The 128681-nt window shown below is 47.8% G+C and overlaps 2 protein-coding genes, 1 long non-coding RNA gene and 1 other non-coding gene across 4 annotated transcripts; 1 reads left to right on the forward strand and 3 right to left on the reverse strand.

The window, feature by feature from the left end:
- The first annotated feature begins 5209 nt into the window (after nt 1–5209).
- LOC119963558 (broad substrate specificity ATP-binding cassette transporter ABCG2-like) lies at nt 5210–74152 on the forward strand. The gene is made up of 17 exons (XM_038792866.1): nt 5210–5304; nt 6429–7014; nt 9893–9952; nt 10057–10171; nt 11599–11751; nt 24167–24324; nt 28284–28435; nt 32379–32462; nt 40942–41001; nt 43967–44217; nt 52607–52689; nt 57676–57765; nt 59520–59644; nt 62010–62164; nt 69360–69449; nt 72613–72713; nt 73384–74152. The coding sequence occupies exons 2-17, from the start codon at nt 6455–6457 to the stop codon at nt 73529–73531; spliced, it is 2385 nt and encodes a 794-aa protein (XP_038648794.1). The 5' UTR covers nt 5210–5304; nt 6429–6454; the 3' UTR covers nt 73532–74152.
- trnak-cuu lies at nt 9058–9130 on the reverse strand. The gene has a single exon. It is a non-coding gene; the product is annotated as a tRNA-Lys (tRNA).
- LOC119963559 lies at nt 58507–63321 on the reverse strand. Its single transcript, XR_005460122.1, has 3 exons — nt 63078–63321; nt 62053–62203; nt 58507–58568 (listed from the first exon to the last, which is right to left on the reverse strand). It is a non-coding gene; the product is annotated as an uncharacterized LOC119963559 (long non-coding RNA).
- A 3057-nt stretch (nt 74153–77209) lies between the features above and the next one.
- On the reverse strand, nt 77210–121265 carry pkd2 (polycystic kidney disease 2). The gene is made up of 15 exons (XM_038792867.1): nt 120882–121265; nt 109220–109333; nt 105486–105619; nt 104293–104543; nt 101750–101974; nt 90954–91182; nt 90347–90517; nt 89079–89260; nt 87526–87646; nt 86774–86872; nt 84741–84862; nt 84485–84602; nt 83032–83195; nt 78900–79047; nt 77210–78109 (listed from the first exon to the last, which is right to left on the reverse strand). Exons 1-15 carry the CDS (start codon nt 121225–121227, stop codon nt 77882–77884), a joined length of 2652 nt encoding a protein of 883 aa, XP_038648795.1. The 5' UTR covers nt 121228–121265; the 3' UTR covers nt 77210–77881.
- Between the last annotated feature and the right edge of the window lie 7416 nt (nt 121266–128681).

Genomic DNA, 128681 nt, shown 5'->3' on the forward strand with positions numbered 1-128681 from the left:
TTTGTCTTGCCTTGCCTGTGTATTGGTCATTGTTGTTGAGCCAATCTTGGTGTTTCCATTCAGTGAATCCTAGGGCCTGATATGCCAGGCTGTAAGTAAAATCCTTTAACTTTTCCCAAGAATCTTTAATGCCAATATTGTCCTCCAGACTATCAGCAATTCCGGTGGCTAGTTTGTGTTCCAACTCTTGTCTCTTGGCCACGTCTTTAAGAATTACGTCAAGCTTTCTTGGTGACTTTACTCTGTGCTGAAGTATCAGAGAGCTTACCTTCAAAGTTACTCATTTTAATCAAGGACCATCATCGTAGAAATGCATTGAGTGAAAGTCACCCACAGTCACTGATATAAGCAACTGAACTCTGGCCCAGTTAAGTTTCCCTCACACGCTAGCTTTTCATTCTGCAGGGAAATCAATACATCTTCACTGCTGGAGTGGAAGTTATGAAAATGAAAATGAAATGAAAAATGAAAATCGCTTATTGTCACAAGTAGGCTTCAAATGAAGTTACTGTGAAAAGCCCCTAGTCGCCACATTCCGGCGCCTGTTCGGTGAGGCTGGTATGGGAATTGAACCATGCTGCTGGCCAGCCTTGGTCTGCTTTAAAGCCAGCTCTTTAGCCCTGTGCTAAACCAGCCCCTTAAATCCTAGCATACATCACAGTAGAAAAGCCTGCAATACGTTGGGTGACACAGTGGTTAGCATTGTTGCATCACAGCACCAGGGGGCCGGGTAGAATTCCCAGCTTGGGTCACTGTCTGTGCGGAGTCTGCACGTTCTCCCCGTGTCTGCGTGGGTTTCCTCCGGGTGCTCCGGTTTCCTCCCACAGTCCAAAGATGAGCAGGTTAGGTGGGGTTACGGGGATAGGATGGGGGCCGAGGCGGTGTGCTCTTTCAGAGGTAGGTGCAGACTCGATGGGCTGAATGGCCAACTTCTGTACTGTAGGGATTCTATACTCCACATTCCTGCCTACCCTTGGTGACCTCTGACATCCTTGATATTTAACTGAGTTTTTAAAGTATTAATGATGCAGCCGCCACTGCTCTTTGGGAAGAGAATTTCTCAGATAGAAGACTCCTTAAGCAGGATGCCCGATGCCGAAATCGGAAATGGTGATTGGGCGGAGAACGGCTCCCGATGCTGAACTCGGGGCAGGCGGCAGTGTGACCCTGGACGTGATGCTCCGCCCCTTCCGAATCGGCATCATCGGGACGCGCGCCGCGTGCAGTCGCAACCCCGTTGCAATGTCCTTAGCCAGCCCATCTGCGATGTGCTGCCTCCGATGGGCCGAATTCCCGACTGCGCGGGCCACGTGTGGCCCTGGGGGTTGGGGGCCTGGCGTGGCGGCTGCGGAGAGACAGAGAGAGGGCGTTCGGACAGTGTCCGCCATACTCCGCCAAGATCCATGTCACTGGCCTGAGGGGCTTCTGCCAGGGCTGGGGGGGGGCGTGGTGGAGGTGGCCAGGAGGTGGGCTGTGGGGTTCGGGATGGGCGGTTTCACGGTCCGGCACAGCTGGCGCCATCTTTTCCGGCGCGTGTGTGGGGGCCTAGGCGTACGCGCGGCTGCAGCTTGTCAGCTCTGCGCACGTGCAGCCCGGGACCCTGCCATTCTCCAACCGTTTTCCGCACGTTCTGTGGGTGTTTCACGCAGCGCCGGAGCGAGCCCCTCACCGGTACCGGAATCGGTGAAGGTTTCGCACCGATTTTCCCGTTGTGAAACGCCACGGACCCTCCGCTGGCATCAGCACTTAGCCTCAGGAACGGAGAATGCTGGTTCCAGTCTCTCCCACTAGGGGGAAACATTTCCTCAGCCTGCACCTTGTCAAATCCCCCCAGGATCCTGTATGTTTCAATAAAACCACCTCTCATTCTCCTGAACTCCAGTGGATACAGGCCCGGCCTGCCCAACCTTTCCTCATAAGGTTACGCCCCCCCCCCCCCCCCCCCACTCCCACTCCCCCCCCCCCCCCCCCCCACTCCCCCCCCCACTCCCCCCCCCCCCACTCCCCCCCCCTCCCCGCCATCCCCTATCCCAGTAATAAGCTGAGTGAACCTTCTCTGATCCGCTACCATTGTATTTGTATCCGTTTGTGAGGGGCAATGTAGAGACCACACCGTAGATGGTCCACCGTAGAGGACCACAATGTAGAGAAAAACAAAACTTACTTTATTTAAAACGTTAACTATTATATACAGCTCCAGTAGTTCTCGGGTCAGTGTCTGCCTGGCCGACACTATTTATACAAAGGCACATGAGCTGTGTTAAGAGTATCCCCCCCAACACCCACCGCTCCCCCCCCCCCCCCCCCCCCCACAACCCCATTCTGCGAGCTCCATGGACAGTGGATAGCCCCGATTCCGTATGGCCCGTGCGGGTTATAACAAATCCTTCCTGAAATAAAACTGTACATGTCATGCTCTGCACTCATGCACATAATGAGATACAGACAGCTAGTGACAGACACCCAGAGCAGCCAATCAACACACGGGACAGAACACAACCAATCACCAGACAGAACAATAGAGGGGGGGGGGGGGGGTTCCCACTATAAAACACACGAGGCATCAGCACTCCGCCTCTTCCCACTGGTGGCAACTGTGGAGACAGTCAGGGTGTATATATCAGTCAGCACCTTCTACACGTGGATCAGAGCTAGTCTGGTCTAGTTAGTTATAGTTAGTACACTTAGACTAGTAGAGTGTCAACCCACATCCAGCTGTGTGCACTGTTACAGAAGTTCAATAAATCGTATTGAACCAACGTCTAAGTTTAGTGTCTGCTTTCCAGTACAACTGCATCCAGTTGCAGTCCGTGTTACCCCAGGACAGAACTCTGGGTGTGGTCTCACCAACGTGCTATACAATAAAACATCCCACGGTTTACATTCTATTCCCCTCCCAATAAACGACCAGTGAACTCCTTGCCAGCCCAAACTCTAAATAACGAGATTTTGAGTTGACCCCACAAATTGAATATCTCGCGAACAAAGAAAAATTAAATTTGTTACAGGGAAGTCGATACAAAAAGTAAAAGAACTCAACAGCAAATAATCCAATGCAAAACAATCTTGATCCAGAAACGGTAATGAAACAATGCAGGTCAGCTGACCGATGACCCGCTCACAATGCAGGTCAGCTGACCGATGACCCGCTCACAATGCAGGTCAGCTGACCGATGACTCGCTCACAATGCAGGTCAGCTGACCGATGACCCGCTCACAATGCAGGTCAGCTGACCGATGACCCGCTCACAATGCAGGTCAGCTGACCGATGACTCGCTCACAATGCAGGTCAGCTGACCGATGACCCGCTCACAATGCAGGTCAGCTGACCGATGACCCGCTCACAATGCAGGTCAGCTGACCGATGACCCGCTCACAATGCTCGACCTCACAAAGGCAGATCCAGACTCTCAAAGGGAGGTGGGGGTGGGGGGTGAGAGGAGAAACTCAGATACGAATAATTCATCTCAACTCAACTCCTGGCATCAGGTAAATGCCTCTGGATTATTGTGCCAGCTGGATGGTGGGAAGGCAAGGGTTAATAACCCTGCCACTCTCCATTCTCAGCTGGATTGAGCGGGGTTAATAATCCTTCAGCTGCCAGCAGTGGCCGAGTACGAAATGCCATACAATCCCGTTTACCTTCAAAGAAATTTACCCTCAGTCAGCTCACTAAAGAAACAAAGGGCACGATTCTCCGACCCCCACGCCGGGTGGGAGAATCGCGGGAGTGCCGGGCGATTCCCGTGATGCCGCCCTGGCACCCGCACGCGATTCTCCCACCCCCCCCAAAACGGCGTGTCGAGTTTTCCGACAGGCCGCTCGGAGAATCGCTGCTCGCTGTTTCTAACGGTCGAGCGGTGATTCTCCGGCCCGGATGGGCCGAGCGGCCTGCCCAATCCAACCGGTTCATGCCCGCGCCAACCACACCTGGTCGCTGCCGGTGTGAGCAGCGTGCGAATGCTGCGTGTGCGGCCTGTGGGTGGGGGGGAGGGAGGATCGAGCACCAGAGGGGTGCTCAGTGGGGTCTGGCCCGCGATCGGTGCCCACTGATCGGTGGGACGGCGTCTCTAAGACACTCTTTTTCCTCCGCCGCCCCGCAAGATCAATCCTCCATGTCTTGCAGGGCGCCCGCGGGGAGGACGGCAACCTGAGCATGCGCGGGTGACATCATTTAAGTGCCGCCGGCCGCGTCATTTATGCGGCGCCGCTTTGACGCGGGCGTCAAGGCCCGGCGCCCGAGATTGACGCGCGCCGCTCCTATCCCCCTGGGGTTGGGAGAATAGGGGGCGACGAGCGGCCTCCGACGCCGGAGTGAAACACTCCGGTTTTCACTCCGGCGTCAGCATTTTGTCTCCCGTTGGGAGAATTTTGCCCAAATGCTCTGTCCATTGTCACGCTTTTGTTTCTGGGATCCTGCTTTGCACAAATTGGCTGCCAATTTCTCTTATCTAATCAGTGACCACACGTCAGAACTATTTTGTTGGTTGTTAAACACATTAGGCCCGATCTATTGGCCACGTCCCACCCAAACGGGGTCGCGGCATGGCCGATAGATGCCGGGAAATGCCTGTTCCAGGATTTACCCGGCTTGCCACACCTCGGGAGATCTAACGGGGATCTGGCGAGTTGTCGTGATCTGGCGAATCTGCATATTAGAGTGAACAGCTCGTCTCACTCAGCTGACCTGATCTAGCCGAGGTGTTGGGATCTAACCCCCCCCCCCCGCCCTTTGCCTCAGAGACCTTCGGAAAGCGATGCCAGTACTGGCCCCACAAATGGGCACCAGGCAGAACATCGCTTAGGAGGGTCTCCCAGGAGATCGGATGCCCCCCCCCCCGGTGGTTGCACTCCGGGCAGGCTGGCACCCTGGCTTTGCTGGTGCAATCTTGGCACTGCCAGCTTGGCACCCTGGGACTGCCAAAGTACCCCGGTGTGACTGCCAGACTGACATTGTGCCCGTGTTGGGGACGAGCCCTGCCCATGTCAGGTGGGGTGCGGGGCGGTGCCCTGCGGACCCTGTTAGAGATTAATTAGGGCTTTGGGGGTAGTCTGGGGGGGGTGGGGGTCCTGTGCCCTCGTCACCTCCACTCTATAAACATATGAAATTTGGAAGTGAAATTGCTCTGTTTCTATGTTTACTTACTAATTCTCATGCAGTGGGGAAAATTATATCCATTCTAATTTTCTTCTTATTTCAATAGGGCTAATTTTCCGAACTCCATGGATCAAAGGTTCAAATCCAATCCAGGGTGAAGGACGGTGATCAGTGTTTCTGGAGCAGTTACAAAGTCCAATTTGAAGTGAGTTTGCACTTTCTCAACCCATGATCATAATCAATGTTATGATTGATTGAACTCGTTTGCCCACACGAACACGAGGATATATCAAATAGAAGCAGAAGGAGACCATTCGGCCCATCGAGCCTGCTCCGCCATTCAATATGATTCTGGCCAATCATTGGTTTCAACTCCATTTTCCCGCCCACTCCCATTTCCCTTAATATCCTGAGAGACCAGTGAAATATGTCTATCCCAGCCTTAAATATATTTATCCACAACCCTCCCCTTAAATACATTCATACTATTCACCTCAACGAATCTTTGCAGTAGCGAGTCCCACACTCGCACCGCTCTCTGGGTAAAGGAGTTTCTCCTGAATCCCTGACTGGACACATTAGCGAATGTCTTATATTTAAAGTCTCCAGTTTTGAAATCCCAACACCTTTTCCACCTCGCAAACCCCTTATAATTTAAAACATCTTTATCTGCTCACTTCTCAGTCTTCTCTTACGAAGAGAAAAGAGACCCGGGTAGTAGCAGTTTGTCTTTGATTCCAGTGTATTGGTCTGTGGGGCAGTGTCCAAGGAGCCTTGATGAGATGCAGCATTGCATTGTTGATAGTATACACATTGCTGCCACTGTGAGTCGGTGGTAGAGGAAATTAATGTTCTTTTAAATGTTTTATTATAAAAATTGTCTGATTAAGGGGTAATTTAGCGTGGCCAATCCCCCTACCCTGCACATCTTTGGGTTGTGGGGGTGAAACCCACGCAGACACGGGGAGAATGTGCAAACTCCACACGGACAGTGACCCGGGACTGGGAGCGAACCCGGGTCCTCGGTGCCGTGAGGGAAGGAATGTTTAAGGTGATGAATGGGGTATCCATTGAGCTTTGTCCTTGGCTGGTATCAAGTTTCTTGAGTGTTGTTGGAACTGCACTCTTCCCGGAAAGTGGAGTTTCCCAGCGCAGTGCCTGTGGAAAGACTTTGCAAAGCTAGGAGGCAACCCACTCATCACAGAGTGCCCAACCTCTGCCTGACCCGGTTCCAGCAGGCAGGGCATTTATTTGGCTGGTCCAGTTCAGTTTCCTATCAATGGTGACCCCAGGACGTTGATGGCTTTTGCACATTCTTTATACACACAGGTGGCAAATAGAAAGGTAAAGGTTCAATGGACAAGCACAATCTCACTGAAGAGGAAGCATCCCAATCTGCCGCTGCAGAGATTGAGGAGAGCGTGACGGCGGACGTGCCTGAAAAAGTAGATGGTGAAGCTGAATCAGCGACAGACAAGGGCCATGATGTAAGTGAGGCCGTACCTGAGCTAACAGAGCGTGCACCTGTGGCGAATGCAGAAATACTGAGTTCAGCAAGTTCCACAACGGAAACGTCCGAATCCAGCACAGAGATGCCTCAAGCTGCGGAAAAGCCGGCGGGCCCAGGCAAAGCATTGAGGAAAGAAGAGCCCGTTACCATAGAAACGGACAGTATCCTGCTCATGTCTGACCCCATTAAAAAGATAACCCTTGGGAAAGAATTGCGTGACGATTCAGAATTACAGATCATCAGTAACACTGAATTCCTTCAAGAATCAGAACAGGAGCTTGGAATCGTGAAATATCCTCGCGGCCTGATAGTCAGCTTCTTTAATGTCTCCTATAAAGTGAACTTGAGCCATGGGAATTTCTTCCACCCTATTAAATACACAAAGGAGGTGTTATCTGAAGTCAGGTAATTTCTTTTTCTTAATTTTATTTATGTTAAAACTTCAGTTACAAAGGATGGAATGGCAATGAAGTCGGGTTGTTTTCCGTGCAGAAGAGAAGATTGAGAGGAGTTCAGATTGAGGTATTTAAAACCCCGAGAGGTCTGGACAGAGTAGATGGGGAGAAACCGTTCCCCCTGGTGGTAGGATTGAGAAGGAGAGGGAACAGGTTTAAGATGATTGGCAAAAGAACCAATCACGACTTGAGGGCAAACTCTGAAAGCAGTGAGTGGTGCGGGTGTGGGAAACGCTCCCTGAGGGTGTGCTGGACAGCACACTCCATCGGGGCCTCCAAAAGGCAATTGGATCGTTATCCGAAAGGGGGAAACCATTGCAGTCTGCAGGGAAAAGGCGGGAAAGTGGGACGAGCTGAGGGACTGCTGCAAAGAGCATGTCACGCAAACAATGGGCCGAATGGCCTCCTGTGCTGTCAGCAATTCCGTAATTCGATGTTCCATGTGGAAAGGGGAAACAAGGGAAACAGGAGGAAAGTATGCAACAGGTGACACACGAAAATGTGGAATTCTCTGCCATGGGGAGAGTTTGAGGCAAATGGGGAAGTTAGATTTAACAGGAAATTGGATAAGTAGACGGGAGAAAGGAACGGAAGGAGATGCAGGTTAGGGGAGGTGAGGTAGGGCCGGAGGAGACTCCTACTGACTGCAAATAGACCACTTGGGCCAGATTTCCACCAGGGGACATGGTAGAAATGTCACAAGACTCAGAATCCACAAAGGCCGATATTCACACTGTTTTATCCTGCCTTACTAAATATGCATCAGCTGGAAACATGTCTTATCATAGGCGGGCGACCTATGATTCACCCACCCCTCTGTTTCACCCACCCCGCTGTGACCCCAGCGGACCATCTCTCCGGGCACCGTATTGAAACCGTGAGAGATGGCACATGCCCCAAAGGCAAGAAACATCCTTCCGGGCGAGTTCATGCTGAGCCAACTTCTCAAGACCCCCGTCAGCCCCCTGTGAGGTGCTCTATCCCAGTGAAGGCTGGAGGAGGTCCTCCAATCTCTGAGCTGTGGCCTGGGAGGTTGTGTCCATGGCGGTGATTGTGACCGCTGGACATAAGGGGGTCAGGCATCCAATGTAAATGGAGGATGAATGATGTCTCCCACACAGCCAGGGCAACTCGTCCCCCTCAGCCCACACTCTCACAATCCATCCGCCATTCGCAGGGTGACAGTTAGGAAGGGTCCCGCGCATTAACAGCTCAAGGGACATTGTCACTTACTCTTCCGCACATCCTGACATCTCCACCTGCCGTCACACCCTTTGTAGCTCATATTTTCATCCCATGTATGGCTCCACTCACCACCCACACATGGCAAACATCTTTATCCCTCTGCCCTGGCACCTGCCCTGCGCACACTCCCTCCACTTGTCTTTGTGCAGCACACGTTGACTCACAAATGGAGGGAGAGGTCCCATCCCAGTGGAGTATGGCAGAGATCAAAACGTTCACTCTTTTTGAGGAGCAGATTATTGAGCTGGCCAGGGAGGACTGACCCCCCTGGGGATTGCATTTAGCTGCATGTTTCCCAGCACTCACAGTGCAGACAAACACATGGCTATTCAACGCGATGCGCTGACTAAGGGGCCTGAATGGGGAATGTGCGGCCAGGTCACACACAGCCTCATTTTGTACAGCGGGGAACAGCCCATAATGTTGCAACCACAACTGGTGCCCACTATGCCAGGCACGGCTGGCAATGGACTGGCGTACACGCCCCCTCCATGGACTAAGTCGAGGACTGTCTTTACAATTTAAACAGAAGAGGTTTCTCACTGCGCAATACTCTGGCCCTGACACACCTACGTCCTTCTGTAAGAGATTCTCTCCCCATTGTGGTCGAGAGGGCATTTCCCTCTGAAACCTCCTTTGCCTGACCATCGGTCTGGTACATAAAAACTTGTCTCAGTTCTGGGACCCTGGAGCTGTGAAGCAATTGTGCTAACCACAATGCTACCGTACTGCCCTAACAATATGGAAGCGCCCAACATGGGGCTCGAACCCACGACCCTGGGATTAAGAGTCCCCGGCTCTACCGACTCAGCTAGCCGGGCTGGTAATATGTGGCTGTGAATCACAGCGGCCTAATTAGACATCAGCCTGGCCTTTTTATCCAGTATAGGGGCGTGGCTCCAGCAAGCCGCCTTGATAATGAGCATTTGTGATATCCTAATGTATTGAAATGCTGTTCCCGATCTGGTGCTGAGGACGGATTATAACCTAATTTAACATGAAACTGATTTGATTCCCTCCTGCTCGTCATGGCCCTCATTGCAGGAGAGACTGGAGGGTCCTGCCCCATGAAACTATCATTGATTGTCATAAAAACCCATCGCTGATACCCTTCAGGGAAGGGAATCTGCCGTCCTTACCCGGTCTGGCCTACATGTGACTCCAGACCCACAGCAATGTGGTTAAATCTTAATTTTCCCCTGAAATGCTGAGCAAGTCATTCTGTTCGAGGGCAATTAGGGAATGCGTCTTCAATATACGGCTGGACCAAAAGCTTTGGTAAAAAGTCTAAGGAGAAACTGATCAGAAACAAGAACACGTCATTGTTTCTGTGAACCGTCTGGGGACATTGTTTGTGTGATAAAGGCTGTATAGAAATGTAAATTGATGAATAGGTGCAGCAATGATCTGGCAATAGGTCCACTGACCTGCTCTTTGGTGTGATTGGGAGCTCTGGTTTTGATAAGACCGGGATTGTCTGCCGTACATTACCGTTGGTGTTTCCCGAGATTGCCGGCCTTTCAAATCTTTGCGTGGAAATGGCCATATGTGTGATATTGCTCATGTGTGTCTTTGCTTTGCAGCGGCATCATGAAGCCTGGAATGAACGCCATCATGGGCCCCTTGGGCTGTGGGAAAAGCACGTGAGTGCCTCGGGTATCTGTGTTACCAATTACTTTGCAAACATAAAGACAGAAAGTCATTTTGCTGCTGATGAAGAACAGTCACTTTCTGTTTCTCTCTGCAGGCTGTTGGATATTCTGGCAGCCAGAAAGGATCCCTCAGGTTTAACCGGTGAGGTGCTCATAGATGGCACCCAGCAACCAATAAATTTCAATCGCATCGCTGGATATGTCGTCCATGTAAGAATTCTCTCCTCTGCGCCTCAAACTGCATTTCGTTTCATATCTCTGGTGTTTAGTAATGTCAAGATGATCAGAGGATTAGATAGGGTGGACATCGAGAGCCTTTTCCCTCGGATGGTGATGTCCAGCACGAGGGGACATAGCTTTAAATTGAGGGGAGATAGATATAGGACAGATGTTAGAGGTAGGTTCTTTACTCAGAGAGTAGTAAGGGCGTGGAATGCCCTGCCTGCAACAGTAGTGGACTCGCCAACACTAAACGCATTTAAATGGTCATTGGATAGGCATATGGACGATAAGGGAATAGTGTAGATGGGCTTTAGAGGGGTTTCACAGGTCGGCGCAACATTGAGGGCCGAAGGGCCTGTACTGCGCTGTAATGTTCTATGTTCTAAAGCTGGATTTTTCTTGTATGTGTAGACTAATTCTTACAAGGATAGAATCATAGAATAGAATCACTACTGTGCAGAAGGAGGCCATTTGGTCCATCGAGTCTGCACCAACCATCTCCAAGAACATCCTCCCTAGGCTCACGACCCATCCCATCCCTGTAGCCCAATAATCTCACCTAACCTTTTGAACACTAAGGGGCAATTTAGCATGGTCAATCCACCTAACCTGCACACCTTTGGCTAGAATGGGGCAATGGGACTGACTGTATTCCTCTGTAGGGAACGGATAAGGACTTGATGAGGTTGCAGCCTCTTACTGTGCTGTTATGAACATATGGCTCTAACCCCAATCTACCTGATTTACAGTTACCAGGCTCACAATACCAGGTTAAAGTCCAACAGGTTTATTTGAAATCACTAGCTTTCAGAGCTTTAACCTGGTGTTGGGAGACTTCTTACTGTGCCCACCCCAGTCCAGCGCCAGCATCTCCATATTTGATTTATTATTGTCACATGTATTAGTATACAGTGAAAAGTATTGTTTCTTATTGTTTCCATATCATGGCAACCTGATTTACAGCATGAATATTAGCTCGGAATCCTACAGTAAGTAACTCACCTCCTATCACCTCTGGCAGTTCACCCTTTTGTTGAAACGGTTTTAAATCCTGATCATATATGTTAGGAAAGAGTTAATGTTCCCTGGTACGTAAACTGGAATTGGGGTTTTAATTGTTTAATAGACTGCAGCAAATACAAAGGGGATACAGGTGGCACTGTGATGTTGCAGGAGAAGTTATTACCGAACACAGTAAACTTGGAGTCGAAGCCAAGGTTTGCTTTCAAAGTCTTAATATGGAGCTGCCTTCAGAGCGTAGCAATACACAAGAGAAACAAATATTTCATTCTTATCGCAATCTCTCTTTAAACAAATAAACTCTCGATTTAATTGTTCAGTCATTCGCTTTACCCAAGGCATGCGATGTATCAGTTGGTGACATTTATAATGTAATAAGGACTTTGTTTTTCCAGGGTTACATGATGACTGAGACACTAACTGTGAGAGAGAATTTGGAATTCTCAGCTGCACTGAGATTGCCGAAGAACGTCAGCAAGTCAGAAAGAACAAAAAGAGTCAACCGTCTCATTAAAGATCTCCGACTCACTAAAATAAAAGACGCCAAGGTAGCGCATTATCCTGAAATTTGGCACAAGTTCATGCCGAAACTCATTTGCCAGTTGCGGTTATTTCACAACTCTCTTTTATAATGCATAATTATTGTCTGTTCCTCTTCTCCACTCAATGTGCTGATTCTACTCTCAGTCATTTCCTTCATCTTTCTCTGGCAGATATGCCATCACCCTCAGCTCCCTTAGGAATCACATAAGCACCTTCACTAGGGTGATTCTCCAGCTTTCAATAATCATATAATAATCTTTATTGTCACAAGTAGGCTTACATTAACACTGCAATGAAGTTACCGTGAAAAGCCCCTAGTCACCACATTCCGGCGCCTGTTCGGGTACACTGAGGGAGAATTCAGAATGTCCAATTCACCTAACAGCACGTCTTTCGGGACTTGTGGGAGAAACCGGAGCACCTGGAGGAAACCCACGCAGACACGGGGAGAACGTGCAGACTCCATACAGACAGTGAATCAAGCCGGGAATCGAACCTGGGACCCTGGCGCTGGGAAGCAACAGTGCTAACCAATGTGCTACCCTGCCGCTCTTGGTGATGGAACCATGACTGCATACATCGTACATCCAGATATTTGGGCGGTATTGTGCCCCAATTTCTAACATGTGATGCTGGTGGGTGAGGTCCCCCGCTTTTCCTCCACATTGGTGGGCGTCTCTTCAGCTGCCTGAGATCCAAATTCACAAATGTCCTCCCTAAACCTCTCTCTTTCCCTCCATCCCCTCCACACTCCTTAAAATCTGTCTTGTTGATGAAGATTTTGGTCACCTGTTCCATTGTGACCTAATGTGACCCGGTGTCAGATTCCTGCCTGAATAACGCTCCCGTGAACCAGCTTGGGCTCGTTCACCAGGTGAAAGGTGCTGTGTAAGATGCTGAAGGATGCAGTTATCATGGGGGATTTTAATCTACATGTCGATTGGTTTAACCAGGTCGGTCAAGGCAACCTTGAGGAGGAGTTTATAGAATGTATCCGCGATAGTTTCCTAGAACAGTATGTAATGGAACCTACGAGGGAACAAGCGGTCCTAGATCTTGTCCTGTGTAATGAAACAGGATTGATTCATGATCTCATAGTTAGGAATCCTCTCGGAAGGAGCGATCACAATATGGTGGAATTTAAAATACAGATGGAGGGTGAGAAAATAAAATCAAATACTAGTGTTTTGTGTTTAAACAAAGGAGATTACAATGAGATGAGAGAAGAACTAGCTAAGGTAGACTGGGAGCAAAGACTTTATGGTGGAACAGTTGAGGAACAGTGGAGAACCTTCCAAGCGATTTTTCACAGTGCTCAGCAAAGGTTTATACCAACAAAAAGGAAGGACGGTAGAAAGAGGGATAATCGACCGTGGATATCTAAGGAAATAAGGGAGAGTATCAAATTGAAGGAAAAAGCATATAAAGTGGCAAAGATTGGTGGGAGACTAGAGGACTGGGAAATCTTTAGGGGGCAACAGAAAGCTACTAAAAAAGTTATAAAGAAGAATAAGATAGAGTATGAGAGTAAACTTGCTCAGAATATAAAAACAGACAGTAAAAGTTTTTACAAATATATAAAACAAAAAAGAGTGGCTAAGGTAAATATTGGTCCTTTAGAGGATGAGAAGGGAGTTTTAATAATGGGAGATGAGGAAATGGCTGAGGAACTGAACAGGTTTTTTGGGTCGGTCTTCACAGTGGAAGACACAAATAACATGCCAGCGACTGATAGAAATGAGGCTATGACAGGTGAGGACCTTGAGAGGATTGTTATCACTAAGGAGGTAGTGATGGGCAAGCTAATGGGGCTAAAGGTAGACAAGTCTCCTGGCCCTGATGGAATGCATCCCAGAGTGCTAAAAGAGATGGCTAGGGAAATTGCAGATGCACTAATGATGATTTACCAAAATTCAATAGACTCTGGGGCGGTCCCGGTGAATTGGAAATTAGCAAACGTGACACCACTGTTTAAAAAAGGAGGTAGGCAGAGAGAAGGAAATTATAGGCCCGTGAGCTTAACTTCGGTAGTAGGGAAGATGCTGGAATCTATCATCAAGGAAGAAATAGCGAGGCATCTGGATAGAAATTGTCCCATTGGGCAGACGCAGCATGGGTTCATAAAGGGCAGGTTGTGCCTAACTAATTTAGTGGAATTTTTTGAGGACATTGCCAGTGCAGTAGATAATGGGGAGCCAATGGATGTGGTATATCTGGATTTCCAGAAAGCCTTTGACAAGGTGCAACACAAAAGGTTGCTGCATAAGATAAAGATGCATGGCATTAAGGGTAAAGTAGTAGCATGGATAGAGGATTGGTTAATTAATAGAAAGCAAAGAGTGGGTATTAATGGGTGTTTCTCTGGTTGGCAATCAGTAGCTAGTGGTGTCCCTCAGGGATCCGTGTTGAGCCCACAATTGTTCACAATTTACATAGATGATTTGGAGTTGGGGACCAAGGGCAATGTGTCCAAGTTTGCAGATGACACTAAGATGAGTGGTAAAGCGAAAAGTGCAGAGGATACTGGAAGTCTGCAGAGGGATTTGGATAGGTTAAGTGAATGGGCTAGGATCTGGCAGATGGAATACAATGTTGACAAATGTGAGGTTATCCATTTTGGTAGGAATAACAGAAAACGGGATTATTATTTAAACGATAAAATATTAAAGCATGCCGCTGTGCAGAGAGACCTGGGTGTGCTAGTGCATGAGTCACAGAAAGTTGGTTTACATGTGCAACAGGTGATTAAGAAGGCAAATGGAATTTGGTCCTTCATTGCTAGAGGGATGGAGTTTAAGACTAGGGAGGTTATGTTGCAATTGTATAAGGTGTTAGTGAGGCCACACCTGGAGTATTGTGTTCAGTTTTGGTCTCCTTACTTGAGAAAGGACATACTGGCACTGGAGGGTGTGCAGAGGATATTCACTAGGTTAATCCCAGAGCTGAAGGGGTTGGATTATGCGGGGAGGTAGACTGGGACTGTACTCGTTGGAATTTAGAAGGATGAGGGGGATCTTATAGAAGCATTTAAAATTATGATGGGAATAGATAGGATAGATGCGGGAAGGTTGTTTCCACTGGCGGGTGAAAGCAGAACTAGGGGGCATAGCCTCAAAATAAGGGAAAATAGATTTAGGACTGAGTTTAGGAGGAACTTCTTCACCCAAAGGGTTGTGAATCTATGGAATTCCTTGCCCAGTGAAGCAGTTGAGGCTCCTTCATTAAATGTTTTTAAGGTAAAGATAGATAGTTTTTTGATGAATAACGGGATTAAGGGTTATGGTATTCGGGCCGGAAAGTGGAGCTGAGTCCACAAAAGATCAGCCATGATCTCATTGAATGGCGGAGCAGGCTCGAGGGGCCAGATGGCCGACTCCTGCTCCTAGTCCTTATGTTCTTATGTCTCCACATTTTGCCTTCTTCCGATCCACAAGAAACTCTATTCTCTATTGGGGGCGAGCATTAATCTTGGACAGTCACAGCAGGTTTGACAGCAGCTGTGGAGAGAGAAAGGAGCTAACATTTCAAGTCTGGATGACTCCTTGTTAGAGCTTTGATAAAGAGTCACCCAGACTGGAAACGTTAGCTCCCTTGTCTCTCCACAGACGCTGTCAGACATGCTGCGAATGTCCAGTATTTTCTGCATTTGGTTGCAGATTCCAGCATCCGCAGTAATTTGCTTTAACTTCTTAATCAGATCTTCATGGGGACGAAATCCAACTCATTGAGGGCTCGCTGAGTAATGGGAACCCCCTCCACCATCCCACACTGCAAATGACACATTTCAGTTTCCATTATGGGCAAAATTACGGGCTGGTTCAGCACAGTGAGCTAAACAGCTGGCTTGTAATGCAGAAGAAGACCAGCAGCGTGGGTTCAATTCCCGTACCAGCCTCCCCGAACAGGTGTCGGAATGTGGCGACTCGGGGCTTTTGACAGTAACTTCATTGAAGCCGACTTGTGACATAAGCTATCATTATTATTGATATCCTCACACCTCCTCCTCCACCCCCCCCCCCCCCCCCCCCCCCCCCCCCCCGCCCACCCCTAACCCTCTAACTGTGTTTGAAACAATTTTCACAGTACCATTTGTGGTCTGCTCTTAACCACAAGAAAACCATCACTTTCACTGATTCAACCAAAGAAAGACCTGACTTTTTATAGCGCCAGTCACAGCCTTGGTAAATTCCAAAATACTTTACAACTACTGGAATGCTTTTTGAAGTATAGAATGGGAAACACAAGAAGCAGTCTGTCATAGCAAATGTCAAGAACACAGATGATGGTAAATGCTGTTCTGTTCAAATCCCAGAAGAGAAACATGAAAGAATTGTCCTCACGCTTTCAATTTGTAGAGCGTGAGGAGAGAGTTTAAAATCCAGAAATGATGGGCGTTATTCTCCGCTGCCCACGACGGGTCAGAGAATAGCGGGAGGGCGTCCCCGATATTTTTCACGCCCTCCCGCTATTCTCCCACCCCCCCCCCCCCCCCCCCCCCACGGCCGCCCCACGACACGAATCGCTGCTCGTCGTTTTTTACGGCAAACAGCGATTCTCCCCAGGCCGATGGGCCGAGTTCCTAGGCCTTTACGGCCGTTTTTACGGCAGCAAACACACCTGCTTGCTGCCGACGTAAAAACGGCCGCAACATGCCCGTTCTGGGCATCCAGGGCCCCGATTGGCACGGCAGTACCACGGCCGTGCCAAGGGGGGCATGGGCCCATGATCGGTGGGCACCGATCGCGAGCACTCTTTCTCCCTCCGCCGCCCCGCAGGATCAGTCCGCGGGGCGGCCGAGGGAGATGACGGCCCCGCGCATGCGCGGATTGGAGCCGTCCAGTCCGCGCATGCGCGGCTGACGTCATCGTGCGCGTCAGCCGGCGTGACGCTTGGCGCGTGGACTTAGCGGCGGTCGCTAAGGCCGCGATGCCGTGGTTCACGGGGCCCCGCTGCTAGCCCCGCCCGGGGGGGAGAATCGGGTCCCAGGAGGGGGCGCGGAGGCTGCCGTGAAACACGGCCAGTTTCACGGCAGCCTTTACGACTCGCCGCATTTGCGGAGAATCGCGCCCGGTGTCCCCGACTACTTGTGATGATTTCACAGTAATTTAAATGCTTATTGAGAAAGAGAAAAAGACTAGAATTACACTACACAACACAACACTACACAACACAACACTACACAACAATGGCTTCACCAGCACTTTGAAACTGTTCCAAACAATCTTAATTTAGTTCCTGCAGAGCCAACCTTCCCCACCTGTTCAACAACACCTTATATTTTAAAAAATCTATAAAGATCCTGTTTTTTTGACAACGCAATGCCTTTAATTCCTGATGGGAGGCGCTCTGTCAGAAAGTAATCTCCCTCCCTGGTACTTTACTGTGATTCTTTCACCCCCTTGCACAACTTGCCCAGTGAACAGCAACAACCAAATCAAATCTATTCCTGTTCTACAATCATCCTTACTAAATGACCTGAGGTAAACATCTGTTTGCCCTCCAGCTAGGTATATTGCCATCACTTTACATTCACACAGTCACTCTGTCAATTGTTTTTGTGACCAGTCACATACCCTAACAGTTTAAATGTTGACCAGATTGTGACCAACAGAAAAATATTACGATTTCTTGAGTTTTCCTGGCACAAGCTGCCACTAGTGGCACGATGATAGATCAGCTAGTCTGTCTAGGTCAGGCTGATTGAGGGATAAATATTGACCAGGAAACCAGAGAGAACGCTCCTGCTCTTCTTCGAAATAGTGCCATGGGATATTTTATGTCGAACTTAGGAGACATAATGGGGGTTAATTTAATATTTCATCTGAAAAGGTGGTACCTCCAACACTACTGAACTCCCTCAGTACTGACCCTCTGACAGTGCGGCACTCCCTCAGTACTGACCCTCTGACAGTGCGGCACTCCCTCAGTATTGGCCCTCTGACAGTGCGGCACTCCCTCAGTACTGACCCTCTGACAGTGCAGCACTCCCTCAGTATTGACCCTCTGACAGTGCAGCACTCCCTCAGTACTGACCCTCTGACAGTGCAGCGCTCCCTCAGTACTGACCCTCTGACCGTGCAGCACTCCCTCAGTACTGACCCTCCCACAGTGCAGCACTCCCTCAGTACTGACCCTCTGACAATGCGGCACTCCCTCAGTACTGACCCTCTGACAGTGCGGCACTCCCTCAGTACTGACCCCTGACAGTGCAGCACTCCCTCAGTACTGACCCTCTGACAGTGCGACACTCCCTCAGTACTGACCCTCTGACAGTACAGCACTCCCTCAGTACTGACCCTCTGACAGTGCGACACTCCCTCAGTACTGACCCTCTGACAGTGCAGCACTCCCTCAGTACTGACCCTCTGACAGTGCAGCATTGCCTCAGTACTGACCCTCTGATAGTGCAGATCTCCCTCAGTACTGATCCTATGACAGTGCGGCACTCCCTCAGTACTGACCCCTGACAGTGCAGCACTCCCTCAGTACTGACCCTCTGCAGTGCAGCACTCCCTCAGTACTGACCCTCTGACAGTGCGGCACTCCCTCAGTACTGACCCTCTGACAGTGCACCACTCCCTCAGTACTGACCCTCTGACAGTGCAGCACTCCCTCAGTACTGACCCTCTGACAGTGCAGCACTCCCTCAGCACTGACCCTCTGACAGTGCGGCACTCCCTCAGTACTGACCCTCTGACAGTGCAGCACTCCCTCAGTACTGACCCTCTGACAGTGCAGCACTCCCTCAGTACTGACCCTCTGACAGTGCGGCACTCCCTCAGTACTGACACTCTGACAGTGCGGCACTCCCTCAGTACTGACCCTCTGACAGTGCAGCACTCCCTCAGTACTGACCCTCTGACAGTGCAGCACTCCCTCAGTACTGACCCTCTGACAGTGCAGCACTCCCTCAGCACTGACCCTCTGACAGTGCGGCACTCCCTCAGTACTGACCCTCTGACAGTGCAGCACTCCCTCAGTACTGACCCTCTGACAGTGCGGCACTCCCTCAGTACTGACACTCTGACAGTGCGGCACTCCCTCAGTACTGACCCTCTGACAGTGCGGCACTCCCTCAGTACTGACCCTCTGACAGTGCAGCACTGCCTCAGTATTGACCCTCTGACAGTGCAGCAGTCCCTCAGTACTGACCCTCTGACAGTGCTGCACTCCCTCAGTACTGACCCTCTGACAGTGCAGCACTCCCTCAGTACTGACCCTCTGACAGTGCGGCACTCCCTCAGTACTGACCCTCTGACAGTGCAGCACTGCCTCAGTACTGACCCTCTGACAGTGCGGCACTCCCTCAGTACTGACCCTCTGACAGTGCAGCACTCCCTCAGTACTGACCCTCTGACAGTGCAGCACTCCCTCAGCACTGACCCTCTGACAGTGCGACTCTCACTCAGTACTGACCCTCTGACAGTGCAGCATTCCCTCAGTACTGACCCTCTGACAGTGCTGCACTCCCTCAGTACTGACCCTCTGACAGTGCAGCACTCCCTCAGTATAGACCCTCTGACAGTGCAGCATTCCCTCAGTACTGACCCTCTGACAGTGCTGCACTCCCTCAGTACTGACCCTCTGACAGTACAGCACTCCCTCAGTACTGACCCTCTGACAGTGCGGCACTCCCTCAGTACTGACCCTCTGACAGTGCAGCACTCCCTCAGTACTGACCCTCTGACAGGGCAGCACTCCCTCAGTACTGACCCTCTGACAGTGCGGCACTCCCTCAGTACTGACCCTCTGACAGTGCAGCACTCCCTCAGTACTGACCCTCTGACAGTGCAGCACTCCCTCAGCACTGACCCTCTGACAGTGCGGCACTCCCTCAGTACTGACCCTCTGACAGTGCAGCACTCCCTCAGTACTGACCCTCTGACAGTGCAGCACTCCCTCAGTACTGACCCTCTGACAGTGCGGCACTCCCTCAGTACTGACACTCTGACAGTGCGGCACTCCCTCAGTACTGACCCTCTGACAGTGCAGCACTCCCTCAGTACTGACCCTCTGACAGTGCAGCACTCCCTCAGTACTGACCCTCTGACAGTGCAGCACTCCCTCAGCACTGACCCTCTGACAGTGCGGCACTCCCTCAGTACTGACCCTCTGACAGTGCAGCACTCCCTCAGTACTGACCCTCTGACAGTGCAGCACTCCCTCAGTACTGACCCTCTGACAGTGCGGCACTCCCTCAGTACTGACACTCTGACAGTGCGGCACTCCCTCAGTACTGACCCTCTGACAGTGCGGCACTCCCTCAGTACTGACCCTCTGACAGTGCAGCACTGCCTCAGTATTGACCCTCTGACAGTGCAGCAGTCCCTCAGTACTGACCCTCTGACAGTGCTGCACTCCCTCAGTACTGACCCTCTGACAGTGCAGCACTCCCTCAGTACTGACCCTCTGACAGTGCGGCACTCCCTCAGTACTGACCCTCTGACAGTGCAGCACTGCCTCAGTACTGACCCTCTGACAGTGCGGCACTCCCTCAGTACTGACCCTCTGACAGTGCAGCACTCCCTCAGTACTGACCCTCTGACAGTGCAGCACTCCCTCAGCACTGACCCTCTGACAGTGCGACTCTCACTCAGTACTGACCCTCTGACAGTGCAGCATTCCCTCAGTACTGACCCTCTGACAGTGCTGCACTCCCTCAGTACTGACCCTCTGACAGTGCAGCACTCCCTCAGTACTGACCCTCTGACAGTGCAGCATTCCCTCAGTACTGACCCTCTGACAGTGCTGCACTCCCTCAGTACTGACCCTCTGACAGTACAGCACTCCCTCAGTACTGACCCTCTGACAGTGCGGCACTCCCTCAGTACTGACCCTCTGACAGTGCAGCACTCCCTCAGTACTGACCCTCTGACAGTGCAGCACTCCCTCAGCACTGACCCTCTGACAGTGCGGCACTCCCTCAGTACTGACCCTCTGACAGTGCAGCACTCCCTCAGTACTGACCCTCTGACAGTGCAGCACTCCCTCAGTACTGACCCTCTGACAGTGCGGCACTCCCTCAGTACTGACACTCTGACAGTGCGGCACTCCCTCAGTACTGACCCTCTGACAGTGCGGCACTCCCTCAGTACTGACCCTCTGACAGTGCAGCACTGCCTCAGTATTGACCCTCTGACAGTGCAGCAGTCCCTCAGTACTGACCCTCTGACAGTGCTGCACTCCCTCAGTACTGACCCTCTGACAGTGCAGCACTCCCTCAGTACTGACCCTCTGACAGTGCGGCACTCCCTCAGTACTGACCCTCTGACAGTGCAGCACTGCCTCAGTACTGACCCTCTGACAGTGCGGCACTCCCTCAGTACTGACCCTCTGACAGTGCAGCACTCCCTCAGTACTGACCCTCTGACAGTGCAGCACTCCCTCAGCACTGACCCTCTGACAGTGCGACTCTCACTCAGTACTGACCCTCTGACAGTGCAGCATTCCCTCAGTACTGACCCTCTGACAGTGCTGCACTCCCTCAGTACTGACCCTCTGACAGTGCAGCACTCCCTCAGTACTGACCCTCTGACAGTGCAGCATTCCCTCAGTACTGACCCTCTGACAGTGCTGCACTCCCTCAGTACTGACCCTCTGACAGTACAGCACTCCCTCAGTACTGACCCTCTGACAGTGCGGCACTCCCTCAGTACTGACCCTCTGACAGTGCAGCACTCCCTCAGTACTGACCCTCTGACAGGGCAGCACTCCCTCAGTACTGACCCTCTGACAGTGCGGCACTCCCTCAGTACTGACCCTCTGACAGTGCAGCACTCCCTCAGTACTGACCCTCTGACAGTGCAGCACTCCCTCAGCACTGACCCTCTGACAGTGCGGCACTCCCTCAGTACTGACCCTCTGACAGTGCAGCACTCCCTCAGTACTGACCCTCTGACAGTGCAGCACTCCCTCAGTACTGACCCTCTGACAGTGCGGCACTCCCTCAGTACTGACACTCTGACAGTGCGGCACTCCCTCAGTACTGACCCTCTGACAGTGCAGCACTCCCTCAGTACTGACCCTCTGACAGTGCAGCACTCCCTCAGTACTGACCCTCTGACAGTGCAGCACTCCCTCAGCACTGACCCTCTGACAGTGCGGCACTCCCTCAGTACTGACCCTCTGACAGTGCAGCACTCCCTCAGTACTGACCCTCTGACAGTGCAGCACTCCCTCAGTACTGACCCTCTGACAGTGCGGCACTCCCTCAGTACTGACACTCTGACAGTGCGGCACTCCCTCAGTACTGACCCTCTGACAGTGCGGCACTCCCTCAGTACTGACCCTCTGACAGTGCAGCACTGCCTCAGTATTGACCCTCTGACAGTGCAGCAGTCCCTCAGTACTGACCCTCTGACAGTGCTGCACTCCCTCAGTACTGACCCTCTGACAGTGCAGCACTCCCTCAGTACTGACCCTCTGACAGTGCGGCACTCCCTCAGTACTGACCCTCTGACAGTGCAGCACTGCCTCAGTACTGACCCTCTGACAGTGCGGCACTCCCTCAGTACTGACCCTCTGACAGTGCAGCACTCCCTCAGTACTGACCCTCTGACAGTGCAGCACTCCCTCAGCACTGACCCTCTGACAGTGCGACTCTCACTCAGTACTGACCCTCTGACAGTGCAGCATTCCCTCAGTACTGACCCTCTGACAGTGCTGCACTCCCTCAGTACTGACCCTCTGACAGTGCAGCACTCCCTCAGTACTGACCCTCTGACAGTGCAGCATTCCCTCAGTACTGACCCTCTGACAGTGCTGCACTCCCTCAGTACTGACCCTCTGACAGTACAGCACTCCCTCAGTACTGACCCTCTGACAGTGCGGCACTCCCTCAGTACTGACCCTCTGACAGTGCAGCACTCCCTCAGTACTGACCCTCTGACAGGGCAGCACTCCCTCAGTACTGACCCTCTGACAGTGCGGCACTCCCTCAGTACTGACCCTCTGACAGTGCAGCACTCCCTCAGTACTGACCCTCTGACAGTGCGGCTCTCCCTCAGTACTGACCCTCTGACAGTGCAGCACTAACTCACTGCTGCTCAAGATATTGGAATAGGATTTGCCCCTTCAATGTTCTGACTCCAAGTCAAGGGCGTTACTAACTTGTCATTGCTAATATGGTCAGAAAGTGTTTAGGGTGGATAATCAAGGATAATTTAACAGAAACTTAAAAAAGGGAAACTGTTTTGAATTTGTTACGGACAAATACTGTGTTTAACTAATTTGAGTTTTTTGCTGAGATTAAAAAGAGGGTTAATGAGGGTAATGCAGTTGATGTTGTGTACATAGACTTGCAAAAGCTGTTTGATAAAGGGTCACATATCATGCTTGTGAGCAAATTTGAAATGCATGGAATAAGAGGGACAGTAATAACATGGATACAATACTTACTGAGAGAGAAGAAACAGAGGAACGTGGTGAACAGGGGTGTCTCATATTGGCGGAGAGTACGTTTCCCCAGGGATCAGGATCACTGCTTCTTGATCTACATTAATGACTTTGACGTGGGTGTCCAGCGCACAATTTCAAAATGTAAAGATGACAACAACTTTGAAATATAATGAACTGTGGGGAGGATTATGGTAGACTTTGAGGAGTCATAGACAGGCTGGTGGAATAGATCAGCATGTGGCAGTTGAAACCTGACACGGAGAATTGTGAAGTGACACATTTTGGTAGTAAGAATACGGGGAGACCATATAAAAAAATAAAGAGCACATTTCTAAAGGGGATCCCGCAGTCGAGGGACCTGGATGTATACGTACACCAATCAATAAATGTGGCAGGAGTGGGTGAGGAAGTGGTTAATAAGGTGGGTGGATTATAGACTTCCAAACTGAGGAGGTGAAATGTTTATAAAACACTGCTCTTGTCTCAATTAGAGGACGGTGTCCCATTCCGGGCTCTAAACCTGAGGAAGAATGTGTGAAGGCATTGGAGAAAATGCAAAAACAAAAGATTTCCGAGAATCATTCCAGAGATGAATGTATTGGAGAAAATCGAACTGTTTTCCTTGGAGCAGTGAAGGGGGAGAGGAGATTTAATAGTGTGATTCAAAATCATGAGAGGTCTGGACAGAGTAGATAACGGAGACACTGTTCTCTTTGATTAAAGGTTGGAGAAGAAGATGATTGGCAGTTGAAGCAGCGGAGAGACGAGATAATATTTTTATGAGTGGTTAGGATCAGGAATGTCAGAGAGTGAGGTGAAGGCAGAATCAATGGCGTCTTTCAAAAGCCAATTGGGTAACAATCTGAAGAGCAGAAAATTGCAGGAGGGAAAAGGTGGGAAAGTGGGAACTGTCCTTTCCCAGACGGCCAGCAGAGATACAGTGGGCAAAATAACCTCTTGCTGTAATCATTCTCTTGTCGTTAACATCTTGCTAATGATTGTCCTGATTATTGCTGTTGCCAGATTGGAACTTCGTTTACTCGAGGAATATCCGATGGTGAGAAAAAGAAAACGAGTATTGCAATGGAACTGATCCGTGATCCGGGAGTTCTCTTCCTAGATGAACCAACGAGCGGTTTAGATACTAGTAATGCAAATGCTGTTCTGCAGTTATTGAGACGGTAATGCCCTTTAATAATGGTGCAGATTAATTGAATTATTCTATATAGGATATAATCCTCATTCCCATCCATCTGTTCTCTGAAAAAAAAGAGCTATAATTAATACTGAGGTTACTACAGCAGGTCACAGGCTGGGGATTCTGCAGTGAGTAACTCACTTCCTGACCCCCCGGCCCTCCCCCCCCCCCCCCAAAGCCTGTCCACAGGGCCGGCTCAAGGTACCGGCAACTCGGGCAGTCACCCGGGGCGCCATGTGCTAGGGGGCGCCATCAAGGAGTGCGGGTCCCGCGCATGCGCAGTTGGGCCGGTGCCAACCAGCGCATGCCCGGTGGCCGCCCTCCCTCAGGCCGCCCCGCACAAACATGGCGGATGGATCCAGGCTCGCCGGTGGTCACTCTGGCCCCCCCTCCCTTGGGCCCCCTCCGCGCCCCCCCCTCCGGCCTCCCGCCTCCCCTCCTCCCCCCCCCTCCGGCCCCCCCCCGCCTCCCCCCGCCCCCGTCCCCGCCCCCCCAGCACCGCCCCCGCCCCCGCCCCTAGCACAGTGGGTGTACCTACACCTCAGGGACTGCAGCGGTTCAAGAAGACAGCTCACCACCACCTTGTCAAGGGTGATTAGGGTTGGGTAATAAATGCTGGCCTAACCAGCGAAGTTCATATCCTGTGAAAGAGTTAAAAATGTCATAATGATCTGAAGTTGTTGAACTCAATGTTGTGGTTCGAAATCTGTGAAACCCCTAAAGGGTTTGAATGATATTTGATGCAAATGCACATCAATACAATTCACACCCAGGCCTGGTTTTCTGCCCAGCCATTACATCCTCAAATATCTAAGGAAAATACTGTTCTCTAGTGAATATTTTTGAGAACATTTTCGATAACGTAAAAAGAGCAGAAGGAAAACTCTCAGAAAATGCTGGGAGTTCTCCAAAGGTCAGGCATCATCCATGGAGCGGGAAACAGGGTTAAACTTTCAGCTTGATGACCTTCCATTGACCTTGGTGCAATTTATTGCTAATCCCAAAAGACAAAGTGGGATATTTTGCCAGGTAACAAAGTCCTCAGGTACTGAATGAAGCTTTTTTGTTTGGTTCATTTAACCTTGCTTCACCTCATCATTCATAGCTGCTCACTAACAGCCCAGAAAATGACCTCTTTACAGGTTGAAGAAAGGCTCAGGTTGTCCTTGGTAACAGAGACTACCCGACACATTTTGCAATGATAGATAAATGGTGAACTCGCAAATAAAAGTGTCAGTAAGTTGGAGTATGAAAACAGCATCTTCTAACCTTTCATCAAAAAATATTCCAGTCTATTGAAATCCAACCACAATTATTGTGAGCAAAAGGCTTTACAACGGGGCAGAGTTGAGTTTTTTTTTAAGCTTAAGAGTATCCAATTCCTTTCTTCCAATTAAGGGGCAATTTAGCGGCCAATCCACCTACCCTGCCCAGCTTTGGGTTGTGGGGGTGAAACCCACACAGACACAGGGAGAATGTGCAAACTCCACACGGACAGTGAGTGACCCAGAGCCGGGATCGAACCTGGGACCTCGGCGCTGTGAGGCAACAGTGCTAACCACTGCACCACCGTGCTGCCCTGGGACAAAGTTGAGTTAATAAGCAGGACACAAGTACGAAGAGGAAATCTAACAGAGGAAATATATTTTTATCCCTCTGAACCCATATCTGCTCGGAAATTGCCCCTCATGTTGTAATTTGATGCTAGTGTTGTCGTAAATTGCCCTTAGTGATGTGTGATGAATATAAGAAATTGTCATACTTTATTTTGCAGTAATATTATTAAAACCTAGGTTAAAATGCGTACAGGCAGTCTGTCTGCTAGAGGTGTTATTGAAAGTGAGATAATCAGTGATTGTTGCAAGAGACTTATTTTGCTGATAGATATTAAAAAACATTTTACCAGTTTGTAGATAGAGAGCTAATGCAATGTTGTATTGCAATGTTTCTGACTATAAAAATCAAGGCACATCTTGTAACAGGTGACAAAAGAATGCAGTGTGCTTTGAGTGCAGCTGGTGTAGTTAAAGGGAAGGGCCAGATCTGTCTGGACAAAGGAGTTACTTCCAGAGCTCTGAGCTGAGCAGAAGGTTTTTAGCTAAAAAAAAAAGGTCTGGGATGGGCGTCGCAGCTGGTGTGTGTGGTCTTGAAGCCTGCTGTCTGTGTTGGGTAAAAAGTTCTTAGAAAATAGTGTAGGCCTCCATTCTTCCTCCCAAAGTGTATAACCTCACACATTTCCACATTGGGTTCCATCTGCCACTTCTTTGTTCACTCTCCCAGCCTGTCCAGGTCCTTCTGCAGCTCCCCCCCCCACCCACTGCTTCCTCAATATGACCAGTCATTCTGCACACTTTGTATCATCCGCAAACTTAGCCAACACTGCCTTCAGTTCCTTCTTCTAAATCGTTAATGTATATTGTGAAAGGCTGTGAAGCCAACACCACCAATGCCTCCACAACCTCCTTCACAACCCTGGGGTGTAGTCTATCCGGTCTGGGTAATTAATCCACCATCGGATCTTTCAGTTTCCCCAGAACCTTCTCCTTAGTGATGGCAACAACACTCACCTCTGCCCCCTGGTTCTCCTGGAGCTCTGGCATCCCACTGGTGTCTTCCATCATGAATACTGATGCAAAGTAACTATTCAGTTCCTCTGCCGTTTCTTTGTTTCCTGTTATTACTTCTTCAGCCTCATTTCCAGTGGTCAAATGTCTATCCCTGCCTCTCTCTTACTGTCAATACATTGAAAAAAACTTTTGCAATCTTCTGTTAGGCAGCACACCATCCTGGAGTCACATTGATGGCCTCAGTCGTGCGTATTTGTTCCCCTGATTATAGAAACCCCAATTACTATTGGTCTTCTTCTGTTCTGCCCCTGAGTGTTGTAGCTCATTGTGCCCGAGTATTGTTCACTCTCATTAATAACTTGTTAAATTATAGGTTATAGATGACGGGCAGCAAAGTGGAGCATTGGTTAGCACTGCTGCCTCATGGCGCCAAGGTCCCAAGTTCGATCCCGGCTCTGGGTCACTGTCCGTGTGGCGTTTGCACATTCTCCCCGTGTCTGCGTGGGTTTCACCCCCACAACCCAAAGATGTGCAGGGCAGGTGGATTGGCCACGCTAAATTGCCCCTTAATTGGAAAAAATGAATTGGGTACTCTAAATTTATTTTAAAAAATAAAAACAAAGTTATGGTTGACAATGGAGTTCTAAGAGATAAGAGTAATTTTACTGAGCCATCTACTGGACAGAGTCTGTATCTCTGTTGTGAGGGCTGACTGTAAATTTGAATTGTGAATACTGAGGGGTGAATTTGCAATGGGAGATATACTAATAATCTTTTATAATCTTTATTAGTGTCACAAGTAGGCTTACATTAACACTGCAATGAAGTGACTGTGAAAAGCCCCTAGTCGCCACATTCCGGCGCCTGTTCAGGTACACAGAGGGAGAATTCAGAATATCCAATTCACCAAAGAAGCACGTCTTTCGGGACTTGTGGGAGGAAACCGGAGCATCCGGAGGAAACCCACGCAGACACGGGGAGAACGTGCAGACTCCGCACAGACAGTGACCCAAGCCGGGAATCTAACCTGGGACCCTGGAGCTGTGGAGCAATAGTGCTAACCACTGTGCTACCGTGCCCAAAGATGTGCTCAAATATTGTGCAAACGGTTTCTCAATGGCAACTGTGTGTCTAACGGTAGGTTTATAACACGTATAGATGTTTAGGTATAGAAGAATGCCATTCAGCCCGTCATGCTGGTGCTATCTCTCTATGAAAGAGCTGCCCAACATGTATCGTTTTTGGAGATAGATTTATAACCTGATAATTTAATAATTTAAACCTGACTTCCTTGAGCTAACTTACTTCCACCCTGGGAAGGAACCAGAAATTTTTGGTATTAATATTTACAAATGTTGGTTGTGTTTCCTCTCAGATTGGCCAGACATGGAAAGACAATCATTTTCTCGGTTCACCAGCCGCGATATTCAATGTTTAAGCAATTTGATTCCTTGACCCTGTTGACTAATGGTAAACTAATGTACCATGGCCCTGGCAAATATTCAATTGATTACTTTAAAGCAATTGGTAAGTGTTTTGAATGAGCAGCTTAGATATGAATGGATATTTTGTGAGTTTAAGTGTTTCTCTATTTGGGATACACTTTTGGACTGCATTGATGACTCCAAATAGAGATTAACCAACCAATTTAGAGAAAGGAAAATAATTATTTTATTTCATGAACCATTTGATTGTAGTGCATTTCTAAAGTGCCTTTCAGAGCAACCCAAAGCACTTAACAACCAATAAGATACCTTTGAAGTGATGTAATATAGGAAGCGTGGCTGTCAATTAGTGCACAGCAAGATCCCACAAACTGTGGGATCATGACCAGATCATCTGCTTTATGTTGGTGGAGGAATTCACATTGGCCACGACACTCGGGAGAGGCAGCCGGCACGTTCAGTGGGAAGGCAAATGGATTGTTGGCCTTTATTTCAAAGGGAATGGATTATAAAAATAGGGAAGTCTTGCTAAAACTGCACAAGGCACCAGTTAGTCCACACTGGAATTCTCTGAACAATACTGGCATTGGAAGCAGTCCAGAGAAGGTTCACGCGGGTCGATCCCGGGTATGGAGGGGTTTTCTTATGAGGAGAGGTTGAGTAGGTTGGGCCTGTGCTCAGTGGGGTTCAGAAGAATGAGAGGCGACCTTATTGAGACATATCAGATTCTCAGGGGGTTTGACAGGATCGATGCTGAGAGGTTGTTTCCCCTTGTGGGAGAATCTAGAGGGTATAATCTCAGAGTGAGGGGGTCACCCATTAGAGACCGAGATGAGGAGGAATTTCATCCTTCAGAGGGCAGTGAATCTGGGGAATTCTTTACGGCAGAGAGCTGTAGCGGCCGGGTCGTTAAGTATGTTCAAGGCTGAGACAGAATTTTAATCAGTGAGGGAATCGAGGGTGATAGGGATAAGGCAGGAAAGTGGAGTTGAGGATTATCATTTCAGATCAGTCAGGATATCATTGAATGGTGGAGCAGACTCGATGGGCCGAATGACCGACTTCTGCTCCAACGTCTTATGGATTCTGCTCTTCTTCAAACTATGAGCTATGAGCACACTTTGCCATAACGTTACCCAACATTCCTGATTACTGCAGCATCATTGAGCTGAGACTTCAACCCCCTCACTCCCCCTTAGCCAATGGTGCAACAGCTCATCCATCAGTCAACAGTTACACTCAGATTACGCACTGTTGTTAGCGATGTTCATTTTGGAGGATGTCTACAAGCACATTTAGCAGTTAGTGAGTTTGTGGCTTATCTAATAATGGATTACAGAATAGTTGATAAGATAGTACAGATTTTTGGGAAGGTAAATATAGAGCTCGCTGCTGAGAGTGTGTGGAAGTAAAACATGTCATCTTACAGGAACCTGATTGACCCAAATGCACAATGAGTTATGGAGCTTGCGGAGTCGCATTTTCAGCCAAAACGGTTTTTAATTATGCAGAGCTTCAAGTTGCAAACCAGAGTTTGTGCTCCAGGAGAATCCTTTGCTACCTTTGTGGTGAAGCTGAAACAGCTCACCGGGTACTGAGAGTTTGGGAATGACTTGAATGATATGCTGAGGGACAGGCTGGTATGCGGGGTGAATGACAACGCCATGCAGCGGCGTTTGTTTGCGAATCGAATATTGATTTCAAACCTGGCCTCGCTATGGAGAGTGCCACAAAAGGCTCTCTGGATTTTCAGCTGGAGCACGGCACCACATTAGACAGAAGGCTGCCACTGGGCAAAGCAGAACGTGCTACACAGAGGATTTTCAGTGCGATTCCGTCTGCCAATGGGTAAGGAAGCTTACTTACCTGCTATAAGTGTGAAGTGAATCATGGAGCCGGCACATGCTGATTTAGGGAGGCAGAGTGCAACTATTGCCACAAGAGCAGACACATGACCAGGCAGTGCAGAGCAAAGAATTAACCAAAAGCCAAATGCAGAGCAGAGAAACAAATCGAATTGAGTCAACCCAAACTGCAGCTACTGCACTCTCTGTATCAGGTGACTGCGTTGAAATCTGAGTCCATTGGAGTGACAGCGCAGGAGAGACACGTGCCCAGTGGGCCCCGCCTATCATCCCAGTTCTCCAAGGAGACCTGACCGTATGCCTATGTGGTGGCAACAAACAGACAGTTGACAGAGCAGCACAGTTAGGCGAATACCCCATTCCCAAAATCGATGATCTGTCCCCCAAGTTAGCAGTCAGTCACCAAGTGAGGTAGGAGTCGAGAAGAGCAGCCGTTGGAATTGGATAGTTCACCGAGAGAGTATGTGACAATCAATATTCCTCGTTTGGTACAGCTCGGGATGCCATTGTTCCTGTTCCGGAACCTTCCTCCATAGGGCTGCGTCACTCTGACCATTCTGGCAGAACACCACAGAGACTTAATTTGGAAAAGAGAGAATGTCCCATCCTTTATTTACAGGAGAAGTTAGACATGACAAATGTTTTGCTAGCTTTCAGACATGTTGTTGCTGTAAATATAGCAGACACTTTAAGAGGGAGGGAATTTAGTCATTGGATTGGTTGTCCTCCCTCCTGTCCATCAACTATGGGGTGATGCTTGGGGAGGGGCTTCTGGTAGAAAGATGTGTGTGAGCATCGCAATGTGTGTTCCCAATAAAAGTTACGTTTATTGTCCGCACACCTGCTCCTCCCTCATGTTATTGGGCGTTGCTGGTAAATCTCGCAAGAGGCCTCTCGCACGCTTTACCCAGCTCGCTACACCTGATGAGATCTTTTGCATACAAAATGATCAGAGGGTTAGATAGGGTGGACAGCGAGAGCCTTCTCCCGCGGATGGTGGTGGCTAGCACGAGGGGACATAGCCTTAAATTGAGGGGTAATAGATATAGGACAGAGGTCAGAGGTGGGTTTTTTACGCAAAGAGTGGTGAGGCCGTGGAATGCCCTACCTGCAACAGTAGTGAACTCGCCAACATTGAGGGCATTTAAAAATTTATTGGATAAGCATATGGATGATAAGGGCATAGTGTAGGTTAGATGGCCTTTAGTTTTTTTCCATGTCGGTGCAACATCGAGGGCCGAAGGGCCTGTACTGCGCTGTATCGTTCTATGTTCTATGTTCTATCTAACGGGATCTTGCGAGACGTCACGATCTGGATCCTGCCCAAAATGGGCGGGGCCTTAATCTACATATTCAAGTGCGCAGTAAGGCACACCCGATTATGCACTCACTGGAGTTACCCAAGGTGCGAGATCTCAGCCCCGTGCCTCGGAGACCCTGAATAAGTGCTGGTTAACATTGGTCTCCACAAACGGGCACTTGGGGGCGGTCTCCCATGTGATCACGGGCCCCTGGGTGGTTGGGCTCTGGGCAGGGTGGAACCCTGGGCATGTGGCACTGCCTGTCTGGCGGGGGCAGTGCCAAGGTACCCATGTGGCATCTTGCCTACGCTGGGGATCAGGCCCGGGATGCCCTGCCCTTATGAGATGGGGTGTGGGGAACTCGAGGACCCCCTCAGCGGTAAGTTGGCAACCGGAGACTGCGGAGGGGTCTCGGGATCGGGGTGTTGTTTAGAAGTGGTGCCCCAACCTCTTCCTGCATTGGCAAGTGGAGCTCCTCATTGCTGGGAATGGGACTGAGTGCAGGCTTGGCTGGGCGTTCATCATCAATGTCCCAGAGTGAAGCAGAGTCGCGTTCGATAGTGGGGCCGTTCCCGGCGCTGGGTAACACCTGGATAAACGCGTTCGACACGGGATTCTGTTTAATTTCTGCCAAGTCGTGCTGATTACAATATGGTAGCACGTGGGTGACCCAGCATTGACTGAAATGTTGGTCCCACCCCCAGCTGACTTTCACCGTGATGACACTCTCTGTTTCGGGCTTCCTCCTGAAAATAATTTCAGTTTCTGGAGTTCATGACGTTGAACAAAAACGGTTACAGATTTGATAATATCTTGTTATCTGTTACGGAATTTAATCTGATTTCTTTCATAAATATAGGATACAAGTTTCAATCTCATGCCAATCCCGTGGATGTTCTCCTTGATATTTTGTGTAAAGTTGCAGAAAATCAAGCGGATTCTGGTACGTAGCAGGTCACCATTCTGACATCGAGCAGAGCTCAATCCTGTTTTACTGCTTCACAGCATTACTGTCTATTCAGCAGAAAGATAATTCCCACTGCATCCACAATGCCTCCCCGCCGCAATCCCCCACCGCATCCTCCCCCGCTGCATTCCCCCACCGCATCCTCCCCGCCGCATTCCCCACTGCATCCTCCCCGCCGCATTCCCCACTGCATCCTCCCCGCCGCATTCCCCCACCGCATCCTCCCCCACCACATCCTCCCCCACCGCATCCACCCCGCTGCATTCCCCCACCGCATCCTCCCCCACCACATTCCCCACCGCATCCTCCCCCACCACATTCCCCACCGCATCCTCCCTGCCGCATTCCCCACCACATTCCCCACCGCATCCTCCCCGCCGCATTCCCCCACCGCATCCTACCCCGCTGCATTCCCCCACCGCATCCTCCCCGCCGCATTCCCCCACCGCATCCTCCCCGCATCCTACCCCGCCGCATTCCCCACCGCATCCTCCCCGCCGTATTCCCCACCGCATCCTCCCCCACCACATTCCCCACCGCATCCTCCCCTGCCGCATTCCCCACCGCATCCTACCCCACCACATCCTCCCCGCTGCATTCCCAGACCACATTCCCCACCGCATCCTCCCCTGCCGCATTCCCCCACCGCATCCTCCCCTGCCGCATTCCCCCACCGCATCCTCCCCGCCGCATTCCCCCACCGCATCCTACCCCGCTGCATTCCCCCACCGCATCCTCCCCGCCGCATTCCCCCACCGCATCCTCCCCGCATCCTACCCCGCCGCATTCCCCACCGCATCCTCCCCGCCGTATTCCCCACCGCATCCTCCCCCACCACATTCCCCACCGCATCCTCCCCTGCCGCATTCCCCACCGCATCCTACCCCACCACATCCTCCCCGCTGCATTCCCAGACCACATTCCCCACCGCATCCTCCCCTGCCGCATTCCCCCACCGCATCCTCCCCTGCCGCATTCCCCCACCGCATCCTCCCCGCCGCATTCCCCCACCGCATCCTCCCCTGCCGCATTCCCCCACCGCATCCTCCCCTGCCGCATTCCCCCACCGCATCCTCCCCCACCGCATCCTCCCCTGCCGCATTCCCCCACCGCATCCTCCCCTGCCGCATTCCCCCACCGCATCCTCCCCTGCCGCATTCCCCCACCGCATCCTCCCCCACCGCATCCTCCCCTGCCGCATTCCCCCACCGCATCCTCCCCTGCCGCATTCCCCCACCGCATCCTACCCCGCTGCATTCCCCACCGCATTCCCCGCCGCATCCTACCCCGCTGCATTCCCCACCGCATCCTCCCCCACCGAATCCTACCCTGCCGCATTCCCCCACCGCATCCTCCCCTGCCGCATTCCCCCACCGCATCCTCCCCCACCGCATTCCCCACCGCACCCTCCCCACCGCATCCTCCCCACCACATTTCCCACCGCATCCTCCCCTGTCGCATTCCCCCACCGCATCCTACCCCGCCGCATTCCCCACCGCATCCTACCCCGCTGCATTCCCCACCACATCCTCCCCGCCGCATTTCCCACCGCATCCTCCACTGCCGCATCCTCCCCTGTCGCATTCCCCCACCGCATCCTACCCCGCCGCATTCCCCACCGCATCCTCCACTGCCGCATCCTCCCCTGTCGCATTCCCCCAACGCATCCTCCCCTGCCGCATTCCCCTACCACATTCCCCAACCGCATCCTCCCCCGCCGCATCCTCCCCGCCGCATCCTCCCCTGCCGCATTCCCTCACTGCATCCCCCCCCCGCCGGATTACCCCACCGCATTCTCCCCCACGACATCTTCCCCGCCGCATTCCCTACCGCATCCTCCCCCGCCGCATTCCCCCACCGTATTCCCCACCGCATCCTACCCCGCTGCATTCCCCACCGCATCCTACCCCGCCGTATTCCCCACCGCATCCTCCCCCGCCGCATTCCCCACCGCATCCTCCCCTGCCGCATTTCCCACCGCATACTCCCCCACGACATCTTCCCCGCCGCATTCCCTACCGCATCCTCCCCCGCCACATTCCCCACCGCATCCTCCCCCGCCGCATTTCCCACCGCATTCTCCCCCACGACATCTTCCCCGCCGCATTCCCTACCGCATCCTCCCCCGCCGCATTTCCCACCGCATCCTCCCCACCGCATTTCCCACCGCATCCTCCCCACCGCATCCTCCCGTCGCATTCCCCCACCGCATCCTCCTCAACCGCATTCCCCACCGCATCCTCCCCCGCCGCATCCTCCCCGCCGCATTCCCCACCGCATCCTCCCCTGCCGCATTTCCCACCGCATCCTCCCCCGCCGCATCCTCCCCGCCGCATTCCCCCACCGCATCCTCCCCGCCGCATCCTCCCCACCGCATCCTCCCCCGCCGCATCCTCCCCGCCGCATTCCCTCACTGCATCCTCCCCCGCCGGATTCCCCCACCGCATTCTCCCCCACGACATCCTCCCCGCCGCATTCCCTACCGCATCATCCCCCGCCGCATCCTCCCCTGCCGCATTCCCCACCGCATCCTCCCCCGCCGCATCCTCCCCCGCCGCATCCTCCACCGCATCCTCCCCCACTGCATCCTCCCCCACCACATTCCCCACCGCATCCTACCCCGCCGCATTCCCCACCGCATCCTCCACCGCATCCTCCCCTGCTGCATTTCCCACCGCATCCTCCCCGCCGCATTCCCTCACTGCATCCTCCCCCACCGCATTCCCCCACCGCATTCCCCACCGCCGCATTCCCCCACCCCATCCTCCCCACCGCATGCTCCCCTGCCGCATTCCCCCACCGTATGCTCCCCTGCCGCATTCCCCCACCGCATTCCCCCACCGCATTCCCCCACCGCATTCCCCACCGCCGCATTCCACCACCACCACATCCAACCCTGCCGCTGGAGTTTGCTCAGTGGGGTTAGCATGTAACCTTTCACATTTGAACCCAGGTTCTGATCTATCCAATGAAGTCTGCCCGCTGACCGTATTCAATTTGGAATCAGTTCAATTTGGAATGTGCTCTCTCCTGCCCCAAACACACACCCGTTTTAAATTTCTCATCTTGTTTTGAATCCATCCATGACATTTCCCCTCCCCATCTCTGTAACCTCCTTCAGCCCAACAAGCTTCTGCGATCCCTCCAATTCCAGCTTCAGGAGCATCCCTGACAATAATAGTTCCATCACACTGTTTACGGTGCTATATAAATGCAAGTTCTTCATTTTCAACAATCCCAGGCCAGCAACACAACACTGCCCGGAGACTGCACAACCTGGCAATGCTTGCTCAGAGATTGCAGCATAGTCAATCTGGGGTGGATACAGTGCCGTATTGGTGCTGAATGGGTCTGGGGGTGGATACAGTGCCGTATTGGTGCTGGGTGGGTCTGGGGGTGGATATAGTGCTGTACTGGTGCTGTATGGGTCTGGGGGGGTGGATACAGTGCCGTATTGGTGCTGTATGGGTCTGGGGGGGGGGGGGGTGGATACAGTGCCGTATTGGTGTGTATGGGTCTGGGGGGGGGGTGGATACAGTGCTGTATTGGTGCTGTATGGGTCTGGGGGGGGGGTGGATACAGTGCCGTATTGGTGTGTATGGGTCTGGGGGGTGGTGGATACAGTGCCGTATTGGTGCTGTGTGGGTCTGGGGGTGGATACAGTGCCGTATTCGTGCTGTATGGGTCTGGGGGGGTGGATACAGTGCTGTATTGGTGCTGTATGGGTTGGGGGGGGGGGGTGGATACAGTGCCGTATTGGTGCTGTATGGGTCTGGGGGGGGGATACAGTGCTGTATTGGTGTATATGGGTCTGGGGGGGGGGGGGGGGGGGTGGATACAGTGCCGTATTGGTGCTGTATGGGTCTGGGGGGTGGATACTGTGCCGTATTGGTGTGTATGGGTCTGGGGGGGTGGATACAGTGCCGTATTGGTGTGTATGGGTCTGGGGGGGGGAAAACAGTGCTGTATTGGTGCTGTATGGGTTTGGGGGGGGGGGGTGGATACAGTGCCGTATTGGTGCTGTATGGGTCTGGGGGGGGGGGAGGGATACAGTGCTGTATTGGTGTATATGGGTCTGGGGGGGGTGGGGGGGGGTGGATACAGTGCCGTATTGGTGCTGTATGGGTCGGGGGGGGGGGGGTGGATACAGTGCCGTATTGGTGTGTATGGGTCTGGGGGGGTGGATACAGTGCTGTATTGGTGCTGTATGGGTCGGGGGGGGGGTGGATACAGTGCCGTATTGGTGCTGTGTGGGTCTGGGGGGTGGATACAGTGCCGTATTGGTGCTGTGTGGGTCTGGGGGGTGGATACAGTGCCGTATTGGTGCTGTATGGGTCCGGGGGGGGGGGGGGGGGTGGTGTATACAGTGCCGTATTGGTGCTGTGTGGGTCTGGGGGGGGGTGGATACAGTGCCGTATTGGTGCTGTGTGGGTCTGGGGGGTGGATACAGTGCTGTATTGGTGCTGTGTGGGTCTGGGGTGGTGGATACAGTGCCGTATTGGTGCTGTGTGGGTCTGGGGGTGGATACAGTGCCGTATTGGTGCTGTATGGGTCTGGGGGGGTGGATACAGTGCTGTATTGGTGCTGTATGGGTTTGGGGGGGGGGGTGGATACAGTGCCGTATTGGTGCTGTATGGGTCTGGGGGGGGGATACAGTGCTGTATTGGTGTATATGGGTCTGGGGGGGGTGGGGGGGGGGTGGATACAGTGCCGTATTGGTGCTGTATGGGTCTGGGGGGTGGATACTGTGCCGTATTGGTGTGTATGGGTCTGGGGGGGTGGATACAGTGCCGTATTGGTGTGTATGGGTCTGGGGGGGTGGATACAGTGCCGTATTGGTGTGTATGGGTCTGGGGGGGTGGATACAGTGCTGTATTGGTGCTGTATGGGTTTGGGGGGGGGGTGGATACAGTGCCGTATTGGTGCTGTATGGGTCTGGGGGGGGGGGAGGGATACAGTGCTGTATTGGTGTATATGGGTCTGGGGGGGGTGGGGGGGGGGGGTGGATACAGTGCCGTATTGGTGTGTATGGGTCTGGGGGGGTGGATACAGTGCTGTATTGGTGCTGTATGGGTCGGGGGGGGGGTGGATACAGTGCCGTATTGGTGCTGTGTGGGTCTGGGGGGTGGATACAGTGCCGTATTGGTGCTGTGTGGGTCTGGGGGGTGGATACAGTGCCGTATTGGTGCTGTATGGGTCCGGGGGGGGGGGGGGGGGGTGGTGTATACAGTGCCGTATTGGTGCTGTGTGGGTCTGGGGGGGGGTGGATACAGTGCCGTATTGGTGCTGTGTGGGTCTGGGGGGTGGATACAGTGCTGTATTGGTGCTGTGTGGGTCTGGGGTGGTGGATACAGTGCCGTATTGGTGCTGTATGGGTCTGGGGGGGTGGATACAGTGCCGTATTGGTGCTGTGTGGGTCTGGGGGGGGGGTGGATACAGTGCCGTATTGGTGCTGTGTGGGTCTGGGGTGGTGGATACAGTGCCGTATTGGTGCTGTATGGGTCTGGGGGGGGGGGTGGATACAGTGCCGTATTGGTGCTGTGTGGGTCTGGGGGGGGGGGGTGGATACAGTGCCGTATTGGTGCTGTATGGGTCTGGGGGGGGGGGGGGGGGTGGATACAGTGCCGTATTGGTGCTGTATGGGTCTGGGGGGTGGATACAGTGCCGTATTGGTGCTGTATGGGTCTGGGGGGGTGGATACAGTGCCGTATTGGTGTGTATGGGTCTGGGGGGGTGGATACAGTGCCGTATTGGTGTGTATGGGTCTGGGGGGGTGGATACAGTGCTGTATTGGTGCTGTATGGGTTTGGGGGGGGGGGGGTGGATACAGTGCCGTATTGGTGCTGTATGGGTCTGGGGGGGGGGGGGGGATACAGTGCTGTATTGGTGTATATGGGTCTGGGGGGGGTGGGGGGGGGGGTGGATACAGTGCCGTATTGGTGCTGTATGGGTCGGGGGGGGGGTGGATACAGTGCCGTATTGGTGTGTATGGGTCTGGGGGGGTGGATACAGTGCTGTATTGGTGCTGTATGGGTCGGGGGGGGGGGTGGATACAGTGCCGTATTGGTGCTGTGTGTGTCTGGGGGGTGGATACAGTGCCGTATTGGTGCTGTGTGGGTCTGGGGGGTGGATACAGTGCCGTATTGGTGCTGTATGAGTCCGGGGGGGGGGGGGGGGGGGGGGGGGGGGTGGGGGTGTATACAGTGCCGTATTGGTGCTGTGTGGGTCTGGGGGGTGGATACAGTGCTGTATTGGTGCTGTATGGGTCTGGGGGTGGATACAGTGCCGTATTGGTGCTGTGTGGGTCTGGGGTGGTGGATACAGTGCCGTATTGGTGCTGTGAGGGTCTGGGGGTGGATACAGTGCCGTATTGGTGCTGTATGGGTCTGGGGGGGTGGATACAGTGCCGTATTGGTGCTGTGTGGGTCTGGGGGGGGGGGTGGATACAGTGCCGTATTGGTGTGTATGGGTCTGGGGGGGTGGATACAGTGCCGTATTGGTGCTGTATGGGTCTGGGGGGATGGATACAGTCCGTATTGGTGCTGTGTGGGTCTGGGGTGGTGGATACAGTGCCGTATTGGTGCTGTATGGGTCTGGGGGGGGGGGGGGGGGTGGATACAGTGCCGTATTGGTGCTGTATGGGTCTGGGGGGGGGGGGTGGATACAGTGCCGTATTGGTGCTGTGTGGGTCTGGGGGGATGGATACAGTGCCGTATTGGTGCTGTATGGGTCTGGGGGGTGGATACAGTGCCGTATTGGTGCTGTATGGGTCTGGGGGGGGTGGATACAGTGCCGTATTGGTGTGTATGGGTCTGGGGGTGGATACAGTGCCGTATTGGTGCTGTGTGGGTCTGGGGGGGGGTGGATACAGTGCCGTATTGGTGCTGTATGGGTCTGGGGGGTGGATACAGTGCCGTATTGGTGCTGTATGGGTCTGGGGGGGTGGATACAGTGCCGTATTGGTGCTGTATGGGTCTGGGGGGATGGATACAGTGCCGTATTGGTGCTGTATGGGTCTGGGGGGGGGGGGGTGGGTGGATACAGTGCCGTATTGGTGCTGTGTGGGTCTGGGGGGGGGTGGAAACAGTGCCATATTGGTGCTGTATGGGTCTGGGGGGATGGATACAGTGCCGTATTGGTGCTGTATGGGTCTGGGGGGATGGATACAGTGCCGTATTGGTGCTGTATGGGTCTGGGGGTTGGATACAGTGCCGTATTGGTGCTGTATGGGTCTGGGGGGGTGGATACAGTGCCATATTGGTGCTGTGTGGGTCTGGGGGGTGGATACAGTGCTGTATTGGTGCTGTATGGGTCTGGGGGGGGGGGGGGGGGGGTGGGGGGGGGGTGGTGGATACAGTGCTGTATTGGTGCTGTATGGGTCTGGGGGGGTGGATACAGTGCCGTATTGGTGCTGGAGGATGGTTCTCAAGCTTTACCTGGCCTGAGAGTCTTTAACAAGGACGACACAGGAAATGAAAGTGTTCCATTTCCTCGCACTGATAGAATGAAATGGCATAGAAAGAGGCCACTCCGTCCACCCTGTCTGTGCTGGATTATAAAAGAGTTTTCCCATTGTCACCTTCCACTGCTCTTCACCATAACCCTGAATTTTTTTCTTCCTTTTTATGTATTAATCCAATTAATTTTTTGAATTATTATTGAATCTGCTTCTGTCACACTTTCAATGAGCACGTTGCAGATCGTCATAAATTGCTGCATTTCATTTTTTTTAAAAAATCTCCCCATTACCCCCCCTGGATTTTTCTGCAAGTTGTTTTAAATGTTTGTCTGGTTCCCCATCCTCCCACCAGCGAAAGCACTTTCAAAATCCTTCGTAACTGTGAACCCCGCTGTTAAATTTCACCTTGACCGTATCTCCCCGGTGTCTGTAAAAACTGAACCATTCTCAATCGAGACCAGAGTCTTTCCACAGCAATACAGTCCGTACTGAGTCAATGAGCCTCCTGCAGAGAGCTGGCAGAATATTCCAGTGCAAATGGTAAAATGAAGAAAGAAATTGAAATGCCGCATGAAACGTGGTTTTACTTTCAGGAGTGGGCACAGTCAGAAGTTTTACAACATCAGGTTAAAGTCCAGTAGGTTTCTTTGGAATCACTAGCTTTCGGAGGGTAGCTCCTTCATTGGGTGAATCCTGAACATGTTGTTGGATTGAATTATGTATTCTACTTGAAGGCAGTGGATAACGTACCCTAGTTTTTCTTGAGAAGGTTGAATGGGTGAAGTAGAAGAGGCCATTCATCCCTGCAGCCTGTTCCGCCACTCAATCGGATCCCAGGTGATCTGTGTTCCAACGGCATGTACTATTCCTGCCTCCACAATCCCTAAAACCCTCGCCCAGCTTGTTGAGCTTCAGTTTCGAAAATTTGAATTGAAATCGTTGGGCCAATGGCCATTCCTCTGCCATGTTTTCTTATATTCTGAACCTTTCTTCCAGGTTTTCCCAAGCTTCCCGCAACCCCTGAGACCCATCACTGTTTCAGTATGGAAACGGAAAGTAAGTTATTGAAAACATGTTTTTCGGGTATCGATGGTAGATCACATCAGATCAGCTGACTCTGTGCTCGGAATGGCCCTCCGTACTATCCCAATTATACTGCTCTCTTTCACAAACCCCCCCCCCCCCACCTCCAAATAAAGTCTTTGCCACTGCCTCCTCAGGAAAAATGCAGTGGTACTTACATTTAGATAGCACCTGGACATCCCAAAGTATTCGTTAGACAATGAAGTTCTTTTTGAAGTGTAGTCACTGTCCATCTACAAGATTATGAGGGGCATGGACAGAGTGGATGGTCAGAAGCTTTTTCCCAGGGTGGAAGAGTCAATTACTAGGGGGCATAGGTTTAAGGTGCGAGGGGCAAGGTTCAGAGGAGATATATGAGGCAAGTTTTTTTACACAGAGGGTAGTGGGTGCCTGGAACTCGCTGCCGGAGGAGGGGGTGGAAGCAGGGATGATAGCGACGTTTAAGGGGCATCTTGACAAATACATGAATAGGATGGGAATAGAGGGATACGGACCTCGGAAGTGTAGGGGTTTTAGGTTAGAAGGGCAGCATGGTCGGTGCAGGCTTGGAGGGCCGAAGGGCCTGTTCCTCTGCTATACTTGGCTGGCAATGTGTGCACAGCAAGATCCCACAAATGACAAGCTCATCTGCTCTTGTGATTTAGATTTGAGTGGTAAATACTGACCAGGACACCGAGAGGGGTCCTTTGCTCTTTGTCAAAATTACTCCCAACAGTGCAGCACTCCCTCCCGCAGTACTGCGCTGGGGGAGTACATTTCTGTGCTCAAGCCCTGGAATGGGATTCAAATCCACAATCTCCAGACTCAAGAGCAGGAGCGTTGCCAACTGAGCTGGATTTTCACACACCGAATGCCTGCACTGGGACATTCTTTACAATTACGGTGCTGCGCTCGTGGTGAACCTGGCACATGATCCGTCAGTTTTGACATTCATGGGGCCGAATTTTCCCTGTCTCTCCAGCTCTTCCTGTGGGAAGTCACAAAGTATTCCCAGGACAAAAGTAAAGTAGGGGAAGGCAGCCACTTAGAGTCACTACATACCAGGTGGGGCACAGAAGCTGCAACCTAACGTTAGTGACAGCACTTTTATCAGATAATAACACCCAAGCACTTTCCCTATTACACTGGGCAGTGCCTCGTTAAGAGAATTCTCACCTAAATTACACATTGGGAAGCTGATAGTCTGCACCTTGAGGTTGGAGGATCTCAGAGGGACAAACAGCAGCTTTTAATTTCATACATTGCTGTACAGACTATTACTGGGCCAATTGACACAGGGGTTCTCAGGATAAGGGGTTGGACATTTTGGGGTCAGGTGAGAGACACAATTCACCCAGAACATGGCTTGTGTCACTTCGGGTGAGTTTGGCAGGGTGTTCCCCATTGGCTTTTGGGTACAATTCACTCACACTTGTGGTGATATGCCTGGAGATAATATTACACGTACTCAGCAGTGTAACCTCCTACCAGCAGGCGGCGTAGGGTATAAGTCACGCCACATCCGGCTATCTCCAGAAGGTTGTAAGGCATACATGAGGACAGTCACACATAAGAGTAATTCCAGGAGAGTCTAAAGTTACTCTATGATAACTTGGTCTGTACCGTCCCACATGTACATTAATAAATACTCATTCTGGCTAAGTCACCAGCAGTTCTGTAGATTCATTGCTCGACAAGAACAGGAGACACAGCACTAAGTGATTTTTGGTGCTTGGGGAGTTTTTCCCGGTCAAGTCCACACTGAGGAACTATTCAGCGGTGGGGATCTGAACTCATTGTCCAGCACATCCGAGATCGGAGCGCCCGATCTCTAAATGAACTTGAGGGTCCCTCACACCCCCTCTCATGGACATGGCCAACACCCCTCATCCTTGACCTCCCGAGGGGCAACCTCTTCCTTCTGCCCCCCCCCCCCCCCAATCACGAAAGGTCCACGTGAGTCCCCACCCAGGCATGAGCGTGACCCTGCCTCACATTCATCATCATTGTGGGCATTAGCCCCTCCCCCACCCACCCCCGAAGTGAGTATACCCCATTATGAGATCGCTGAGGACCACTCCACCTCTAGGCCCCCCCTCCCTTTCTGTACTCCCCCCTTTCATGTGCATAGCCCCCCCCCCTCACTGTACTCCCCCCTTTCATGTGCATAGCCCCCCCCCCAAGCCCAGCCCCTTAGCAGTGCCACCCTGGCATTGGTATCCAGATACTGCCCTGACACCCTGGCAGTGACAACCTGGTATCCTGGCCAGGTGGCAGGTTGGTACTGCCAGGGAGCCCATGTGCCAGGGGGTGTAGCAGGGCACATGGGAGTCTCCAATGGCCACTAAGATCCCCGCAGTGTTGGTCACGCCTGATCTCCGCCTGTGATACCCGGATGAGGCATTGCCGTTGTGGTCCGTGACTCCCGGACCTCCATATTTCGATGAGTCTAATGGCTCATTGAAATATCATTGCCTGGATCACGTCCAGCAAAGGCATTAACCAGATCGTCCCGGGCGCCACAGGCCGGGTCCCTTGCACACGGTTTTGCGCCCAACGCAAAGCCCCTTTTGGGCCTCATCCGGTGGAAGGGACTAGCGCTGTACGTAAAGCGATGGGAAAATCACGCCTCGGGTGACTTTTTCCTTACTTGGAGGCTGTGAATGTTTGGAATTCTCTATCCCAGAGGGTTGTGGGTGCTCAGTTGATGAATATATTCAAAACGGAGAAAATAAATGTTAACGCAGCAAGTTGTTATGATCCAGAATTCACTGCCTGACAGGAGAGGGAGAGTTTCAAATGAGAGATTTGGATATAGAGGTGAAGAAGGAAAGGTCAGCGGGTTCAGAGATCAGGCGGGGGTTAGATCGATCATTTCGAGGCTTCCTGTGCTCTCCGAGTCTATGAAGTGCAAATCTCATTGTAACGTCCGTAGTTATTTTCCAACATTTCAATGTAGATTTTGAAAGTGCTGACAAGGAGACTGCTCCCACTGCCTGTTCCAGATTGGCGTGTACCTATCTCGCATCGTCATATTTCAAGGAGCTGCTGTTGGAATTGGAAAAACTGTCGTCTTATAGCAGGTTGCAGCAGATGATTCTCTCCCAGCAACAAATCGCACGCACAACATCCTTCTTCCACCAGTTGAACTGGCTATGTAAACGGATATTCAAGAAGTACCTGAGTGACCCCCGCATCCCAATTTTGACGGTAAGATTCAGCGGAGATTCCTTGTGTCTATTCACATAGATGATTATGGAGTTGGGGACCAAGGGCAATGGGTCCAAGTTTGCAGATGACACGAAGATGAGTGGAAAAGCAAAAAGTGCAGAGGATACCCGAAGTCTGCAGAGGGATTTGGATAGGTTAAGTGAATGGGCTCGGGTCTGGCAGATGGAATACAATGTTGACAAATGTGAGGTTATCCATTTTTGTAGGAATAACAGCAAAAGGGATCATTATTTAAATGATAAAATATTAAAGCATGCTGCTGTGCAGAGAGACCTGGGTGTGCTAGTGCACGAGTCGCTAAAAGTTGGTTTACAGGTGCAACAGGTGATTAAGGCGGCGAATGGAATTTTGTCCTTCATTGCTAGAGGGATGGAGTTTAAGACTAGGGAGGTTATGCTGCAATTGTATAAGGTGTTAGTGCGGCCACACCTGGAGTATTGTGTTCAGTTTTGGTCTCCTTACTTGAGAAAGGGCGTACTGGCGCTGGAGGGTGTGCAGAGGAGATTCACTAGGTTAATCCCAGAGCTGAAGGGGTTGGATTACGAGGAGAGGTTGAGTAGACTGGGACTGTACTTGTTGGAATTTAGAAGGATGAAGGGGGATCTTATAGAAACATATAAAATTATGATGGGAATAGATAGGATAGATGCGGACAGGTTGTTTCCATCGGCGGGTGAAAGCAGAACTAGGGGGCATAGCCTCAAAATAAGGGGAAGTAGATTTAGGACTGAGTTTAGGAGGAACTTCTTCACCCAAAGGGTTGTGAATCTATGGAATTACTTGCCCAATGAAGCAGTAGAGGCTCCTTCATTGAATGTTTTTAAGATAAAGATAGATAGTTTTTTGAAGAGTAAAGGGATTAAGGGTTATGGTGTTCGGGCCGGAAAGTGGAGCTGAGTCCACAAAAGATCAGCCATGATCTCATTGAATGGCAAAGCAGGCTCGAGGGGCCAGATGGCCGACTCCTGCTCCCAGTTCTTATGTTCTTATTAGAGGTTTACCTTTGCCAGCTGACTGTAACAGTGTTGCTCGTTTTGGGTGAGTGTGCTTAACACTCACTTGGCTCTGTTTCTCGTTCTAAGCTCTGGAGACGCCAGGTGCCGTAAAGACACCGTCACAAGTTTCAAGGTCAAATTCAAAGCAATAAAGCTGTACACCAATTAGTAAGTCCAAAACAATTAGAGTTTATTATAACACAATTATAATAACACTCATGCACACGCTAAAGATTAAACCTACTTCTACCACTAAACAACTAATACTTAGCTAAGAAGGAACTGCGAGGTCAGGGAACAAGGCCTTTGTTCTGTTCTGGTCTGCAGGCTTCGGATCACTATCAGTCGGCAAGGGTGTCAGTAATGCCGGTTTCAGTTAGCGGTCGTCGTTAGGCACTTACTTATTGGCGGCTGCTGCTCAACGGCTGATGTAGAAGACAGGGGTCTGGAGGCTGGAGTCGGAGGCCGGAGACAGGAGACTGAACCATGTGTGGGACCTTTCTTTTATAGGTCCCAGGGGGTCCGCGCCTCTTTGGGCGGGCTCCCTTACCTGCTTGGGATCGATTGGTCCTCTTCCCAATCGATATGGTTTGAACCCCCCAATCCTAGGGCCGTTCCTTGATCGCTGGGGCGGTTCTTAGGACTTATTGTCCTGGGCTTCTCTGGCTCCACCGTGTCTGGTCTGCTATAGAATGTATCAATTGATACTTAATTTGTGTCCATTGTACCTGGGACTGGCCCGGTATCACCTCATTAATATGCTAACGGCTTCTCATTTACAGCACTGCCTGATCTCTGCAGCTGTCAGGAAACCGGTTTCTGCAATTGTCTCAATGCATAATTGCTCTGCAAGCTGTTTGCTCTGTAACATGTCCGTTTTCCCTGCACTCTTTGCAGTCTTCCATTTTGTGTTCGTTAGTGGCCATCTTAGATGGCTACAAACAGTGCCAGCAGATTTGCAGTCACATAAAAGCTGGAAATGTGACTCTGTTGCCTTTGTGTCTGAACTGGGGTTTGCCCTCACTTCGGAGATTGAAGCCAAAATCCCCAGGCTGACTCTCCGGTCCTCTTGACGCTCCGCACTAGTGCATTTTGGGTGAGGCATTAAATCTAGGGCCCCTCTATCCTCCTGGCCAAAAGTAAAAGAGCCCTTGGTGATATTCGAAGAACGACAGCTCTTCCGGTGTCTCGTCCAGCCAGCGTCCCTCAATCATTCCAGGTTGCCTGGCCATTAACAGCTCTTTGTGGAATCTTGCTTTGTGAAGACCGGTTGCCATATCTCCCAAGTTCCAACAATGACTCACACTCCAGAACTATTTCATTGGCTGCAAAGGGTTTTGACAGCAATCTGAAGTTGTGAAAGTTGATATGCAAATGCAAGTCTTTCCTTAAGTCAACATTCAGAAAATCAATAAAAGCAAAATACTGCGGATGCTGGAAATCTGAAATTAAAACAGAAAATGAAATGAAATGAAATGAAAATCGCTTATTGTCACGAGTAGGCTTCAAAGAAGTTACTGTGAAAAGCCCCTAGTCGCCACATTCCGGCGCCTGTTCGGCGAGGCCATTACGGGAATCGAACCGTGCTGCTGGCCTACCTTGGTCTGCTTTAAAAGCCAGCGATTTAGTCCAGTGTGCTAAACAGCCACTCAGCGGGTCTGGCAGCATCTGTAGAGAGGGCATAGAGCTAACATTCCCACTCCAAATTACTCTCCATCACACGCTGTCAGGCCTGTTTAATTTTTCCAGCGCTTTCTGTTTAATTATTCATCTCTCTCTTCGGCAATGCTGCCTGGAATTGACGTTATATTGCACCTAATGATGCTGATAAAGCTGTGATACTGCGCGATTGCTTCTGTTTTGTTTCCTGTTCTTTTGTAGCAGTTGTAGTTAACTGTGGAAGGAATTTCTAGACAGGAGCACACGGATAGTTTAAAAAAAATTTTATTTTGGAGTACCCAATTCATTTTTTGCAATTAAGGGGCAATTTAACGTGGCCAATCGACCGAACTTGCACATTTTTGGGTTGTGGGGGGAAACCCACGCAAACACTGGGAAAATGTGCAAACTCCGCACGGACAATGACCCAGAGCCGGGATCGAACCTGGGACCTCAGCGCCGTCAGGCAGCAGTGCTAACCACTGCACCACCGTGCTGCCCCTTGCACACGGATAGTTAGCAACACGATTCTGATTGACAGTGTTCATTGAGCACTTTATCCGTCACCCTTCTCGCGTGTTCTATTGAAACCTGACACACGATATAAGAGCTAGGAGTAGGCCATTCAGCCCCTCGAGCCCGCTCCGCCATTCAATACGATCATGGCTGATCTCATCTCAGACTCAACTTCACCATCCTGCCAGCTTACCATAACCCTCCAACCCATTATCAATTAAAAATCTGTCCATCTCCTCCTTAAATTTACTCACTGTCCCAGCATCCACCGCACTCTGGGGTAGCGAATTCCACAGATTCACAAGGCTTTGGGAGAAGTAGTTTCTCCTCAAATCTGTTTTAAATCTGCGACCCCTTATCCTAAAACTCTCGTTCTAGAATTTCCAACAAGAGGATACATCTACTCAATGTCTAACTTTGTCAATCCCCTTTAGCATCTTATCTCCCTCAATTACATCTCTCCTCTCATTCTTCTAAACGCAAGAGTATAGGCTTGAACTGCTCAATCTCTTTTCAAAAGACAAACCCCTAGGGCGCGATTCTCCGCCCCCACGCCAGGTGGGAGAATAGCGGGAGGGCCTCCCGACATTTTTCACGCCCTCCCGCTATTCTCCCCCCCCCCACGCCCGAACCACGCCACGAATCCCCGCTCGCCGTTTTTTTACAGCGAGTGGCGATTCTCCGAGGCCGATGGGCCGAGCGGCCGGGCCTTCACACCCGTTTCAACACGGCAGCAAACACACCTGCTCGCTGCCGTCGTGAAACGGGTGCCAGATGCCCGTTTGGGGCATCTAAAGGCCCGATTGGCACGGGAGCACCACGACTGTGCTCGGGAGGGGACAGGCCCGCGATCGGTGCCCACCGATCGTCGGGCCAGCGCCCAAAACAGACGCACTCTTTCCCCACCGCCGCCCGGCAAGATCAAGCCGCCACGTCTTGCCGGGCGGCTGAGGAGAAAGACGGCAACTGTGCATGCGCGGGTTGGCGTTGTCCAACCTGCGCATGCGCGGCTGACGTCATCGGCCGCATCAGCCGCCGTGACGCTTGACGTGCGGCCTTGACGACCGTCATCAAGGCCGTGACACACGGGGCCGCACTCCTAGCCCCGTCCAGGGGGGGGGGGGGGGGGGGGGGGGGGGGGAATCGGCCCCGGAAGTGGCCGTGAAGGCTGCCTTGGGTCACGGCCTGTCCCACGGCAGTCTTTACGATTCTCCGCATTTGCAGAGAATCTCGCCCCTAATCTCTAGAATCAATCGAGTGAGCCTCCTCTGAACGGCCTCCAATGCCACTACATCCCTCCTCAAATAAGGGGACCAAAACTGTGCACAATACTCCAGGTGCGGTCTCACCAATGCCTTGTACAGTTGCAGCAACACTTCCCTACTTTTATACTTTATTCCTTTAACTATAAAGGCTAAAATTCCAATTGCCTTCCCTATTACCTGCAGTACCTGCAGACTAATTTTTTCCCATACCAGCCTTCCCGAACAGGCGCCGGAATGTGGCGACTAGGGGCTTTTCACAGTAACTTCATTGAAGCCTACTCGTGACAATAAGCAATTTTCATTTCATTTCATTTCACTTTCTGTGATTCATCCACAAGGACACCCAGATCCCTCTGCACCGACTCACTCTGACGTTTCTCTCCATTTAGATAATAAGTTGCCGTTCTATTTTTCAGACTAAAATGGACAACCTCACACTTATCCAATTTTGGCCCACTCGCCTATCCATATCCATTTGGAATTTCTTATTTCTTCATTGCAACTTCCTATCCCACCTATTTTACTGTAATCTGCAAATTTAAATTTGCCTTTACTACCTTCTATTCCTGCATCCAAGTCATTAATATATATTGTAAATATTTGGGGAGCTACAGTGCAGGAGGTCGTCATTCAGCCCATCGGGTCTGCACTGGCCCTTGGAAAGAGCACCCTGCCCCCGTAATCCAGTAACCCCACCTAACCTTTTTGACAATAAGGGTTCAATCCACCTAACCTGCACATCTTTGGACTGTGGGAGGAAACCGGAGCACCCGGAGGAAACCCACACAGACACGGGGAGAATGTGCAGACTCCGCACAGACAATGACCCAAGCCGGGAATCGAACCTGGGACCCTGGAGCTGTGAGGCAGCAGTGCTAACCACTGTGCCACCCAAGAAAATTCAACCAGAAAGACAGCATCTTTGTTAGCTATGCCTCTGAGGTATAACCCTCCTGGGAATAGTCGTCAATTTTAAACTTGGGAAACAGTATTATAAGCCACAAATTAATATTTACAGAAGACGTGCATAAATGTTTAAGACATCTCCTCCTGTGCTTCCTATTTTAACTGATTCATCAACCAGAATAGTTCTAAACAGATGAACAGACATTAAAATATTTTTGGAATACAGTAATCTTTCCAAAACATGTTCATGAAAATAGTAATTTCTTGGCTATATTGAACACGCCAATGGAATTCTGGCATGAGTCAGAGTCCCAGAAACTGGGCATTCTAGAACATTCTTGTCGACCCTCTTTATTTTTGCGCAGCCCAACACTTCCCTTGCCTAAATAAAAACAAATGACTGCAGATACTGGAATCTGAAATAAAAACAGTAAATACAGGACAGTCGCAACAGTTCTGATAGCATCTGTGGAGAGAGAAGGAAGCTAATGTTTCGAGTCTGGATGATTCTTTGTCAAAGCTGGGGAGAGCTGCAAATAGAGTCAGATTTATACTGTTGTGGGGGTTGGGGGGGGGCAAGGGGCGGGAGGGCTGGATAAGGGGGTTAGCGATAGGTGGAGGTTGACAAAAATATCGTGGACAGAAAGACAAAGGGAATGTAAATAGGGGTGATTAAGGCTGAGAAGGGAGCTGATAGTGGCACATAAAGAGATTAGAATGTGTGAATGGAAGAACAAAGGTGAGCAGGGTGCCAAAGGGCAACTACAATAAGAAGTCGTACAACCAGGTTAAAGTCCAAGAGGTTTGTTTCAAACACGAGCTTTCGGAGCGCAGCTCCTTCCTCAGGTGAATGAAGAGGTATGTTCCTCTGCATACCTCTTCATTCACCTGAGGAAGGAGCAGCGCTCCGAAAGCTAGTGTTTGAATCAAACCTGTTGGACTTTAACCTGGTGTTGTAAGACTTCTTACTGTGCCCACCCCAGTTCAACGCCAGCATCTCCACATATAGGGCAACTAGGGACAGGTGGCCCAAGTTGCATGGGGGGAGGGGGGATAAAGGTGAGGGAAAAACAGATCGATGGAAGAAATTAAAATAAATTGATTGAAATAAAAATGGGGTGAAGGTGGAGGAGAGAGTTCACAGTCTGAAGTTGTTGAACTCAATGTTGAGTCCGGAAGGCTGTAATGTGCCTAATTGGAAGATGAGCTGCTGTTCCTCCAGTTTGCGCTGGGCTTCACTGAAACATTGCAGCAGGCCAAGGACGGACATGTGGACAAAAGAGCAGGACGGGGAGTTGAAATGGCAGCGACAGGAAGGTCTGGGTCCTGCTTGCTTACGAACGAAGGTATATCGCCCATACTGGGGACATCAAGACCCATTTATATTTAATAGAGTACTTTCCAAAGGGATTCTGCCTGGCCCCAAGGAATTGTTTAGCTGCCTTTGTAGTGCCCTTTAACATAGTTAAATATCCCAACACACTACAGAGGCATAATCAGACAGAATTTGACACTAAGACGCATAAGGAGACATTAGGACAGGTGACCAAACGCTCGATTAAAGAGGTAAGATTTAAACAATATTTTGGAAAGAAGGGTGGGGAAAAGAGGACTGGATGTGGGGAGGTGGAGAGTTTTAGAGAACTTTGAGCAGGATCTAATACCTCAGCAACTGAAAGTTGCCGATGTCCCTGAGAGAATCTGGGGTGTGAAACAGGCTGCATACAGAGACATCAATCAAGCTGTTTTCAAAGGATTCTTCAGCATTAGTTTAGTGCAAGAATTTATTAGGTCAGGTCAAATTCCAGGTTCCTGATTGGTGGTGAATGGTAAAAGTTAATATGCTTTACATAGTTACAAATAATTAGCAAGTTACTATTCAACTTGACTGCTAAGTTCAATCAGTTAGTTAGTTTGTTCGCTCCCTCCCTCCCTCCCTCCCTCACTCGCTCACACACACACACACACACACACACAGTGGGAACCCAGTGAGGGTTCTACTGCTCCACAGGGTCAGAAGTGATCGAGTTTGCAACTGCAAGGAGATTAATTAAAGCTCTTAATGGTATTTCCGGCATCACAATAATCATGCCATGGTCCTGGTGAACCCATGGGTTTGCATCACCAGATATGGAAAGAATTAACACTGAAAGCACATTACTGGCATTAGGACTTTGGATTGAAGGGAGAACAGAGCAGACCGCATTTAAACAAAGACTTGCATTTTTATAGCACCTTTCATGACTGCAGCACGTCCCATAGGACCATAAGACATAGGAGCAGAATTAGACCACTCGGCCCATCGGGTCTGCTCCGCCATTCAATCATGGCTCGTATTTTTCTCATCCCCATTCTCCTGCCTTTTCCCCATAAACCACTGATCCCCTTATTAATCAAGAACCGATCTATCTCTGTCTTAAAGACACTCAGTGATTTGGCCTCCACAGCCTTCTGTGGCAAAGAGTTCCACAGATTCACCACCCTCTGGTTGAAGAAATTCCTTCTCATCTCTGTTTTAAAGGATCGTCCCTTTAGTCTGAGGCTGTGCCCTCTGCTTCTAGTTTTTCCTACAAGTGGAAACATCCTCTCCATGTCCACTCTATCCAGGCCTCGCAGTATCTTGTATGTTTCAATAAGACCCCCCCATATCCTTCGAAACTCCGAGTACAGACCCAGAGTCCTCAACCGTTCCTCATACGGCTTTTGAAGGGTAGTCACGGTTGCAATGTCGGAGATGCATCAGCCAATTGATGCACATTTCGATCCCACAGAAGAATAATCACCAGGTAAATCTGTTTTTAATCTGGGTTGGTTGGTGGGAACGCGGGAGAACTTCCCCTGTTCTTCTACAAATAGTGGCCAGGGGATCTGTTACATCTATCTAGGAGGGAAGACTGGGCCTCAGTATAACATCTCATTGGATAGAGGGATTGCAAACAACGATTGGATATAGATTTGGGGATTGTTATTGATTATTTAGACTGTCCTGAAAGATTGACATGAACTGATCCCTTTGTTTGACTCTAGGTGTCAATTGGGATGGTGCTGTGCGTGATTTTGGGGTGTGTATTTTTCCGTATGAAAACCAATCGGGTTGGGATTCACAACAGGTCAGTATGATTCTACCATCGAGAACTCCATTGTCAATGGGCATATAAAAAATTGAAGAGAGGGGCTAGCGAATGAAGGAGCAGAATACCAGTGGATAGATGTCACACCACAGCCTCCAGCTCCAGGATTTTGATCTAATGATAAGGATCCAAATCAAGATGGTGTGTGACAGCCACAGGAGGAGGCCACTCTGTCCCTTAAACCCGTATTTTATAAATTAACTTTTACGGGGTGTGGGCGTCGCTGGCTAGGCCGGCATTTATTGCCCATCCCTAATTGCCTTTGAGAAGGTGGTGGTGAGTTGCCTTCTTGAACCGCTACAGTTAATGTGACGTAGGTACATCCACAGTGCTGTTAGGGACATGGCTGCCACTGTGCGTCGGTGGTGGAGGGAGTGAATGTTTGTGGAAGGGGGAGCAATCAAGCGGGGTTGCTTTGTCCTGGATGGTGTTGAGCTTCTTGAGTGGTGTTGGAGCTGCACTCATCCAGGCAAGTGGACAGGATTCCATTACACTCCTGACTTGTGCCTTGTAGATGGTGGACAGGCTTTGGGAGGTCAGGAGGTGAGTGACTCACCACAGGATTCCTATCCTCTGACCTACTCTTGTAGCCACAGTATTTATATCAGAATCTGGATCCCTACAGTGCAGGAGGAGGCCATTTGGCCCATTGAGTCTGCAATAACATTGCGAAAGAACACTCCAACTAGGCCCACTCCCCCACACATTGATTATCCAACCTACATATCTTTGGACTGTGGGAGGAAACCGGAGCACCCTAGTCTCCGGGGATCAGTCTCGGAGGACGGAACATCAGAGCGGTGAAAAAAACTAAAAAAGTGACATTACAGTAAAGCTGTGACCTGAAAAAAAAATTGAAAAACTAATTAAAACCAATTAATTAACTAAGTAGAGAGGTAACTAAACTGGAGGGTGCAGAGTAGCGTATTTAGCATTTAACAGGCGGAGCAGGCTCCAAGGCCGAAGGGCTCCTCCTGCTTCTATCTTCTATGTTTCTATTTGGGACCACGTAGTTAATTGTAGCTTAATCTGTTTATTTATATATATTTTTTATAAATTTAGGGTACCCAATTGTCTTTTTCCAATTAAGGGGTAATTTAGCGTGGCCAATCCACCTACCCTGCACATCTTTGGGCTGTGGGGGCGAAACCCACGCAGACACGGGGAGAATGTGCAAACTCCACACGGACAGTGACCCAGGGCCGGGATCGAACCCGGGTCCTTGGTGCTGTGAGGCAGCAGTGCTAACCACTGCACCGCCCCAATTATAGCTTAATTTAATAAGCGTCTATTTTAAATTAATTAGTGCTAGAAATGTCAGTCAGCAGGATAAAGTACTTCACCTCTGAGGTGTGGGAGATCTTTGACACTTCCTGCTTTCCGGACAACTACATCTGCAGGAAGTGTACTCAATTCCAGCTCCTCACAGGCAGCAGGGATCAATTGGAGCAGCAGTAGAATGCACTTAGGAGCCTGCAGGTGGCAGAAAACATCATAGACAGGTGTTTTAGAGAAGTGTCCACACTCAAGGTGCAGGCAGATGGGTGACCGCTAGAAAGGACAGGTAGTCAGTGCAGGAATCCCCTGTGTCCCCCTCTCTAACATCATTTTGGGTACTGCTGGGGAGGGGGTGACCTATCAGGAGAAAGCAACTGCAATAGCCGGAGCAGTGGCACCATGGCTGGCTCTGTTGCTCAGCAGGGAGGGACAAAGAGCAGAAGAGCAATAATTATAGGGGACTCCATAGTCAGAGGCTTCTGTGGACTCGAAAGAGACTCCAGGATGGTATGTTGCCTCCCTGGTGCCAGGTTCAAGGATGTCTCTGAATGGGCGGGCACAGGGCATTCTGAAAGGGGAGGGTGAAGGTGGCACAGTGGTTAGCACTGCTGCCTCACAGCACCAGGATCCCGGTTCAGCTCCGGCCTCAGGTGACTGTGTAGAGTTTGCACATTCTCCCCGTGTCTGAATGGTTCTCCTTCGGGTGCTCCGGTTTCCTCCCACAGTCCAAAGATGTGCTTGTTAGGTGAATTGGATATTCTGAATTCTCCCTGTGTACCCGAACAGGCGCCGGAATGTGGCGATTGGGGGCTTTTCACAGTAACTTCATTGCAGTGTTAATGTAAGTCTACTTGTGACACCAATAAAGATAATTATCATTATTAATTATGACATAGGCAGGAAGAGTGACAAAGTCCTGCAGCAGGAGTTCAGAGAGTTAGGTAGTAAGTTAAAAACAGGACCTCTCGGGTTGTAACCCCAGGGTTACTCCCTGTACCACGTGCCAGTGAGGCTAGAAATAGGAAGATAGAGCAGCTAAACACGTGGCTAAAACGCTGGTGTAGAAGGGAGGGTTTCAAATATCTAGATCTTTGGGATCTCTTCCAGGACATGTGGGACTTGTACAAAAAGGAAGGGTTTCACCGGAACTGGAGGGGCACCAATATCCTGGTTGGGAGGTTTGTTGCCGTCATTCGGGAGGGTTTAAACTGGTGTGGCAGGAGGGTGGGAACCAATGCAGTAGGTCAGCAGGTGAAATAACTGAGGGGGAACAAGAGGATAGGGCCAGTCAGACTCAGAGGAAGAGCAGACAGGGAGATGTTGCTGAACACAGCGGGACTGGTGGTCTGAAGTGTATTTGTTTCAATGTGAAAAGTATAACAAGTAAGGCAGATGAACTTAGAGCCTGGATTAGTACTTGGGACTACGATGTTGTTGCCATTACAGAGACTTAATTGAGGGAAGGACAGGATTGGCAGCTGAACGTTCCAGGATTTAGATGTTTCAGGCGGGATAGACTGATGGTGCTAAATTGGGGGAAGGCTAATTATAACAATATGAGGCAGGATCTGAAGAATTTAGATTGGGGCGGCTGTTTGAGGGTAAATCAACATCTGACATGAGGAAGTCTTTCAAATGTCAGTTGATTAGAATTCAGGACCGGCATGTTCCGGCACCGTAGCACAGTGCTTAGCACTGTTGTTTAACAGCTCCAGGGTCCCAGGTTCGATTCCCGGCTTGGGTCACTGTCTGTGTGGAGTCTGCACGCTCTTCCCATATCTGCGTGGATTTCCTCCGGGTGCTCCGGTTTCCTCCCACAGTCCAAAGATGTGCAGGTTAGGTTGATTGGTCATGCTAAATTGCCCTTGGTGTCCAAAAAGGTTAGGTGTGGTTACTGGATTGCGGAGATAGGGTGGAGCTGTGGGCTTAAGTGGAGCGCTCTTTCCAAGGGCCAGTGCAGACTCTATGGACTGAATGGCCTCCTTCTGCACTGTAAATTCTATGATTCTATGATAAGATGAAGGATAAGTATGGCAAGATTCGGGAACGTTGGATAACAATGGATATTGTGAGCCTAGTCAAAAAGAAAAAGGAAGCATTTGTAAGGTCTGGAAGGCTGAGAATAGGCGAAACCCCTGGAGAATATAAAGAAAGTAGCAAGGAGTCAGGAGGGCTAAAAGGGGTCATGAACGTCCTTGGCAAACAGGATTAAGGAGAATCCCAAGGCATTTTATAGCTGCAATGTTTTTCAACATCAAGCTTTGATTGGCAGCTCCTGGACCACTTCAAACAGAATCAGTGCTTTCCAATCACCTCCTCTCACGGCTGTGTGATATTGAAGTGGTCAGATAGAAATCGACAACACTTAACTGTGTTTGAAGAATATGGTGCCCGCCCCGTTATGTAGATGAAAATGGGTCTTAATGAGCCATTTCCATCCTCCCGCTGGCGTGGGGCATGAACCTTGATCCTGAAACCAGATGGGGGGCAAGAACATCGTAAACGGTCCAATCCCGTTTTCTGCCGCAGGATTCCCCGCCTCTTCGGTAACTCTGCTACTGGTGGTGGGAGGCAGAGAATTTAGTAGTAAATACCAATAAATTCTGTATAGCATTTTTTTGAATCCCTTTCACCGATATAAAACTGGTTATTCGCAGCTGAAATGAAGTGAAATGAAAATCGCTTATTGGCACAAGTAGGCTTCAAATGAAGTTACTGTGAAAATCCCCTGGTCGCTACATTCCGGCGTCTGTTTGGGGAGGCCGGTACAGGAATTGAACCGTGTTGCTGGCCTGCCTTGGTCTGCTTTGAAAGCCAGCTATTTGGCTCTGTGCTAAACCAGCCCAGGTGGAGGAGTGAACACTCTTCATTAGGTTCACTGGGGCGGGGCAAGGCGGCATGGTGGCGCAGTGATAAGCACTGTTGCCTCACAGCCCTGAGGACCTGGATTCAATCCTGGCCCCGGGTCACTGTCAGTGCGGAGTCTGCGTGGGTTTCCTCCGGGTGCTCCGGTTTCCTCCCACAGTCCAAAGATGTGCAGGTTAGGTGGATTCGCCATGATCAATTTCCCCTTAGTGTCCAAAAGATTAGGTAGGGTTACTGGGTTACAGGGATAGGGTGGAGGCATAGGCTTAACTAGGGTGCTCTTTCCTAAGGTCGGTGCAGACCCGATGGGCTGAATGGCCTCCTTCTGCACTATGGAGATTCTATGAGTCTACGATTGATGTGCCAGCTGCATTAATAAAACTGCAAGCAGATTCTCTAAATTATCATGAAGTTTTTCAGTGCAAAGAAAAGACGAAGGAACAATGTTGGCTTGTAGAAGACGTTTAGCTTGTGATTTTGCAAAGGCCGACTGCAGGAAATTGTGACTGGAGCTGAGAAATCACCCATTTTCAGAGTCTTTTCCACCCAATTTCTGGACTGTGCAGAAAGCAGAATTTGAACTCAAATCTTAAATTGCTAATATTTGATGCTTCGACATGAATATTTAATCACCTGGGTTGATGCTTTGCAACACGCACTCAGGCTGAATCAATGAGTAAAGTATACAAGTGGAATTAGGACTGAGTGGGGTCTGTTTATCAGGCCAGATTCTCACGCAAAGGGATCAGGGAGATTACAGTGTGATGCTGTTCTTTGGTGAATGTTAAAAAAGAAAATGACTTTAATTTCCTTCCTTCACAGGGCTGGGCTTTTGTTTTATATTGTTAATTGTCAGATGTACAGCAGTATCTCGAGCATTGAACTTTTGGTCTCAGAAAAGAAGATTTTCATGTAAGTACTGTGACATTATCATAAATGTAAAGAACTGTAAGGGTTAATGTAACGTCTAAATCAACCACTAGAGGGAGCTAGATGTACAACTATATAAGGCATCGATGTTGAGCCTTGTGGGTGAGAGGCTGAGGAGAAAGCTAGAGAACAGATTGAAGGAAACATAGAGTGAATGAGAGCAGATCATAGTTAATGTAATAGTATAGAGATTAGTAGTAGATGAGTGTAGATTATATGTTAATTATCAACGGTGTATTATATAGGAGTAAGTGTTGAATACAATTAAGTAGTGTTAATAAATTTATAGCTTTGTTCAACTTAAAGGCTGTTTATGGTCTTTGTGAACACTACGCCAACCATCCTGAATTTAGCAACATAAAGAACACCACAAGTACTTTTTGGATTAAAATATTACAGAGTAAGGATCAGAAGGGAAGACCTCGGTTGCTATCCTTTGCCTAAAGGGTTTGGAAAGTGGAGTCATGAAGCATTGAAGGAGGCCGCTGTCAGCTCTTTGAGAGAGCTGTCCGATCAGGTCCATCACCCTGCTCTGTCCCCCCCCCCCCCCCCATCTGCAATTTTGTTTTTCCCCAAGCATTTATCCAGTTCCCTTTTGAAAGTTCCGAATGAATCTGCTCCCACCACCCTTTCAGGCAGCACCTTCCAGATTACACCAACTCGGTTACCATTGGCCTGTGTCCCTCTGGTTACCTGCTCGCCTGTCACTATAAACATTACTTACCCGATCAAACCTCTTCATTGTATTGAACACCACGATGTAATCTCCCCGAATCTTCTCTGCTCTGAGGAGAACATAATAAATCAATTCTCTGTCAAACTTTACTGAGCTGTAACAGTTCAAACTGTTTATTGAATCGAAGAGACAAATAATTGGATTACTCCAATTGTTTCAAAACTTATTCACAGATGAAAAGAAAAATAGCACAAAGACCATAAGATATAGGATCAGAATTAGGCTGTTCGGCCTGTCCGCTTGACGTTTTAAATTTCACGAGACAATAGTTGCAAGGGATTATGGAAAATATAACCGTCTGTGCAGCACTTTTTTTATTAATTAAAAATTACTGCCTTAGTTTGTGCATCAACAGTAATGGATGTTTACCCTGTGCTTTAATATTCTGTTAAAATCAATGGTTATTTTGGAGGGCACAGTAAGAAGTCTTACACCAGGTTAAAGTCCAACAGGTTTATTTGGAATCACTAGCTTTCGGAGCGACGCTCCTTCATCAGGGGAGTGTTATAAAACTTCTTACTGTGCCCACCCCAGTCCAACGCCGACATAGCCACATTATATTTTGGAGGGTTAATGTTTGGTGTAAAGTGAGGGATTGTGCTATAATAAACCTTGTCCAAATCGGGAGCTGGAACGAGAAGCATGTTTCAGTGAAGAATCTTGGGGCATGTTTACTGTGATAAGGCGTTTTATAAATGCAAGTTATTGTTGTTCAATTACAAAAATGTTATCGAACCTATCGTTTTACAGCAGACATCAAGCATTGCGATCACATTTGAAGAGATTCTGCATAGTTACAATTCATGTGTCATTTATTAAAACTTTGTTTTTATGATAGAATTATTGTGATTCAATCTCTGCTCATTTCCATCAGTAAACTTCTGAATAATAGCTGCACAATTTTAAATGTAATTTCACAATTGCACCTGAAGGAGAAACGTTATTCCTCAAATTATTTCACCCATGAATTAAGGTTCAATTTTCTTTCCTTTCTCAATAGTCATGAATATATCAGTGGGTATTATTCGTTACCAGCATACTTCATTTCAAAGTTATTATTCGATTTAATGCCTCTCAGGACGATGCCAAGTGTTATTTACAATAGTACAACATACTTCCTTGTTGGTGAGTGAAGAGCAACACCTTCTTGTGTCTCTCCTTAATGCAGTTCCTTATTTCAATCGCGGCAGATGACGGGAAACACACATAAAACAGGTCAGATAGTGCCTGACGTGCTGGAACGTGAACTGTGATGAAAGGTGAGAAAGGTTGAGGCTGTGCTCTCTGCACAACAGTCCAGTCAGTCATATTCCACCCTGACCTCGTCGGAGGAAGTGAGCTCCAAACCCACACCACTCGCTGTGTCAAAATGCTCTTCCTCACATACCTCCCCAAACAATAGTCAGTGATTTTTAATCCTTTGTATCATCAGTTAATAGGGGCAACTTTACTTTGTCTAGCTGTCAGAATCTTGTACAAATCTATCAGATATCCCATCAATAAAAGGGAAACATTGTGAGCTAAATATTTTCTAATTTACTTTTTGGAGTAACAGAAGATGCATAATAACAATATTGATTTCAATTTTTAAGAATCTCCAAAGCAAGCAATGAAATTCACCCTGATATAAATGATTTTGTCCTCAACACCCACTTCTAATACAAAGCACTCCCTCAGCAAAGTTCCTCTGACAGTGCAGCACTCCCTTAGCAAAGTTCGTCTGACAGTGCAGCACTCCCTCAGCAAAGTTCCTCTGATAGTGCAGCACTCCCTTAGCAAAGTTCCTCTGACAGTGCAGCACTCCCTCAGTACTGACCCTCTGACAGTGCAGCACTCCCTCAGTACTGACCCTCTGACAGTGTGACACTCCCTCAGTACTGACTCTCTGACAGTGCAGCACTCCCTTAGCAAAGTTCCTGTGACAGTGCAGCACTCCCTCAGTACTGACCCTCTGACAGTGTGACACTCCCTCAGTACTGACCCTCTGACAGTGTGACACTCCCTCAGTACTGACCCTCTGACAGTGCAGCACTCCCCCAATACTGACCCTCTAACAGTGGAGCACTCCCTCAGTACTGACCCTCTGACAGTGCAGCACTCCCCCAATAATGACCCTCTGACAGTACAGCACTCCCTCAGTACTGACCCTCTGACAGTGCAGCACTCCCTCAGTACTGACCCTCTGACAGTGCAGCACTCCCTCAGTATTGACCTTCTGACAGTGCAGCACTCCCTCAGTACTGACCCTCTGACAGTGCAGCGCTCCCTCAGTACTGACCTTCTGACAGTGCGGCACTCCCTCAGTACTGAGCCTGTGACAGTGCGACACTCCCTCAGTACTGACCCTCTGACAGTGCAACACTCCCCCAATACTGACCCTCTGACAGTGCAGCACTCCCTCAGTACTGACCCTCTGACAGTGGAGCACTCCCTCAGTACTGACCCTCTGACAGTGCAGCACTCCCCCAATAATGACCCTCTGACAGTGCGGCACTCCCTCAGTACTGACCCTCTGACAGTGCAGCACTCCCTCAGTATTGACCTTCTGACAGTGCAGCACTCCCTCAGTACTGACCCTCTGACAGTGCAGCACTCCCTCAGTACTGACCCTCTGACAGTGCAGCACTCCCCCAATAATGACCCTCTGACAGTGCGGCACTCCCTCAGTACTGACCCTCTGACAGTGCAGCACTCCCTCAGTATTGACCTTCTGACAGTGCAGCACTCCCTCAGTACTGACCCTCTGACAGTGCAGCACTCCCTCAGTGCTGACCCTCTGACAGTGCGGCACTCCCTCAGTACTGACCTTCTGACAGTGCAGCACTCCCTCAGTACTGACCCTCTGACAGTGCAGCACTCCCTCAGTACTGACCCTCTGACAGTGCGGCACTCCCTCAGTACCGACCCTCTGACAGTGCGGCACTCCCTCAGTACCGACCCTCTGACAGTGCGGCACTCCCTCAGTACTGACCCTCTGACAGTGCGGCACTCCCTCAGTACTGACCCTCTGACAGTGCAGCACTCCCTCAGTACTGACCCTCTGACAGTGCAGCACGCCCTCAGTACTGACCCTCTGACAGTGCAGCACGCCCTCAGTACTGACCCTCTGATAGATCTCCCAACTGATGTTTTTCACCAAATTCCTGATTCTGTTCTGGTAGCCTCTGGGCAAGCAACTGGAGAACCCACGCTGACAGTCACAAACATGACTGGTTAGTCAAACAATCCGTGCCCATGGCCGCCATGTTGGTGAATTCATGTGGCGTGACACGCCCCAACCAGGCAACAAATCTTTAGAACAACTCCGAAGTGGCTGAAAACCAAAAGTAGCCGATTCTTGAGTCAGACCAAGTGTTACTAAACTGCTAAAGTCTCAATATTTCACTCAGGTTAAATATCCTCCAGGAGTACTTGGTATTTAACAATTGTTGGGCTGTCAGAGATTGCTAAATTTGAGTTTACCATTCTGCTTTACTTTTTTTAAATTTAGGTTTGAAACGGACAGTACCTGCGATTTCTATATCATTCCTCACCTTAGTGATGGTCTCCTACACGTCTTCAGCCCTGGCCTTGGCTGTTGCTGCTGGAGGGAATGCAGTAACTGTTGGAAATATCGTCCTGTCTCTCATTTTTATCTTGATGACTGTAAGTATATCGCGACCACCTGGAAGCAGTCCAGGTTATCTGGACAGAATTAAAAAGGGCAAACATTTACCGGAAAGATTGGAATTTCGGATATTGGCTATTCCCGTATCCTGCTGTGTACTGCGAGGGAACTGATTGAAAATCTGGGACTACGGGATTCAAATTCTAACCTGGCCTGTTTTTGCCAGCACAAGTGTTGGATTATACCATTACTGAGGAGCCGCCCAATTTTCACACATCATTCACTGGCCTATATTGTTCCGTGCTCCAGCATCCCAAATTCATAGTTCTCACCCTTTCCATTTTAATAATTTTCAGCTTCCTCTGGCTCTGGTTTCCTGTTCACCTCCTGACTGCTTCTCCCATGTCAGCAGCTTTAGAACCATTGAATCCCTCCAGTGCAGAAGGAGGCCATTCAGCCCATCGGGTCTGCACCAACCCTCTGAGAGAGCACCTACCTAGGCCCACTCCCCCGCCCTATCCCAGTAACCCAACCTGCGCATCTTCAGACACTCAGGGGCAATTTAGCACATCCAATCCGCCTAACCTGCACGTTCCTGGAACATGGGGGGGAAAACCGGAGCACCCGGAGGAAACCCACGCACACACGGGGAGGATGTGCAGACTCCGCACAGACAGTGACCCAGCCGGGAATCGAACCTGGGACCCTGGAGCTGTGAAGCATTTATGTTAACCACCATGCTACCGTGCTGCCCCCTGCAGAGAAACGCGCAAACTCCACAGAGTCACCCAAGGCTGGAATCGAACCCAGGTCCCTGGCGCAGTGAGGCAGCAGTGCTAACCACTGTGTCACCTCGGCTTCCTAAGTCATTGCTTGACAAAACTCCCCCACCATCCTGTACATTACAAAACATTTCAAAGTGACACTTACAGAAAGTGCAACAAAACTCACCTTTGTCTCCGCAGGGGGGCGTTCACTCTTGGGTGCCACTATTTGTTGTTATTTTGTTCTTTACAACATGTTTCCCAGCACTGGGAGACAGCCTGGTTATTATCCAAGATGAGGTTGTTGTCAGATGGTGAACTGGTTTTATTCACTGTTGTCTGAGCATGTCCAGACTGTCCCATCACATTGACGACTGTTACTGCAGGATCAGTTTTGTAGCTCAGTCTCTCACTGTTGGATCACGAGGGCAGCATTCCTACTTTGGAAACCAGTGAACGGCAGGTAAATGGTGTTCCGAAGTTAATTTCTCCCCTTGAGGTTTTTGCTCAAACTCATTAGCATATCATTATGAATGCAACAGGTGCATTAAAGTAGCAGGGCTAGACACAAGATTTAAAAATATCATCACAAAATTTAAAATATTCTTACAAAATATTCCTTAAAGTTTAAGACGGGTGCAGTTTGATTAGTACAAGTGAAAATAATTTATCACAGATCCATCTGCTGGTTAATTTGCGGTACTGTAGTCAGTTCTTAGTAAATTAAAAAAAGTTTTTGAATATAATTTTGGTGTCCCACTGCTGGAGAGTTCCCCCAATCTCCAAATCCTTGGAAATAAGTACAAATGAGCAAGCACTATTGAGGGTGTCTAAGCCAGCATTTATTATCCATCTCTAATTACCCTTGAGCGGGTGACGATGAGCTGCCACCTTGACCCCCGACAGTCCATGTGGTGTAGGTACACCCACAGTGCTGTTAGGGAGGGGATGCCAGAATTTTCAGCCAGTGACAGTGATGGAACAGCGTTATATTTCCAAGTTAGGACTGTGAGTGGCTTGGAGGGGAATTTGCAGCCGGTCGTGTTCCCATGTGTCTGTTGCCCTTGTCCTTCTACCCGGTGGTTGTAGCCTTAGGTTTGGACGGTGCTGCTGAAGGAGCCTTGGTGAATTTTTCCAGTGCATCTTGGTACACAGACTTGCCACTGTGCGTTGGTGGTGGAGGGTGTGAATGTTTGTGGAAGGGGGAGCTATCAAGCGGGGCTGCTTTGTCCTGGATGGTGTTGAGCTTCTGGAGTGTTGTTGGAGCTGCACTCATCCAGGCAAGTGGAGAGTGTTCCATTACACTCCTGACTTGTGCCTTGTAGATGGTGGACAAGCTTTGGGGGGGTCAGGAGGTGAGTTACTTGCCACAGAATTCCCAGCTTTTGACCTGCTCTTGTAGCCACAGTATTTATATGGTTGGTCCAGTTCCGTTTTAGTCAATGGTATATCGATAGTGGGGATTCAGCGATGGCAATGCCATTGAATGTCACGGGCCGGTGGTTAGATCCTCTCTTGTTTGAGATGGTCATTGCGTGGCACTTGTGTGGCACAAATGTAACTTGCCAGTTGTCAGCCCAAGCCTGGATATTGTCCAGGTCTTGCTGCATTTGACACCGACTGCTTCATTGTCCTGAGGAGTCACAAATGGTGTTGAACATTGTGCAGTCATCCGCAAACATCCCCACTTCTGACCTTATGATGGAAGGGAGGTCATTGATGAAGCAGCTGAAGATGGTTGGGGCCGAGGACACTACCCTGAGGAACTCCTGCAGTGATGACCTGGAGCTGAGATGATTGACCTCCAACCACCACAACCATCTTTCTTCGTGCCAGGTATGACTCCAACCAGCGGAGAGCTTTCCCCCAGATTCCCATTGACTCCAGTTTTGCGAGGGCTCCTTATCAAATAGTGCCTTGATGTGAAGGGCCGTTAATCTCACCTCACCTTTTAAATTCAACTCAAGGTTGTAATGAAGTTGGAGCTGGTCAGCCCTGGAGGCCCCGTGTTATTAAGATGGACTTGGCTGGTGTCGTTTCTGGTGGTACCTAGGTTGATTCCAGGTGGTCTGTCCAGTCCCATTGCCTTTTTGAGGCTATGTGGCGGTTTGGCGACGGAGGTGATTTGCTCGGCCATTGCAGAGACGACCATATTGCTGCGGGTCTGGGGTCACATGTTGACCAATCAGAGTGAGGATTTCTTTCCCTAAAGGACATTGGTGAACCATAGAATTTACAGTGCAGGAGGCCATTCGGCCCATCGAGTCTGCACCAGATGGGTTTTTACAACAATCAGCGGTGGGTTCATGGTCAACATTCCTGAGACGAGCTTTTATTTACAGATTTATTAAACTTTAAATTCCACCAGGGAATTAGCCTGGGGCTCGGGATTCCTGGCTTTTGTCGGCAGGGCTGTCTTGGTGTGCAATTTTTTAAAAACTGGCACAGACGTTTGCAGAAATTCAAGTTGCATTGACAGTAATTTACAGGAATTAAGATTTTTCTTATGCTGATCACACTGATTTTGGGAAAACTGAGTGAAAAACCCCAGTGCCGCCATGTGGAAGGGCCAGGCCGCCATGTGGAAGGTCCAGGCCGCCTTGTGGAAGGTCCAGGTCGCCATGTGGAAGGTCCAGGTCTCCATGTGGAAGGTCCAGGTCTCCATGTGGAAGGTCCAGGCCGCCATGCGGAAGGGCCAGGTCGCCATGTGGAAGGTCCAGGCCGCCTTGTGGAAGGGCCAGGTCGCCTTGTGGAAGGTCCAGGCCGCCTTGTGGAAGGGCCAGGTCGCCATGTGGAAGGTCCAGGCCGCCTTGTGGAAGGGCCAGGTCGCCATGTGGAAGGGCCAGGTCTCCATGTGGAAGGGCCAGGTCGCCATGTGGAAGGTCCAGGCCGCCTTGTGGAAGGTCCAGGTCTCCATGTGGAAGGTCCAGGTCACCATGCGGAAGGGCCAGGTCGCCATGTGGAAGGTCCAGGCCGCCTTGTGGAAGGGCCAGGTCTCCATGTGGAAGGGCCAGGTCACCATGTGGAAGGGCCAGGTCTCCATGTGGAAGGGCCAGGCCGCCATGTGGAAGGTCCAGGCCGCCATGTGGAAGGGCCAGGCCGCCATGTGGCAGGGCCAGGTCTCCATGTGGAAGGGCCAGGTCTCCATGTGGAAGGGCCAGGTCTCCATGTGGAAGGGCCAGGCCGCCTTGTGGAAGGGCCAGGTCTCCATGTGGAAGGGCCAGGCCGCCTTGTGGAAGGGCCAGGTCGCCATGTGGAAGGTCCAGGCCGCCTTGTGGAAGGGCCAGGTCTCCATGTGGAAGGGCCAGGTCACCATGTGGAAGGGCCAGGCCGCCTTCCATGTGGAAGGTCCAGGCCGCCATGTGGAAGGTCCAGGCCGCCTTGTGGAAGGGCCAGGCCGCCATGTGGAAGATCCAGGTCACCATGTGGAAGGTCCAGGTCACCATGTGGAAGGGCCAGGCCGCCATGTGGAAGGTCCAGGTCACCATGTGGAAGGGCCAGGTCGCCATGTGGAAGGTCCAGGCCGCCATGTGGAAGGTCCAGGCCGCCTTGTGGAAGGTCCAGGTCACCTTCCTGAGCCGGAGCCCTGGTTCATTGCCCCAAGGGACATTTCTTAGTGGTTCCACTCTATGAAGGTACTTTAGGTTACTGTAATTTCGAGAGGCTGGGAGGGACGTGCTTTCGCTCGCGCACTCTCTAATACATTCAATGTAAAATTACTTTTAACGCTGTTTCAAACTAAAATAAGCCATTATGGGCAAAATAACGGACAAGTTAAAATGTGATCAATAGGATTTTTATTTCTGGAGTGCCTTTTGCGATGATTGGCTATCCCTCTGCTCCTTACAGACAATGGAATACTTCTCAACTGTATACACCGTTGTACTGAGCAAAAGCGGAAAACAATTTGTCCTCAGCAAGGATCCACACAGCAACATGATGGTGACAGTCTGTTTTTGTGATGTTGATTGTTGATAAATGCCAGGACAAAAGGCAGAAGAGATGGGAGCAGAATAAGGCCACTCGGCCCATCGAGTCCGCTCCACCATTCAATCATGGCTGATTTTCTTTTCCCATTCTCCTGTCTTCTCCCCATAACCCCTGATCCTCTTATTAATCAAGAACCTATCTATCTCTGTCTTAAAGACACTCAGTGATTTGGCCTCCACAGCCTTCTGCGGCAAAGAGTTCCACAGATTCAGCACCCTCTGGCTGAAGAAATTCCTCCTCAGCTCTGTTTTAAAGGATCGTCCTTTAGTCTCAGATTGTGTCCTCTGTTTCTAGGGATAGGACTCTCCTGCTCTTCTTTGAAATTGTGTCATGGAATCTTTCACACCCACCCGAGAGGGTAGACGGCCTCAGTTTACTGTCTTGGCTGAAAGACTGCACCTCCTTGCAGTGTAGTACTCCCTCGGCACTGCCCCTCCAACAGAGCAGCATTCCCTCAGTGGAGTGTCAAGCTTGAGTTTTGTCCTGAAGTGGGTCTCGAATCCACACTCTCGTGTCTCAGGGACAAGAGAGAAACAGAGCCATTTATAAGACGGACGTAGGAACAGGGGTAGGCTATTCAGCTCCTCGTGCCTGGCCCAGGGTATCTTGGACCAAATTGAATGATTTACATGCAAGAACTTGAAAAACTTGAGGATAGACAAGTCCCCCGGGCCTGACGGGATATATCCAAGGATTCTATGGGAAGCAAGAAATGAAATTGCAGAGCCGTTGGCAATGATCTTTTCGTCCTCGCTGTCAACAGGGGTGGTACCAGAGGATTGGAGAGTGGCGAATGTCGTGCCCCTGTTCAAAAAAGGGAATAGGGATAACCCTGGGAATTACAGACCAGTTAGTCTTACTTCGGTGGTAGGCAAAGTAATGGAAAGGGTACTGAGGGATAGGATTTCTGAGCATCTGGAAAGGCATTGCTTGATTAGGGATAGTCAGCACGGATTTGTGAGGGGTAGGTCTTGCCTTACAAGTCTTATTGAATTCTTTGAGGAGGTGACCAAGCATGTGGATGAAGGTAAAGCAGTGGATGTAGTGTACATGGATTTTAGTAAGGCATTTGATAAGGGTTCCCCATGGTAGGCTTATGCAGAAAGTAAGGAGGCATGGGATAGTGGGAAATTTGGCCAGTTGGATAACAAACTGGCTAACCGATAGAAAACAGAGAGTGGTGGTGGATGGCAAATATTCAGCCTGGAGCCCAGTTATCAGTGGCGTACCGCAGGGATCAGTTCTGGGTCCTCTGCTGTTTGTGATTTTCATTAACGACTTGGATGAGGGAGTTGAAGGGTGGGTCAGTAAATTTGCAGATGATACGAAGATTGGTGGAGTTGTGGATAGTGAGGGCTGTTGTCGGCTTCAAAGAGACATAGATAGAATGCAGAGCTGGGCTGAGAAGTGGCAGATGGAGTTTATCCCTGACAAGTGTGAGGTTGTCCATTTTGGAAGGACAAATATGAATGCGGAATACAGGGTTAATGGTAGGGTTCTTGGCAATGTGGAGGAGCAGAGAGATCTTGGGGTCTATGCATAGATCTTTGAAAGTTGCCACTCAAGTGGATAGAGCTGTGAAGAAGGCCTATGGTGTGCTAGCGTTCATTAGCAGAGGGATTGAATTTAAGAGCCGTGAGGTGATGATGCAGCTGTACAAAACCTTGGTCAGGCCACATTTGGAGTACTGTGTGCAGTTCTGGTCACCTCATTTTAGGAAGGATGTGGAAGCTTTGGAAAAGGTGCAAAGGAGATTTACCAGGATGTTGCCTGGACTGGAGAGTAGGTCATACGAGGAAAGGTTGAGGGTGCTAGGCCTTTTCTCATTAGAACGGAGAAGGATGAGGGGCGACTTGATAGAGGTTTATAAGATGATCAGGGGAATAGATAGAGTAGACAGTCAGAGACTTTTTCCCCGGGTGGAACACACCATTACAAGGGGACATAAATTTAAGATAAATGGTGGAAGATATAGAGGGGATGTCAGAGGTAGGTTCTTTACCCAGAAAGTAGTGGGGGCATGGAATGCACTGCCTGTGGTAGTAGTTGAGTCGGAAAAGTTAGGGACCTTCAAGCGGCTATTGGATAGGTACTTGGATTAGGGTAGAATAATGGAGTGTAGGTTAACTTCTTAAGGGCAGCACGGTAGCATTGTGGATAGCACAATTGCTTCACAGCTCCAGGGTCCCAAGTTCGATTTCGACTTGGGTCACTGTCTGTGTGGAGTCTGCACATCCTCCCCGTGACTGCGTGGGTTTCCTCCGGGTACTCCGGTTTCCTCCCACAGTCCAAAGATGCGCAGGTTGGGTGGATTGGCCATGAAAAATTGTCCAAAATTCTATGATTAACCTAGGACAAAAGTTCGGCGCAACATCGTGGGCCGAAGGGCCTGTTCTGTGCTGTATTTCTCTATCTCTATCTATCTAAGAACTGTTGTGTGTGTATGAAAATGTATAACAGTGTGCTTAATTACCCTTAGGTCTATTCTGGACTGTTGGTGCATTTACCAAGCATCGTTAAATGGCTGGGCTGGTTGCAGTACCTCAGTATCACTCGTTACGGCATCACTGTAAGTATCGAGGAACTTTCAGAATTATAAACAACCAGTTACATATGCAGATTACACCTCAAACTTTGTAAAATATCTCAAGGTGTTGAGACAGAAACGACTCTCAAACACAATCTGTCACCGAGCCACATGGGGCTATTAGGGCAGTGACCTGGCTACAGAGAGGGGCGGAGAGCACTGTACAGATACAATACTAAAGACAAACACAAGTTCACCGTGGGGGCGAAAGGAGACATAAGAAGGAGCAACAAAGGACCAATGGATTAAGCAGACTGAAAATAGTTTGAGACAATAGGGTCTCCCAGTATTCAGATCGAACTGCAGTTGTTAAGGGCGATATTAAGGCTGAGATGAAGGTGGTAGCGAGGGTGTAGGTACAAGAGTAAGATGTGAAATATCAGAGAATTGTAGGAGAGACATTGGTAAATTTGGGGGAAGGGGACAGCAGTGGTATAGTCACAGTACTATTAAGGAGGCGCAGTGGTTACCACTGTTGCTTCACAGCACCAGGGACCCGGGTTCAATTCCTGGCTTGGGTCACTGTCTGTGTGGAATCTGCACGTTCTCCCCGTGTCTGCGTGGGTTTCCTCCGGGCGCTCCGGATTCCTCCCACATGTCCCGAAAGACGTGCTGTTAGGTGAACTGGACATTCTGAATTCTCCCTCTGTGTACCCGAACAGGCGCCAGAGCGTGGCGACTAGGGGATTTTCACAGTAACTTCATTGCAGTGTTAATGCAAATCTACTTGTTACAATAATAAAGATTATTATTATTATTAATCCAGGGGGCCAAGCATGCTCCAGGGTCATGGGTTCAAATCCCACCAGCGCAACTGATGGAATTTCAATTTAATTTCCATTAATAGGCCTGGAATTAAAAGTTTGTCGAATGGTAACCATCAAACCATTATTGTAAAGACTCTTCCTTCCCTTCCAGGGAAATAAACCCGCCGTCCGTACCTGGTCTGGTCCACATTTATCTGCAGACCCACATCACTGGGGCTGACTCTGAAATGCTCACAGTCATTGATACCACACTTGGTAGATCAGAAAGCTAAATGTTTGCATGGCAAATCGCAACATTAATAAATCTTGAAATTGTTTGGCTGGCTGGTGTTAAACAAATACAATCAGCTGGTTCAATAAAACCCTTCGGGGAAGGCAATCCACCATTGTTATCTAGTCTGGCTGTGTTAAATTAATAACTATATTGCGTAACTGTAAATTCAAGGGAGCTCCCTGCTTGCAATCTATTCCCAAGATTTCCAGCCCTGTACATCACCTCTACAATTTAGATTCTTCTCTCGCTATGCTATGGACACTATTCAGACGATTATACCAATTAGGAGCAGGAGGAGGCCATTCAGCCCTTCAAGCCTGCTCCGCCATTCAATAAGGTCATGGCTGACTGGATTGTGGCCTCAACTCCACTCCATCTACCCCCGATAACTTTAGACTCCCTTGTCAGTCAGGAATCGAGCCAGCTCTGCCAATGAACCTGCCTCTACCCCTCCAGGGAAGAACAGTCCTGATTACCAAGCTGTTTCCTAGTCTGGTCTCTCCCCATCCATTGACTGTCTACACCTCCCGCTGCTTTGGGAAAGCAAGAAGCATAATCAAAAATCCCTCTCATCGCGTTATTCTCTCTTCCAACCTCTTCCATCGGGCTGGAGGTACAATAGTCTTAGGATACACATGAACAGATTCACAAACAGCTTCTTCCCCACTGTTACCAGACTCCTGAATGACCCCTTTACACATCTTCTCTGCTGAATAGTCCTACATTCCGTATGCTTCACCCGATGCCTGTGTCTATGTATATTGTGTATTTATATATGCCTTATGTTTTTTCATGTATGGAACGATCTGTCTGGACTATACCCAGAACAATATCGTTCACTGTACCTTGATACACGTGACCATCCAAAAGGAGAAACGCCCTTTCGGCATCCACCCTATCAAGTCCCCTCAGCATCTTGTACGTTTTAATAAAATCTTTAATTTTTCTAAATTTCAATGGATACAGACCTTCCTTTCCTCATAAGAAAACTTCCCATTCCACTCAACTTATTTATCTGTGACACCAACTTGGAATCTCATCTTGTATTGTTTTGTGAATTGATATCCAATCTGCCAGACGCCTATGCTATTGTGAGTTTCCGCAATAATTTAAGAAAACTGCCAAGTCAATCGACCAGGAGGTTTAGAAACAGAATAAAGTAAACATTTCCTGGAAGTTAGTGCAAGATTCCATTGACATTGCTAAAGCAGCCTGCATACCAGTATTTATTGCCCATCTCCAGGTTGTCATCTTGATCACGGAGTTGTTTGCTGGGCCACTTCAGAGAACAGTTGAGTTCACCACATGGTTGTGGTTCTGGAGTCACATGTAGGCCAGACTGGGTAAGGACAGCAGATTTCCTTCCTGGGGGCAGCAAGGTGGTACCTCACAGCACCAGAGACCCGGGTTTGATTCCAGCCTCGGGTGACTGTGAAGTTTGCACTTTCTCCCCGTGTCAGCGTGGGTTTCTCTGACAGTCCAAAGACATTCAGGTTAGGTGGATTTGGCCATGATCTAGGAGCTGGGGGGGGGGGGGGGGGGGGGGGGGGGCTGCGATAAGAGTATTATTTAAGAGGGCTAGTGCAGACTCGATAGAGTCCTTCTGCACTGCAAGGATTCTATGCATTTTTAAGAAATAAATCTAGAGTACCCTATTATATATTTTTTCCAATTAAGGGCCAATCCACCTACTCTGCACATCATTTTAGGTTGTGGGGGTGAGACCCACGCAGACATGGGGAGAATGTGCAAACTCCACCCAGATTGCAACCCGGGGCTGGATTGAACCCGGGTTCTCAGCGCTGTAGGCAGCAGTGCCAACCACTGTGCCGCCCCTGGATTCTATGAATTCTTAAAGGAGAACGATGAATCCGGCAACAATCTTTGTATTCCAGATTTAATTAACCGAATTAAAAGTCCACGGTGGGAATTTGAATTCATGTCCCCCCTGCAGCCCCTATACCCAGCTCTCTGCACTAACATAACCACTATGTTACCATTTCCACTATTTAGTGGCTGTTTGCAAATAATAAAATACTATATTTTCTGTGCTGCAAATCCTACTGCTGGTTCATATTGTAACCTGTAATTATTTGTTTAATAGGCACTCATGGTTAATGAATTTGTGGGCCTGAACTTCTCTTATAACGTCTCGGATATGGGGAAAGGCTGTCACTGCCCAAATCCTACCCCAATTAAGATCAGGTAAGTTATTATTCATTGTAATGGGTCTGTGTGTTTGTGTGGAGTTTGCACATGAAATGAATGAAAATCACACATTGTCACAAGTAGGCTTCAAATGAAGTTACTATGAAACGTCCCTAGTCGCCATATTCCGGCGCCTGTTCGGGGAGGCTGGTACGGGAATTGAACCGTGCTGCTGGCCTGCCTTAGTCTGCTTTAAAAGCCAGCGATTTAGCCCAGTGCTAAACCAGCCCCTGGTCTGGGTATGTTTCACCCCCACAACCCAAAGATGTGCAAGTTAGGTGGACTGGCCACGCTAAAATGCCCCTTAATTGGAAAAGAAACAATTGGGTACTCTAAATTTAAAACAAAAATCAATACAAGATACTCACTAATAAATCAAACAGGGAATTCAGGGGAAACATCTTTACCCAGAAAGTGGAACTCATTCCCACAGGGAGTAATGCTGAATGAGTATAGATTTGAAGGGCAAACTGGATAAAAACTCGGTAATAAACAATAGGATATGCGGATAGGGTGAGATTAGGAGATGGAATGAGGTTTATGAATAGTATAAACAGCACTGGTGCCAGTCAGGAACAAGGGCCTACTTCTGTGCTGCAAACACTGTCAGATCTAAAATTCTTTTGTAAATGTCCCATTTGATTTTCTTTTTTTTTTTAAATTCCAGCTGCACCGGAGTTCAGCACCTTCAGGACATGGGAATTGGCACAACCCCATGGGACCTGTGGCAGAATCATTTGGGACTGGGCCTACTGACTGCTTTATTCCTAAGCACTGCATACTTGAAACTCGCCTTTATGAAGAAACTTTCATGAGCCATATGCCGGGCTGCCCTGCCACCTGAGGTTAACCATGTGTCGCACTGTTGAATTTGTTGCTGAACTTAGGGGTGGGATACAAAACTGGGCACTCTGCCTTCTCAACACTGCTGAACAGGGGATTTAGCAGATAGTCTAAATGGCTGAAAATTCTGTACGGATTCATTCAAGCTACCAAACTTCAGGAGCGACAGAAATAGAAATTTGCTTCACCTTTTAAAAATGATTTACTTGTACATTAATAAATATGTTTATTTTGGCCACAAATTTTGGTGCTTTTTGGGCGAGAGCCTTCTCTGTAACAAAGGTGCTAACTTACCCTTACATGAAGATTACAAGGCAAAAAACCAGCAGGGCTAAGTGAGTCTTGGACTATGAGCATGTTGGTACTTTCACACACCAAATAGCACAGGTACGTTAAAGCTGAATGAATGGTAATTCAATAAAAATGAAAACAGCATCTCACGTGTAGTCACATCCCCGCCAGGAAACATTCAGCAGGTCCATCAGCACCTTTGGCGAGAGGAACAGAATTAACGGTTCAGCTCTGATCTTTCCATAAAGGGAAGACTAATTCAGATTAGCTTCACCTCAATAATGCTAATGGTTCGACAAGGCAGCAGTCAACAGTTTCAAATGGCAGGAAATAAATTTATAAATATGCAGTCACTTGTTGGGGAAAGAGAATTGCTGATTTCCACAGAGAAGCAGCTTCCTGATTTTGTTTCCAAATGGAAACATGCTTCAAACATTTCAAACGTGCTTCTATACAAACTATGCAGGGGCTGGTTTAGCACAGTGGGCTAAACAGCTGGCTTGTAATGCAGAACAAGGCCAGCAGCCCGGGTTCAATTCCCGTACCAGCCTCCCCAAACAGGCGCCGAAATGTGGCGACGAGGGGCTTTTCACAGTAACTTCATTGAAGCCTACTTGTGACAATAAGCGATTGTTATTATTATGCCCACAATTAAACCTTTTTGCCCCAGTACCAAGCTGCATGCTCTCCAATTCCAATATATTTTTTAAGATTGTCGCCACGCAACCAGTTTTATCAGCGGGCTGTCCATTTTGTAAATGATAACCAGACTGCTTTAATCGCCTGGTTTTCATACGTTTGCCAAAACCTCTACTGCCTGAACATATTCGGTTAATATAGCAGCCGATACTGCTAAACCCTAATCTCCAACAAGGAATCTGAGCCTTCTGTAGAAATTGGAAACATGAAAATAAAATCTTAGTGGCTGGGGTCAGAGGCAAGAACAGGTGATGCAGACATGAGAGAGAGAGAGAGAGAGAGGCAGAGATGGAACTCAACCAGTCATAACCATGGGGTTGAAGAACATCTCTCAGCCATTGCCTGCCAAGATTTTAAACAGAAATGAGCACAGCCAGTTGAGTCTACATAAAGAAACGAGAGCTGAAATATTTCAGCTGAATTTTATAAGCTCACATGGCCATAAATCATTAAAAGTCAATTACAGGAAGGCGATGTGACTACGCTAACAGAAACTGGCACAGCAAAATCAGAAATCACCTGACTGTCCTTAAACAGGTAGAAATTTACCTGCAATACACCTGGAGTTCTAAGCTGACCAAGTTTGCAGCTCAGGAGAAAACCCACATCATGTGCCCTGATTTAGCATCAGCTTGTTAAATATCATACGTGCTCTGTCACATCAGCAAAGTATTCATCACATTTAGCTGGTTAAACATTGACTCCAATACAAGCATCAATCACAAACCAGCAGATGGTTAGAAACATTTCCAAAGCATCAATTGACATTGAGCTAACTAAGCGAATGGCTACTGTGATGTTGCCTCAAAAAGAAAATACAAAATTTAAGGTGTTTGGGGGGGGGGGGGGGGGGGGGGGGAGCGGGGAAATACCATTTAAAATTTTGCTTTAAAATGATAGTGTTAGGAAACAATTTCTTTTTTAAAATAAATTTAGAGCAGGCATTGTCAAACCCGGGGGCGGGACCCGCGGGTGGGTCACGGGCGAGTGTCGGGAGGGTCGCGGAACTGTCCTTTGTAGCGCTTACGATCGTGCAAATCTGCGCACAACAGTCGCAGCAGCCAGCTGTTAATAATGACGGCTGCAAGCGGCCTTCAAAATGGCTGCACGTGCGTGCAAGATAATCGGCGCGCATGCACAAAACTATGCGCATGTGCGCCAATGATCGGGCACGCATGCGCAGTGCGGCTGCTTTTTTTAAAAAACTTGCAGCTTTTTGTTTTACAAGTTCGGGGGTGGAGGGGGGGTTTATTCATTTTATTTTTATTTATTTTTACGAGTTGGGGGGGGGGGTTTATTTGATAAATTTTTACAGGAAGAAAATGCAGAGCACCGGAACGCTTCACCTTTATCCAACAGGTTCCCTTGGAGGAGCGAGTACGAGGGCCAAAGGGACCCAAAACTATTTCCTCCATCTTTGTCAGCAGCAAACAAGGTAAGAGAAAATGGTGGGTTGCGCAGGTCAGCCGGTGTGGGTCGCGCAGGTCAGCCGGTGTGGGTCGCGAAGGTCAGCCGGTGTGGGTCGCGAAGGTCAGCCGGTGTGGGTCGCGAAGGTCAGCCGGTGTGGGTCCCGAAGGTCGGCCGGGTTGGGTCCCGAAGGTCGGCCGGGTTGGGTCCCGAAGGATGGCCGGTTGGTACAAGTAGGTCCCCGGAAAAATAGTTTGAAGAACACTGATTTAGAGTACCCAATTCATTTTTCCCAATTAAGGGGCAATTTAACGTGGCCAATCCACCTACCCTGCACATCTTTTGGGTTGTGGGGGTGAAACCCACGCAAACATAGGGAGAATGTTCAAACTCCACACGGACAGTGACCCAGAGCTGGGATCGAACCTGGGACCACAGCGCCGTGAGGCAGCAGTGCTAACCACTGTGCCATGTGCTGCCCTAGGAAACAATTTCAGTGGCAGATGACCTTCTTTGGCTCTAATTCTTCAAACACATTTTCTGCTGCACACCCTCTTTACATTGGATAAGTGAAAAACACAGGAAGACCATTAAGTTCTGCAGAAAATGATGCTGTTTATTAAGTGCTTGAATACAACAAGCTGGTGACATATAAAATCCATACTCAATAATGGTGGCCTTGCAATCTATCAAAAGTTGTACCTCCATCACAAAGTTCTAAAAACTAGATGGTGAGTTACATCACATATGAATAGATTAAGCTGAATACATGAGATTATAAAATGCAGAAAATATAAATTCCCAATTTCTACACAGCTACACACTTTATGCATTGGTACGCACAGCGTCAAGACACAACATGGATATCCCATGAAATTATGCACTTCAAAATGAAGTTTGTTAAAAGGTCCTACACATCACATATTAATCGGCTTTATTTGGTTCATGAAAATTGTGTGATGCATTAATAGGTACAAGTAAATTCTTGTTCAACATTAAGTAATGTCAAACCTAGGCTATTTAGGAAAAGTAGACAATAGGTAAAAAGATATTCTTACAAGATGTTTCATTTGGTAAATGCATTTTCCTTCTCTATTCAAAAATGTAACCATTTAACAGCCCGTAACAGCCTCCCCGAACAGGCGCCGGAATGTGGCGACTAGGGGCTTTTCACAGTAACTTCATTTGAAGCCTACTCGTGACAATAAGTGATTTTCATTTCATTTTCATTTCATTTCATTAAATACAACTAGTTTTTTTTTTTAAAACATCCAATTTTTGTTCTCTGCATCATCAGATTAAGAGCAGAGTTTCCAAGCTACCTGTGCAAATATTTGTGTTAATGAATATTCAAAATATGTTTCCAAATAATTTTAAGCATTCACTTATGTAACATTTACATGTGTGAAAACTCTGCCCTCGTGGAGGAGCAGCAGCTCATTGCACATCTGAAGTGTGATAAGGCACGAAAAGGAAAGTTTCTCCGAGACCCTTGGGCTTTAATGGCTTACAACTTAGGCTTGAACAGTTTTAAAACTGTTGCTTGTGACCAATCTTATGTGAAATCTGGAAGTTCACAAGCTTGTCCAAAGTGGATTTAGCCAATTAATCTTGTTAGTTGCAGACACATTACAGTTCCCAATTTAAGTTTTGCCAGTCAAAGCATTGTTAACAAAATGCTCTGAAACTTTGAATTCCTTGATGAAATGTGCATTAAATAATCAATTCCTGCATTTCATACTTTATAAAAACACATGATTGCATGTTTCGTGATTCATCCCAAAATGTGTGCAATAATTCAAGCTGAGCTGGTAAAGGCACAACGTGGTGAAAACAATGATTTAAAAAAAGATAAAAATACTGATGAGCTGTCAAACTGCCTCAGTGATACATGTGAGGAATCGACTGCCCTTGGAATGAATAGACTAAACGTGACTGCCCCCTATCCCCCCGGCATCCAGACCATCGGTAGACTGAGACGAGGATGGCCGGGAGCTGCGGGAACGAGATCTACCGTTTATTCCCAGAGGAGTTCCAAGGTGCTGGCTCAGCTGTGACACTGTTTCATCCGACTCCCAGCGTTCCAGCTCCTCTCGCACCAAACGCTCCATCTGCTCTCGGTGAATGTCATTGTCACGGCCCAGTCGCTCATCCTGCGGGACAAGTGGATATTTCCTTAATTACATCCTGGAGTGTTAGCACCCCAGCAGACAAAGTGATCAACATTGTTATTTCGGTTCCATTTCCCCCCCTCCTGGGTTTTTCAGATGCCCCTTGTTAGCTTGCGATTCACGTACCAAGGGCAAGAGGGATGTTCAGAGTTGATGCAATCAATTCAACTCCTTTACATCATTATTTTCTTCCATTTTTAAATGATATTTTCTGAATATTGGACCAGGCGGTGACCACTCAGCCCCTCAAGTGTTCAATCGATGCGACTGTCCATTCTAGAAGCCCAAAACTGGTCTGACGACAGTGAGTCCCTGGGTTGCCTGCCCCCCACCCCCACATCCCCAGAAATTCCCAATTGACCTCCAGCCACAACAGCTTTTTAGGGAAGAGTTCCAGATTTCCTGGCGTGTTTGTGTGAACAAGTCCTTCCCCTCATCACCCCTGATCAGCCTTTGTCTAATTTTGAAAGTTATGCCTCCTTCTCTGGACCCCTTCGGCAGAGCCAATACTTTTTTTCTTTACTTACTGTTTGACTCTCTTGGTGCAGCATCAAACATTCAGTAAAAAGACAACCAATGGCAATGACAAACTGTTCAAAAGGTTGTTTGCACTGATCAAATTGAAAATGTTAGAAATGTTTATTTGGGGCTAGCTGGGTGAGAGGGAATTAAAGTAACCTGTTGCTGAACAAGGAGATAGTGACTGCCTGCACAATTAAACTTTTAGCAGCAGAGAAATCCCCTTTGCCACCCAGTAATTAGATAGGTTCACCTCTGTAACACCGTCCAGCAATCTGCCCAGCACATCTCTCCTTTTCAGCTTAGCTCTCTCCATGGCCTCCAGTTTAACAATGACTGCATCGATTTTGGACACAATGCTCCCGATGGAATGCTCCATGCGGTCCACACGCCTCACCAACCTGAGCATCAGGGAATCAAATCATTAAATCTGGTTTCAAACTAACTCCTGGGTGATTAATCATAGCAACTGCTTTAAACAGCCTCTGTTAGTATAGAAGAATTGTCAGCACAGAATCATTAAACCCATGCTCCACATGAACCTCCCCCCCTACACCACTTCACATCCCCATCGGTTCATCCGTCTATTCCGCTCTCCCTCATCTGTTTCCCCTTAAATCCATTTATTATTCCACAAACTCCTTAAGTAATAATTATAATAATCAAGTAGGGTTCCATTAACACTGCAATGAAGTTACTGTTAAAAGCCCCTAGTTGCCACATTCCAGCGCCTGTTCGGGTACACAGAGGGAGAATTCAGAATGTCCAAATTACCTAACAGCATGTCTTTCGCGACTTGTGGGAGGAAACTGGAGCACCCGGACGAAACCCAGGCAGACGGGGAGAGCGTACAGACTCTGCACAGACAGTGACCCGGGAATCGAACCTGGAACCCTGGAGCTGTGAAGCATAAGTGCTAACTGCTGTGCTACCGTGGATTTTAAAACATTTAATGAAAGAACACATTTAGGATTTAAATAGCAATTTCTTCTCAAATGGAAAGCGGTCTCTCACCAAATGGTCTTCAGCAGCCTGGCTGCTCCATTCGAGAACGGAGATGATTTGAATCCTGGCCCTACTTGAACCAGCTGATCCCTGCTTCAGTATTTTCAGACAACAGAGATGGACACAAAATGGTGAAGACCCCACTCCTAATTGGCAACTACTCACCTTGGCAGTGACTCTATGGACAGGACAATGGATGAGAACACCATCACGTTGGGCTCTGAAGCTTCCTCAATTCAGCAGGTTCAGAGCTCCCCCTGTCCACGATCACATTAGGGGAGGTACTGAAGCAAGGTGATAGATGTGAAACTGCATCCCTGCTCCCTCCCCGCTCTTTCCTCATAGCCCTGTGAAACATTTCCCTTCGGTGGCACAGTGATTGGCACTGTTACCTTACAGCACCAGGTTCAATTTCGGCAGTGGGGGACTGCGTGGACTACTGCGAGTGAGAGATGGGTGGTGGAATGCCCTGAGCTGAAGATCCTGAAACCGCACGAGAGCGCCATGGAGCTCGCACAGAAGCCGGCCTGCGGGAAGTGAGGGACCACTGAACCTTCATCCAAGTGACCAAATGACTTGTATGTAGTTCAAACCCTTGTCCATGGTATGTACTAATACCATATCCCCTGTCCTACAGGATCAACGGGGAGCAGACCCATCTACCATCAGTAACCCACTATCCACACTCAACAAAACCTTGGAGGAGATCTCGGGGGAGGATCACGGTGAAGCATCATGGCTATCACCCACACCATCCACCATCGCACAGACACACACCTCAGTAGCTGACCTTAGCAGGTAAGGTTCTGAGTCAGTATCTGGTGAGCCATACATCTTCAGGTGAAGGCAGGAACATCCCAGGGATCAAACAGATCCCAGGATTTAGCTATATTCTGAACATGTTCGCTGCTTGAGATGCAAAAGCAGAGAGGCAGAGCTGGGACTATCCGAAGGGGGTGCCAGCGACACTCTCGCGACTGCTCGGCCGGATGGAGGAGTCCCAAAGCCTTCTGTCACAGGAGATGGTGTGGCAATGCGTGGGAACCCAGTACAAACTACAAGGGTGGTGCCCACAGTGGGAAGCCTGGGGCATGAGTTCAGGACCATGGCAGGAGAACTCAGAAGCATGTCTCAGTCCGGAGGATTTAACTGAATGGTTCAAACAGCGATGGGCCTCCAGGTAGCTTCAGATGACGATGACGTTTCTGATCCTACTGCAGCTGCACCCCAATTCCAAGAGCCCACAAGCACACGGAGGGAGGAGGAGCTGCTGGAGACCATCCTAGGGCCTTCAATCCAGGACACCCCAGGAGTGCCCAGCCCTTCTTGAGACCAGCAGAACTCAGGCACAACGGGCAGAACAAGGTGACGCGGCAACATCAGCGCCATGCAAAAGTAGGCCGGGCCCTCCGGAAGGCCCCAACCAAGGGCAACTCCGGCAACAGGGCGTTCAAGGCAGCAGGCCGTCTCCACCTCCGATGTGCATCCTGGGAACCCAGGTGTAGTGGGAAGGTACGGAAGTCAAAGGAATTTTAGGGGCACAACGTGGGCAACAGTGAAGTTAGACAGTAGTGGTTGGGCGGCATTCTCACTAGCAAAATCTGCACATCGTTGAATTAAATATTATTGTTCTTCACCACCATAACGCCTCACATTCCTTACCCCACCTCCCAGTAGCACGGGCTTCTCCCCATCGGGACACAGTCATTCTCACTGGTCCTTCATGCCCGCCAGGTGGTTAGGTCTTCTCAGTGCAAACGTTTCATTCATAGTGATAGCACTTGGGCACGTTTCAGTGAACCCTCGACACCCTAATCCCCCTCTGGAGCAAAGGGAGAGAGATCAATGTAGGGCAGAACCTCCCTCAGACAGGTGCCGGGGAGTCAGCGTGCTGGCAGCAGGCAGACAAGAGTCAAACACAAGCAGTAGCTCACAGAGCATCCCTCACTGCGAGTCGTCATCAACCTCCCACATTGACTGGGCAGCAGGTACCCAAGACCACCTCAGCTCCAATATCCTGATGGTTAAAATCTCTTTTGCATCCCTGGTCACTGAGGTGTAATGGCAATTGGAGGGGCGGGGGGGGGGACTCCCGCCCTAACAGCACGGTGGGTGTACCTACACCTGAGGGGACTGCAGTGACTCAAGGCGGCAGCTCACCACCACCTTCTGAAAGGCAACTAGGAATGGGCAATAAATGCTGGCCTAACCAGCGACGCCTGCACTCCGTAAATTATTTTGAAAGTTTCAGGAATGTTTGAGGTCACAGTTGCTCTCTGCTTCAGTGATAGAGAAAGTTAAAGGCAGCCTTCTTACTCTGGATGCACCATTCAGGATATCTCATCGCTGTCACGCCTCTATACTGAAGACTTTTGGGCAGCAACTCAAAGTTTTTCCCATCCCTTATTGAATGAGGGCTGAAGATGCAACATCTTAGAATTGATTCAAATTCATGCCAATCAGGTATGCGCCCTTCCTTGGCATGAACCTGATTGCACCATCAGGGAGAGCCCAGGAAGGTAGAGTGCCCATCATGGATGGGATTTGCATCCACGGCTAACAGGTCCGCTAATCCTGCCCCTGGTGCTAGTCACGTTCAGCAGAAAGTGAAGGCCAAAAAATGTCTTTTGTACATTGACAAAACTGAGTTGCAAATTGTGCAGAACAGAGCCGGCAGACGACAAGATTGTGTCATTTGAACACAGACAGATCAAAGAGCCCTGTTGCCTGAACTACATAGTTTATATAAATAGAAAAAACAGGACCGCAAAAAGTACCCAGTGGTTACCATTGCTGCCTCACAGCGCCAGGGACCCGGGTTCACTTCCAGCCTTGGATCACTGTCTGCACGTTCTCCCAGTGTCTGTGTGGGTTTCCTCCGGGCGCTCCGGTTTCCTCCCAGTCCAAAGATCTGCAGATTAGGTGGATTGGCCATTCTAAATTGCCCCTTAGTGTCCAGGGATTTGCAGGTTAGGTGGGATTACAGGGATAGGATGGGGGAGTGGGTCTGGGTGGGGTGCTCTTTCAGAGGGTCAGTGCAGACTCAATGGGCCAAATGGCCTCATTCTGCACTGTAGAGATTCTATGGACACCCTCATTAACTGTAAGAGGGCCAGAAACAAGCCGGTTTGATTTAACAAACTGAATATGGTTAGAAAGGTAGTTCATGAACCGTGCATTGCCTCTCCTCATCCTTCCTACTGGATTGCATTGCCTTGCTACATTCACTTCCATCCTCCACCATTCCATCAGTCTGTCCTCCTGAAGTCTGTTTACATTTCAGACTTTTAGATCATCTGTAAACTTGACTCCCCTACAGAGGATGATTTCTATTATCTTTCAGGGAATTAAAGAAATTAAGCACAAATAGAAACGCTTACACTTGAAACTCTTCATAGGAAACTCCACTGAAGCTGCTGCCTCTCCTCCTCGAACTGTGACCACTGTCTTCTTCATCTTCGTCCTCAGAATCATCCAGACTCCGCGGGAAGCTTCTGCCACTGGTTGACTGAGGTAACGAGCTCCTATCCAAGTCTAAATCATCCTTTAATTTAAAATAAAATTATATTATTTTGGGCATGATTGTATTCACTTCTACGCTGACGGAACACACGCAGGCATATACACTACCCATACCACCTCATGTAAAATTCACACTACAAACTGGTGTCAAATTCAGGAAAGTTAGTTATGTAGCACACATGTAAACGCACCTGCTTTTTTCAAATTGGCAGGAAGTGACTAGTGGGGTACCGCAGGGGTTGGTGCTGGGATCCCAGCTATTACAGTCTTATCTAAGGAAAGATATAGTGAAGTTGCAGGCAGTTCAGGAAAGACTCACTAAGTTGATCGCAGGTATAGAAGGATAAATGCTAGAGTCCATTATAAAAGATGTAATAACAGCACTTCGAAAACAGTGACAGGATCGGACAGAGTCAAACATAATTTACAAAAAGAAAAATCATGCTGGACAATCGGCTGAAATTCTTCGAGGATGTACCTAGTAGAGTTGATGAGGGGGAGCCAGTGGATGTGGTTTATTTGGACTTTCAGAAGGCTTTAGACAAAGTCCCATTTTAAGAGATAATTTTGTAAAATTAAAGCACATGGGATTGGGGGTAGTGTATAGAGATGGAGAGAAAACGGATTGGGAAACAAGAAGCAGGAATAAACGAGTCTTATTTCAAATGGCAGAAGTGACTCGTTGGGTGCTGGGATCCCAACTATTCACAATATATATATTAATGATTTGAATGAGGGAACTAAATATAATATCTCCAAATTTGAAGATGACACAAAGTTGGTTGGGAGGGTGAGCTGTGAGGAGGATGCAGAGATGCTTCAGTGTGATTTGGACAAGTTCAATGAATGGGCAAACACATCTTTAGACTATGGGAGGAAACCCACGCAGACACAGGGAGAAAGTGCAAACTCCACAGTCACCCAAGGCTGGAATTGAACCCGGGTCTCTGGCGTTGTGAGGCAGCAGTGCTAGCCACTGTGCCACCGTGCTGCCCTAGGTCACATGTATGTTCAAGGCGGAGATGGACAGATTTTTAAGGGAATCAAGGGTTATGGGGATAAGGTGGGAAAGTGAAGTTGAGGATTATAACAGATCAGCCATGATCTCGTTGAATGACAGAGCAGACTCGATGGGCTGAAGATTTAATTTCCTTGATATGTTACTTCATTGATCCATCATTTGAAACAGGTTCAACCAACTCACACGAATTTACCAATAACTTACATTGACATTACCAACATAGTCTGATTAATAAATATGGAAAGCATGTCACAACTTACACAAATGAAACCACTTGAAGACTAACTCACCCGCTCTTTCTCCAAGTCATCCCTCATCTGTTGATGTTCATGTTCTGTCAGTTCCTGATCCCCATCCTGGTCATATTTAGCAAAGATGGCTTCTATCTCCGCATCAGTATGACCCTTCCTACACAGTGAAAAATGCATGTGATTTTTAAAAACTAACTGTACACCAACTGGAAAATATCCTTCACTCTAATTTTCACTGTATGCCTTCTGATATCAACTGGAAAACCGGCTTGTGTGTAAGCAATTTTCACTGTACCCCTTCAGATCCTGCCGCAATTCATCAAAATTCCGTTTGCCTCCTGTTTGCCGCAGATTCTCTGTGACGTCATCCACCGTTGTCTTTCTCAGCCGGAGTTTCACCATAGCCTTGCTGCACCCCTAGTCAAAGAAAAAGTTTTATCTAGGGTCAACGGTCACCGGTTAACGCAAGGTAACTAGTAGGAAAACAATCAGATTAAAGCTCAAAACTTTCTAAGCAACTGAGACTTTTGGTAACCAGATAATTGGTGTTATACTCAAAGTTTCCTGTAAAATTCTGTTGTGCGTGGCCTGCCCCCCATCCCCCCGCCCCCTGTTGTGCATGGCCTGCCCCCCCACCCCCATGTTGTGCATGGCCTGTTCTCCCCCCCCCCCCCCCCCCAATGTGTAGTCCATTTACAATTTGTATGCACGAGTGATAATTATAACAGAAGCACGCTGCATGGTGTCTTCCAGGCTCCTGCACAGCCGAGTATGTCCACAGCTTAGCAGGAACACTGACTGTGCTGGAATGCATGCCTGTTCAAGATGGCACCCTTTGAATTTCTGAGCTAAAACACTATTGTCACAGGCCCACCACTTGTAATTGGGTCATGCTTGTATAAGTCAATCATCTAATTCAAGGTATGCTTTAGCTGTGGTGGCATGGGCATTCGGAGCTTGCTGTGCCTGAGGAAACATTACTAATTATGCAGAGGTGGAATGCAAAGCAGGTGTCCATGGGGATAGGAAGGAGTGATGTATATGGATCTTTCCTGTTGATAATAAAAAGTTAAAATTGTAGTTGCCCGAGATAACAGAGGGAAATGGGAATTATTCTGGGACCCCTGGAGCAGAGAGAACCATTAATGAAATTAGGAAATGTTAGTTCTATTTATGGCTGAGTTAGCCACTGCATTTGGAACAGACTCAAGGCAGGGCTCTATCATAACACAGCATTATTCCAGGGCCGGTAATACATTATAACAAAATAGAAAATATTGGATAATCTCAGTGGGTCTGGCAGCATCTGTGGAGAGAGAAACATGGTCAACATTTTGAGTCCATATCAGTCTTCTTCAGAACTGAAGACGGAAATGTAATTAACAATATAGTTTGTGGGGAGGGGGAAAGAGACATAATAGGAAGTCACTGATCCTGGAGGTAAGGAAAGATGGAGAGATTGACAGAAGACAAATTCCATGACATCTTTGTCACTCTCCTTGGCTCCAACCTTCCCTGACTTTCCATTCTGCCCCAACCCCCTCCAGCTATAGAGTTCATTATATTTCTATCCCTCTTCCCTTTTGTAGAATGGTCATTTAGACTCAAAACTTTAACTCTGTTTCTCTCTCCACAGATGTTGTCACGCCTGCTGAGTGTCCCCAGAATTTTCTAATTTTATTTCAGATTTCCAGCGTCTGCAGTATTTTGCGTTTATTATCAGATAATAATATATTCTTGGTCCACACAAAGCTGCAAACAGTTTTGGTCAAGCACCTATATTTCAGGTGTCCAAAGTCATCACAAGTAGTGCAAATCTGAATCCACATGAAATGGCAAAAATAATAACCACACAAATAACAAAACCCCAACAAACAATCTGGAATGTGGAACAGCAACTGTTATGGGGACTGCCTCCGTGCGTCATGGTCCTGAAGATCAGAAACAAAGAATGCGACATGACAACATTCAATGGCACTGATTGAAGAGGAGCCAAATCAAGAAAGCAGTCTTCAGGCTCTTCATCTCACAGTGCCATCCATGTGAAATACTGAACTGAGAATAACCATCATACAAAATTTCATCTGAGGCTTTCAGCACCAAATCAGACCAAAAACCATTGGCCAGAAATGCAAAACTGCGACTGCAGTTAACGATTTTATAAATTATTGGTAGGACTAGAAACATGGACATCTCACAAGGCAGTAACATATTAAATGGTCAGGTGGCAAAATTAAACACACCTTAAACAGAACCAAAAGTCTCTTGCGCACATGCAATGCTTCCTACATGAGCAAATCCAAATTATGACAAATATCAAATCAATACCTTCTTGATAAAGTCGGTGAGCTCCATCTCACATTTCTGCTGGGCCATGTCAGATTTCACTTCAGAGTAGGTGTCGTTAATGATGGCCAAAAACATGTTCTGGTGAAATAAGCAGAAATCAACTGGGAACCAATCTCAAGTGGGAATTTACGATTAAATATTTGTTTTACAGAATGTTTGCAGATCTCCTGTGGCACTGTACATGAGTTAAAGCATCAGCTACTTTTGTAAGATAGGGGTGTTATGGACAAGTGCACCCCAAAGGGCCTGAATATTTGTTAGCATAAGATGGCTACCCATTCCTTTTCAAACAGTAAAAAGCCTGCATTAGGAAAACTTTAGGATGGGGTGGTTTACAAAATGAGAGGTATTATGACGGGTCTTTGCATTAACCTTCCCTGTTTTGGAGCTCCAAGCTCAAGGCCAGGTACAATTCAACTCCCATTGAAACTGCACTCATATCATCTGGATCTGGAAGAAGTATTGATCCAGATGGAACTATGGTCACTGTGAAGGGAACCACAACTGAATTTTGCTGACTGGAACATCACCTGATCAGCTGCCAAGAGCCTTGCACTTATCCAGCCAGCACCAGTGGCTAAACGCTCACTTGCACCCCTAAAATGGTGAGTCTCGTAGCAACAGAAAATAGTGCAAGAAACCGAGCACGGGGTAATCAATTGACGTCGCAAGTGTTGTGCAAATACTTTTTATAAATTTCTCCTTCAGGGTTGATTGCAGTCGTTACTCACCAGGAGAATGAAAAAGATGAAGAACACAAAAGTGACAAAATACACGGGTCCCAGAATACGGTCAGCTTCTTCGATCTTGGTGAAGTCAAAATCCCCCAGAATGATGCGGAATTGAGTAAAGCTGTAATTTTTAAAAATATTGTGATTTAAAAAGAAAAGGTCCTGCCACTTGTGCTTGTTAACAATCTGCCACCTCTATCTATATTTGATATTAATAATTATGTGGAGATGCCGGCGTTGGACTGGGGTGAGCACAGTAAGAAGTCTTACAACACCAGGTTAAAGTCCAACAGGTTTGTTTCAAACACTAGCTTTCGGAGCACAGCTCCTTCCTCAGATGAATCTAGGTGAACTGAACTGAATAAGGCAGAGTTGAAAGTGGACATTTTCTGTGCTAAATATCACAATCTAGATCCACGTTTGCAGCATAAGTATGTACAATGGTTCTATCTAACCCAACACCTGAAGTGTCAGGGAATGTTACTGCAAGTCACAGCTACCTAATTCATCCAGCCTTCTTTCAAATAGTTTAGGAGGAGCAGCCAAGTCTCCCATCTTTTATTTCCTGCCTCTCACGGCAGAGATTTATAGACAGAAACATATGGCTAGTTTCAGATGGCTGTGGATAAAAACTTGAAGAACCCAAAGACCAAAACAGTGGAACAAAATGTCATCAAGCACCTGCCTCTTACATCTGGGGCATTTGGCATTCAATGAGTCAAACACTGTTAAATATATTGCCTAAAGAACTGAGGAGAGTTGCGCACCAACTTAAAAAGAGGAATTAAATTAAACCATATGGAAATAATGGCAATGCCATGACAGTGGTCAGTGCCTGCAGACCAGTGGAGTGGGAGCAAATCAGAGGAGGCAGAGATCCAGTGTGTACATAAGAAAAAAACAATATACGTAAACTGATGCTTACTATATTGCATTTATGGATGTGCCTACATGTAGGAGAAAAAGTATAACAAGATAAACAGAAATTACATAATAAATAATTATATAATAAATAATAATTGTAGAAATATATTAAAACCAAGTTTTGAAAATATTGTAACTGCAGGAATGTCAAACAAAGAATTAGTGGCTTGTAGATGAATTACAAGTTTGTATTGTTCTGAGTCAAGGTCAGATTATACATTTGAAGTTTGTCAGTGATAAAATGTTACAGCAGCCTTTCAGGATCTAGACTGCAAATGCGCAGAGCCAGTAAGTTAGATACCAGCCTGAGTCATGGTATGGAACATCATTCAGAAGTCACAATTCAAAACTTATATAATTAGGGATAGAGAGGGAGACGGTACCAGGTAAAAACCTCTTGGTGCACGCGGTGCCCCCTCTCTTCTTTGTTCTCTTTCCATTGTTCTTTTCCTTACGCCCTGCTTGGCTTTTGTTTCTTTTTCTTGTACTTGAAAGTGTATTAACCGGGTTTTTGGAATAAACTCAATCTCAAACTACCACCGTTGCCCGTCTCTTATTAGAAAATAAGAGATCCTACAATAATCCAACCAATTGAGACTCAAATTCCAGTGCCCTAAAAAGTCACTTACATGCAGGTGTAGAAAGTGCTGAAGTCATCAACCTGGGTGCCAAAGACAAGGTATGCCAGCTGTGCATAAGCCAAGAAAACAATAAAAAACATGATGGCAAAGCCCAAGATGTCTTTGGCACAGCGAGACACGGTAGAAGACAACTGGGTCATTGTCTTATTGAAGCTAATAAATTTGAAGATCTGAGAAAATAAAAGTTTGTGATAAATCAATTTCACTTTCTAATTTAACTGAAGCAAATCTCAAATCTTAAATGGCAGCTCCAGTGAGTGTCGTCATTCAACCCCCCCCCCCCCCCCCCCACTCCCTGTTCCATCATTTAAGAAGACCGTGCCCGATCTGCATCTTAACTCCATCTAACCACCTTCATTCTGGAACTCTCAATATCCTTGCCCAACAAAAATCTTTCAATCTCAGTTTTGACATTTTTCATTGAAGCGCAGCCTGAAAACATTTTGGGAGAGAGTTCCAGGTTACCACTGCTCTTTATGGGTAAAAGTACGACCTGACTTCACCCCCCCCTCCACCTTGTTCTGGACTCAGGAAATAGTTTTTATCTATTTTATTAAATCATTTAATCATCTAAACACCTCAATTACATCATCCCTTCTTATTAGTCTATAAAACATTCCTCAAACTCTTGTGAGTAAGCACGGCAGCACACTGGTTAGCATTGCTGCCTCACAGCGCTAGGGACTGGGGTTAACTTCCGTCCTTGGGTGACTGGGTGGAGTTTGCACGGCTTCCCCGTGAGAGAGGTTTCCTCCGGATGTTCTGATTTCCTCCCACAGTCCAAACATTGTGCAGGTTAGGTGGATTGGCCATACTAAATTGCCCCTTAGTGTCCAAAGATGTGTAGGTTAGGTGGAGTTACGGGATAGGGCGGGGACGTGGGGTGCTCTTTCAGAGGGTTGGTGCAGACTTGATGGGCCGAATGGCCTCCTTCTGCACCGTAGGGATTCTACTCTTTCAGTTGCAATAACTCTAGCACTGAGAAAGACAGCTATGTACTGAACTAACGGCCCACTGACATGGATAGAAGAGTGGGTCCTTTGAAACTGTGCAAATAGTGTCTGTAATGTGTGGGACAGAGTTTGTAGCTGTTTTGTGTTTTATGAACCGATTCTCACCCCATCACGCTGTTCACGATGCACCGTATTGTGGCTTAACCCCAAAAAAAATGGATTGAGGAAAAGTTTGAAGTTGAAAGGCTTGAACAAGGAACTCAATATGGATGCTCAAGCTATATAGTTTAACTATAAATATACCTTTATCCAAGCAAAAAATACCACCACCGCAGCCATGTTGTTAAACTGAATCTGCCAATATGCCAGGGACTCTAGGTTAGGGTAGGAATTCTGGTTCTCAAGTAACTGTCCGAGTGATTTGCTGACTATTGATGTGCGATAGAGATTGATGCAAATTGCTACCAAGGACAGCTGGAAAACAAGAGAGTGAAACAATTATTACTCCCATTCAATCAACATCTCAAAGTTGTGCAACTTGGGTACAGTAGTATTGTCATGATGGTGTGTCATGTGCCATCCAGACATATATCTGTACTAAACTTTTTTTAAAAGGATTTTTGCCAAGAAGAGGCACTGACTTAAAATGGCTGTTAATTTGTATTTATGAAAGTCATTAACATTCAATCACCTTTGGTACCACAATGGCCACCAGAATACAAGGAATTAATCATTTTATTAATTCTATTGATCTTTGGGGCTTCGAACAACAGGTGAGAGAATGCAAAATAGAAAAGATGTGGCATTGCAGAATTTGGTCTTTGAATGCTAAAATTAGTCTGTATGTTTGGAGGCTTCAGCAGATAATAATAATAAAACAATTGCATCCATTTCACTGTTAAATACTCACCGCAACGATCACAACATCCAAACAGTTCCACACACTCTTGAAGTAACCCAGTCTGTTAACATGGATCTCCAGAATCTCCTCAATGATGTAGTAAAATATGAAAATGCAGAAGGCAATTTCACAGGCTGCCAGGAAATAGTCAAACGAGGATACATAGCGAATCAGTTTCACGGTCTGAAATTGCCAAGATGAAAGAGCACCTCCTGTTGCTGGGAACTCAACGACCAACCTGTCCAATTGGGACAAAAACAAACTATGAATGATCAAAAGATAGGACTAACATGAGCCAATTGCTGATTCAGCAGAGAATACATTAAAATATATAAAATACATACAACTTGTAAATGGTCAAGCTACATCTTTCCACCCAAAAAACTTGCATGATAAGGGATGAATAATTACATGTGCTTAACTGAAATGATACATTATACCCAACTTTAATATGGTCGCTCACGATTAAGTTCCATTTTTTGTCCTTTTACGATTAGGTTCACTGTGCACATTAAAAAGAATTTCCTGTTAACATTGCTCAGTTTCTTGGGAGACAGATGCCTGAAGATCTGTTTTTTTGGGGGGGATGGGGGGGGGGGGGGGGGGGGGGGAGAGGAGGGGGGGCTGGAAGGGGGTTGTCACATCTGCACTGGACTTTCAATGAGAGACTGCAACAACCCCAATGGCACCAACAGCCATTCCCAGACACTTCTCACAGGTTGTGCTGAAGCTGCAGAAAATCAGAAGAATTCCGGCCGAAACTCCGTCATGTTGCTTTACGAGAGCCACAGCCTCATTCATCCATCCTCAATAATCTGAAGGAAGCAGAGAGTCCGTCTACGTTTGAAGAAACAGGCATCACAGCTTTGTCAACATTTTCTATGTTCAGTGCAGTGAGCTTTGCGCACGAGCCGTGGGAGGCGCCACATCCGGAGTGAGGCACAGAGAGGGAATTTTAAACTTAGGAATTTGAAACAGAGTGGGAATTCAATGCAGGGCGGGAAGAGGTGCTCTTTGCTTTTTCTCCTGGCGTTGTAACTTTTAAATCTTCAGATAGAGAGCGAGCCCTGCTGCAGCTGAGGCTACAAGGGAGAGAGCTGATTGGGCAGCAGTGGGGAAGGTCCACAAGTCTTTTAGAGTTTGAAAATACTTTTGTGGTTTATAATCTGTAATGGCAAAATGTGGTGGCAACAAGGAAATAAGGGACATGGAGAATTGGATATAATCTGATATCTGCCTCAGAGGGCAGTGAGGCTATATGGGTAGAGATCAGGAATAAGAAGGGTGCAGTCACAATGTTGGAAGTTTACTACAGGCCTCCCAACAGCCAGCAGGAGATAGAGGAGCTGATAGGTAGACAGATTTCGGAAAGGAGTAAAAGCAACAGGGTTGTTGTGATGGGAGACTTTAACTTCCCCAATATTGACTGGGACTTAGTGCTAGGGGCTTGGACAGGGCAGAGTTTGTAAGGAGCACCCAGGAGGGCTTCTTAAAACAATATGTAGATAGTCCATCTAGGGAAGGGGCTGTACTGGACCTGGTATTGGGGAATGAGCCCGGCCAGGTGGTAGAAGTTTTGTAAGGGAGCATTTCAGGAACAGTGACCACAATTAGGTATGTTCTAAAGTGCTGGTGGACAAGGATAAGAGTGGTCCTATGGTGAATGTGCTAAATTTGGGGAAGGCTAATTATAACAATATTAGGCGGGAACTGAAGAACCTAGATTGGGGGCAGATGTCTGAGGGTAAATCAACATCTGACATGTGGGAGGCTTTCAAATGCCAGTTGAAAGTAATTCAGGACCTGGCATGTTCCTGTGAGGAAGAAGGATAAATATGGCAAATTTCGCGATCCTTGGATAACGAGGGATATTGTAGGCCTCGTCAAAAAGAAAAAGGACGCATTTGTCAGAGCTAGAAGGCTGGGAACAGACGAAGCCTGTGTGGAATATAAGGAAAGTAGGAAGGAACTTAAGCAAGGAGTCAGGAGGGATAAAAGGGGTCACGAAAAGTCATTGACAAATAGGGTTAAGGAAAATCCCAAGGCTTTTTACACGTACATAAAAAGCCAGAGGATAGCCAGGGAAAGGGTTGGCCCTCTGAAGGACAGGGGAGGGAATCTATGTGTGGAGCCAGAGGAAATGGGTGAGGTACTAAATGAATACTTTGCATCAGTATTCACCAAAGAGAAGAAATTGATGGATGTTGAGTCTGGCGAAGGGTGTGTCGATAGCCTGGGTCACATTGAGATCCAAAAAGACGAGCTGTTGGGCGTCTTGAAAAATATTAAGGTGGATAAATCCCCAGGGCCGGATGAGATCTACCCCAAAATACTGAAGGAGGCTAGAGAGAAAATTGCTGAGGCCTTGACGGAAATCTTTGGATCCTCACTGTCTTCAGGTGATGTCCCGGAGGACTGGAGAATAGCCAATGTTATTCCTTTGTTTAAGAAGGGTAGCAAGGATAACCCAGGGAACTACAGGCCGGTGAGCCTTATGTCAGTGGTAGGGAAATTACTGGAGAGAATTCTTCGAGACAGGATCTACTCCCATTTGGAAGCAAATGGACGTATTAGTGAGAGGCAGCATGGTTTTGTGAAAGGAGGTCGTGTCTCACTAACTTGATAGAGATTTTCGAGGAGGTCACAAGAATGATTGATGCAGGTAGGGCAGTGGAAGTTGTCTATATGGACTTCAGTAAGGCCATTGACAAGGTCCCTCATGGCAGACTGATACAAAAGGTGAAGTCACACAGGATCAGAGGTGAGTTGGCAAGATGCATACAGAACTGGCTAGGTCATAGAAGGCAGAGAGTAGCAATGGAAGGGTGCTTTTGTGATTGGAGGGCTGTGACCAGTGGTGTTCCGCAGGGATCAGTGCTGGGACCTTTGCTGTTCGTAGTATATATGAATGATTTGGAGGAAAATGTAACTGGTCTGATTAGTAAGTTTGCGGACAACACAAAGGTTGGTGGAATTGTGGATAGCGATGAAGACTGTCAGAGGATACAGCACGATTTAGATCATTTGGAGACTTGGGCGGAGAGATGGCAGATGGGAGTTTAATCCGGGCAAATGTGAGGTATTGCATTTTGGAAGGTCTAATACAGGTAGGGAATATACAGTGAATGGTAGAACCCTCAAGAGTATTGACAGTTAGAGAGATCTAGGTGTACAGGTCCACAGGTCACTGAAAGGGGCAACACAGGTGGAGAAGAAAGTCAAGAAGGCATACGGCATGCTTGCCTTCATTGGCCGGGGCATTGAGTATAAAAATTGGCAAGTCATGTTGCAGCTGTATAGAACCTTAAGTTAGGCCACACTTGGAGTATAGTGTTCAATTCTGGTCACCACACTACCATAAGGATGTGGAGGCTTTAGAGAGGGTGCAGAAGAGATTTACCAGGATGTTGCCTGGTATGGAGGGCATTAGCTATGAAGAGCAGTTGAATAAACTTGGTTTGTTCTCACTGGAACGAAGGAGGTTGAGGGGCGACCTGATAGAGGTCTGCAAAATTATGACAGGCATAGACAGAGTGGATAATCAGAGACTTTTTCCCAGGGTAGAGGGTTCAATTACTAGGGGGAATAGGTTTAAGGTGCGAGGGGCAAGGTTTAGAGGAGATGTACGAGGTAAGTTTTTTTACACAGAGGGTAGTGGGTGCCTGGAACTCGCTGCCGGAGGAGGTGGTGGAAGCAGGGACGATAGTGATGTTTAAGGGGCATCTTGACAAATACATGAATAGGATGGGAATAGAGGGATACGGACCCAGAAAGTGTAGAAGATTTTAGTTTAGACGGTCAGCATGGTTGGCACAGGCTTGGAGGGCCGAAGGGCCTATTCCTGTGCTATACTTTTTTTTGTTCTTGGATATCAGGCATTTACCAAAGCCTTAATTTAAAAGGGCAAGTTATGGCAGGAGAGCTCAAAGCCTTGGTTTGCTCCTCTTGCATCATGTGGGAGGCCGGGAGCATTTCCGATGCCCGGGGGCAGCATGTGTGCTGGAAGTGTCTCCAGCTGCAGCCCCTGGAAGCCCAGATTTCTGAGCTGGAGCGATGGCTGGGGACACTGTGGAAAATCCGTAAGGCGAAGAGTGTTGTGGATAGCACGTATAGAGAGGTGGTCACACCACAGGCAGGAAGGGAATTAGGTCACTAAAGCAGAATATATGGAGTTACGAAGAAAATTGGGATGTCAGACCTCAAAGATAGTGATCTCAGGATTACCAGGTGCCACGTGCTAGTCAGAGTAGAAACAGAAGGTTATGTTGGATAAATTTGTGGCTGAAGAGATGGTGTGAGAGGGAGGGCTTCAGATTCCTGGGGCATTGGGATTTGGTCTGGGGGAGGTGGGATCAGTACAAACTGGACCAGGACTGATGTCCTTGGGTAACTATTTGCTAGAGTGGTTGGGGAGGGTTTAAACTAAAATAGCAGGGGGATGGGAACCTATGCAAAGGTTCAGAGGAGGAAGAAACAAGGACAAAAACAAAAGACAGAGGGGGGAATAAGAAAAGTGATAGGCAGAGAAATCATGGGCCAAATTCAAATAAGGCCACATTGAAAAATATTGGGAGTGAGACATGTTAAAAAGACAAGCTTTGTGTGCAATTAAGCTAATTAACTAATTCTACAAATAGACTAAATGGGGAAGAAACAATCAAGACTACGGAGACATGGCTGCAGGGTGACCAGGATGGGAACTGAATGTTGTTAGGATATTGTCTGTCTGTCCTGTGTTCCCTTTTAATGCCATCCTGCTGCCTGTCCTGATATACATTCTTTGGGTTGGCTGTTGCATATTTACTGCACCCTTTGGGTTTTCTGTTTAAATTGTAGTCTTTGGACACTGGAAAAACCCCCTTCCTGTGGGTTGGTCCAAAAACATTCCCCTTTGGGTTCTGTGGCAGAATCTGTGATGTCGTTTGGTAGACCTGGCAAGCGGCCAATCGATGTAGGTGGAATTTTCAATGTTCTCCCATTGGGGCCTCTGGTTGGTGAAGCCAGTCAGAACCTTTCAGGGAAGAAGGTGGGACTTCTGGAGAATGGCATCTTTGTTCAGCTCTGTTAAGCAACCAGCGAAGTAAGAACCCTGAAGTCTCTCTCTCTCTCCTTCTCTCTCTGTGTGACGGACGATTTTAAGAAGCATTGTAGCCAAATCTGTGAAGACTTTCCTGTGTTCAAAGAGCACAGACAGCTGATAGGACTGGGAACGGGATCCTGAGTGTGAAAGTACAAGTTTTCACAACAGTCAGTAACCTCCGAACTGTGTGCGCCAGGAGCTGGGAAGAGCTGAAGAATTGGAGCTTAAAGTGGAAGCATTTGTGATAAAGCCGCTGTAGTCTTGTACAGGAATCAGGCCAGTAAAAAAACTACTAACGTACAACAACCAGAGCTGTGTTGTTCTCACAGGAAGGCAAACGCTCCATCTGGTGGTAGAAATGATGTGGAGATGCCGGCGTGGTGGTAGAAAGGCAGAGGTGCACTGATGTGAGCACCGTATGTCACCATCTGGTGGCCAGCGACAAGAATGGCACTGCTCTGACCACTCCGGACCTCACTTCACCTGGTGGCCAAACTGCAGAATCACACCGACCTGGAATTCTTAGGTGAAACACCACCTGGTGGTCGAAGGACGGAACTGCGCCAACCTGAACCGCTCGAGTAAATCTCAGATGCTGCAACCAGTCGTGAAAATTCGTCTCTACAATCCCTATTTTATTTCATTCTTCGCCGGCCCACTACCTTGTGTCTTTCATGTGTGTGTCTGGGTAGAGGGTGGGACAGGATCTTGGGATTAGGTAGTCCGGTAGACAGTCATCCTGTTATTTTATTATATGTTCATCTTTTCTCCTTTTGATTAATAAAGTTTGTTAATATTTCACTTACAAATCTGGTGTCTGTAACTCATTGGAACAGTCAAGGGTTAAAGGCCTTCGGAAAACACAAATTATTGGTGAATTCACTTATATTGGGCCTCTGGGGCTATAATTGACTGCGTACTCGCCTCGGGTGTTGAAACAATGTCATGGGGTATTCAGTATTTAGGAAGGACAGACAAAAAGGAAAAGGCAGTGGAGTGGCAGTGCTGCTTAAAGAGGAAATCAATGCAATAATGAGGAAGGATATTGGGCGGGATTCTTCGTTTGAGAGACTAAGTGTTGACGCCAGCGTGGGAACAGTGCTGTTTTAGGACTGGAAAACGGCACAAAAGCTGCACCGATCCTCCGTCTGGCAGGGGGGGGACTAGCAGGCACACAGTACGGAGCCCCGGGCTCTAGCTGCGGATACGGCCAGAGAATTGCCAGATCCATGGCCGCGTATGCACACGTTGGCGGCCTGCAGTGGCCAGGTTGTGCATCATGGTGGCTGCTGTGCGCGGACCCGGCCTGCCAAATAGTGCGCCCCTTTGGCCAGGCTCGCCACCCCCGGACTACCCCCCACCAGTGCCCCTAGCCCCCGCCCAAAACCCCCCCTGCCCGTGGATCCTCTACACTCCCCCGGACTGTGGCGGTGCGGGACTCAGTCCGCAGCCGCCACGCAAGGTTCCCGATAGAAATCAGCAGACTCGCCCCACGCCGTCAGGAACTCGGCCCATCGGGGGAGGGCCTCAGGTAACGCACTGAGGCCGTCCCGACAAGTACCCCTTTTTGAGGGGGCGGAGCATCGCGAAAGTGGCCCCTCCCCCTATTTTGGTGCCAACGGGAATTCTCTGGCCAATCGCGATTTTGGCATTGGAGACCGGAGAATCCCACCCATTAGCTCAGACCATGGAATCTGTATAGGTAGATCTGAGAAACACCAAGAGGCAAAGAATATAAGTGGGTGTGGTATACAGACCCCAAACTGCAGTGGAGATGTTGGGAATGGCATTAAACAGGCAATTAGAGACACATGTGATAAAGGAACATCTGTAATTATGGGGTGGTTTTAATCTGCATATAGATTAGGCAAATCAAATTAGTCACAATACCGTAGAGGAGGAATTCCTGGAGTGTATACGGGATGGTTTTCTGGTCCAATACTTTGAGAAACCAATTAGAATGCAGGCCAGCCTGGTCTGGGTACTGTGTAATGAGAGTGGAAGCATTGATCATCTAGTTGTGCGAGTCCCCTTGGGGATGAGCGACCATAATGTGATAGAATTTTTCAGCAAGATGGAGAGTGAAGTAGTTGATTCTGAGACTATGGTCCTGAATCTTAATAAAGGAAGCTGCCATGGTATGAGGCGCAGGTTGGCTATGATAGACTGGGAAACAATACTTAAAGGGATGACAATGGATGGGCAATGGTGAACATTCAAAGACGACATGGGAGAACTGCAAGTTTATTCCTGCCTAGCACAAAAATAAAACGGGAAATGTGGCCAATCCATGTCTTACAAGAGAAATTAGAGATAGTATTCGATTCAAGGAAGAAGCACACAAATCGGCCAAGAAAAACAACAAGTCTGGGGACAGTTTAGAATTCAGCAAAGAAGGACCAAGGGATTGATTAAGGGAAAATAGGGTCTGACAGTAAGCTTGCAGGGAACATTAAAAATTACTGTAAAAGTTTCTACGTGAAGAGAAAAAGATTGAAGAAAAATATAGGTTCCTTACAGACAGAAACAGGGGAATGTATAATAGGGGACAAAGAAATGACTGAGCAACTAAATACATACTTTGGTTCTGTCTTTACAAATGAGGACACAAATCAGATACCAGAAATACTGGGGAATGCAAGGTTTAGTGAAAGGCTGGAACTGAAAGAGATCATTATTAGTAGAGAAATGGTGTTGGGGAAATTGAAAGGATTCAAGACTGTTAAATCCCAGGATGTGGAGATGCCGGCGTTGGACTGGGGTGAGCACAGTAAGAAGTCTTACAACACCAGGTTAAAGTCCAACAGGTTTGTTTGGAGTCACGAGCTTTCGGAGCGCAGCTCCTTCCTCAGGTGATGGAGCTGTGCTCCGAAAGTTCGTGACTCCAAACAAACCGGTTAAACCCCAGGAGTATTTAAGTAGTGGCTCTAGAAATAGTAGATGCTTTGGTGGTCAACTTCCAGAATTCTATAGACTCAGGAAAGTTCCTGCAGATTAAAAATAGAGGTTGGGAAAAAGCAGGGAATTATAGACCAGTAAGCCTGACATCAGTCGTGGGGAAAATACTAGAATCCATTACCAAAGATTTTATTGCAGAGCACTTGGAAAATATTGGCAGAATCGGGGTACCGCAGGGAGCGGTGCTGGGACCCCAGCTATTCACAATATACTCAGAGAGTGGTTAGGGTGCGGAATGGATTGCCTCCTGTGATAGTGAAGTCAGACACTTGAACTTTCAAGCAATTATTGGATAGGCACATGGAGAACACCAGAATGACAGGGAGTGGGATAGCTTGATCTTGGTTCCGGACAAGGCTCGGCACAACATTGAGGGCCGAAGAGCCTGTTGTGCGCTGTACTGTTCTATATATTAATGATTTAGATGAGGGAACAAAATGTAATATCTCCAAATTTTCAGAAGACAAATCTGGGTGGGAGGGTGAGCTGTGAGGAGGATGCAGAGATCTTCAGAGTGATATGGAAAAGTTGAGTGAGTGGGCAAATGAATGGCAAACCAGGGGCTGGTTTAGCACACTGGGCTAAATCGCTGGCTTTGAAAGCAGACCAAGGCAGGCCAGCAGCACGGTTCAATTCCCGTACCAGCCTCCCTGAACAGGGGTCGGAAGTGGCGACTAGGGGCTTTTCACAGTAACTTCATTGAAGCCTACTCGTGACAATAAGCAATTTTCATTTCATTTCATTTTCAAATGGAGTATAATTTGGATAAATGCGAGGTTATCCACTTTGGGAGCAAAACCGAGAAGGCAGAGAATTATTTGAATGGCCATAAATTAGGAGAGGGGAATGTGCAACAAGACCTGGGTGTCCTTGTACACCATTCGCTGAAGGTAAGCATGCAGGCGCAGCAGGTGGTAAAGGCAGCAAATGGTAAGTTGGCCGTCATTGCGAGAGGATTCGAGTACAGGAACAGGGATGTCTTGCTGCAATTATACAGGGCCTTGGTGAGGCTACACCTGGAATATTGTGTGCTGTTTTGGTTCCTTACCTGAGGAAGGATGTTTGTGTTCTAGAGGGAGTGCAGCGAACGTTTACCAGACTGATTCCTGGGATGGCAGACCTGATTTACGAGGAGCAGTTGAATCGGTTAGGATTACGTTCGCTGGCGTTCAGAAGAATGGGGGTGGCGGAGGGGGGTGAATCTCATTGAAACCTACAAAATTCTAACAGGACGAGATAGGGTAGATGCAGGAAGGATGGTCCCGATGATGTGTGTGTCCAGAACCAGGGGGCACAGTCTGGGGATATGGGGTAGACCATTTAGGACAGAGAAGAGGAGAGATTTCTTAGCACCCAGAGAGTGTTGCGTTTGTGGAATTCGTTACCACAGGAAGTAGTTGAGGCCAAAACATTGCTTATTTTCAAGACTCAGTTAGATATAGCACTTAGGGCGGAGGGGATCAAAGGCTATGGGGAGAAACCAGGATTAGGCTATTGAGTTGGATGATCAGCCGTGATCATAATGAATGGCGGAGCAGGCTCGAAGGGCCGAATGGTCCCCTCCTGCTCCTATTTTCTATGTTTCAATGCGATTCCAGCTCTTTGGGTGCTTCACATACTTTATTTCTTTACTGATGCCCCAGGTTCATTTACAATCACCTTTCGCAAAGGCAGCTTTACATCTGTTACTTTGATTATTCATACTTGCAAATATTGAAAGATTGACATTGTCTTTAGTACTGACACTAGGTCCAAAAATTATTCTGTTCTTAAGATTAATTTTAATTCCTTTTAAACAGGTAGCAAATGTAATTATAGTTTTGAACGGTCTGATATTTTTGTTTTAAATCTAACTTTTGATGTGTCCCCTCCTCCACCATCAGAAAATTGGCGCTGATACTCGCAATTTTTGGAGTCGGGAGTGAAGGAGGCGATAGAGGCCGGGGTCCTGGCCTTTGTGTCCCTAGTAGCCCGGCGGAGGATCTTGCTCCAATGGAAGGATGTGTGGCCCCCAAGCGTGGAGGCCTGGATCTCGGATATGGCGGGGTTCATTAAATTGGAGAGGGTGAAATTTGCCCTGAGGGGATCAGTACAAGGGTTTTTCAGGCGGTGGCAGCCCTTTCTGGACTTCCTGGCGGAACGGTAGAGAAACAGGCCGACAGCAGCAGCAACCGGGGGGGGGGGGGGGAAGGATTGGGGGGAGGGAGAACTGTGCACAAGGGTTTGTGGAGGGTGCTACCTCTCTCCTTTGTTTGTTTCTTTTTCTTTTCTCTTTTTCTTTGTTTTTGTTTCTTCCTTTTTGAAGTTGCTCTTGAAGCTGGGGGGCATTGTTTATGGGGTGTTACGTTAATAGAGTTAAGATGTTTATATTTTGTATTTTGTAAAAATTTCAATAAAAATTATTTATAAAAAAAAGAAAATTGGCACTGATATATACCCCTTCACTCAAAATTAATTACAATTCAAATTGTGCAAACTGGTCTTGTGTTGGATTGAAGTTCCGAATAATTCCATTGTTTACCAAGCAAAATAAAAATAAACAGGACTAAGCGTGATAGCAGGAGAGTTAATTGTCAGTCTGCAGTTGTCTGCTGACAGCTGGTTGATGGCAGTAACGTACCTACAGAGCATTACACAGCTACAAACACACCTTCCTATCCCTAAGCCACTTAGAAGGAAAGCCAGTGGGTTTTTTTGAAAAGATAAACGAATGAGTTTGAGGTTTCTAACACAGCCACAAACAAACAAAAATCAAAACTGGTCATACCTGATCACACAGAACAAGTTAATGTTAGCATTGTAGACAGAGAAATCAATAAACACAACCCTGGTGCCTCGATCAAGCCACAGGTTCTCCTTCAGCACTTTCAACTTTGTTGCTGTCTCTTCTCTATTCCTTGCCAGGTCCAGGTAATATCCAGCTCCACTGTATGTAGCGACTAATCCCCAGTAGCTGCTCTCTTGTAAATCTTTCTCACTTGTATAGATCCAGCTGGTTTAATTTAAAAAAAGAAAAATAACCATCCCAGACTTTTTTCTACTCAACAGTTGAAGATACAAAACTCATGATTCAGTTAGTGCAAGCAGCCATTCTTTCAAAGTGACAGAGGAGAATGATGGTTCCAGGATATTTGACTGTGGAAGACATCACAATCAAGCCTGGTGCAATTAATTGTCACATATGTTGTTACTTTTATCTGCCTGATGCAAGTCACCAAATACCAGCCCAGAGCAGTAATACTATTTGATTGTTTTTTGCAGTAATACTATATGATTGTTTTTGCAGTAATACTATATGATTGTTTTTGCAGTAATACTATATGATTGTTTTTTGCAGTAATACTATTTGATTCTTTTTGGGTCCCAACCACTTTTAGCACTGTCACCACGGCAACTGGTACTGCCTGGCCGAGACCAGCTAACTCAGCACAGAGCAGGAATCAAATCTATTGCTAAAAAAGTCTATTACTAAATAAAAAGACATTTTGTCAAAGCAATGCGCAAGAATTACAATGTAAAGGAAAACAAACAAACTTATACAGTATGAGATTTGTGCTGTATATCACGCAAACCCGTGATCAAGCCTAATGTTGTCACTTTCAGCTCTGAAAAGTGCCCAGTCCACCTCAGATTATCTTGGAAGGGCAAGGTACCTAATAAATTGGAGCAGCAGGTGAAACTAGCTGTTTCACACTGCTACCATACAGTAGCAACATGAGTGGTGTTTGCCACTAACAAGATGCTGCAATCAAGCCAAAACTACATCTGCCTATCACACAAATGAACAATGCGGTAAATGAATTCCGGTGCCGGTGCGATGCTGTGTATGTAGACTGTATATCCCAAAGACTGGCACAGCGTATCAAACAGCATGTCCCCTCTGCTGTTCACAACAAGCAAGGTAGACCGCACCCAACAGCCCGTGCTTGCAAAACAGTAGATGTGATTCCACGATTACTAAATAATCAGCGTGCTAAGAATGACCTACCAACCAATTTAAGATGGTCAGTCGAGGCGAAGTATTTGCATGTCCTGGAAGCTACATATATTAATGCATAGGGCCCTATCCGTTATAGACAAAAAGAACATGTATACACATTGTGATCGTCATATTCACTGATTCTTTCCTCAGGGCAATGCCTTGACCAGTATCAAGCTGCCTGGTATGAATTTCAAACGATGCTTGGCAATTAACTGTCCGTCATCATCAACAGGTACATTCTCCATGGCAACGCCTCCACCAATCAGTCCGCTTACCAACCAAACAGCACTCTCTTCTCATACAGTATTAAGCCGTTTCTCCGTTTTGAGTGCAAGACAAAAAGCTTTGACAAAATGTATTTTTTCAGCGATATTCAAGTTCTGGAATCAAATCTGGGTGTCTGAGTGTGTTTGGAACCAGACTTCACAGTATGGCAACCAACTATGATTATTAAAGGAGTTAAGAATCATTTGATAATGATAGTGAGATATCCTAAATGATCAACTGGAATTAAGCAACAACTGGTACCAGTTGATAAGCAGCAGGGGAGTGGAACCAAATTGCTAGTGGAGCCCCGATTAGGGGCTGGTTTAGCTCACAAGGCTAAATCGCTGGCTTTTAAAGCAGACCAAGCAGGCCAGCAGCACGGTTCGATCCCCGTACCAGCCTCCCCGGACAGGCGCCGGAATGTGGCGACTAGGGGCTTTTCACAGTAACTTCATTGAAGCCTACTCGTGACAATAAGCGATTTTCATTTCATTTACACCCATACAGAGGAAGTTGAAACCAGAACAACTGCTCCCACCAGAAACTACAACAGAGTTTGACAGATAGTCATCCGGATTCGAAATGTTAGCTCACTTTTCTCTCGACAGATGCTGTCAGACCTGCTGAGATTGCCCAGTATTTTCTGTTTATAGTAGAGAGTTGGGCCAATAATAGGGCTACAACACACCAAACCCAATTCTCTGACCCATGAGCATGAATTACAAGATTATCCTGCATTTCCTTCTCTAAGCCATTCAGGGTGAAAAGCAAGATCTAACTGGTCAATGTCAGTCCATTTTGTTACAAACACAGTCAGAACAGAAACTAAATTCATAGCTGTAGTCTGAAATTTTACATGCAGGAGAACGCTGATGGGAAAAACAATCATAGTGGAATGGGCAAATGTTCCATTAAAAGGGGAAAAATACTGGACCGAAATAATTCAATGCCTGCTGCATAACAGAGACCATCATTTTAAGAATATATTTTCCATTGTGCAGTACATTATTTCATAGCGATCACTATTAACCTTTGTAGGAATTAAAAGTAAAATGACATACGCTGTTTGATCCATGAGGCCAAATGATGTCTGATCTTCATTTGCAACTGAATAGACATCATAGCATTCCTTGATTTCATCTTTTAGATCTTCATGTATTTTACAAGATTCATTCTTCACTTTTAACTGCCTGATGCGGGGCACTCCCAGAAGCAGATTTTCATAGTAAATGAAACTTTTGTTCTCAGGCAGTGTTTCGTTATTGTACCATAGGTCCCAATAAAGCCCATCTAACAAAGGGTCTTCTGTGAACTAGGAGGTAAAACATTTGATGAGCAAATGCACAATGGGTTGTTCCCAATTGTCCATAAAACCAATCAACATCTAAACAACATTATGCAAGTGTTTTCTTTAAACGAACCATCCTGTAATTTTGACTTGAGATCTTCCCAACCCCACAAATTTATCAAGAGGGATATTTTATTAATTCTGTCCCATTTGGATTGGACAATGTTCATTGGGCATGTTCTCCTTCCGCTCACCTTTCAAGGGGGCAATAAGCCCAGGAACAGATTAGAGCGGCTTCATCAGCCATAGACTGGAGATGAGACCCATTGGCTTTGAGCCTTCTCCTTCCACAGGCCACGTACAATGTGATCTGCCATGGACTCTATTCAAGTCATCAATCTATAGTGTAAAACCTCACATTTTGTTACACCCTCTCTCAAACCTGGTGGCTTACTAATGTCATATTAGTCAAGCATTTGTGCCAACATTTTCCATTATCTATACAAATAGCCAAGTTGTCTATATTTGTAATAGAAATTTGCCACAAAGTTATGCACTCCCAGCAGTGGTGGTGCTTAAGTGCCTCAGTTTTACCTGTCACAGCTCCTTAGCCCATACTGCATAGGAACTTTTTCCCAAATAGCTATGGGTTTTGCTATTTAAATGCTTTAACTCTGCTCTTCATGTCTCTCCTCATACATTCCCAACCTGTTCCAAACCCACTTCCTTTTAAGAAAACCTCTCCTGGTTATTTACAACTGCACATTCAAAAGTTTAATCTTGCAATAAATAATTTTTCTTTTATGCATCCAACTTATAGTAACTTTAAAACGAAGGCCACAAGATAAAGTACAAAATAAGTACATGCATTTATAATGATATTGATAACTAATTTATGTAGCTAACTGCCCTTTTGTGTTTGTATTTTCACTCATTAATGTTAAAGTAGTTAATTTGCAACAGTACCTTCCAGAAATCATCCATGCTGGACACACTTCTGAAATTGGTTTTCTCGTTTTCAGAGAAAGGCGTGTCCAGGAAAAGACTGGCCATGACTTTGGTGTAGTAGTACATATTGGAGCTGACCATCCCATACGTCACTGTAACAGAAATTAAAAAGAGGCAAATGGAAATGTTTGTTGTAATGCTCATTCTGTCACCTTTAATCTAGATAAATATTTTCAAACAGCTGGTGAACTCGCAGGTGAAAGCAAGTTAAAGTGACTGGGTCTGTTGAAATGGAGCATTTTAGAGGCCATGAGCCCCGTCAAGCCAGCTCCACCGTTCAAGATTATATCTGATCTTATTGACTTGACTCCAGGCAGGAGTTTAGTGGAGGTCTTGGCCTAATTTAAAGATTAAATATAGTGACACCACAATGCCCAGCTAGGACAGCCAACTCTTTAATTTCCTCTCCCAATCACCTTTTCAGCATGTGAAGGAAATGGGATCACCATATAAACTAAAAGCACTCAAAACCGATTTGTCGCTGGGTAGAAATATTAACATTTTCAAGGTAGTGTCCCAGGCCCAACCATCTTCAGCTGCTTCATCAATGACCTCCCTTCCATCATAAAGTCAGAAGTGGGGATGTTTGCGGATGACTGCACAATATTCAGCACTATTCACGACTCCTCAGATAATGAGCAGTCCCTGTCCAAATGCAGCAAGACCTGGACAATATCCAGGCTTGGGGCTGATAAGTGGCAAGTTACATTCGTGTCACACAAGTGCCAGGCAATGACCATCTCCTACAAGAGAGGATCTAACCATCACCCTTTGACATTCAATGGCATTACCATTGATGAATCCCCCACAATCAACATCCTGGGGGTTAACATTGATCAGAAACTGAACTGGACTAGCCATATAAATACTGGGCTACCAGGGCAGGTCAAAGAATAGGAATCCTACGGCGAGTAACTCACGTTCTGACCCCCCCCAAAGCCTGTCCACCATCTACAAGGCACAAGTCAAGAGCGTAATGGAATACTCTCCACTTGCCTGGATGAGTGCAGCTCCAACAACACTCAAGATGTTCGACACCATCCAGGACAAAGAAGCCAGTTAGATTGCTCCCCCTTCCACAAACATTCACTCCCTCCACGAACTGTGGCAGCCGTGTGTACCATCTACAATATGCATTGCAGGAACTCACTAAGGTTCATACAACAAACCCATGGCTACTACCATCTAGAAGGACAAAAGCAGCAGATACATGGGAACACCACCACCTGGAAGTTCTCCTCCAAGTCATTCACCATCCTGACTTGGAAATATATCGTTATTCCTTCACTGTTGCTGGGTCAAAATCCTGGAATGCCCTCCCTAACAGCACTCTGGGTATACACCACATGGACTGCAGCTGCTCAAGAAGGTAGCTTACCATCACCTTCCCAAGGGCAATTAGGGATGGACAATAAACACTGGCCTAACCGGAGACACAAACATCCCGTAAATGATTTTTAAAAATCTAATCAAAAGCCAGGAATTTCAATTCCTCTACTGCTGGTTTTATTTTCCTCAACATACTAAGATTGCAGCTTTCATACTCTATCTCGTTTGTCCCACTCTCAATAAGACCAGATTGCAGCTTTTTGTCTGCATGATGTCCAATGATGCACAGATTGGGTGAATTGGCCATGGTAAAATTGTCCTTTAATATCCAAAAGCTATGCGGGCTGGATGGGGTTAGGGGGATGGGACAGAGGGTGGTGTCCTAGTTAGGGAGCTCTTTCGGAGAGTCGGTGCAGACTCAATGGGCCAAATAGCCTCCTTCTGCACTGTAGAGATTCTACGATTCTCTGATGTAGGCGCCGGACTCGTGTCACTTCAACCAATCGTCCCAAGCCAGACATAAAACCTCAGAACAGTTACAAGACAGGGGGGCATTCAACCCATTCTGTCTGTGATAGCTCTTTAAAGGAGCAATTCACCTAGTGCCATTCTCCATCTTTGTCCCACAATCCTGCACATTATTCCTTGACAAATGTAGGAAATTGTCACATATTGTCGTTTATAGATTTGTTGTTGTGTTATTAAAACTTTGGGTTCCAATGTACACAGGCTATTTTTACCTCGACAGTTATATTTGGCCATTCTAAGAACATGTGCAGTTTGCAGCATGCAACGTGTATGAACAGGAATTATGAGCTTCCTGCGAGAATTCAAGAATTTCTTAGCTCTTTCCAAAAAAAGGTTCGGGATTGAATTCCAAAATGTTATTTCAAGTTAGTGCTAAATATTATTTTCTATTATAAGCAGTTCAGACGAGGAGCAGTCACCTTGGTTTCTTTGTTGATACAAAGGAAAATAGATGATTTGCTGAGAATTAATTCATTTTTTGTGGTTATTCGCCTCTATATTGATTTTTATGTCTTGTTAAAAACCTCCCCTGAACTCGGGCTTGGGGAAATTTCATATATAAACTTAGCAAACTGCACGTACAATGACCTTGTGTGTTTTACCACCTAATTTATGGAAATTTATGTTTACTAAAGATTGGACAAATCAGCAAATTCATTAGCAGAGCACAAAGATACATTTACCATGTCTGTGCTCCTGATTCCAAAATCCTGAGACCTCAAGCCCAGTATTGACAGACCCCAGGCCCATTTCAAGTGCTCGCAGGCCCCAAGACATCTCCCAGTTATGTCAGTGTCCCTGCTAATGTTAACTGGCAGAAACCTCAGAGCCAATGTGAGTGATGCCACAGGAAATGTATCCACATTTACAGCCAGCCAACAGTTTTATCCACAGTAAAAGGTTTTGACGATCCAAAAACAATTTCTTAAAAATTCAAAAACACAGCAAATTGGTATAATCTGGAATGTGCTGCCTTAAAGGGTGGTAGAAGCAGATCTAAAAAGGATTTGCATGTCTGTGTTAAAAACAGGAATATGGGGAAATAGCAGGGGAGTGGGACTGAATGCACCAGCAACAGTATGATGGGCTAAATTCCACCCCCTGTGCGGTACAATTCCATATGTCCAAATGCCATGTTTACCCCAATTTCACATCATATCAGATCATTCCACTGATGCCGACCTTGTTCATATAACCGGAGAGGAATGATCTCAGCTCACATGAACTCTTTGGATTCCCCATTGCTAAGGCTTTTTACAAACACACCACTAGCAGTCTTCAACAGCACAAACGCATTCTGCAAAGGAAGGAAAATGCTCACAAGTATCACAATTACCCTTGAATAGTAAAATATTTTAAAATGGCTGCTTGATCTTGTTGCTACTTCATTCATAAACATACGAGTGGTTGCAATCCACACCAAACTTGACCAAATAACTAGGACGTGGCATTGATGGAACAAGGTTTAATACCAGACTTGAGAGAATCAAGCAGATGGTTATTAAAGTCAAGAATGAACTCTCCACTTCTGCAAGTTGACGTATCTGACTCTTGAAGTGATGCTATTGCACAGTGCGGTTTGGCCATTTGCAGCAGGACCCTCCTATCAGCCTTTTGTCTAATTGTGATAAAGACTGCACAGTATTTGAAATATGAATCATCCCATCTGTTGTACATTAAAGGGCATTCTCATTAAAGCAGGTCCAACTCACATGGTTAACAGAGTATACCTAGAGCTTTGATAAATTGTTCAAAACAGCATCCATTCCAAATTTTATTTAATGCTATAAAATTCTATTCCCTTTCATCCAGTTAAGAAGCTAGAGGTCACTTACAGATACACAGAATCACCATGAAAATGATATATGTCACCAACTCTCGCAGCATGTTCTTCAGGTATCTTTCTCTGCTAATAGTTTGATCCACAGTCTGTCGTGTCCCCCACAAAGCTGAAGAAAGAAAGAAAAACAGGACAATGACATGGATTTTCAAAACAAGACTAAACAATATTTAGCAACATACAGAATTTAAAACATTATAAATGTTAGCATGGCTTTTTAAAAAGGGTCATTAAAAATCAAATCATTTATGAAGTACAAAAGACGTTTAGAGCAGAAATATTCTTAAACAGACCAAATTAGACAAGTCTATAACTTTTACCACTGATTGGCTTACATCACTACAGGAGCAATTAAAAGGAAATTCGGCATGTCCACACTGACTTACCAACTTTTACAGACGCACCATAGAAAGCATCCTATCTGGCTGCATCACAGCCTGGTATGGCAACTGCTCGGCCCAAGACCGTAAGAAACTTCAGAGAGTTGTGAACACAGCCCAGTCCATCACACAAACCTGCCTCCCATCCATTGACTCTGTCTACACCTCTCGCTGCCTTGGGAAAACGGGCAACATAATCAAAGATCCCTCCCACCCGGCTTACTCACTCTTCCAACTTCTTCCATCGGGCAGGAGATACAAAAGTCGAACACGCACTAACAGGTTCAAAAACAGCTTCTTCCCTGCTGTTACCAGACTCCTGAATGACCCTCTTATGGACTGAACTGATCTCTCCACACATCTTCTCTACCGAGTAGTACTACACTCCATATGCTTCACCCGATGCCTGTTTCTATGTATTTACATTGTATATTTTATGTATTTTTTTCATGTATGGAATGATCTGTCCGAGCTGCACGCAGAACAATACTTTTCACTGTACCTCGGTACACATGACAATAAACAAATCCAATCCAAATCAATGCATGATGCATTTGTCCTTTTAAACTGTTCCCAGACTGGCCAAAGTGCAGCCACCCAACATCAGTGGGGCCCAAACAATGCCACATATTGTCCAGGAGTGTCAGCTGACAAAACGTGACGGCAGGCTTAAAGAACTCCATCTAACCACTGACAAGGCTATCGATTGACTCTCTGATTGTGCACACACTGATTAAAAATAATGCACGATACATGGCTTAACATTGTCAAACTTACAATAACAATCTTTATTAGTATTTTAGCACAAACTGCAAGACCATTCAAAGGTTAGCTATCTATGTTCCATCAGCTGTAGTTTATATTGTACTACATCAAACAGCCAACAATCGTATGATGAACCCTTCTACCAGCCTGCTCCGACAGTAAGATTGGTCTGAGAATGAAAACGTACTATTTCTGCATATCGCTGCAGCAATATTTAGTAATCTGTATATATATTTTTTTATATATACACACCATTACAGATGTATGTGCTGGCAGATTGTTCATCGGATATTGCAAAGAATGAATTGCAACTTTATCAATGGGTTAATTATACGGGATAGAATTAGTCACATGGAAAAATGTGGGTTGATTAGGAAGAGTCAGCATAGAATTCTAGAGAAATCATGTTTAACTAACTTGCTGTAGTTTGAGGTGGTAACATCAGTGAGGATAATGATGTTGATGTGGTATACATGGACTTTCAAAAGACTTTTGGTACAGTGCTCGCACGATCGGCTGAACAGGAAGCAGAGAGTGATGGCCAATGGATAGTTTTCAGGTTGGAGGAATGTTTGTACTGATGTTCCCAAGCAGTCAGTATTGGAATCCTTGCTTTTCCTGATATATATTAATGATCTAGATCTTGATGTGCAGGGGACAATTTCAAAGTTTGCAAGATGATACAACATTTGGAAGTATTGTAAATTATGAAGAGGACAGTAGAACTTCAAAAAGGACATAGAGCTAAGTTGGTGGAGTGGGCAGATAGGTGGAAGGTGAAGTTTGATGTGGAGAAGTGTGAGGTGACGCATTTTGGAAAAACATGGCGACAATATAAAATAAAGGGTTGCAGGAGTAGAGGGTCCTGGGTGTCGATGTGTACAGATCATTGAAGGTGGCGGGACAATGGAGAGTAGTTAATTAAGCCGATAGTATTCTGGGCTTTATTAATAGGGGCACAGAGTACAAGAGCGAGGGGATTATACTGAACATACACAAGACACCAGTTATACCTCAGTTGGAATGTGTACACAGTTCCAGGCGCCACAGTACAGGAAGAATGTGACTGCATTGCAGAGAGTGCAGGAGGTTTACAGGAATGGTTCCAGGGATGAGAAACTTCAGTTATGAGGATAGATTGGAGAGGTTGGGACTGTTCTCCTTGAAGAGAATACGTGGAAGAGGGAATTTGATGGAGATGTTCAAAATGTTGATAGCAGAACGGGAGAAACTGTTCCTGCTCGTAAAAAGATAGAGAATGAGACGGCACAGATTTAAATGATTTGCAAAAGCAGCAAATGTGTTGTGAGGAATAACTTTTTCACACAGCGAGTGGTTTGGGTCTGGAAGGCACAGCCTGGAAGTGTGGTGGAGGCAGGTTCAATTGGGGCATTCAAGACGGCGTTAAATTACTACTTGAATGGAAACAGTGTGCAGGGTTACGGGGAAAAGGCAGGGGAGTGGCACTAAGTCATTATGTTCGTTTGCAGAGCCTGTGCAGAAATGATGGGCCAAATGGTCTCCTTAACACAGTAATGATTCTGCAACTCATTCCACACTTTGTATTACCAAGGAAGCGATAGAGCAGGGCACAGAAATTCACTGCTAGATGTTCAAAACTATAACTATTAAACTTTGGAGTTACGATATTCCTATTAAATTGCGTCCATGATTTGTAATAAGCCACTTGCATCACTTTGAGGGTGGCCGATAGATTGCAGGATGTTTGGAATAGTGGCCACATCCTTCCATATGATAAAACAATCAGGGGAATAGAACTGAATGAAAATGCTTTGACCAACTCTTGTAAGTCCAACAAACTGTCATTGCTTGTCAAGGGGGGTTTTTCTTATTTTTATGACCAAAAATACTTTATAGGGATTTTTTTTGCAAGTTTCTCATTGTACAGTATTTAGGGGAAAGCTGAAGATCTAATATAATCCTCTGGTATTAAGTGAACAGTTACACAGCTGTGTTAGGAACTTAGCAATGGAGCGATGACACAAATCGAAGCACTAGTTTACATCAGCAGAACTCAATCCCAGCTAGACAGGCTAACCCTCTTTTGGGGAGCCAAATGCATATCTAATACATGCAGCACGGTGGTACAGTGGTTAGCACTGCTGCCTCACAGCTCCAGGGACCCGGGTTCAATTCCGGCCTCGGGCGACTGTGTGGAGTTTGCACTTTCTCCCCGTGTCTGCGTGGGTTTCCTCTGGGTGCTCCGGTTTCCTCCCACAGTGCAAAGATGGCCAGGTTAGGTGGATTGGCCGCGCTAAATTGCCCCTTAGTGTCCAAAAAGGTCAGGTGGAGTTGCTGGGTTATGGGGATAGGGTGGAGGCATGGGCTCCAACTACCGGTGTAGACTCGATGGGCCGAATGGCCTCATTCTGCACTGCAAATTCTATGATTCTAATAGCAGATGTGAATTCTTTGATGACTTAACAGTTTGACAATGATTGTTAGAATTTTGGGCTCATTAAAACTACAAATTTTAATACATTAGCACTCAAAAAAATCCAACTGCCTGCTAAATTTGTCTCCATATTTTCCTTGCGTATAAATGCCAGTCTGGTCTTTTGTACACAATCCTGCTTTTTCCTACATTTCAGGGCTCTCACTTTCCATTGTATTCATTACGCTGCACTGTATAGATTTGGAACATCTCCCAGCATCTGAAGCTTTTCTCCAGACGTTCGGCCAAACGTCTAGTTCACATGAAAACACGCTGCAAAAACTTGAAATGCGTATCAAGTGGAAAGTCTGGACTATTCCCATTGTAAACACCACAAAGAAACCAGCAGAAATCACTGTTGCACTAATATTTGAAATGTTCAGCTGTAAAGATAAATTCTTCGGTGGGAATTTGAAACCTTAAAGCATGATTTTCTGGCACAAAATTTAGATGTGACAATTGTGGCTGTTCCCACGTTTCTGCAGGAGAGACCATTACCGAAAGGTAAAATTGTACACTGCTGCATCAGAATGCCATATTACATCATGATTTATTAGAAACTGATGTTGGATCATGGCAAGTACATCTATTGCAAAATTACTTCCTACACAAATATTACAACAGTGCCCCTTGGATTCATGGAACTGTATGGAATTTAGATAGCTCAGGAACAAAATCATTTCACCAAAGAAAGACCAACACAGTCAAGTACAAAGTGCTGGAATCAACTTGTACACCAGGCTTCAAAAACAGCATCTGCTGCCCTATGTCAAGCAACGTTGGAGACTTGAGTGGGAAGAACAGATCATGGAACAACAGAACACTTTCCCAAGTCTTCTCAGAGTCAGTTTGGATGTTTCTTTGACAGTTCATCAGAAGAATTCTTTTTGCCGTTATGTACGTGGATCTTTGAAACAAATGGCAGCTAGAATTGTGGAAGATTCTTGAACACAGATGGCACTACTGTACATGAACAACCCGAGTACATGAGGTGATTAATGGGTTTCTCACATTCATCTCTGCATGCGTGATAGGCGATAGCAAAACACATCATTGCTCCAAGTAGATGTAGGTATTTGCAACCTCTCTTTTATACTTCAGCATCATCAGTGTTCAGACTATGCCCCTAGTCTTGGACATCCCAACAACAGAATGTTTCTTTCTCGCTATCCTATCTGTTTCCCTTAATATCGCTTTGATCAAATCACTCCTTGACCTTCTAAATTCAGACTGGCCAAGTGGCTAGCTACTTAAAAATCTTGTTCATCGATGGAGCAATCTTTCTTCTCTACACTGAAGCAGCCTACATCATGCAAACAGACCATGGGAGCTCAAAGCTATAACTTTTAATCTAAAGACAACAAATCTCTAATTCAGTGTCCAGGTTTCTAACGGGAATAGAACCCCATCACGGTGCAGAAAAGTCCCTGAAGCAAGCTACTAACAAATCCACACGTGGGACATTCTGTTTGACTGCTCAGGACACATCATCTCCTCAAACAGATGAGGTGCTGCGGTCCTTTGCATTTAGGAATTAAACTGGGTCCAGTCTGTCTATTCAGACTTTCCCAGTGTACTGGCCAACATTCTTTACTCTAACAGTCACCATATAAAACAGATTAACTAGTCATTACTCTTGTTTGTTTATGGCACTCTGCTATGTGCAGAATGGCTGTCATCTACAACTACAAAACAAAGAGTGATTGCGGTTTAAAGTAACTTATTGTATTATACAAAGTGCCTTGGGACATTATGAGACACAAGGCACAATCAGAAACCAGGCACAAATGATCATGTTTCCAGATTCATTGCTTGGAACTGAACATACTGGAGAATTTTACCCCATAAACCTACAGCACAGCTTTGATATACAACTCACAATCAGATTGTCAACTACTTCTTGATTTCCTAACTGCAACAATGTTAATGTGCATGTTTGTGGCAATCTTCATAGCTAACACTGCGAACAGTGAATTTTGATTCTAGATTAAAACTCGTAATGCAACACAGCACGATATCAAATTTAATTTTGAATGGTATTAATATATACACTTAAGATCCCACTTAGTGGGCAGCACGGTGGCGCAGTGGTTATCATTCCTGCTTCTCGGCGGTCCCAGGTTCGATCCCGGCTCTGGGTCACTGTCCGTGTGGAGTTTGCACATTCTCCCCGTGTTTGCGTGGGTTTTGCCCCCACAACCCAAAGATGTGCAGAGTAGGTGGATTGGCCACGCTAAATTGCCCCTTAATTGGAAAAAAAAGAATTGGATAATCTAAATTTTAAAAAAAAAAATCACACTTACATACTGCGTTAATCAACAGATCTGACCAACGATATTAGAAATATCAGGTCCAATGGGAAAATTGCTGTTCAAATTACAGCTTCATCCATGTTTTAAAATTTCTCAGGTGCAATACTGGGTGGAAAGGCAAACCAGAAGAACGCCGTCTCTATGGGGTCTGTTTCACCGTAAAAAATGAGTTGGTTGGACGTCACAAAGAAGCCTCATGCAGGGTGAGCGAACGATTCATGACCCTACGGCTCACCCTGGACCAGAAACAGTACCATACAGCCATCAGTGTCTACGGCCCAATCTTAGATGCATAAGACGAGACAAAAGAGACATTCTGCTCAAGCCTCAACTAAACACTGTCCCGCATTCCAAAGGGAGGAGAACTGATTCTCCTCACCGAGTTCAATGAGAGTGTCGGGAAGGACGTAAACCTTCGGAAAGGCGTGTTCGGCAGGGAAGCGACTAATCCGCTTGTCCATCTCCATAACCCTGACCCCAAACCAACACAGGCAGAAAAAACTGCTGCAGGAGACGCAATGTCGCTGGACTCAAAGACGCCGAGAAGAGCCACTCAGCCAGAGCCTCACAGCGAACCTGGCAACAACCAACGATCCAGAGCCGCAGAACGCCCACAGCACCTGGTCTGCCTGAGAAGCACCATAGGGATGGCACGGTGGTGCAGTGGTTAGCACTACTGCCTCAGGGCGCCGAGGTCCCAGATTCAATCCTGGCTCTGGGTCACTGTCTGTGTGGAGTTTGCACATTCTCCCCGTGTTTGGGTGGGTCTCACCCCCACAACCCAAAGATGTGCAAGGTAGGTGGATTGGCCACGCTAAATTACCGCTTAATTGGAAAAAAAAGAATTGGGTACTCTTTAAATTTTTTTTTTTTTAAACTACCATAGTCAGCACCTGCAACGAGACGCTCAGGCTCTCAACCAGGAAACACCAAGACTGGTTCAACAAGAACGATCAGGAGATCCAGGTTCTCCTTGGCCATAGGCACAAGACTTTCCTGAACTGACAGTCCACCGAAACCCGAGCGAGAGGAAGCAAGCCTCAGGCAACTGAAGGCCGAGATGCAAAGAACCCGCGACCTAAAGAACAGATGGTGGGTGGAAAGAGCACAGGAGAATCAGCAACTCGCAGACTACCACAATGTGCGCAGGTTCATCAGAACAATTAAGCCATCTACGGTCTGAGTACCCTGGGGCTCACCCCACCTGGGAGCCAAAACAAAGAGGTGCTTAACAAAGACAGAGAGAGCAATGAGAGGACCTCCTCAACCAGGACACAGCCTTCGACACAAGCGTCCTTGACACCATCCACAACACGCTACCTGCCATGTCAGTGCAACCCCAGCTCGCCACAAGGTCGAAAAAGCCATCCAAAAGCTGAAGAGCAACAAGGCCTGGGGCACAGATGGAATCCCTGCAAAATTACTGAAATGCGACAGAGATGCACTCTTGACAAGCCACAACCTCATCGCCCTTGTCTGGAAGGAAGAGAGCATGCTAGATGATGCCTTAATTGCGACCATCTTCAAGAAAGCAGACAGGTCCAACTGCGGAAATTACAGACAGATCTCCCTGCTCTCCGCCCACAGGAATATTCCTCAACCCCCTTCTCCCATTGGCTGGAGAGCTCCTGCCCGAATCTCAGTGCGGTTTCCATCCATCAAGAGGCTCAACGGACATGATCTTCAGCGGGCGACAAATCCAGGAAAAGTGCAGGGAGCAGCATCAACCTCTGTACATGGCCTTATTCGATCTCACAAAGGCCTTCGACTCTGCCAACTTTCAAGGGCACAGAATATGCTCTGGGTTGGGGACTTCAATATCCATCATCAAGAGTGGCTCGGTAGCACCACCTCAGGCCGAGCTGGCCGGGTCCTAAAGGACATAGCTGCTAGACTGGGACTGCAGCAGGTGGTGAGGGAACCAACAAGAGGGAAAAAACATACTTGACCTCATCCTCACCAATCTGCCTGCTGCAGATGCATCTGTCCATGACAGTATCGGTAGAAGTGACCACCGCACAGTCCTTGAGGAAACAAAGTCCCATCTTCACATTGAGGATACCCTCCATTGTGTTGTGTGGCACTACCGCTGTGCTAAATGAGGTAGACTTCGAACAGATCTAGCAACTCCAGACTGGACATTCATTTAATTGAGATGTACAAAATGGTAATGGGTCTGGATACAGTGGATGAGAAAGGCCTCTTTACTTTAAGGTAGATTTAATGTGATTGGTAGAAAGATTAGTGGGGAGATCAGAAACAATTTTTCACCCAGAGGGTTATGAGGGTCTGAAACTCATTGCCTGAAGGGGCAATGGAGGAAGAAGCCCTCAACACATTTCAAGTGACTGAATGTGCACAACAAGAGCTGTAACTGCAGGGCGACGGTCACAATGTTGGAAAGTGGGACTAGGAAGAGTGGCTCATTTTTCATCCGGTACATAGATAATGGGCTGAGTGGTCTCTTTTGGTGCTGTAAACGTTCTCTGAGGTGTTATGGGACATCAGCATCAGCAGACTTGGTCAACCACAATCTGTAAACTCATGGCACAGTACATTTCCCACACTAACATTACCACCAAGCCAGGGATCAACCCTAGTTCAATAAAGAGTGCAGGAGAGCATGACATCAGGCATACCAAAAAATGAGTTATCAACCTTGTGATGCTACATCACAGGACTACTTGTGCGCCACACAGAATAAATAGACAGAGCTAAGCAATCCACGGCTAATGGATCAGATCTAAGCTCTGCAGTCCTGCCACACACAGTCTTGAATTAACATAGACATAGAACATAACATAGAACATGCAGTGCAAGAGGCCATTCGGCCCATCGAGTCTGCACCGACCCACTTAAACCCTCACTTCCACCCGATCCCCGTAACCCCTCCTGATCGTTCTTTGGACACGAAGGGCAATTTATCGTGGCCAATCCACCTAACCTGCATGTTTATGGACTGGGGTAGGGAACCGGAGCACCTGGAGGAAACCCACATAGACACGGGAGAAGGTGCAGACTCCTCACACACAGTGACCCAGCGGAGAATCGAACCTGGGACCCTGGTGCTGTGAAGCCGCAGTGCTAGCCACTCATGCTACCGTGCAGACAATTGTGGCAGACAATTAAACAACTCACTGGAGGTGGCTCTACAAATATCCCCATCCTCAATGATGAGGGACCCCTGTATATCTGTGCAAAAGACAAGACTGAAGCATTCGCAACAATCTTCAGCCAGAAGTGCCGAGTGGATGATCCATCTTGGTCTCCTCCAGAGGTCCCCAGCATCACAGATGTCAGTCTTCAGCTAATACGATTCACTCCATCTGATATCAAGTAACATAGAACATAGAACAGTACAGCACAGTACAGGCCCTTCAGCCCACGATGTTGTGCCGACCATTTATCCTAATCTAAGATCAACCTAACCTACAACCCTTCAATTTACTGCTGTCCATGTGCCTAAGAGTCGCTTAAATGTCCCTAATGACTCTGACTCCACCACCCCTGCTGGCAGTGCATTCCACGCACCCACCACTCTCTGTGTAAAGAACCTACCTCTCACATCTGCCCTATACCTTCCTGCAATCACCTTAAAATTATGTCCCCTTGTGACAGCCATTTCCACCCTGGGGAAATGTCTCTGGCGATCCACTCTATCCATGCCTCTCATCATCTATCAAGTCACCTCTCTGCCTTCTTCGCTCCAGTGAGAAAAGCCCTAGCTCCCTCAACCTTTCTTCATAAGACATGCCCTCCAATCCAGGCCGCATCCTGGTAAATCTCCTCTGTACCCTCTCCAAAGCATCCGCATCCTTCCTATAATGAGGCGACCAAAACTTCCAAGTGTGGTCTAACTAGGGTTTTTAAAGCTTCAGCAAAACCTCACGGCTCTTAAACTCAATTAATCTCCTGTTAATGACAGTCAGTGGGGCGCCAAAGGCTGTTCGCGCCAGCCGGCGGAGCGGCAACCACTCCGGCGCGGGCCTAGCCCCTCAATGTGAGGGCTCGGCCCCTAAATGTGCGGAGAATTCCGCACCTCTGGGGAGGCCCGACGCCGGAGTGGTTGACGCCACTCCAATACGCCGGGACCTATGCCCCGCCGGGTAGGGGAGAATCCCGGCAAATATCCAGGCTTGGACTGACAAGTGGCAAGTTACAATCGCGCCACACAAATACCAGGCAATGACCATCTCCTACGAGAGACGATCTAACCATCGCCCTTGACATTCAATGGCATTACCATCGCTGAATTCCCCCACAATCAACATTCTGGGGGGGTTACCAGTGACCAGAAACTGAACTGCACTAGCCATATTAATACTGTGGTGACAAGAGCAGGTCAAAGGCTAGGAATCCTACGGCAAGTAACTCACCCCCTGACCCCACAAAGCCTGTCCACCATCTACAAGGCACAGGTCAGGAGTGTGATGGAATACTCTCCACTTGCCTGGATGAGTGGAGCTCCATCAACACTCAAAAATCTCGACACCATCCAGGACAAAGCAGCCCCGCTTGATCGCTCCCCCTTCCACAAATATACCAAACCCTCCACCACCGACAAACAGTGGCAGCCATGTGTACCATCTACAAGATGCACTGCAGTAACTCACCAATGTTCCTTAAACAGCACCTTCCAGACCCACAACCACCTAGAGGGACAAGAGCAGCAGATACCTGGGAACACCACCACCTGGAGGTTCCCCACCAAGTCACTCACCATCCTGACTTGGAAATATATCGCCATTCCTTCACTGTTGCTGGGTCAAAAATCCCGGAACTCCCTTCCTAACAGCACTGTGGGTGTACCTACATCTCAGGGACTGCAGCAGTTCAAGAAGGTATCTCACCACCTTCTTCTGAAGGACATTTCAGGATATGCAATAGATGCTGGCCTGGCCAGCGATGACTACATTGCTGGTGCCAGCTTGTTAAAAGCGTATCCAATAAGTCTGTCAGTTATGGCTCAGTTGGTAGGAATCTCATCTGAATCAGATGGTTGTAGGTTTGAGTCACATTTCAGAGACCTGAGCTCCCAATTCAGGTGTGACATTGAGGGAGCGCTACTCTGGCCAGGTGCCATCTTTCAAATGAAGCATTAAACAGAGACTCTGTGCTTCCATGAAAGGGAGGTGATGGTTTCATAGATCGCGACAGTGCAGAAGGGGGTCATTCAGTACATTGGGTATCAGCACCCTACCTAGGACCATTCCCCCATTCTATCCCCATAACCCTAGACATTGATCGTGGCCAATCCACCTAACCTGCACGTCTTTGGACTGTGGGAGGCAGCCGGAGGAAACCCATGTAATCGCAAGGGAGAAGGTACAGACTGCACACCCAAGGCCAGAATCGAACCCGGCTCCCCGGCACTGTGAGGCAGCAGTGTTCGCTGCAGTGCAGTCTCTCTCATGGGCGCTAACAGATCCCAGGCCCTATTTGAAAGAACGCTGGAGGGGCGGGGGAGCTTCACCCTGACTCCCGTCACTCGGTTGTCACCCAAGAAACAAGAGTGCCTGGGTCAGCGGCACGCAGCGGCTCACCGTGGGATCTTACTGTGTGCAAACTGGCTGCCGGTGTAACCTCAAAACTCATTCCCATTGGCTGGAAAGCCTGGAGGTTGCGACAGGCGCTATGTAAATGCAACTCTCGATCCTTCCCCAGTTTGGGGGCCAGGATCCCAGTGAGGAGCCCCCTCGGGATGGAGAACCCCGGCCCGGCCCCCAGCCCAGGGGGCAGACTCACCTCTGACTCTGTGCAGGAGGCTGTGGGGAAGGGCCGTTCTCAGCTGCGGGCTGCCGGGCCGGGGAGTGGGGCTGAGGCCGGGCTCCCCACCGCCGCCGCCGGCCCCGCCGCGGGCCGCCCACTCCAGCTCCATGTCCAGCTCCTCGTCGCCGGCCTCGTAGCCCGGGTTCTCCCGGCTCCAGGCCTGGCGGGAAGAGGCCGGGGAGGAGCCGCCGCCCGGCCCCGGCATCCGCCGCATCTCCAGCTGCTCGGCTCCCTGCGCACGGGGCCCGGCGGCCGGGGTGAAGCGGCCCGGCGGCGGCTGCTGCTGCTGCTGCTGCTGCTGAGGCCGCACCCGGGAGCTCATACGTCCGGCTACCCGCCCGCCGGCCAGCCAGCCCCAGGCGGCGCGTCGCCCTGGCAACGGCGCAGGCCGCAGCCCCGCCCCCATCATCCTGACAGGCGCGGCGGCCAATCAGCGTCTGACTGACAGGGCCGGCGGCCAATCAGCGACCCAGTCCAGACAGGGGGTGGGATCACCTCCACAATCCAGCCAATCAGCGCCTGACTGACAGGCGCGGTAGCCAATCTATGTCTGACTGAGAGGCGCGGCGGCCAATCAGCGACCCAGTCATATCCGAATCCAGCCAATCAGCATAGGGGGCGGGTATATTTAAATAAGGCGGATGTCTAATTTGAATATGCTAATCCTGACCTGGCCCATGGATTTAACAAAAACAGACTCCCTTTTTGCTCAGTTATTAAACATGTAAAGTTTGGATTATTAAGCAATGTGCCATTACTCCCCGTTAGCTTAACAATTACACACAGATTTAAAGATCAACATCGATTGCAAGGTGCCTCTGAAGCTGCAATGGGCTCAATAACACACAAAGTCCCTTTTAAACACTAAGGCTGATTGTGGTCAAATACATTCCCTGCTCTGAACCTGAGTCCACGCACTTCTTGATGGATTGCCACATGACAATTACCAAACTCTATCCCAGAATCACACTTTAAAATCTTCTCTTCATAGAATCACAGAATTTCCAGTTGTTATGAACCAGGGTTTAGAGAACCCCAAAGTTCACAACTTTTAATAGATTGTGGTATGGGGAGAGCACGGCCCACTCTACAGGTTGGTACAGCAGAAACGGAAAAGTATTTTTTAAAGCAAAACAATGTTTACTCTATGAACTCAAGTTAACCTTTTTAAAACGTACATTGAACATCGCAGCAACCATTATTTCAAATACAACCCCCAAAGAACACAACACTAAGTAATCCTTTAAGCTTTCCTTTTAACATCAATAAGACTTCAAACACGTTTTACCAGGAGCACATCAGATTAAAGTCACTACTGTTATTACTTTTAAATCACCAGGATCGATCTTTAGATTCCAGAGAGAGATTCATACACCTTCTGGCTGTGCAGCTATCCAGCTCTGAAAACGAAACTAAAACACACCCTGAAGCAAACAGCCTAAAACAAAAGTAAAAAGCTGACAGACAGCCCAGCTCCACCCACACTCTGACAGCACTGCAGTAGTAGACACAACTATTTTTTAAAGGTACTCTCACTACAGATATTTATATTTATATACACACCCATTTATAAACACCCATTTCTTAAAGGTACTCTCACATGACAAAGTGCAGCAGGAGGCCATTCAGCCCATCGTGTCTGCACCGGCCCTTGGAAAGAGCACCCCCACTTAAGCCCCATGCCTCCGCCCTATCCTCGTAACCCAACGTTTTTGGGCACTAAGGGGCAATTTAGCACGGCCAGTCCACCTAACCTCCACATCTTTTGACTGTGGGAGGAATCCGGAGCACCCGGAGGAAACCCACGCAGACACGGGGAGAATGTGCAGGCTCCGCACAGACAGTGACCCTAGCCAGAAATCGAACCGGGACCCTGGAGCTGTGAAGCAACAGTGCTAACCACTGTGCTCCCGTGCTGCTCTCATAATAATGCTTTCCTATTGCAGTTTGCATTCCAAAATCCAGTCCAGGTTTTCCAAATGACTCTCTCAGTCAAAGTTTCTACTCAAGTTTTAACAGTTAATCTAGGCCAAGTTTTATACCACCCCATTTAAGATTTCTTAAGCTTAGGATGGCACGGTGTCATCGTGGTTAGCACTGTTGCCTATGACGTTGAGGACCCGGGTTCGATTCCAGCCCCAGGTCACTGGCTGTGAGGAGTTTGCACATTCTCCCCGTGTCTGCATCGGTTTCACAACCCAAAGATGCGCAGGTTATTTAGATTGGCCACGCTAATTTACCCTTAATTGGAAAAAAAATAATTGGGTACTCTAAATGGATTAAAAAAAGATTTCTTAGTCTTGACTGCTGCGTAAACTGTTCGCAATAGCTTTAATTCTCAATTCCCAGACTGCATTAAAACGGCACCCAAACGGCACCCAATCTCTGAAGTCTGCTTTCCCGCCCTAAATCTAGTTACTGCAATTGTTCCGAACACAGAACACTTTGTTTACTGTTCCTTAAATTCTTCTTAGCAATACCTTGGTCTCTGTTCTCTTAGCTTTAGTCATCTCAAGACATTTTTTCTGTCCCAATTGCCTGGTTATCTGGATTGTAACTGGTACTTTTGGACGCCTGCCTCTCCGCATCCAATCCTGTTCAGTCTTTCTTCTGGCAGAGTTGAGAGATGCTCACGATCCACCCCCCACCCTCTCCCCCCGCCCCATGTCCTGTCTCCAACTGTAACATACCATGCAAAACTAAAACGTAAAAGCTTTCCTGCCTTACAAGGGACCCTAGTTGCCAAGTAACCACTGCTACTATTTATTCTTCATGCTGTAACCCTCTCTAAGCACTGTGAATCTAAGTATTGGTTTTATCCTCCCAGGCACAAAAATATTAAAATTAAATACACTTAAAACTACACCTTATTTCCAATGTCTACCAATACAAATTTCCTTTGGTGATCACTCGCTAGCGAGTATGATTGTCCATCCAAGAAACTCCGTATTACTGGTCATGGGTTCCATGGGTTCTTGCATGACTGATGAGCCCGATTCTAGATCACACACTTGAAGATATTACTGGGAGGTGGAATTGTTCCTTACACTCGACACTTCTGGCATTCCTTTCTCAGGCTTCTTTTCCAGACTTCCTCTTGCCATTGGGTGTTATCAAAGAACTGTGTTCCAGGTAAGTTTCTTCAGAGCAAGAGTCACGCAGGCATTGATGTCTATGTTGCATTTCCTGAGGTAATTCCTTGGAGTTGCTGAACAGTGAAAATCATGTCCATTGTTCCACGGTTTGATCAGAAGGATTTCTTCAGAGACTGGGAGAAGTCTGCTAGTGAGGATTTGGGCGAAGATCTTCCCAGCGGTGAAGAGTAGGCTCTTGATTTCCCTAGTTCTACTTTGTACCTCTGCATTTGCTGACTGATGAGCTCTTTGCCTTGCTGGTGATGTTGTTCTATCAGACGCGGAGAGCTTTCCTTCCCTTGTCGATGAGATCATGGATGGTGTGGTCATTCTCGTCGAATCAGACTCGGTATTTCCTGGTCTTGTAGCCGATGGTTCCTTCACAGCTCGAGCTGATGACTGTCTTCAGCTGTTTCCAGTTTTCCCCCATTCCATTCGAATGGACACTTTGGAGATTTTGGAGAAATCATTGTTGAAGGTTTGCTTGCATGCTCGGCTCTCGAAGCCGCTCAACGTTGATCTTTTTTCTGAGATGTTTCTTCACCTCCCACTGCTTCTGGTGGAGTTTGATGGACGTAGAGCAGCTGGTGGTCTGTCCAGCAGCCATCTCCTCTGGCCATCAACAATCTGAAAGAGCACCCCACCTAGGCCTATTCACCCACTCTATCCCCGTAACCCCACCTAACCTGCGCGTCTTTGGACCCTATGGGGCAATTTATCATGGCCAATTCTTTGGGCTGTGGGAAGAAATCGGTTCGGGCTTTAACCTAAATAGTGGAGGCGGGAGGGTTCAGTTGTATGGAAAATTGGAAAATCAAAGTTAAAGGAGAAGGTAAGAGTGCAGGTTAATGATGAGGACTTTAAACAAGTTAAAGGAGCCAGGGGCTGAGGATGAGTTAGTAATGTTTCTAGAACAAGTAATAGAACTGAGGGTATAGAGAATGGCAGGAATCTAACTTCAGGCACAGCAGAAAAGGGAACAACTATGAGAAGAGGGGTGGTCAACGCAGGACTGAGGGTCTTGTATCTAAATGCGCGCAGTATACGGACCGAGGTAAATGGCTTGTTGAGCACGTTGCAATTTGTGGGTACGATGTTGTGGGCATCACAGAGACATGATTAGGGAACTCAAGGTGAAGGAACCCTTAGGGTGCAGTGATCACAATATGAGACAATTTTCCCGACAGTTTGAGAGGGAGAAGTTGCAATCAGATGTAACGTCATTACAATTAAATAAGGGTAACTACAGACATGTGGGAGGAGCTGGCCAGAGTTGATTGGAAAAGGAGCCTAGCAGGGAAGACAGTGGATCAGCAATGACAGGAATTTTGGGAAGTTATTTGGGAGGCACAACAGAAATTCATCCCAAGGAGGAGGAAACATGCTAAGGGGAGGACAAGGCATCCATGGCTGACGAGGGAAGTCAAGGACAGCATAAAAGCAAAAGAAAAAGCATACAAAGTGGCGAGGATTAGTGGGAAGCCAGAGGGAAGCCAGAGGATTGGGAAGCCTTAAAAAGTGAGCAACTAAAATAGCATAAAGGGGGGAGAAGATGAAATATGAATGGAAGCTAGCTAGTAATATAAAAGAAGATTGTCGACTTTTTTTTGATATATAAAAGGCAAGAGAGATGCAAGAATGGACATTGGACCACTGGAAAATGAGGCTGGAGAAGTAGTAATAGGGAGAAAAGAAATGGCAGAGGAAATGAATAGTTACTTTACATCAGTCTTCATGGTGGAAGACACCAGTAGGATACCAGAACTTCAAGAGATTCAGGAGGCGGAGGTGTAGTGGCCATCACTAAGGAGAAGGTTCAGGGGAAACTGAAAGGTCTGAAGGTGGATAAATCACCTGGACCGAATGGACTACACCCCAGGATTTTGAAGGAAATAGCTGATTGGCAATGATCTTTTAGGAATCACTGGAAGCAGGGAGGGTCCCAGAGGACTGGAAAATGGCTAACAAACACCCCTGTTTAAGAAGGGAGGGAGGCAGAAGACGGGAAATTATAGGCCGGATAGCCTACCTAACTTTGGTTGCTGGTAAGATTTTAGAGTCCATTATGAAAGATGAGATTGCGGAGTACTTAGAAGTGCATGATGAAATCGGACTTAGTCAGCACAGATTCTTCAAGGCAAGGTCATGCCTGACAAATTTGTTCACGTTCTTTGAGGAGGTAATGAGGAAGTTAGACAAAGGAGAACCAGTGGATGTGATTTATTTGGATTTCCAGAAGGCCTTTGACAAGGTGCCATACAGGAGGCTGCTAAATAAGTTAAGAGCCCATGGTATTAAGGGAAAGATACTGGCATGGATAGAGGATTGGTTGACTGGCAGAAGACAGAGAGTGTGGATAAAGGGGTCCTTTTCAGGATTCATAGATTTCATAGAATTTACAGTGCAGAAGGACGTCATTCGGCCCATTGAGTCTGCACCGGCCCTTAGAAAGAGCACCCTACCTAAACCCACACCTCTACTCTATCTGCGTAACCCAGTAACCCCACCTAACCTTTTTGGACACTAAGGGCAATTTAGCATGGCCAATCCACCTAACAAGCACGTCTTTCGGGACTTGTGGGAGGAAACAGGAGCACCCGGAGGAAACCCACGCAGACAGAGGGAGAACGTGCAGACTCCGCACAGACAGTGACCCAAGCCGGGAATCGAACCTGGGGCCCTGGAGCTGTGAAGCAACTGTGCTAACCACTGGCAGTCGGTGACTAGTGATGTGCCTCAGGAGTCAGTGTCAGGTCCACAACTATTCACAATATACATTAATGATCTGGAAGAAGGAACTGAAGGCACTGTTGCTATGTTTGCAGCTGATACAAAGATCTGCAGAGGGACAGATAGTATTGAGGAAGCAGGGGGGGTGCAGAAGGATTTGGACAGGCTAGGAGAGTGGACAATGAACTGGCAGATGGAATAGTGTGAAAAAGTGTGAGGTTACACACTCTGGTAGGAGGAATAGAGGCAAAGACTATTTTCTAAATGGGGAAATGCTTAGGAAATCAGAAGCACAAAGGGATTTGGGAGTCCTTGTTCAGGATTCTCTTCAGGTTAATGTGCAGATTCAGTCGGCGGTTAGGAAGGCAAATGCAATGTTAGCATTCATGTCAAGAGCGATAGAATACAAGACCAGGGATGTACTTCTGAGGCTGTATAAGGCTCTGGTCAGACCCCATTTGGAGCATTGTGAGCAGTTTTGGGCCCTGTATCTAAGGAAGGATGTGCTGGGCCTTGGAAAGGGTCCAGAGGAGGTTCACAAGAATGATCCCTGGGTTGATTGACTTGTCACACGAGGAGCGGTTGAGGACTCTGGGTCTGTACTCGATGGAGTTTAGAAGGATGAGGGTGGATCCTATTGAAACTTACAGGATACTGCGAGGCCTGGATAGAGTGGACATGGAGAGGATGTTTCCAGTTGTAGGAAAAACTAGGACCAGAGGACACTGCCTCAGACTGAAGGGACGATCCTTTAAAACAGAGATGAGGAGGAATTTCTTCGGCCAGAGGGTGGTGAATCTGTGGAACTCTTGGCCGCAGAAGGCTGTGGAGGCCAAATCACTGTGTGTCTTTAAGACAAAAATAAATAGGTTCTTGATTAATATGGGGATCAGGGTTATGGGGAGAAGGAGGGAAAATGGGGATGAGAAACATGTCAGTCATGACTGAATGGCAGAGCAGCTTCGATGGTCCGAATGGCCTAATTCTGCTCCTCTGTCTTATGGTCACCCGGAGGAAACCCATACCGACATGGGGAGTACGTACAACGTCCACACAGACAGTCACCCAAGGTCGGAATCAAACTTGGCTCCACAGTGCAGTGAGGCAGCAATGCTAACCACTGTGTCACCATACTGTGCTGAATGTGTTTGAGACAAAGAGTGTATGTGTGAGAGAGTGTGTGTGAGAGAGTGTATGTGGGCGTGTGAGAGAGTGCATGTGGGCGTGTGAGAGAGTGTGTGTATGTGACAGTGTGTGTGTGGGTGAGAGAGTGTGTGTGGGTGACAGTGTGTGTGTGAGTGTGTATGTGACAGTGTGTGTGTGGGTGAGAGAGTGTGTGTGTGTGGGTGAGGGAATGTGTGTAAGTGACAGTGTGTGTGAGAGGATGTAACAGTGTATATGTGTGGGGTGACAGTGTGTGCATGACAGTGTGTGTGTGTGTGTGACAATGTGTGTCTCAGTGTGTGTGCATGGGTGTGAGAGTGTGTGTAAGTGACAGTGTGTGTGAGAGAATGTGACAGTATATGTGTGTGTGGGTGACAGTGTGTGTGTGTCTGTGTGAGTGTGTGTGTGAATGTGTGTGTCTGTGTGACAGTCTGTGTGTGAGTGTGTGAGAGTGTGTGTGTATGAGAGAGTGTGAGGGTGTGTGTGAGTGAGTGTGTGTGTATGAGAGAGTGTGAGGGTGTGTGTGAGTGAGTGTGTGTGAGAGTGTGTGTGTGTGAGTGAGTGTGTGTGTAGTGTGAGGGTGTGTGTGAGTGAGTGTGTGTGAGAGTGTGTGTGTGTGAGTGAGTGTGTGTAGTGTGAGTGTGTGAGAGTGTGTGTGTATGAGAGAGTGTGAGGGTGTGTGTGAGTGAGTGTGTGTGTAGTGTGAGGGTGTGTGTGAGTGAGTGTGTGTGAGAGTGTGTGTGTGTGT

Source organism: Scyliorhinus canicula, chromosome 3 (assembly GCF_902713615.1).
Source record: "Scyliorhinus canicula chromosome 3, sScyCan1.1, whole genome shotgun sequence".
Classification (NCBI taxonomy): Eukaryota; Metazoa; Chordata; class Chondrichthyes; order Carcharhiniformes; family Scyliorhinidae; genus Scyliorhinus; species Scyliorhinus canicula.

What these genes read in the sequence shown, in the direction of transcription:
- LOC119963558 (XM_038792866.1), top strand. Translation starts at nt 6,455, where the DNA reads ATGGACAAGCACAATCTCACTGAAGAGGAAGCATCCCAATCTGCCGCT. An exon ending in GAGGTGTTATCTGAAGTCAG is followed by an intron (nt 7,015 to 9,892) that starts GTAATTTCTTTT and finishes TTTGCTTTGCAG; the next exon opens with CGGCATCATGAAGCCTGGAA. An exon ending in GTTCTGCAGTTATTGAGACG is followed by an intron (nt 24,325 to 28,283) that starts GTAATGCCCTTT and finishes GTTTCCTCTCAG; the next exon opens with ATTGGCCAGACATGGAAAGA.
- pkd2 (XM_038792867.1), bottom strand. Translation starts at nt 121,227, where the DNA reads ATGAGCTCCCGGGTGCGGCCTCAGCAGCAGCAGCAGCAGCAGCAGCCG. An exon ending in CCTCCTGCACAGAGTCAGAG is followed by an intron (nt 109,334 to 120,881) that starts GTGAGTCTGCCC and finishes TTCTTTCTTCAG; the next exon opens with CTTTGTGGGGGACACGACAG. An exon ending in TGCTGGACGGTGTTACAGAG is followed by an intron (nt 78,110 to 78,899) that starts GTGAACCTATCT and finishes CTTGTCCCGCAG; the next exon opens with GATGAGCGACTGGGCCGTGA.